Source organism: Ranitomeya imitator, chromosome 10 (genome assembly GCF_032444005.1).
Source record: "Ranitomeya imitator isolate aRanImi1 chromosome 10, aRanImi1.pri, whole genome shotgun sequence".
Taxonomy (NCBI): Eukaryota; Metazoa; Chordata; class Amphibia; order Anura; family Dendrobatidae; genus Ranitomeya; species Ranitomeya imitator.
The window spans coordinates 123,512,274-123,628,924 of NC_091291.1; the positions used below are offsets into that span (position 1 = coordinate 123,512,274).

General features: G+C 44.5%; 1 protein-coding gene across 1 annotated transcript; it reads right to left on the minus strand.

Annotated features, from left to right (window-relative positions):
• Window positions 1–25,370: 25,370 nt before the first annotated feature.
• On the minus strand, window positions 25,371–93,157 carry ANKK1 (ankyrin repeat and kinase domain containing 1). Its single transcript, XM_069742605.1, has 8 exons — window positions 92,910–93,157; window positions 61,301–61,595; window positions 50,251–50,402; window positions 37,224–37,273; window positions 33,869–34,024; window positions 32,861–32,994; window positions 31,901–31,940; window positions 25,371–28,620 (listed from the first exon to the last, which is right to left on the minus strand). The coding sequence occupies exons 1-8, from the start codon at window positions 93,095–93,097 to the stop codon at window positions 27,335–27,337; spliced, it is 2,301 nt and encodes a 766-aa protein (XP_069598706.1). The 5' UTR covers window positions 93,098–93,157; the 3' UTR covers window positions 25,371–27,334.
• Window positions 93,158–116,651: the final 23,494 nt, after the last annotated feature.

The following is a 116,651-nucleotide window of genomic DNA, read 5'->3' on the forward strand; positions in this document are numbered from 1 at the left end:
AATACAGGACTTTAAGGTGAATGTATTCAGTGACAATAAAGGGGTTCTCCACTCATTTTTACATTTTTAAAAGCAGCTGAGCATGGCATAAAATAACAAAATATTAAGCACACTCATGCAACAGTTAATCCTCAATTCTCCGAACAGTCTCCTTTCTTCCCGTTATGATCATATAGACATAGGACTGCAACAACCAATTACTGGTCTCAATGGTGATGCGTTGGTCAGTACTTAGCTGTAGTAGAATGATGCCTATCCCTGCCTAAACAGAAATAGCAGCCTCACAGTGGTATGCCTTGTAGATGAGGGTCAGAAAGGGCATGTACTCAAGTGGATGCAGCGATGCCCCAAATTTTTTTCAGTTGGATATGGGGCCGGACAAAGTAGTGTCCAAGCAGAATCCAGACCCTCGTCACCGGACGTTAACCCCCGGAGATGGAGGTGATCCTGATGAGACTCTGATACCCGAGGAGCACGTGGACTGTACTGTGCTGTCAGGGCAGGAAAAGGAAGAGGGTGACTCTCAGAGTGAGGAGTGGGAGAACAGAGATGTTGATAATGATGTTGTAGATTCCACTTGGTGTGAACCCAGAGTCTCACAGCTGAGTAGCTCAGCAAAGGAGATGGAAGAGGAGGAAGATGAAGAGATTGTGTTGCTGCTTCCCACCCAGACACTAAGTGATGCAACCACAACAGGCACTGCATACTCAACCACAACTCTGGCTGTGGCCAGCAGCGGTCTCAGACCTGCAGTTTGCAGGGGCGGCAAGGGTTGCCTAACCTGGGTCTTTTTTGAGACCACAAAAGATTTCCTAACTCTTGCTATATGCCAACTTTACAAAAAACTACTCAGTAGAGGCATAAATTCTAATAATTTGAATACTACATGCATGAAACCGACACATGGTCGATCAAAATGCATTAGTCTGGGAATCTAACTGCACTAAAATGCTGACTAGCGGATCGCCTCAACCACCGGCCATCCCATCAACTGCATCTGCTGCTTCTACATCCACTGTCTCCATGCCAAGTGTTCTCAAACAAGTCTCTGGCTGCAGAACCTCCACTTGTTTTCCCCCTACAGTTGGGGTGAGTGAGAGCCAGTCAGCTGTAACAGAAGTGTAGATGCCATTGTTTTTTTTTGTTTGTTTGTTTTGTTTTTTTAAATTTTTTATTTTCAACTTTTCAAAATACATGAACAATACAGTAGGACACATAAATCTGACACATATTGTTACAACTGCTGAAAGGGAAGAATTGCACCATAAAGATGTATCAAACTGAGCATGTTGTTCTCCGGAGATGTCCATAGCTTAGGCAATTGCAAAAAATTCCGACGGGAAATTTAGATCACAAAGTCCGAGTCATGCAACCCAAGATCACAAAAAAGAGAAAATAAACAAAGAACATATCATAAAACAAGAGAACAACAAAAACCATTAAAGAGGGAGGGGGGGGGAATGGGGTGTACCGGAGGGGATGGATCGGTCAAGTAGAACTTCCTGAGTCGCAAATCACTCGTCTGAGGAAGACGGGTATAAAAAGATTATAAACCAGCAAGAAATATTCAGGTAGTTTCAACTAACTGGGAAGGAGTGCTAGAGAGAAAATTTAGTAATACCAATACAACCAGGTGGGTGAGCAGTGCTCGGGTCCGCCACAGTGCAATGTTAATAAACATGGGGAAAATTGCGGGGGAACAAACTAGTATAGCTAAGAAGAATGGCTAGTGGAAGGCAATGAAGTAGAGTTAGATGATATTTGCCATGGCAACCATGTCCGAAAGAATTTGTCATGTGAATGAGAGTCCCAGCTGGACAACTCTTCCATCCTACAGATGTCTTGGACTTTTTTGGTCCATTCATCAATGTGAGGGGGGTCATTTGTCTCCAGTGTAAGGAGATCAAGTGTTTGGCTGCGGCTATTAGAAGAGGGATAAGGTCATGTTTTTTCGGCTTGTATGATTTCGTGGGAAGCGACAGTAGTACTTCTTGGGGTGTTAGGTTCTGTGTTATTAATCCAATTTGGCGGAGTCGGTCAAAGACATTTTTTTCAGAATTTAGTTATTATTGGGCATGACCAGAATATGTGAGATAACGAGCCCTTTGACCTCAGCCATCATCTGCAGGGAAAGATGCGGACTCAGCTTGCGAGCCTGCATTAGATTCAGAGACATGACATATGACATAACTGCTTGACAAAAAGGTTAATATTCACCCGCTATACCCCACCCAACAAGGCTCCCCGAGAGCAATGGACTGGTCACCAATTTCTGGTGCACTGTTCTGCTAAAAAATAGTTAAGTGCCAAACAATGAGTTACTTACTAGTAAGTTTTCTAACTTGAAACAGAGTTTTATGCTGGGGATAGAGTTAGTTAAAAGAGTAGTATATTTGTCCTTTGTTATTCATCTATCCAGCATGGCAAAATACCCAAAAGTAATGACATTTTGAAGTCAGCCAATTGATCAATACATAAAATATAGTCTAGCCATTATAACATGGAAGATTATATTTTCTTGCTTTTTTCTTGAGATGAAAATCTGAAAATAAATCTTCCGAAAGCCTTACAGAAAATCTATGGAGTATTGGTTGCTAAGCAAAACATTTTGCGAGGCATGGTATATTGTACAGACCTTATTATCCCCTCTCTAATAAATAAGAGTAGTGCACTTACACTTTCTGTATTCCTGTGGCAGTAAAAATTGATAGAATGAAGGCATCGATCAACATAACTTGTTACTTCCACTTCTCACCTGGGACGTCTTACACATAAGCCAGTGAGTCACTTACTGACCTTGATATTAGGAAACCATTTTTTCTATATATCTTTTTATTCTCTACAATCACACCATTATACACAATGCATTATGCTCTACTATTCTCATAAGTAAATGTTATTTAAAGGGTTTGTTCACCTACTCAGTGTGATGACTCTTACTGATCGCAAGGATCTTCAGCGTGACAGCTAAAAATGCAGTGCTTGTGCATGGGCACCACCTATCCATTCATTCTCTATGGGACTGATAGATGTAGTCTGGTTCAGAACTTGGCTTGTCCTATGCTCCATTCAGTCTTGACTCTGCAAAGCACCATTGTACGTTTAGATTGGGGTTGGAGCCTATAGGATTGGGGAGCAGAGTAGAAAGACGGCTGGGAGGTCACAGGAATCGGAAGCAGGTACAGATACTGAGATTTTAAAAGGATTGTTGCTGTACTCCTCGTCCTTTGGTTGTCCTCATCCACGCTTCAATCAGCAGACACGCGCAAAAATTAGATAATATAATATGAATATTTACTAACCAGTTTATAAAACAAAGGAAAGAATGGTATTTAAACAGTGTATAAGTAACAAATACAATGACGGCAGGGTTATGCAATTAACCCTTTTCATGCATAAATCAATAAAATGACAGTATTGTGCCAGTACTTTCTTAATCGCCTACATGGAGCAGTTTTCAAAGTGTCTTTTACAGAAGAGGCCTTTTCTCCTAACTAACTGGACCTCTAAAAGGTTATTTATATATGCTAATATGTATTCACATGTAAGATGGTTCCGGTATGCCCTGAAAAAGAAGTAGAAGGATCTTTGCTGGGTTGAGTCCCGAATAATCAGAAATGCAATCTTCAAGCTCTTGGGGAATGCCTATCTCTCCAACGCAGGGCTTCCTTAAGTCCTTAGTGATAGAAATGGTATCTTAAAGCTCTTAAGGTACCGTCACACTTAGCGACGCTGCAGCGATACCGACAACGATTCAGATCACTGCAGCGTCGCTGTTTGGTCGCTGGAGAGCTGTCACGCAGACAGCTCTCCAGCGACCAACGATGCCGGTAACCAGGGTAAACATCGGGTTACTAAGCACAGGGCTGCGCTTAGTAACCCGATGTTTACCCTGGTTACCATCGTTAAAGTAAAAAAAAACAACCACTACATACTTACCTACTGCTGTCTGTCCCCGGCGCTCTGCTTCTCTGTACTGGCTGTGAGCACAGCGGCCGGAAAGCAGAGCGGTGACGTCACCGCTGTGCTTTCCGGATGCCCGGGCTGAGGAGTTTAAAATTACATCTCTGAAAGCTGCCTTTCTATCAAACTTCATGACAAACAAGGATATGGAGTATTCCTTTGGGTAAGTGCATATTAAAGGGCTTGTCTGATGTCTGTTCTTCAGGAGCACAATGCTCCCCTGCCTCCTAGCTTCCTGCTTTCTGAGGGATAGTGCGCTCCTGAAGATTGACATTTCAGATCGGTGACATGGCTGAGTCCTCCTATGCTATTAGCAGACACCGCTTTGCTTCTGAAGCATTGGAGAAGTGCAGGGGCTCGGAAGTTGGCTGGATAAAAGAACAAGCTGTACAGCAAATAGCTTGAATGCACGTCCTCCTTGCCTAAGGAAACCAGACACTCCTATTTAATTCATGAGAATTTTTGTCCCTTTCCTGTAAATGTAATTTTTACATGCATGGATTAGTTTACATGCATGTGATCGTGGGTTGCAAAAACTCCTCTTATTTCCCACAGATTCTGAAAGCACAAGAATTATCCCTGCTGAATCAGGCTAAAGCTAGGGTCAAAGAAAACAAACCAATACACAGGCAAAGGTGCTTACCTGTCACGGCCTCTGACCAATTGCACTATCAAGGTGCAACGGACCCAAGTTAAGATGGCAACTGCACAGGTTGATATTTTGGCCAAAATACTTAAGCTGGCAACTAGACTAACATTAGCGACGCATTGCCACACGTCGCAACCGTCATGCGACGGTTGAGTCGTGTTGTGGCGGACCGTCGGAACAAAAAAACATGTAACTTTTTTTGTGCGTCGTGTCCGCCATTTCCGACCGCGCATGCGCGGCCGGAACTCCGCTCCTCCCCGCAATTCACAATGGAGCAGCGGATGCGTTGTAATAATGCATCCGCTGCCCCCGTTGTGCTGCGTTGTCACAGGACGCACTGCGACGGGCCGACGCTAGTGTGAAAGTAGCCTAACACATCCACCGAAGAAATCCTTCGATTTCAGCCACAAATTTCTGCCACCAAAATTGGAGTTTATTCTGAGATGCAAACATACAAACTTTTCAGAAAAATGTGGCTGAAATTTAGCACAAACCTTTCCAGGTTCCTTTCTATGTAATACTGACTTTTTCCTTTATGCCATCATCATTTACTCTATGAGGCATCATATGTCTCATTTTTATGAAATAGTGTAAGCCTTGTAGCACATATTATTACCCTATAGCAGTATCGTAGAAAATATGGGATCTCCTCTCCCATTAGAAAGAGCTATTGCTCCATGCACATACTTTTTCTTTATAAAAAGCTACATTTAGGAAGTTCTTGTCCCTGAAAAATGAGTCCTTGAAGAAAGACTTACATATTACAGCTGCCAGTCACTAGTAAGTTTAAGTAGGAACAGCATAATGCAGAGCTCCCGTGAAACTCCCCGGCGGGCCAGCGTTGCTATTTCATTTGATTTAAGACCTATTCGGACAGGAGATGCCTATAGTGTTTATAGAGATGAGTTTTTAGCGTCGGGCACGGCGTGCGATGGATCACGTGGGAACCTGCACCGACGAGCTAGAAATACAGCACAGACTCATTCTCAGCCATTGATTCTGCAGAAAATGATAATGACACCAGTCACTTTACAGTCATTTCGTGAAACAAAAGAATCTCTGTAATTGCAAGACAATGATGTGTTTTTTTTTTTCGCAGAACCCATGACAGTTTTCACTAAGAGGAAAGAAAGTAGAGATCAGTCATCACAATGTTTTGATTTCTTTGAAATTGCAACACTCTTAAAACTGCCGGGTGACATTAATACTGAGATTTTGTATTCATTTTTTTTTTCTCTCTAGACACAACATCAGGAATGAAATGTATGGAGTAATGCTGGAGCTATACATTCTTAGAATTTAACTTCTGAAAAAAATTAAGTTTTTACAATTTTTTAAATTGTAATAGTTCAAGTATAAATTACTCCAATGATGTCATAATATCTGTTTGTTTCACTCGACTCAGTTTACAGGATACCGCCTGAGTATTCAGGTAGACGGCATTCTTGTCACTACTTTGTTCCTCTAGAACAATTTTGCTTTTCCAGCTCTGCTACATCTGGTCTCCACTAAAACAACTCCACTGTTCTAACTCTGCTGAATCTTGTCTCCATTAATCCAACTCAATGTTCCAGCTCTGTTACATCTGGTCTCCACTGCAACAACTCCATTTTTGCAGGTCTACTAAATCTGGTCTCTATTAGGGTAGAGCGACTTTTCCTTTTTTGAGGTCGAGTCGGGTTTCGCACAACCCGACTTTCTCAAAAGTCGAGTCGAGTGAAATCGGCCAATTATCTTGAAAAGTCAGGGTCGGGGGATCGGCCGAAACACGAAACCCAATGCAAGTCAATGGGAAATCTCCATATATTTATATTTACTTCAGCGCGATATAGCAGAAAAGACGGTAGATCCATTGCCGGCTTTTCATTTCTCCTTCCTAAACCCGACATGATATGAGACATGGTTTACATACAGTAAACCATGTCATTTCCCCATTTTTTTTCGCATATTCCACACTACTAATGTTAGTAGTGTGTATGTTCAAAATTTGGGCACTGTAGCTATTAAATTTAAGGGTTAAATCGTGGAAAAAATTGGCGTGGGCTCCCGCGCAATTTTCTCCGCCAGAGTGGTAAAGCCAGTGACTGAGGGCAGATATTAATAGCCTGGAGAGGGTCCACGGTTATTGCCCCCCCTGGCTAAAAACATCTGCCCCCAGCCACCCCAGAAAAGGCACATCTGGAAGATGTGCCTATTCTGGCACTTGGCCACTCTCTTCCACTCCGGTGTAGCAGCGGTGGGATATGGGGTAATGAAGGGTTAATGTCACCTTGCTATTGTAAGGTGACATTAAGAAAGATTAATAATGGAGAGGCGTCAATTATGACACCTATCCATTATTAATCCAATTGTGTGTGTGTGTTTTTTAACCATTTCATACATTATTACAAAGTCTTTTAATGAAATAAAGACACAGGTTGTTGTAATATTTTATTAGACTCTTAATCCACCTGAAGACCCTCGCTCTGTACCAAAGGAAAAATAAAAAAACAACAATATCCCATACCTTCCGATGATCTGTCACGTCCCACGCTGTAAATCCACCTGAAGGGGTTAAATAATTTTACACCCAGGACCTCTGCTAATGCAGCTGTGCTCGTGGTTGTAAAACTCTGGGGAATGAATCGAAAGTAGGTCAATGACCTGTAGTTACCTTCATTCGCGGTGATGCGCCCTCTGCTGGATGTCCTCATATGACCTCGAGCGTGGGAAAATATTCAGAAGAGTTCCCAGGCTCAAGTTCATATGAGGACATCCAGCAGAGGGCGCATCACCGCCAATGAAGGTAACTACAGGTCATTGACCTACATTCCATTCATTCGCTGGGTTTTACAGGCACGAGCACAGCTGCATTATAGCAGAGCTCCTGCCTGTAAAATAATTTAACCCCTTCAGATGGATTTACATCGTGGGACATATCGACGGAAGGTATGAGATATTGTTGGTTTATTATTTTTAATTTGTTACAGGTCGAGGGTCTTCAGGTGGATTGAGAGAGCAATAAAATATTAACAACAACCTCTGTTTTTATTTCATTAAAATACTTTGCAATATTGTGTGTTTTTTTTTTTTAACCATTTCATGCTATTGGATTAATAATGGATAGGTGTCATAATTGATGCCTCTCCATTATTAACCTGGCTTAATGTCACCTTACAAAAGCAAGGTGACATTAACCCTTCATTACCCCATATACCACCGCTACACGGGAGTGGGAAGAGAGTGGCCAAGTGCCAGAATAGGCGCATCTTCCAGATGTGCCTTTTCTGGGGTGGCTGGGGGCAGATGTTTTTAGCCAGGGGGGGCCAATAACTGTGGACCCTCTCTAGGCTATTAATATCTGCCCTCAGTCACTGGCTTTACCACTCTGGCGGAGAAAATTGTGCGGGAGCCCACGCCAATTTTTTCCGCGATTTAACCCTTAAATTTTATAGCTACAGCGCCCAAATTTTGCACATACACACTACTAACATTAGTAGTGTGGAATATGCAAAAAATGGTGATATGACATGGTTTACTGTACGTAAACCATGTCTCATATCATGTCGGGTTTAGGAAGGAGAAATGATCGGGTCGGATTTTACGAAACTCGACTTTGCCAAAAGTCAGCGACTTTTGAAATTGTCCGATCCGTTTTGCTCAATCCTAGTCTCTATTACAACAAACTCTGCTGTTCCAGCTCTTCTATGTCTGGTGTCCACTAAAACAAACTCCATTGTTCCAGAACTGCTACATTTGACCTTCACTGCAAAAACTCTTCTGTTCCAGCTCTCCTACATCTAGTCTCCACTACAAAAAATGTGAACATAGCCTTAGAGTCATTAGATAAGGTGGATCCTCCAAGCCCGAAGTGAAGGTGGGCACACGAGCCATGAGCGTTGATGCAACAAGCAGATGAGGCATGTAGGAAACACTGAGCACAGATCCTGGAGACCTCAGACAGGTATCAGAGGTCCTGAAGACAGCAGACAAGTAGTAGAAGTCCTGAAAGCACCATATAAGTAGCAAAGGTCCTGGAGGCTGCAGACGGGTAGCAGAAGTCCTGTTGGCTGAAAGCAGAAGGGATAAGTCCTCGAAGTCTTAGTTGAACATGTAGCAGAGGTCTTGAAAGAGTGGGAATAGGTAGTAGAAGTTCCAGAAGGCTGGTAACAGATAGTAGAGGTACTGGAAGCCACAGGCGGACATAAGATGTCCTGGAAGCTGTAGGTGGACATGTAGCAGAGGTCTCAGAAGACGGGGAATAGGTAGAAAATGTATTGGAAGCTACAGGCGGACAGAAGATATCCTGAAAACCATAGACGGATACATAGCAGAGGTCCTAGAGACGCAGTGGGGCAGCAGACATCCTGGAAGCAATGATTGGGCACGTAGCAGATGTCATGGATGATGAGGAACAGATAAGAGACAGAAATCCAGAGTAACTATAAAGTCTGAATACGAAGAACCAGGTGTGTGTGTAGGCATTATGTAGTCCCAGGCATATGATCACAAGAGATCATGCCGAGCCATCTGCAAAGCCTGACATGGATTACAACAGAGTTCAGTAAACTGGGTTAGAGGAGCAAACTCTGGTTCCGAGACAGGAAGAGAACACTCATCACTGTGGGATACCTGACCCTCCATGACAAAACAACTATGGTGGTGGCATGTCCCGAGACAGTCATAATGTTCAATCAGTGCTCAAAATATCAGACTGTGTAGAGACACACCTCTTTGCCTAGTGGATTGGTAACACCCAGTTGTCAATTTATTAATACAAAGATATAAGAAAATAGGCCTACAGGATTGCGTTGTATTGGGGAATAAAACCATTTAATAAAGCACACAAGACAGGTGACAGCTCCTTTGCAACCTTTAGTTTGCATTTCTAACATGGTCCACATGATCTTTTTCTGCAATATTTTTAGGTATAAGACATTTTGCTTTACAAGTAAGTTGTTTCCATTTTATACCTTTTTTTGTACCTCTACGATGCTTATTTTCCCTTCTGCTTTACTTACCGTGCTCACAAAGATCTTTTATATTTGATCAGGAAATTTTGGGATTTCTCATTTATTTGACAAGCGGGCACATTATGTTGCCATAGCAATGATTACATGTAGAATAAAAGACAAATGAATGCATCTGTTAGAATCTCAATAATAGCAGAAAGTATCACAGGTTTCTAATAAAAAAAAAGTTATTATACATTAATTTTCTGTACAGAATGTGTGAACTCATTGTTCAGGACGTAGCCGAGACTCCGAAATCAGTTTCTGCATCATGGCCATAGTTTTCAAAACAACCTTTCCAATATTTTATTTTTCATGTTTTATTTCTATCCTCTGTTATTATTTTGATAGGACAATCCATTTCTTTCTTTATATCTAGGCTCAGCACGGTCTAAATATTGAAAAAATAAATATTTCTTTACTAACCAATCGCCAAGCAATCCTCCATATTGTTGCCACGATCCCAATATGGTCTTCTGACTTCCTCTTCGGGATTGGATGGTGCGTAACCACTGCAGACAATCACCAGCGGGGTAGATGTGCTCAGGAATTAGAACGGGTAAGCTTGGGAATGGTGATGTGAAGGTTAGTAGCATTTACTTTATGTTTATTTAACCAGTTAACTATCCTGAGTCTTTATTTTTATATATTTTTTTATACACTGCAAAACTTCCGACAGTAGAAACTTTGAGTATTTTTTGTTGCGTGAATCATCTTGCTTGTTCACATTTTTGCAATGGGATATGCTGACTAATTAAAAAATTATTTGTATTTTACTTGTTTTTGTTGCCCTATATGAATATACAGTGCTCACATAAATGAGTACACCCCGACAGATTTGTCAGAAAACCTGTAGTTTCCTTTTATAATCCAGTTTCTTTTTTTTTGTGGGATAACATACTACAACGCTAGATATTTCATCGATATGGCTTCCCATGGGTAGGCGTCTCAACTGTCGGGCATGGGTCCTGTTCCGCCCTTATCTACATTGATGTCAGCTGACACGAGGTGAGTCTCTAATAGTTTAAATACGACCATCCCGATTGGGTACACCTTGTCAAAGTTAGATGACTTCTACACTTTCTTTTAATCAAAATAGTGTTAACTAAGTACCTTATGCTATTTGCATGTACTAGTACTATATGCTTATTTACTTACTACATGGCATATGCTTATTTTATTTTTTGTTTTTCTTGGGTTTTGTCTGTGAAATGGCTACAACGTGAACAGGCTCCTATACATTGCACGTATACCAACTTATGCTCCGGCTCATTTTTTTTGGTTAACGTTATAGTTTAGACTATAAAACTCTAGCAAGAATTGAACTATAGAGAAGTGTAAATATTCATTACACCGGTGTCCAGCAGACAGTTTACTATAAAAGGGCGTTACCAGGGCCGTATTTGCCACTAGGCACTTGAGGGCACGTGCCTAGGGCGGCGGGATGCGGGGGGGCGCCCTTGAGCTAGGTTTTTTCTTATTATTTTTTTTTTTTTTTTATAAAACTCCGGGGTCAAGTTTCCGCCCCCCCTCCCTCCCTCCCTCCATCCCTCCCTCCTTCCCGCCCCCCTCCCTCCCTCCTTCCCGCCCCCCCTCCCTCCCTCCCTCCCTGAAGACGTAATACTCACCTTCCTCCAGCGGTGGCTGCAACTGCGTCTCAGCGCCGTCCTGTCTTCAGCGGTCACATGGTACCGATCATTAAGGGTGATGAATATGTACATATTCATCTCACCTTAATTAGCGCTACCATGTGACCGCTGAAGACAGGAAGGAAGACGCTGCAGAGATGCCAGGAAGTTCTGTGCTGCGCGGTGAGAGGTAAGTATGACAGGGAAAAAAGGTGGGGTGCCATGCACACAGGGGAGAAGGATGGGGAGCCATGCACACAAGGGAGAAGGATGGGGAGCCATGCACACAAGGGAGAAGGATGGGGGAGCCATGAACGCAGGGGAGAAGGATGGGGGAGCCATGAACGCAGGGGAGAAGGATGGGGGAGCCATGAACGCAGGGGAGAAGGATGGGGGAGCCATGAACGCAGGGGAGAAGGATGGGGGAGCCATGAACGCAGGGGAGAAGGATGGGGGAGCCATAAACGCAGGGGAGAAGGATGGGGGAGCCATGAACGCAGGGGAGAAGGATGGGGGAGCCATGAACGCAGGGTGGGAGGATGGGGGAGCCATGCACGCAGGGGAGAAGGATGGGGGAGCCATGAACGCAGGGGAGAAGGATGGGGGAGCCATGAACGCAGAGTGGGAGGATGGGGGAGCCATGCACGCAGGGGAGAAGGATGGGGGAGCCATGAACACAGGGTGGGAGGATGGGGGAGGCATGAACGCAGTGTGGGAGGATGGAGTATAAATATGGAGTATAATACTGGGCCCTATAAGGGGGACACAGTGTGAGAGGACAGTGTGAAGAGGGGACCGGTATAGAAAGGAGAGGTCAGTGTGAAGAGTATGTACCATAAGAGGGACAGTGTGGGGGTCATATTTTGTGCAGACAATATAGTGAGGGGCAACTTTTTATTCAGGAGCATTATAATGACACTTGTATCTTTAAGGGCGTCATGTGGAGACTTTCTGCAAAAGAGCGGCGAAGATGGAAGTCTGCAGAGACGGCTGTGGATAAGAAAAAACTCATCATGGGATCTGGACAAAAGGAGAACGGCTCCAGAGGCGACGTCATCTATCAGGTACCTGGATGTAAATGTTATTTGTGATGCTAACTCTCATGTTTTTATATATGTTAGGAGATTTAAAGGGACACTGTCACCTGAATTTGGAGGGAACAATTTTCAGCCATGGAGGCGGGGTTTTTGGGTGTTTGATTCACCCTTTCCTTACCCGCTGGCTGCAATATTGGATTGAAGCTCATTCTCTGTCCTCCGTAGTACATACCTGCACAAGGCAATCTTGCCTTGCGCAGGCGTGTACTATGGAGGACAGAGAATGAGCTTCAATCCAATATTGCAGCCAGCATGCAGCCAGCGGGTAAGGAAAGGGTGAATCAAACACCCGAAAACCCCGCCCCTATGGCTGAAAATTGTTCCCTCCAAATTCAGGTGACAGAGTCCCTTTAAAGGGGATGTCCAGGCTTGTGATGAGTCTGCAGTCATTCTTTGTGACTGCAGACTTCTGAATTCTCACAGTGCACACTGCACGCTGTCAGGATTCTCTCAGGCGACTTTCACATCAGCGATTTTTGCCAAAGTCACTGCCGATAGTGTCATACTCACCAAAGGGGGAGGCAGCACTAAAAGTGCCTAGGGCAGCAGAAACTCTAAATACGGCCCTGGGCGTTACATAAGAAAGAACACCACTTCTCGTTTCAGGTTGTCAGCAATGGCACCACATGGAAGAGAAATGTCTCTGCTTAGGGAGCAGACTACTAGTGACAGATTCCTTGTAAATAAAAAATTATCAAGTCAAGTTTACCCCAAAATACTTGTGAAAAATAGAGCTTGTCCCACAAAAGTCCTCACTCAATTTTGTCTATGGGATTATAAAAACTTTACTTTTTTTTACCAACAGTAAACATAAAAACATATGTACATTTGTTATTCTCATTATCTTATAGACCTGCAAAAAGTGTAGCATGTAAATTATACTAAGTGGTCATTTGTGCTAAAAAAAAAAAAATCCAGAATCACTGCTTTTTTGTTTTTTCACCTCCCAAAAAGTGTAATAAAAAGTTATCAAACATACATTTGTACTCCAGTATAACACAAAAAAATCCATACTATAGGTGAGAATGTGGGAGCAGCAAGTGGAAGCAGATGGACCACCGCTATGAACACCAGCTGACAGTACTACTACGAAACACAGACCACAAGTGGAGGAAGTGGAGTGCATTATGGAATATATGTGACATAATTTGTATCAATCACTGCAAGATGATGTTAACTCTGACAGCGACACCATCAGTTTTAGGGTTTGCTCACACTGGCATATAAATCAGACAAGTGCAATATGATAAGAAATTGGATTACAACTAACCAATGTTATTCAATGAGGCAGTGCAGATCTGCATACATTTTCTCAGTTACATCTGGCATGAGAAAAAAATCACAGCGTACTCCAAAATTAGCACTGTGCAAGAAAATAAAACTGCATGCCATATGGACCAATCAGCATGGCATCTAAATTTTACGGATACATTACAATTTTGTAGCATAGGAAACTGTAAATGGTCCCATAAAATATTAATAGCTGCTGAGTAAAAAAAAAAGCAGATTGCATACGGACATCACACGGATAACAAGTGAGAAAAAATTGTCCCACTATCCTGGATAAGAATGGGACCTTTTTTTATATACGTCAGTGTGAGCGAATCCTAAGTCAGTGTTCTGCAAAGAATAGCTTGCCTGATCACAAATGGATAAGAGGGATAATTTTTAGACCATTTTGTTTCATTTTGAAAAACATGGAAATTCTGTCAGCACGTTGTGTTATGGTGAGTTGGTTGTTACTGTTGGGTTACCATCTATCTATAGGGCGAGGTCACTTGGTTGTGTTTGTAATGAAAAGTTTGAAAAAAAAAAATTGGATACAGTTCTATGAGACCCCAGAGTCTAACACACATCTTTTCAGGGCACTACGGCTCAATTTTTTGTTTAGATTATCAAACCTGGTGAAATAAAATTTTAAGAGATTTGATCATATCTGATTGTAGACTGTGTTAGGCGATATAATAGATTACTTCATTTCTATGAGCCTCTCGGTGCTTTGCTATAACATTTTGTTTCTTCTGGTTATTCCCTCCATTACTGGACAACCTGCCGTGAATAATTACTGCCAGTATATTAGAGGATTCCATTATTCACCTGGGTTACAAGTGAATAATGGCAACTTGCTTTGTAGCCCACTGCAAAATGTTTGATTTAATAATGACCTAATGAGCCACATAATGTACTAGTTCTGCTCAACCAGTGCAATTGGAGAAGTTTTAGAGATTTCGTGAAGCAATTTACAAGTTTTCTAGTGTGGAAAAATTGGATAGATATCTCCGGCTAAGTCACATTTACTATGTTGTAACTGAATGTATGCTTATCCATTGCTTAACGCATGAAATACCAAATGTGTAACGTTCTGTCATATGTCCCATCATGTAGACCAGTGGTGTCAAACTGCGTCCCTCAAGGGCCGCAAACAGGTCATGTTTTCAGGATTTCCTTAGGATTGCACAAGGTGCTGTAATCATTATGTGTCTAGGTGATTAAATTATCACATGTACAGTACAAGGAAATCCTGAAAACATGACCTGTTTGCGGCCCTTGAGGAACGCAGTTTGACACCTCTGATGTAGACCTTCTATTTAACTATTTTAGGCTCATTGCTGCTATACTATCACTACCTTTCACATAAAACCTGTAGAAAGAATTATCTCATTAATCATGGAAAATCAAAGCCCCCTTCACACGCGCGCATAAAAACACGTCCATGTGGGAGGATACATTTTGACCATCCATGTGTTTGTTTTTTTTACTAGCATCCCTGTGTGTTTTCTCAATCCACGTGTCATCTGTGTGGCATCCGTGTTCCGTGTGTGTAACATGTGCCGCAATGTAATGAATTCAAGAAATTACTGATTTTTAAGTGTTAAAGATGTGAAAAGATAGATACTAGATAGATGATAGATAATGGATAGATAGTCAGAAAGGTTGTAGAGCTTTCTATTAAGCCAAATAAATAACTAAATGTAAAAAAATAACTTGGGGTTCCCCATATTTTTTATCTGAACCAGCAAAGGCAAAGCAGAAAGCTGTGAGCTTTTCTTACCAGGCTGTGAAGGTCAATGGTTTCTGGGCCCTTCGTAGCCTAAAAATGCCATGTCGCAGCCACCCCAGAAATGATGCACTTACTGATTACCCTGGTGCTTTGGCAATCAGGGTAATGGTTTCTGTCAGCTGTGTAGTGTCCTAAAACACCGCTCACATCAATCCCTGTTGGTAATGGAAAGGTGTCTATAAGTGCTGGAATTTTTTTCTGCCCTGCATGCACTGCTCCAATGCTTTGCCTGGACTGAACCGATAGACCCCTTCTCTAGTATGACTGTACATTGTTTGACAAACAGGGGGGCATTCTCAGGAGGGAGAAATTTGCTGAGGTGCTTAAATTTCCCCAAAATGTTGGAACTTGTGCTATGAATAAGGCTAGGTTCACATTGCATTACTGTAGTTCGTTCAATGCATACGTTAAACGGACTGCGCTAACGCAAGTGCCGACTTTGGCACAGCGCTAGCGCAGATGGAGCATCTGCTAGCTCCATCTGTGCTAGCAGTGACGGACCCGGAAACGCTGCAGCCCGCGTCTCGGGTCCGTTACTCAATGACGGCACATCGCTAGCGCACACCCATTGTGGACGTGCACTAGCGATGCATCCGACATTGCATTCAATGGTGGCGTTAACGGACTACGTTACACCGCGTTATGCCGCGGTGTAACATAGTCCATTTAACGGAGACACTGAACGCACTGTGAACCTAGCCTAAAGGACTTTTTTAAAGGTTGTGTATTAGGGCCCAGGAGATTGAATTTATTCCTAGGAAGTACCATAACTGTCTTGAGTATCTTTTCGCTTTTTAAGATTATTTCGCTAGAGCAAGCGATGAAACATAGGCATTTATCAAATATATGGCAAAATAAATTCCAAACTTACACCGTTTACATATTTGACTAATGTTTTCTAATTTGTAGTTTTTGCGTCTATGAACAAAACATTAAGTTTTTAGTGCCCCTCTTCTTTTCTCTCTCACTCTAAATACAAAGCTCAGGCAAGCAGAAGTCTTACAGTGTGAATGTGAGATGACAGTCTGTCACCTTCCCCACACAGGACCACACCGCAGGAGGTGTCAGCCATGTCATGCAACTTTCGTACTTGCGATGAGTTTTAAGAAGGCCGACAAAGCAGAAGTGTCAAGTTTTAAAACTTCCATAAACTAATGATAGAAGGGATTAAAGGAGATTTCCATCTTCAAATTTATATTCACCCAATCGGCTTGGCTTATGTAAAAACAATAGTATCAGCTGTACTTGGCTTCCCCTTCTCTCCATCGCTGCTCTCAGCGATTGATTACTGACTGCAGCGGTAATTTCATGAATACAGCGCTTAGTGCAGACAACTGGCTTGACCAAGCCACTATCCTCAATTGTCAATCTTCAGATAGGCACCACTCCCGAGAAAGCAGAAAACTGAGGGCCAAGGGTGGTGCGTTCCTGAAGAAAGAACTTGAGACAAACTCTACAGGGAAGCAGTTAATCAAAGCAGAAAAGTAAAAGTGGTGTTCTAAGGCTAGAAGGTGTAAACGGGGGGGGGGGGGGGACTAATGTTTATTCATCTAGAATCTAATTAGTAGGAAGCAAATAGTGATATATTCAAAAGTTTTGCTTCTAAAGAAACACTTTAAGCAAAACTTCAAGAGACATGTTCACCCTCTCCTTTCTGCAAATTTGTTTCTGGACTCTAGGCTTTCAAAAGACAAATTTAATATATTATAACGAGATTAGGAATGTGTGAAATAACTTCATGCAAATTAAATTCATGGTGAATATATTTTTTAGGAATTTGCTAAACCCAGCAAAGTTGAAACAATTTGCAATTTGTTTTGTGCAAATCACTTAAACTAACTGCCGCCATTTTACCCATTGCAGTAGATTGCATGTGCCAGAGAAGGTCCACATAACATCAGGTGTGGCAAAGTAGACTTCTTAATAATGCCTTGCAGCTATTATATCACAAGTATAGCACAGCCAATCAGGTCAGACTGTCATAGCCTGTATAAAAGCAGATGCAGGGAATTCAGCAGCCATTTTATGGTGAGGCTGGATACATCATGGCCATTAAGATTTAAAAGTAGGTAATATCACGTCGCTCAGCTCCTCTTCACTTGTGTTATGACAATATTCAAAATACAGTACAGCTAAGGTAATTCCGTGCCTCAGACCTTCCCCAGGCATTATGCCTCAGTTTAGTCTGAGGTTCTTTAATGATCATAACTAATGTACATTGATTTTAGAGATTTGTTTTTACTTTGGCATTGAAAAATCCTTATCCATTGGTCAATTTATAGGCTACCCACTGCAATCCCATATAATGTATTAGACAAAGAAACGATGGTGCAAATATTTTTATACAACATACAGATATATATTTATCGGTGTAAAACTGTGTTTTAGACCTGTGAACTTATCCAGCCAAGGAAATGAGGCATTTTGAAGCTGACATGGTGATGTACTGCAGTAAATTGGAAACACCTAGATTCCACGTCATCTGGAAATGTCGGAGAGAATTCAGCCGCTCCATGAGATTTTACAGCTGAAGAATCTCTTTTATGACGGGAAAACTGTTCTTTCTCTCTACAGACCACTGTGATTCCTAATATTTAAAGGGTCGAACCCAGTCCTTAATTAAATAATTTAGTAAATTCCAAAGGGTTTACCTCTTGCAACCTTGTGATGATTAAAGAAAAAAAATCAAAGAGGGAGATCTCTGTGTGTGCCATGCAATATGAAATTTGCAATTTGGGGCCAGCTGTCTACTTGTGTTACAATTATGTGGGCAGGTGTCACCACCTGTGATTGGTGACTGGTGCGCCTGTATTTTTTTTGACACTCGAAAGACTTTGAACCCTTTGATTTATGTAATGTTGTAAAGGCATTTTGCACCCCTTTTTTCATTATAGGTATCAAAATACTAAAAAGCGACTACGCACCTGTTCATCCCCCCGCTGCTACTTTATCTCACTAGCCAGGTCTCATCTCCTTCTTTTCTGGTTGGACCAACAGAATTGTGTAATGCCAGTGGCCTCACAATTGTATAATCAAGCTACCCAGTGTACCAGGAAAACATAACCCTAATGTCGACTGTGACACATGTGCCAAAGGTTGCAACCCCTGATCATGACTGAAGGGATTATATAGAGCCGCTCACTTCCACATTGGTAGATGCATGCACAATCATAAAATATCGTGCACACATCCTGCTCATTAGAATGGGAGATATGCTCTATACCTGCTTATTGTGCGCAGGTCTCAGCAGGTGTGTGAGGTTGTAACATCATTGGCATCACTTATGATGCAGAAGTAGATGACATCGTTTAACCCCTTTAAAGAGGTTGTCCACTACTTCATCACTTAAGTTATGACCTATCCTTAGAATAGGTCATCAATGTCTGATCGGTCAGGATCTGACACCTAGCCCCCCTGCCGATCATCTGGCGTCGGCAGCGGCTACCGGCCGGAAATGCTCAATTGCGGAGTTGCTCCATCTTCTGATAGTGGCCACGGCTGGGTACTACACGTCTGCCTCCTATTCAACTCAATAGGAGACGGATGTGCAGTACCTGGCCACGGCCACTAACAGAAGACGGAGCAGCTCCGTAATTTAACATTTCTGGCCGGTAGCTGCTGCTGACACCACTGATCAACTACTCTCTGTGACGGTGGCTACCAGCTGGACATTCTCAATTGTAGAGCTGCTCTGTCTCCTGATAGTGGTCGTGGCTAGGTACTGCAAATTCATCTCCTATTGTAAGAGAAATTGTAAGAACTGCAGTGAACTGACGCCTACACCATTAGACTTTTTTTCACTGTGCAAGCGGTGATCTCATCGGAGGTCACCGCAGTTCATTGGCCCAGCTGGGGACTCAGCCTCAGTGACCGGCGGTGATCTCGATGATGTCACCGCTAGTGTCTGATGCTGTGCTCGCGGCAGTTCATTCTCCCAGTGGTTCCCCACCTGGACGGTCACATCTTCGCACAGTTCAGATTTAAAACTGTTCATCCCCAGACATGGATTCCAGCGTGGGAAGAAGTTATTATATATCTGTTAAGGCTACTAAGGCATGTTATTATATATCTATTAGATGGGTGTAAAGGAAATAAAGGAATAGAATATGAACTGCACAAGCAAAGTTATTGTACAACTTCAGTTGTATTATGTTATATGTCATGATCCCAATGGCAGGGGATAACAAAAGGACAAGCACAAAAACCAAACAAGCTCTAGGGTGATGGAACCTGAGCTGACCGCGATCCTGAACCTAAACACACAACTAGCAGTAGCCGGGGAACGTGCCTACGATGATTCCTAGACGTCTCGCGCCAGCCGAAGGATTAACTTCCCCTATTAGAAGAAACACAGACCTCACTTGCCTCCAGAGAAACACCCCACAGAAATAGCAGCCCCCCACATGTAATAACGGTGAAATGAGAGGAAAGCACATACGTAGTTATGAAAATAGAATCAGCAAAAATGAGGCCCGCTAAAGCTAGATAGCAGAGGATACAAAAGTGAACTGCACGGTCAGCGAAAAACACTTCAAAAAACCATCCTGAAATTACTTGAACTCATGTGCCAACTCATGGAACATGAGGAGTAATTTCAGCCCACTAGAGCAACCAGCAGCAAGGAAACACATATCTGCAAGCTGGACTAAGACAAAAATAAAGCAAAACGTGGAACAGGAAAATCAAAACTTAGCTTGTCCTGAAGATAACAGACGCAGGGAGCAGAGGTAAAAAGACACGCTGATTACATTGATAGCCGGCGAGGAAATGACAAAAAAGCCAGGTTAAATAGGAAACTCCCATAACCTGATGGAACAGGTGGACACCAGAGACCGCAGAGAACACAAGTCACCCAGTACCATCTGTAACCACCAGAGGGAGCCCAAAAACAGAACTCACAACAGTACCCCCCCTTGAGGAGGGGTCACCGAACCCTCACGAGAACCACCAGGGCGACCAGGATGAGCCCTATGAAAAGCACGGACCAAATCGGCAGCATGAACATCAGAGGAAATCACCCAAGAATTATCCTCCTGACCATAACCCTTCCACTTGACCAAATACTGGAGTTTCCGTCTGGAAACACGAGAATCCAAGATCTTCTCCACAACATACTCCAATTCACCCTCCACCAGCACCGGAGCAGGAGGCTCAAGCGAAGGAACAACAGGTACCTCATACTTCCGCAACAACGACCGATGGAACACATTATGAATAGCAAACGATGCGGGGAGATCCAAACGAAACGACACAGGGTTAAGAATTTCCAAAATCCTATAGGGACCGATGAACCGAGGCTTGAACTTAGGAGAAGAGACCTTCATAGGAACAAAACGAGAAGACAACCACACCAAGTCCCCAACAAGAAGTCGAGGACCCACGCGGCGACGGCGATTAGCAAACTGCTGAGCCCTCTCCTGGGACAACTTCAAATTGTCCACCACATGACTCCAAATCTGATGCAACCTATCCACCACCATGTCCACTCCAGGACAATCAGAAGGCTCCACCTGACCAGAGGAAAAACGAGGATGAAACCCCGAATTACAAAAGAAAGGAGAAACCAAGGTAGCAGAACTAGCCCGATTATTAAGGGCAAACTCGGCAAGCGGCAAAAAGGAAACCCAGTCATCTTGATCAGCAGAAACAAAACACCTTAAATAAGTTTCTAAAGTCTGATTAGTTCGTTCCGTCTGGCCATTCGTCTGAGGATGGAATGCAGACGAAAAGGACAAATCAATGCCCATCTTAGCACAGAACGTCCGCCAAAATCTAGACACAAACTGGGAACCCCTGTCAGAAACGATGTTCTCCGGAATGCCATGCAAAGGGACCACGTTTTGAAAAAACAGAGGGACCAACTCAGAGGAGGAAGGTAACTTAGGCAAGGGTACCAGATGAACCATCTTAGAAAAGCGGTCACACACAACCCATATGACGGACATTTTTTGAGAGACAGGGAGATCTGAAATAAAGTCCATGGAAATGTGCGTCCAAGGCCTCTTCGGGATAGGCAAAGGTGACAACAATCCACTGGCCCGAGAACAGCAAGGCTTAGCCCGAGCACAAACTTCACAAGACTGCACGAAAGAACGCACATCCCTCGACAAGGAAGGCCACCAAAAAGACCTGGCCACCAAGTCTCTAGTACCAAATATTCCAGGATGACCTGCCAACACAGAAGAATGGACCTCGGAGATGACTCTACTGGTCCAATTATCCGGAACAAACAGTCTTTCCGGCGGACAACGATCAGGTTTATCCGCCTGAAACTCCTGCAAAGCACGTCGCAAGTCTGGGGAGACAGCTGACAAAATCACCCCATCCCTAAGGATACCAGTGGGCTCAGAATTTCCAGGGGAGTCAGGCACAAAACTCCTAGAAAGAGCATCCGCCTTTACATTCTTTGAACCTGGCAGGTATGAAACCACAAAATTGAAACGGGAGAAAAACAGTGACCAACGAGCCCGTCTAGGATTCAGACGCTTGGCAGACTCGAGGTACATCAGATTTTTGTGATCAGTCAAGACCACCACACGATGTCTAGCGCCCTCAAGCCAATGACACCACTCCTCAAATGCCCACTTCATGGCCAAAAGCTCCCGATTACCAACATCATAATTCCGTTCAGCGGGCGAAAATTTTCTAGAAAAGAACGCACATGGCTTCATCACTGAGCCATCAGAGCTTCTCTGTGACAAAACCGCCCCCGCTCCGATCTCGGAAGCATCAATCTCAACCTGAAAAGGAAGCGACGTATCTGGCTGACGCAACACAGGAGCAGAAGAAAACCGGCGCTTAAGTTCCTGAAAGGCCTCCACAGCCGCAGGAGACCAATCAGTAACATCAGCAGTCAGCACCCTTCTTAGTCAAATCCGTCAAAGGCTTAACAACACTAGAAAAATTAGTTATGAAGCGACGATAAAAATTAGCAAAGCCCAAGAACTTCTGTAGACTCTTAAGAGATGTAGGCTGCGTCCAGTCACAAATAGCCTGAACCTTGACGGGATCCATCTCAATAGTAGAAGGGGAAAAAATATACCCCAAAAAAGAAATCTTCTGGACTCCAAAGAGACATTTAGAACCCTTTACAAACAAAGAATTGGCCCGCAGGACCTGAAACACCTTCCTGACCTGCTGAACATGAGACTCCCAGTCATCAGAAAAAACCAAAACATCATCCAAATACACGATAATAAATTTATCCAGATATTCACGGAAAATATCGTGCATAAAAGACTGGAAGACAGAAGGAGCATTAGAAAGTCCAAAAGGCATCACCAAATACTCGAAATGGCCCTCAGGCGTATTAAATGCGGTTTTCCACTCATCACCCTGCCTTATCCGCACAAGATTATACGCACCCCGAAGATAAATCTTAGTGAACCATTTAGCCCCCTTAATGCGAGCGAACAAATCAGTCAACAATGGCAAAGGATACTGATATTTGACTGTAATCTTATGCAAAAGACGATAATCGATGCAAGGCCTCAAGGAACCATCTTTTTTGGCCACGAAAAAAAAACCTGCTCCCAAAGGGGACGAAGATGGACGGATATGTCCCTTTTCAGAGGACTCCTTAACATAATTCCGCATAGCAGTATGCTCTGGCACTGACAGATTGAACAAACGACCTTTAGGGAATTTACTGCCAGGAATCAAATCTATAGCACAATCGCAATCCCTGTGAGGAGGAAGCGAACTGAGCTTAGGCTCCTCAAAAACCTCCCGATAATCAGACAAAAATACTGGAACCTCAGAAGGAGTAGATGAAGCGATAGAAATCGAAGATGCATCATCATGAACCCCCTGACATCCCCAGCTTAACACAGACATTGTTTTCCAGTCCAGGACTGGGTTATGAGTTTGTAACCATGGCAGACCAAGCACTAAGACATCATGTAAATTATACAGTACCAGGAAGCGAATCACCTCCTGATGAACGGGAGTCATACGCATGGTCACTTGTGTCCAGTACTGAGGTTTATTCATAGCCAAAGGTGTAGAGTCAATTCCTTTCAAAGGAATAGGAACTTCCAGAGGTTCCAGACTAAACCCACAGCGATTGGCAAATGACCAATCCATAAGACTCAGGGCAGCGCCTGAATCCACATAGGCATCGACGGAAATGGATGATAATGAACAAATCAGAGTCACAGACAGAATGAACTTAGACTGTAAAGTACCAATGGCAACAGACTTATCAAGCTTTTTTGTGCGTTTAGAGCATGCTGATATAACATGAGCTGAATCACTACAATAAAAACACAATCCATTTTTCCGCCTATAATTTTGCCGTTCACTTCTGGACTGAATTCTATCACATTGCATTATCTCAGGTGCCTGTTCAGAAGACACCGCCAAATGGTGCACAGGTTTGCGCTCCCGTAAACGCCGATCAATCTGAATAGCCATAGTCATGGACTCATTCAGACCTGTAGGCGCCTGGAACCCCACTATAACATCTTTAATGGCCTCAGAAAGGCCATCTCTGAATTTTGCAGCCAGAGCGCACTCATTCCACTGAGTAAGCACCGACCATTTCCGAAATTTCTGACAATATATTTCTGCTTCATCTTGCCCCTGAGAGAGAGCCAATAAAGCTTTTTCAGCCTGAATCTCTAGGTTAGGTTCCTCATAGAGCAAACCCAATGCCAGAAAAAACGCATCCACATTGAGCAACGCAGGATCCCCTGGTGCCAATGCAAATGCCCAATTCTGAGGGTCACCCCGCAGGAAAGATATAACAATCTTGACCTGCTGAGCAGGGTCTCCAGAGGAGCGAGATTTCAAGGAAAGAAACAACTTACAATTGTTCCTAAAATTCAGAAAACTAGATCTATCTCCAGAAAAAAACTCTGGGATAGGAATTCTAGGTTCAGACCTAGGCGTATGTACAACAAAATCTTGTATATTTTGAACCTTAGCAGCAAGATTATTCAGGCTGGAAGCCAAACTCTGGACGTCCATGATAAACAGCTGAGGTCAGAGCCATTCAAGGATTAAGAGGAGGAAAGAAGCAGCCAAGCTGCAATTAAGGCTAGGCAGCAAACACTGAGGAGGGGAGAAAAAAAAAAAAAAAAAAACTTCCTCAGACTACTTTTCCTCCTACTTCAGCCAAAACGATGACCAATTTTTTCGGGCCGGCTATACTGTCATGATCCCAATGGCAGGGGATAACAAAAGGACAAGCACAAAAACCAAACAAGCTCTAGGGTGATGGAACCTGAGCTGACCGCGATCCTGAACCTAAACACACAACTAGTAGCCGGGGAACGTGCCTACGATGATTCCTAGACGTCTCGCGCCAGCCGAAGGATTAACTTCCCCTATTAGAAGAAACACAGACCTCACTTGCCTCCAGAGAAACACCCCACAGAAATAGCAGCCCCCCACATGTAATAACGGTGAAATGAGAGGAAAGCACATACGTAGTTATGAAAATAGAATCAGCAAAAATGAGGCCCGCTAAAGCTAGATAGCAGAGGATACAAAAGTGAACTGCGCGGTCAGCGAAAAACCCTTCAAAAAACCATCCTGAAATTACTTGAACTCATGTGCCAACTCATGGAACATGAGGAGTAATTTCAGCCCACTAGAGCAACCAGCAGCAAGGAAACACATATCTGCAAGCTGGACTAAGACAAAAATAAAGCAAAACGTGGAACAGGAAAATCAAAACTTAGCTTGTCCTGAAGATAACAGACGCAGGGAGCAGAGGTAAAAAGACACGCTGATTACATTGATAGCCGGCGAGGAAATGACAAAAAAGCCAGGTTAAATAGGAAACTCCCATAACCTGATGGAACAGGTGGACACCAGAGACCGCAGAGAACACAAGTCACCCAGTACCATCTGTAACCACCAGAGGGAGCCCAAAAACAGAACTCACAACAGTTATACACTATGTGGGAAAAATTATTAAGACGCGAGACATTACGCCAATAACTAGACCCAAAAAAAAGTGCTGCAAAAATGTCTCCAAATCAAAATCTTTATTAGTATGTAAAACACACACACACAAAAAAGGGCTGAAGAAATACTAAAGAGGGCTAAAGAGCATATTATATTATAAGGACAGAAAAGTAAAAAAGTATAAATATTTTAAGGTGCATTTTTGAAGAACAACGTATAGAGGCCTGCAAAAAAAAAAAAACAAGGAACAAGAGCCTTATGACAAACGTACGAGCAATACCCTGGCAGGGCTTGAAACTCACACTATGTATGTTCATCATAAGTTTCTTGTTCATTGCTTTTTAAGCAACCACGAATCCACAAAAAAATGGGAATCGGTCTAGATTCAGATAGAACCCTTGACAGCGCCATTGAGTATGATGACACAAATGGAGTTTGAATGGATTCCATTCGCATTTTTGTCAGACGAATAAATAAAAATAATCTACTACTTTATTATATCTATCGGAAAAGATGGGCACCGCTGAGGAAAAAAAAGCATGAATAGTCCAGCTCACCAGTAATCTCTGATTCCAGTCCTGTCCTGAGCACAAAAATCAACTGGTGTCAAAACACTAAAAAACAAAAGCAAGGAGAAAAGATCCAGTTCGACGGACATAAAAAATCTTGTTAAAAATTCCAAATAGCACCCACATAGGCTTAGAACAATAAAACATGCTGAAGGGTTTTGGGTGCGTCAAGCATCTTTAGTCAAGGTAATGATTTGGTCACCACTAAGAGTGCTCGATGCAGCAGAAACGCCTCAAGCTTCCATTGTGATTTTTATGTCCGTGGAACTGGAAAATAAATCATAATGTCCATTTGAACTCCAATAGTCATCGTACTCCATCGAACCCTGTTAAGGACTCTATCTAAATCCCATTTTTAGGGGAATCAAGGAGAACACCTGAAATTAGGGTCCAAATGCAATTGTAATGGCCCCTTATGTTGATCAGTATTTATCCCAAGACATGGAAAGTTGTTGTCATACATTACATATATCCACTATAGATAAATAATTGCTTATAAGTCAACTGGTCGAAATTTAAGTAATGCTTCTGATCTGTCTGACTCCTCAAAAAATAATGTACCGTATGTTGCCTCCATATGGCACATTGTAATTGAGGTATTCTACCTAGAAGCAATAGTTGTAGAAGAGAGTATTTTTTTTTACTATATCAACCAATGGACCATGCCATCAGGATTAACCAGAAAAAAATGTCTGTATGCCATCAGTCTATAGGTACCATTATTTGAACTTGTGTTTTAACTTTTATAGAACTTTATTAGATTTCATTTTCATACATTGCTATTAGTAATTAATATAAATATTTTGCATTCTAGAACACCCTCTATATTACAAAAAAACGAATATTTTACAATCACATACATTTTTAGCATTATTTAACCCTCATAGTCTGTGGTTCCTAATTTTCTTCATTTTATTTGAATTTATTTTTCATAGTTTAATACTGTATCAGTTATTGATTCATTTCCTAGTGATTTATTTGTTGTAAAGACTTGGTTATTCCCTCATGTTCCAGCTAGATCTGTGCCTCCAGAGAGTCTCTCAAAAGAGAAAATCGGATCACAAAAAAACTGACTCAGCTCAAACTCTGATCAGAGTTTGAGCCAAGTGTCATTACCATAATCGATCCAATTCTCTTGAATGAGTGAATCATCATTTGAGTGAGAAAGAAACACAGGGGCAGTGGCACAATCGTGCCTGTAGTCTGATCTGACCTGTCAATAAGTAGGACACCTCCACCCTGGAAACAGGAAGCCAGTTTGCAGAGATGCGGTGCACTACTTAAGATCTAGATGAGACCACCCCTTTAAAATTGATTTTTGGAGGTCCTAGAGATTGGAGACCGTATATGAAAATGCTAGGCATATTCTAGTAATATGCAATAACATTTTCATATGGAAAAACCTCTTTAAGACCTCCTGATTTCGAAATCCTTTACACCATATTGTTTCCAGGTTTCATATTATGACTGGAAATTAAGGTAAGGGCCTAAATCCTCTTCGGTTGAGCTGTTGGAGGACGTGTCTGGTCCTCCTTCTAGTAAAGAAATAATGCTGTGTTTTTGATTCCTTATGGCCAATTGTAATGGGGTACAACCACTGGTGTCCTCTATATTCTTCTTGGCGTTAGCCCGCAGTAAAGTCTTCACAATAGCGGCATTAGCATTTAGGACAGCCACGTGTAATGATGTCCAGCCAAACTTGTTTTGAGCATCTACATCAGCTTTGTTCTCAATCAGCTTAATGACGCTGCAAAAAGACCCTCTCTGAACTGCAAAATGAAGGGGTGTCCAACCAGACATTTCAGCAACATTTGGGTCAGCTCCCATATCTAGTAGGAGGGAAACAACCGAGTCATCGCCATAACGAACAGCCAAATGGAGTGGAGTCCATACCATATCTCCAGCGGCATCTACTTTGGCATCATTGTCCTTAAGCAAATGTACTATTTCGGCGTGTCCTTTGAATATTGCAAGGTGTAAAGGTGTCCATCCCTGCTTCGTCTTCAGGTTAACTTGGGCACCGTGCTTTATGAGATGTTTGCATATCAAGCTCTTGCCTTTCACAACCGCCATGTGTAAAGGTGTATAGTGACTCTCATCAACAGAGTTCAGATCGGCTCCTTTCTGTATCAAGTGTTGAACCACTCGAAAGTAACCTCGATCAGCGGAAATGTGGAGAGGAGTTCTTTGATTTTTTTGCTTGCTGTCTGGATCAGCTCCTTGGCCAATTAGAAGCTTGACAATATTATAGTGACCATAGCAAGAAGCTACATGGAGAGGAGTTTTTCCATCTATTTCTTGACTGTTTGGGTTGGATTGACGTGTAAAAAGAACACGGGCAACATTTTCAAAACCATTTTGAGAAGCCAAATGCAGTGGTGTCCAATTGTCCCGTTCCAATGCATCAACGCCTGCTCCGTGGTCTAAGAGTAACCGAGCTATACGATCATCTCCTCCTTGGGCTGCAAAATGCAAAGGTGACCACCTGTCTTCATCAGTAATGTTGACATCGGCTCCATTCTCTATTAGGCAAGAACATATGTCTGGTAGCTTTCTCTGTACTGCCAATATCAGAGGCGTAGATCCACTCACCGTGTGGCTATTAACGTTCGCGTTCAAGCTGAGAAAATGGTTCACCCTCTCATAGTTTCCTTCAGCCACCGCAAAGTGAAGCAAAGTGAAATTATTTTCATCTGACCAAGAAATATCGCTGCTTTCTAAGATTTTCATAATGAAACTGTCTGTAACTGAAATGAAAACCAATGGTTAATTCATTGAGGTATTGCTTTCAATTGGCATATATAGATCCCTCATGTTCTAATATTGTTTGCATCATTGAGCAGAAAACCATTAGGGCAGGTTTCTGAAAGGGAACCTTATAGCAAATTAATGCTGCCCGAATCTGACACAATGAATCATTTATTGGCTATATATTCAAGATGTGTATGCTTCAGGACTCATCCAGATGTCCATAGTTATCGGCCCGATCACGGGCCACAATACACATATTAATCGCAAGTCTCCAAACTTGGAGCATGACAGCTAAATATATTTCTAAGGTTTTCCCCATATAAACTATGGCCACTAGAATTAAGACCTCCTTTACAGGATACTTGAAAGCTGTAAAAAAGTCTTCAATCCCCTCTGCAGATCTAAAAAAACTTTCATTATGCTCACAGACGGTGCAATGAGGTCCAATGGGCGTCTGTGGTCTCGATCCGGGGCCTCCTCTCTTCCTTTACTTGCCGTCTTCCTGCTTAATTTGTGTGGATGACGCATTCTATGTCATCCACATAGTGTCCTCCAGGCTGAGAGCCGAGCAAAGTACTGTGTTGGAAATATGCCGGTTTTACTTCTGGGACATCAGCTCTCTTTGCGGATGACGCATTCTATGTCATCCACATAGTGTCCTCCAGGCTGGAAGCCGAGCAAAGTACTGTGTTGGAAATATGCCGGTTTTACTTCTGGGACATCAGCTCTCTTTGCGGATGACGCATTCTATTTCATCCACATAGTGTCCTCCAGGCTGAGAGCCGAGCAAAGTACTGTGTTGGAAATATGCCGGTTTTACTTCTGGGACATCAGCTCTCTTTGCGGATGACGCATTCTATGTCATCCACATAGTGTCCTCCAGGCTGGAAGCCGAGCAAAGTACTGTGTTGGAAATATGCCGGTTTTACTTCTGGGACATCAGCTCTCTTTGCGGATGACGCATTCTATTTCATCCACATAGTGTCCTCCAGGCTGAGAGCCGAGCAAAGTACTGTGTTGGAAATATGCCGGTTTTACTTCTGGGACATCAGCTCTCTTTGCGGATGACGCATTCTATTTCATCCACATAGTGTCCTCCAGGCTGAGGGCAGAGCAAAGTACTGTGTTGGAAATATGCCGGTTTTACTTCTGGGACATCAGCTCTCTTTGCGGATGACGCATTCTATGTCATCCACATAGTGTCCTCCAGGCTGGAAGCCGAGCAAAGTACTGTGTTGGAAATATGCCGGTTTTACTTCTGGGACATCAGCTCTCTTTGCGGATGACGCATTCTATTTCATCCACATAGTGTCCTCCAGGCTGAGAGCCGAGCAAAGTACTGTGTTGGAAATATGCCGGTTTTACTTCTGGGACATCAGCTCTCTTTGCGGATGACGCATTCTATTTCATCCACATAGTGTCCTCCAGGCTGAGGGCAGAGCAAAGTACTGTGTTGGAAATATGCCGGTTTTACTTCTGGGTCATCGGCTCTCTTTGGCCTTTCCCGGCTTATGTGCCTTACATTACTGGGCTCTGCCCTCAGCAGGGCAAATTGCACCCACACCAGAGCGCCACTGGGGGAAACTGTGTGGATGACGTAGAATGTATAATCCACACGAAGCAGAAAAGGAGGACGGCGATCGTAAGAAGAGATGAGGCGCCGGATTAAGACCAGAGATTCCCATCAGATCGGACTGCACAGTTTGTGAGTATAATAGCAGGTCTTTTGGGGGCTTTGCAGAGGGGATTGGGGACTTTTTTTACTGCATTCGAGAATGCTGTAAAAGAGGTTTTAGTTAAATAAATAGGGCAGCACACTGCGGCGCCAAAACATGCAAACTTGAAAAAAACGAAATTTGAACTGCATTACTGCACTAGAAATATGAAAAATGAGAGCTTTTAGCGCACAAAAATGGCCAATTTTATGTGTACCTCGTAGCCACGTTAAGGCATCTCTCTTATACGAGGTCCTACGCTTGACCTACCTCACTGAGAATAAACGTCTCCATCTGAATGGGTACATGTAGAAACCTCTTCTTGGACTCAAATTCTCTCTCTATGTGGAGGGGTATTGGACCTACTATAATTAAAACACCTGAAGCTAGGAGGCGGGGAGTGCACGATCAGAAGGCTAGAGAATACATTTCAAAAACCTGACCTGCACATCCAAACATAGACTGAGTGTGAACAGGTGCTGAACCCAGAGTCGCCAACTCGTATATAGTTAAATAAATAGGGCAGCACACTGCGGCGCCAAAACATGCAAACTTGAAAAAAACGAAATTTGAACTGCATTACTGCACTAGAAATATGAAAAATGAGAGCTTTTAGCGCACAAAAATGGCCAATTTTATGTGTACCTCGTAGCCACGTTAAGGCATCTCTCTTATACGAGGTCCTACGCTTGACCTACCTCACTGAGAATAAACGTCTCCATCTGAATGGGTACATGTAGAAATCTCTTCTTGGACTCAAATTCTCTCTCTATGTGGAGGGGTATTGGACCTACTATAATTAAAACACCTGAAGCTAGGAGGCGGGGAGTTGGCGACTCTGGGTTCAGCACCTGTTCACACTCAGTCTATGTTTGGATGTGCAGGTCAGGTTTTTGAAATGTTTTTGAAATGTAAAAGAGGTTTTAATCATGGTAGCCGTGCTATATATGAGAAAAACATAGTGACCGCTTCCCTTTAAGAGGAGCATGCCTCTAAATAGATTTTGTGCATCTTACTTCAGAGCAGTCTACATCAAGACTACATCAAGACGCCCCTGGAAGAAGCTGGTTGCGAAACGCGCGTTGGGGTGAGGTGGGACCATGTGCTGCAGGTAGATATGATTCTTATCTGTTGGTTTTACATACATCTGTAATATATGCATGCGATAGCAGCTAGGGATGTACCGGACAGGTATAAGGGGTATATATTAACTACTCTGCATTATGGACTACTGAATGTGATATATACGATTATATACTATTATACTATAAATTGGGGCAGTTGGGTAATTGTACTGCTTCTGACCCCTTCAGAGTAAATAAAAATACCAATGGTTGAACCCTCATATAATTCTTATTTTATGTAGAGTAAATACCATCACTATTTGCAAAGGTGTAACTATACGAGGCTCAGAGGATTCATGGCCCTTTTACCCAAGAGACACAAATGGAATGAAGTCCTCATGGCATCTGGACACCTCCAGATATGAACCATAAATGCACTCATTTCAACGAACCCTTACACTTCTCAATTATGCTATACAAATTGCAAAGAATCTTACCGCTGTATGAAGAGCTTGGAAATGATGCTTGCTGGCTGTCCTGTGATAATGAGACACATAATTAGTAAGTTATTCTTCTTCATCATAATTAATTGTCATAATGTCTATATCATAATGGTAATGAACCTGATGCAAGGAATATCCTTCCTGCCAGTAATGGGGCACATATTGACAAACTAGTCAGTGCTTGGATATGAGCATAATGCTATTGCTATGATTTCGACCAGAAGATATGAGATATTACTGCCTTGGTTTAGGTTATCACCTCTCTCTTTAACGGGGGCCTGACAAGAGATTACTTCTAGCCAAACTACGGCAGCTTGAATCAGATATTGGATGCACCGTTACAGCCATAGGTGTTGTACTCGTAAACACTACAACATTTCAGAGAAGGCATAGTTTGAAAAGCTGACCGGTAAATATTCAACTTAGACGATTAGTTCAAGGCAGATTCCTGGTGGCTTCACCCTACCTCGCTCCCATAGACTGGCTGGTCTCTCCTTAGGCACTCTCTCTATACATACCTAATACCTGAAGAAGAGGTGGGTTCAACTCAGAAATGCATCTCAATTACAACAATAATTGCAGCTTTATACAACAGTACTGAGCAGTGTAGCTGTGATTCCAGTTACGCATAACCTAAAACCCATAACAGAAAAAGCAGCCCCCTCTGTGTGTATGTCTCATTGCCCCTTTCAGAGACTCTGTTCCCCTTTATCTCAATAGATGTAAATGTGCAGCTGTATTCTGATCCCTTCGTTTAGCTGTTTTCCAGGTGGCGGAGAGGGGAAAGGGATGGAGAAGTGGTTAACAGGTTGGGAAAGAAGCATATATTTTTGATAAGATTAATATGCGTTTCTATTTTTTTTTTTTTTTGCTGTTACTATTGATTGGAGTCAAAGTATCTTGGAAAAGATTAACCTCAATAGACATTCATTGGGGCCTAACGACTTTACTTACATCACTGTATCCATTATGTAATACTGCAGCTGAAGACTTCAGAGGAACTTGTTCAGCTTTGGGTACAGATGCTTCATGTTCTGGCAGAGGACTTTGCACTAAGCAGAGTAACATGTGGGATTCAACCATGATATCTAAATAGAGAAAAAGAAGCAATGAGTTCTCAAATTTGTAACTGGGGCCATGTCAAACTCTGTTCCCAAAAAGTGGTCCAGACTACACAGCTAGACTCCTCTTAAAGCACGACTCCAGCATTTTTTTGTTTTAATTTTACCACTGGAGTGGTGCTTCTAATCTAAGGTCCTTGACCCTACTCTTATAGTCCCCTGCCACCTTCTTGCCCTTCTATCGTCGCTGCTCCCGTCACTGTCCAATAGTTTGTGACCTGCTGGATCTTTCCAGTGTTTTGTAGAGCAAGTCAGAGGTTACAACTCAATAGAAGTCTCCGAGAGCAATATTTTGTCTCTCAAAGATTTGCATTGGGCAGCTTGTGATGTAACTTCTGACTTCTGGCCAGTCAGAAGTTACGGTCACAAGATGGCACTATAGAACCGGAGTGGAGCGGAAAAAAGGTAAAGATGCCGAAGGGTGAGTATAAGACTGGGGGCAGGGACCTTCGATTAGAAGCACCACTCAAGCGCTGAAAAAAACTTTTGTTGTGGTGCTTTAAAGGGGGCACTTTAGACAACACAACCAGACTATTACAGCGGATACTAAAGACAACATTGATCAATAAAGCACCAAACAATTCTATCTACTATCTACCATCATGGAAAGAAATTATGTTGTAATATTTTACAGGGAAATGTGTCTGCATGTGGTCAATCAATCATTAGGATGTTAGGATAAGCCATAAAATTTGATTGGTGAGAAATTGAAACCCTAGCAAAATTTGCAGATAGTTTGGTCACGTGTATTATCAGTAGGGATATCCATGTAAATTTATGGCTAGCCACATATATACATGGATACGGTGCTCCACCAGCCATAAAATAAGGGAATACAAACCAGAAAAACTTGGTCGTTTATTGGCATCCTGGTTCCAGCATCTCTTCATTAAGTCAATCATCTGCTGACATTCCACAGGCGCATCTTCAGAAATGTCCTCCACAGGAGGCCGCTGCCCCGCTGCCACCTTTACTATCACAATCATCATGCTCTGACCTCAAAACAGAGAGATCGGTACATCAAGTTAGAAAATTACGTTCTAGATTTTGATGTTCTCAATAATTATAGGTCAAACAAACCAAAGTAGTCTCCAACAGCTGCAATTATTTTAGTAAAATATTAAACTATTCTTAAGTCATTGATGGCATCTATATATATAATTGCCTAAGGGTTTTTCCGTATGTCTGTCTGTCTGTCTGTCTGTCTGTCCTGGAAATCCCTGCTCTCTGATTGGTCGAGGCCGCCAGGCCTCGACCAATCAGAGACCGGCACAGCATCGACGTAGAAATCCCGCATCTCTGATTGGTCGAGGCCAACAGGCCTCGACCAATCAGCAACGGGCACAGCGACGATGATGTCATAAAGGACGTAGAAATCCCGCGTCTGATTGGTCGAGGCCGCCAGGCCTCGACCAATCAGCAATGGGCACAGCGACGATGATGTCATAATGGTTGCCATGGCGACAATGATGTCATAAAGGTTGCCTCAACCAATCAGCGACGGGCACAGTCTGCCGCAAATTCTGGAATCATCATTGTCCATATATTACGGGGACATGCATATTCTAGAATACCCGATGCGTTAGAATCGGCCACCAGGCCTCGACCAATCAGCGACGGGCACAGTATCGACGTAGAAATCCCGCATCTCTGATTGGTCGAGGCCGCCAGGCCTCGACTAATCAGCGATGGGCACAGCGACGATGATGTCATAAAGGACGTAGACAACCCGCGTCTCTGATTGGTCGAGGCCGCCAGGCCTCGACCAATCGGCAACGGGCACACCGACGATGATGTCATAAAGGACGTAGAAATACCACGTTTCCGATTCAGCGACGGGCACAGTATCGACGTAGATGTCATAATGGTTGCCATGGCGATGATGATGTCATAAAGGTTGCCTCGACCAATCAGCGACGGGCACAGTCTGCCGCGAATTCTGGAATCATCATTGTCCATATACTACTGGGATATGCATATTCTAGAATACCCGATGCGTTAGAATCGGGCCACAATCTATATATATAATTGTCTAAGGGTTTTTCTGTCTGTCTGTCTTGGAAATCCCGCGTCTCTGGTCGAGGCCTGCCGGCCTCGACCAATCAGCGACGGGCACAGCATGGCGACGATGATGTCATAATGGTTGCCTCGACCAATCAGCGACGGGCACAGTGTGCCGCGAATTCTGGAATCATCATTGTCCATATACTACGGGGACATGCATATTCTAGAACAGAGGTCCCCAACTCCAGTCCTCAAGGCCCACCAACAGGTCATGTTTTCAGGATTTCCTTTGCATTGCACAGGTGATGCAATTATTACCTGGGCAAGACTAAGCAAATCCTGAAAACATGACATGTTGGTGGGCCTTGAGGACTGGAGTTGGGGACCTCTGTTCTAGAATACCCAATGCGTTAGAATCGGGCCACAATCTAGTATAGAATAAGTGTGCTGAAAGGGAACCTGTCATCAGATTCATGCTGCCTGAATGACTTGGTTCCATGCCTCGTGATTGCAGCCAAGAATGTTTTAGTCTGGAATGGAAAGTTGAGTTGTTTCAGAGTAAACAGACTTTCGAAATCCACCCAGGAACTAATCCGCCCCATTACAGTTGATTGATGGGTTTTTCCTCTACATTTTTTTTACATAGGGAGATACCTGTCGGTCAAACAGATCAGGGCAAGGAGAAAAAAAAATCTTATACTCCCCTCTCCATATATCTCGCGCTTTCACTGCTCCTATGTGTACTTCTGCCTCCTATTTTCTCCTCTCTCCGGGACTCCGCCACTTCACTAGACTCTACACCATCTACAGTGAAGTAATGACATGTGTCACACTTCATGCAGTCATGTGCTCTGGAAGCATGTCATGAACATTAATTAGGTGCATCACACCCCACATAACAGCTGTGGGGTCTAGTGAAGGACAGCAGTGCCAGAGGACAGGAAAGAGAAGAAAATAGTAGCTAGAAGGCAGAAGAAAGACAGCAGAAGAGCTGATTAGAGGACCGGTTGCAGAGGGAAGGGCCACAAAGTGGTGAGCTTAAGGGGTGTTCCTTTTTTTTAATCCCTTCATATCTGGATTGAATTTTGGCGTAGAAATTTTAATTTCAGCAAATTTGCTCATCTCTAACTGTCTAGGGGCATTTTTTGATCTCATGGTCACTGTATTGCTGTATTATTTTGAGCACAACGGTGGAGACTTATCAATCTTTCTACATCAGTTTTCTGGTATCAAAGCAAAATACAAAATGTACTACTAGGGGGTATTTCGACACAATTTTTTTACACTTTTTGCCTCAACTCTGTCATCTTTCGAAAATGTTGGGTGGGTTTTTTTTTAAGTGACAAGGTCAATCATGATGGATTAAATATTGGGTGACATTCACCAAAAACTGGTGTAAAGTGTAGCAGAAATCTGTGACATCTCTACTTAGGCAGGCTCACACCTCTCATACCTTTTGTGCATCATTTTGTATGTTATTGGAGTCATACAGTAAAGGTACCTTCACACATAACGATTTTGTTAACGATATCATTGCAACGTCACGCTTTTTGTGACGTAGCAATGATCCCGCTAACGATCTCGTTATGTGTGACAGCGACCAACGATCAGGCCCCTGCTGGGAGATCGTTGGTCGCTGGGGAATGATCAGGACCTTTTTTTGGTCGCAGATCACCCGCTGTCATCGTTGGATCGGCGTGTGTGACGCCGATCCAGCGATGTGTTCACTTGTAACCAGGGTAAATATCGGGTTACTAAGCGCAGGGCGGCGCTTAGTAACCCGATATTTACCCTGGTTACCATTGTAAAAGTTAAAAAAAAAAAAAAAAACACTACATACTCACATTCCGATGTCTGTCACGTCCCCCGCCGTCAGCTTCCCTGCACTGACTGTCAGCGCTGGCCGTAAAGCAGAGCACAGCGGTGACGTCACAGAGCCTCCAGAAAGGCTTAAATAAAATCAATACTCCAAACAATAAATGCTGAATTTTTGTCAACCCTGTTCCCTAAACACCGTACCTTCCAATCCTAAAATAATTACACAGCTTTGATTTTGTTTTTTCTTTGTGCCCCTTCCAAATATTTCATTTTGTGCATTCATTGTATATTTACACGCAATCCAATTTCCATTTAGGCAAACACATTTTCAGAAATTTAAATTTTGACATAAAAGGCTTAAAAAAGAGATTTACCTATGAAAGGCTTTTTCTGAGTCAGAAGCTCCCACATAACAATTGAATAGCTGAAAAGAAAGCAAATACACACAATAAAGAATATGTTTGACAGAAACAAGATTCTTCTGCTTTGTGCCCGATTTACGCTTTTCAGAATAGTTAAGATATTCCAAGTGTTTCCAGCAGAGACACAAAATACAAAATAGTGATTCATCGATGAAGACATCAGATTTAGGGGGAAATCATCTGTAAGGTGTGATCAAAGGAGGCTATCGGATAAAGGAAGGCAAGGCAATTTTCAGGAAGCGTGGAACCATTCGAGAAAAAAAAATCAGTAAATTATGGAAATATAAGGTAATAGAGTTCTGTATGGCAAAAAAAAAAACATTTCAACGTGTTCTAAATCTATGATTTATAAGAAATTACTGTCCATAAATTCTGCTCAAGTCCTCAACTGCCAGGACTCTTTAGGTTCCTTTTGTGCCATAATGACGTCGTAAGACTACAATGACCAGTCACTGTGAGTCATTGAGACATTTTGCTGAATTTAAAGATAATTGTATTGTAAAATGTATTTTTTCCAAAGTGGGAGAACTTTGGGAGATTTCTTGCTAATGAAAACCTTTTAATGCTAGCCTACTAGTGTTTAACATCTTAAATCATTGACGTTGGTTTTGCGAAAGAAGTTGTTCTACAACATCAAAAATTCTCGAGCGGTTCGAAATCTAAGTTATGCGAAATTACTAATATTTCATTTTCTGAATTTCCCTGAAAAACTGACTTCAGACGATGGAATCTGATCTCTCCGGCTTTTCAAAATGTCTTTGTGTCTGCCAAGACAGAAAAGAGGACTATCTTGGCTAATAACTTTAGCCTATCATCCAATCCCTTCATTATATCGCAGACAAGCTTGGAAAATCTAAGCATTGTGGCAAGTTTATTATGCAGCTCTGGCAAAAATTAAGAGACCACTGCAAAATTTTCAGTTTGTTTGATTTTTCTCTTTATAGGTATAATTTTGAGTAAAATGTAAATTGTTCTTTTATTCTATAAACTACTGACAGTCTCCGAATTTCCAAGCACTAAATTTTGTATTAATTTTCAGAAAATGAGAACTGGTCAAAATAACAAAAAAATGCATTGCTAGCAGACCTAAAATAATGCTGAGAAAACAAATTCATAATCATATAGAAAGAACAATACTAATATTTTAACTCCGGCAGAGTTAAAAAATCAATATTTTGTGGAATAACCATTTTTTTTATTTTAATGACAGATTTCATGCATCTTGGCATGCTTTCCACCAGTCTTTGACACTGCTTTTCGGTGACCTTATGCCACTCCTGGAACAAAAATTTAAGCATTCCTTTGTTTGATGGTTTATGACTATCCGTCTTCCTCTTGATTACATTCCTGAGATTTTCAATGGGGTTCAGGTCTGGAAATTGGGCTGGCCATGACAGGTATTTGATGTGGTGGTCCGTCATCTATGCATTGATTGACCTAGCTGTGTGGTATGGCACATTGTCCTGCTGGAAAAAACAGTCCTCAGAGTTGGGGAACATTGCCTGAGCAGAAGGAATCAACTGTTTTTCCAGGATAACCTTGTGTGCTGTTTGATTCATACGTCCTTCACAAATACTAACCTGCCCAATTCCAGCCTTGCTGAATCATCCCCAGATCATCATGGATCCTCCACCAAATTTCACAGTGGGTGCAAGGCACTGTGCCTTGAATGCCTCTCCAGGTCTCCGTCTTGGCTCTCCTTTGCTTCTCATTGATGAAAGGCTTTTATGTAAGTCTACATGACTTGAGTCCTGCCTTTAGGAGCCTGTTACAAACTGTTCTTGTCATGCACTTCACCCCAGCTGCCATTTGCCACTCCTTTTGTAGGTCACTTGATGTCATCCTGCGGTTGCTGAGTGGTATTTGAATAAGATGACTGTCATCCTGGTCAGTGGAGAGTCGTTTTCACCCTCAACTGGTCTGTAGCTTTGTTGTCCCTAATGTCTGCTACTTGACCTCGTTGTAATTGACTGCCGTCTTAGAAATTTTAAGGATGTAGGCAACATGACGCTCAAAGTATCCTGCTGCTTGTAAAGCCAGAATTAGGCCCTTCTTCTCTATATTAAAGACTTTTATTTTCAACTTCTTTGGCATGGTTAAAAGTTATTTTTTCATTCCTATTACTTTTGGGATATTACTAGCACTTGTTTTGCCATCCAGCTTGTTCTATTGCAAGAGAATTGTGAACACCATACCTGGGTTTTTTTTATACTTTCCTTCGTTAACGAAGATTTGGTTCAGGTGATCACCTAATTAGAATGAGGTGTACTCTGGTTTGAATTCAATGGACACTGGAATGGAATGGCTGTCAGATATGTGGAGAAGCTGATTTTTATAAAACTGTGCAGTGGTTTCTTAATTTTTGCCAGAGCTGTATATTTGTAAACCATGTAATTTTATGTCACTGGACAACACCTTTGAATGTTCACCCATGAACACTAATGAGCATAGACATGGAGCTAAATGATAAAATTTCTTGTCCTGTTTTTTTGTCAGGAGGAGCGGGTTTCTGAGAGTGCTGAAAATTGTGCACAACATCGGGCAGTAAAGCTCAGCTCCTGCATGAGCGCACATACTGTGCATCCGGAGCTGAGCTCTTCTGTCTGCTGATCTGATCATTTTTGCACTCTTTCATCTTTTGAGCAATCAGTGGGCATTTCAAAACATAGACCACTACCGATAACCAAAGAGTTAAAGGGGCAACAAAATGTTTAAAAAAACTTTTTTATAACTTTAAGGTAAAAAAACACCATTGTTTTAAGTTTTTTTTTCTTTCTAACAGCTGCCAGTCCTTTATCAGAGCCGACATCTGAAACTTACAGGATATTTATAACTAATAACGGAGTTCTTTAGTAAACTGGCAATCCTTAAGGGAATGTGCACCAATAATGGATCAATGGAAGTCCACAGGCAGTAAATAAATGGGGCAATTACATGGGCAATAATGCCTTAATGAGTATGCAGCGCCCCAGGGTCCTGGTTGTTGCAGTAATATCATTTTCCTCTAGGGGGGAGTGATGTTATGTTTGGAGGCAATGAAGGAGATCTCTTTACCAGGTATCACAATCATCCAACACATTTCATACTCCAGTCCACCAGGGGGAGCTATGCTCCTATTTATTAGGGCACTCTTCACACTTTGGTAAAACTGGTGGCCTGGAGAGGAAGTTAGGCAGTTGCTGGCTGAGCTTTGCTCAGGTAGTTGGTTCCTGACAGGGGTGGGAGCCTGTCAGAGGCCCAGACAGAAGGTCACGGAGCTGCGCCTGCCCTAAGTGCGGCAGTTCCTAAGAAAAGACACGAAAAGAGAACTGTATTGTACAGAGGGTAAAGAAATCATAGCAAAGGAGTGGATACCAGAAGGAGTTCTGCCCTACACAGGCTGCCCACTTCTGAGGCGCAGGATCCCAGTAGCCGGAACACCGAGGGAGCAACAGTCCTTTATGCCTTGCTCCAGAGACTGGCAGGACAGCTAATTGCAAGTTACTGATCCGCCCTACACCCAGGAGGCACCCGCGAGAGGCTGGGGCATGATAGAGTCCCTGTAAAAAGCCTCAAGCCACCGGTCATACGGGTTTGTCCTATCCATCTGGGGGACAGAGAGAGAGACATAACATCTACAACATCTGTGAGGACTTTATGAGACGCTTAGCAGTAAGGCATTACAACACCAAGGCGCTAGAGGAAGGCTACTGATTTCTACTTGGATAAGGGGACTCTGGATTTGCCTCCGAACTGGCCAGACTCTGCCTGCCCTGTGATCTGGTGCTCTGGACTGTGGATGCTGAAGCCTTCAGTAAAAGGTAAAGAGACTGCAACCTTGTGTCCTCGTTCTTCACTGCACCTCACACCATCCACCATCTACGCACTGGGAAGCCCTGGGGATATCCTTCACCTGTGGGAAGGTATACCATCTAGCTGCCATAACATCACCCCAGCGGACCCCTTAAAGCAGCATCGGTCACCCTGACCGAATACCACAGGTGGCGTCATGGACATTCACTTTAAAGACCTTTCCCTTTTATCAACAGACGTCCCAAGGGCCACAGACCGGGTCAGACACCGTGACATCCCCTGAGAACCGAAGGACCCGGTACCATGTACCCCACTGCCCATGGGGGCGCTCCAAGTATGTCCCACCTAGTGCCTTCAGGAGCACACTGCTCCCATGCATCCCGATTTTTGAGGACCGTGCGCTCTTGATGACTGACAGTTCAGACCAGTGACATGGTTGAACCACTGACTCCAACTGTGCATTCTACTAGAAATGACACATACTAATTGGGAGTCTCTGTTGCTAATTTTGTTTTGGTAATAGCAGCAAGGATGGATATTATTAGAATAAAACGTAACTTTTAAAATGTATCATGTAAAAGAGGAGAAATGCAACACTAACTACAGGTGCTAAACAGAGAAAATGCAAAAAAGTGCTCAATAAAACCAGAGCACATTTTGATGAGCCATCCAATGTCCAAAGAACAGCATGGATGGAGTGGGGGGGTTATTTTGCTCATATACTACCCTGTCATGCCCCATGCAAGTCTCATGTCCTGACAAGGTCAGCACCCAGGTGTGGTCCTGCCCTCACTAGTGTCTCTTAGTTCCCTCCCAACGCATTTTGCCAACCAGTTTAAGTAGACTCATCAGGGGAGCATTAGTAATTCTTGGTAGTGAATGTATGGTTCCAGAATATAGAGCCCAAAAAGCAGAGTTACAGGACTCGAGGTGCTGAGGAGTAACCCGGGTTAAGAGATATCTTCCTCTGTCGGCAGAATGCTGCCTGCTTAACAGAGTAAATGTTGAGGCGCTAGCCCTATACCATGTGGATCTAAATACCCTGTGGACCACACTTGAGAAGTCCCAGTGGCGTCTGACATCACTCCTCCCTCATGCTCACCAGTGATTGCTAACGTCTCACAGCAGTCCCATCATATTTGGCCATCGTATCCCATTTCATTAGCATTGTGCTAGCCTCTCTGATGCATATGTGTTCTCCTATCCTGATCTCTACGAATAAACGCCTTCACCTGCAGCATAGCACTGCTATATTGCGGAGTCCTTGACTAAATTCACAGAGTCCAAACCTGGCTCAGTGAGGCCTATAACTAATGAAGCCAAATACCAGGCAGTGATAACATTGTCAGCGAGATCACTGATGTGCGTGTTGTTCGGAGAGGGAGTCCACTCAACGCTGATTGCCGAAAACATGATTAGTCTTTATGTTCTGAGGAGCAACCGAAAACTTCCTGTAGTGTCTACCTTTTGATAGACCAGTGAGAACATTGTTTTGAATGTCTAACAATAAGAATCCATTGGAAAGAGCCAGTAAGTCCTTGGCATAGTGGGCGGAGGTTGGCATCAGTAGGATGTGTAATCTATGACATCTACGGGCTCAACAAGGATTCCCCGCACACCTGCCTGTGGGCAATGGTCACCACATCAGTAGGAGGTGTAATCAATGATGTGTGTTTCTAATAATATCCATCCTTGCTGCTATTACTATTGACTGATAGGGTTCCATATCTCGCTGAGGATCTGTTTATACCAAGGAAGGTGACGGGCACAAGGGGGCATTCTTTGCGTCTGGAGGAGAGAAGGTTTTTCCACCAACATAGAAGAGGATTCTTTACTGTTAGGGCAGTGAGAATCTGGAATTGCTTGCCTGAGGAGGTGGTGATGGCGAACTCAGTCGAGGGGTTCAAGAGAGGCCTGGATGTCTTCCTGGAGCAGAACAATATTGTATCATACAATTATTAGGTTCTGTAGAAGGACGTAGATCTGGGGATTTATTATGATGGAATATAGGCTGAACTGGATGGACAAATGTCTTTTTTCGGCCTTACTAACTATGTTACTATGTTACTATGTTACATTTGCTGTTTAATTTTGTTTTGGGCCTTATTTTGCTTTAGGGAGAAAGCAGCTAAAGGTTTTGTACATTTTTCTTTACTCTGTGTGAGATTATGGGATTGGTGCCATGACAGTATGTTTTTGAAGTGTGAGAAGAAACCGGAGAACCCAAGGGAAACCCACGCAAACACGGGGAGAACATACAAATTCCTTGCCGATGTTTTCCTTGGTGAGATTAGAACTCAAGACTGCAGCACTGCAGTGCAACAGTGCTAACCACTGAGCCACCGTGTTGCAGCCACCGTGCATCCCTATTTGTGTTATCCATCACCTTTGCATTTTCTTACATCAATGTCATATAACATTGAGTTACTATTAGAGGAAAATGCAATATTCGTACAGAATGGCAATTCCATTCTCACGACCTTATTCATTCTGCCTCATTATTCTGAAAAGAATTGTCACAAATGTCCCTGAAGTTTACTCAGCAATAAAAATCCACCCACGCTTTCCAGCAGTTCTTTTTCTCCTATCAAAATAGTAGACATCCAAAAAAAGCAGCACTGTGGTCAGAGGAAATTGGCTGAACTTTAGGGTAAGACCAGATTAGCCCAGATTCTGAAAAGTCTAAAATGTTTTTGTTCAAAACATACATTATTATGCCCAAGGTGAGATTGTGTCAGGTGTCGGGCCAGGTCTGTATTTTCTTTCCTGAAATCCTACACTGAAAATATTATTGTCAAAATTTCTTGCTTAAGCAGAACTGTTATGGCTGGCAATCAGGCAACACAGCGTGCAGTAATCAGCGCACATACAGAGATCTGGCAATAACCAAAAACAATAGGACGAGCTCTGAGATGTGGAATCTCTGTAGACTGCAGTACCTGATCTATCCTCACACAACTATAAGCAGCAGTGGATTGCGCCTAACACTACCTATGCAACTCGACACTGCCTGAGGAGCTGACTAGCCTGAAGATAGAAATACAAGCCTGACTTACCTCAGAGAAATACCCCAAAGGAATAGGCAGCCCCCCACATATAATGACTGTTAGCAAGATGAAAAGACAAACGTAGGAATGAAATAGATTCAGCAAAGTGAGGCCCGATATTCTAGACAGAGCGAGGATAGCAAAGAGAACTATGCAGTCTACAAAAAACCCTAAAACGAAAACCACGCAAAGGGGCAAAAAGACCCACCGTGCCGAACTAACAGCACGGCGGTGCACCCCTTTGCTTCTCAGAGCTTCCAGCAAAAGATAATAGCAAGCTGGACAGAAAAAACAGAAAACAAACTAGAAGCACTTATCTAGCAGAGCAGCAGGCCCAAGGAAAGATGCAGTAGCTCAGATCCAACACTGGAACATTGACAAGGAGCAAGGAAGACAGACTCAGGTGGAGCTAAATAGCAAGGCAGCCAACGAGCTCACCAAAACACCTGAGGGAGGAAGCCCAGAGACTGCAATACCACTTGTGACCACAGAAGTGAACTCAGCCACAGAATTCACAACAGTACCCCCCCCTTGAGGAGGGGTCACCGAACCCTCACCAGAACCCCCAGGCCGACCAGGATGAGCCACATGAAAGGCACGAACAAGATCTGGGGCATGGACATCAGAGGCAAAAACCCAGGAATTATCTTCCTGAGCATAACCCTTCCATTTGACCAGATACTGGAGTTTCCGTCTAGAGACACGAGAATCCAAAATCTTCTCCACAATATACTCCAATTCCCCCTCCACCAAAACAGGGGCAGGAGGCTCCACAGATGGAACCATAGGTGCCACGTATCTCCTCAACAACGACCTATGGAATACATTATGTATGGAAAAGGAGTCTGGGAGGGTCAGACGAAAAGACACCGGATTGAGAATCTCAGAAATCCTATACGGACCAATAAAACGAGGTTTAAATTTAGGAGAGGAAACCTTCATAGGAATATGACGAGAAGATAACCAAACCAAATCCCCAACACGAAGTCGGGGTCCCACACGGCGTCTGCGATTAGCGAAAAGCTGAGCCTTCTCCTGGGACAAGGTCAAATTGTCCACTACCTGAGTCCAGATCTGCTGCAACCTGTCCACCACAGAATCCACACCAGGACAGTCCGAAGACTCAACCTGTCCTGAAGAGAAACGAGGATGGAACCCAGAATTGCAGAAAAATGGAGAGACCAAGGTAGCCGAGCTGGCCCGATTATTAAGGGCGAACTCAGCCAACGGCAAAAATGACACCCAATCATCCTGGTCAGCGGAAACAAAACATCTCAGATATGTTTCCAAGGTCTGATTGGTTCGTTCGGTCTGGCCATTAGTCTGAGGATGGAAGGCCGAGGAGAAAGATAGGTCAATGCCCATCCTACCACAAAAGGCTCGCCAGAACCTCGAGACAAACTGGGAACCTCTGTCAGAAACAATATTCTCAGGAATGCCATGTAAACGAACCACATGCTGGAAGAACAAAGGCACCAAATCAGAGGAGGAAGGCAATTTAACCAAGGGCACCAGATGGACCATTTTAGAAAAGCGATCACAGACCACCCAAATGACCGACATTTTTTGAGAAACGGGAAGGTCAGAAATGAAATCCATCGAAATATGTGTCCAAGGCCTCTTCGGGACCGGCAAGGGCAAAAGCAACCCACTGGCACGTGAACAGCAGGGCTTAGCCCTAGCACAAATTCCACAGGACTGCACAAAAGCACGCACATCCCGTGACAGAGATGGCCACCAGAAGGATCTAGCAACCAACTCCCTGGTACCAAAGATTCCTGGATGACCGGCCAGCACCGAACAATGAAGTTCAGAGATAACTTTACTAGTCCACCTATCAGGGACGAACAGTTTCTCGGCCGGACAACGATCAGGTTTATTAGCCTGAAATTTCTGCAACACTCTCCGCAAATCAGGGGAGATGGCAGACACAATGACTCCTTCCTTGAGGATACTCGCCGGCTCAGATAACCCCGGAGAGTCGGGCACAAAACTCCTAGACAGAGCATCCGCCTTCACATTTTTAGAGCCCGGAAGGTATGAAATCACAAAATCAAAACGAGCAAAAAATAACGACCAACGGGCCTGTCTAGGATTCAAGCGCTTGGCAGACTCAAGATAAGTAAGGTTCTTATGATCAGTCAAAACCACCACGCGATGCTTAGCACCCTCAAGCCAATGACGCCACTCCTCGAATGCCCACTTCATGGCCAGCAACTCTCGGTTGCCCACATCATAATTACGCTCAGCAGCAGAAAATTTCCTGGAAAAGAAAGCACATGGTTTGAACACTGAGCAACCAGAACCTCTCTGTGACAAAACCGCCCCTGCACCAATCTCAGAAGCATCAACCTCGACCTGGAACGGAAGAGAAACATCAGGTTGACACAACACAGGGGCACAGCAAAAACGACGCTTCAACTCCTGAAAAGCTTCCACGGCAGCAGAAGACCAATTAACCAAATCAGCACCCTTCTTGGTCAAATCGGTCAATGGTCTGGCAATGCTAGAAAAATTACAGATGAAGCGACGATAAAAATTAGCACGCAGTACCTGGAAAACCATTCTGACTTGCTTCACATGAGACTCCCAATCATCTGAGAAGATCAAAATGTCATCCAAGTAAACAATCAAGAATTTATCCAGATACTCACGGAAAATGTCATGCATAAAAGACTGAAAAACAGATGGAGCATTGGCAAGTCCGAACGGCATCACCAGATACTCAAAATGACCCTCGGGCGTATTAAATGCCGTTTTCCATTCATCTCCCTGCCTGATTCTCACCAGATTATACGCACCACGAAGATCAATCTTAGTAAACCAACTAGCCCCCTTAATCCGAGCAAACAAGTCAGAAATCAATGGCAAGGGATACTGAAACTTAACAGTGATCTTATTAAGAAGGCGGTAATCAATACACGGTCTTAGCGAACCATCCTTCTTGGCTACAAAAAAGAACCCTGCTCCCAATGGTGACGACGATGGGCGAATATGTCCCTTCTCCAGGGACTCCTTCACATAACTGCGCATAGCGGTGTGTTCAGGTACGGACAAATTAAATAAACGACCCTTAGGGAATTTACTACCAGGAATCAAATCGATAGCACAATCACAATTCCTATGCGGAGGTAGGGCATCAGACTTGGACTCTTCAAATACATCCTGAAAGTCCGACAAGAACTCTGGGATGTCAGAAGGAATGGATGACGAAATTGACAAAAATGGAACATCACCATGTACTCCCTGACAACCCCAGCTGGTTACCGACATAGAGTTCCAATCCAATACTGGATTATGGGTTTGTAGCCATGGCAACCCCAACACGACCACATCATGCAAATTATGCAGTACCAGAAAGCGAATAACTTCCTGATGTGCAGGAGCCATGCACATGGTCAGCTGGGCCCAGTACTGAGGCTTATTCTTGGCCAAAGGTGTAGCATCAATTCCTCTCAACGGAATAGGACACCGCAAAGGCTCCAAGAAAAATCCACAACGTTTAGCATAATCCAAATCCATCAGATTCAGGGCAGCGCCTGAATCCACAAACGCCATGACAGAATACGATGACAAAGAGCACATTAAAGTAATGGACAAAAGGAATTTGGACTGTACAGTACCAATAACGGCAGAGCTATCGAACCGCCTAGTGCGTTTAGGACAATTAGAAATAGCATGAGTAGAATCACCACAATAGAAACACAGTCTGTTCAGACGTCTGTGTTCTTGCCGTTCTACTTTAGTCATAGTCCTGTCGCACTGCATAGGCTCAGATTTACTCTCAGACAATACCGCCAGATGGTGCACAGATTTACGCTCGCGCAAGCGACGACCGATCTGAATGGCCAAGGACATAGACTCATTCAAACCAGCAGGCATAGGAAATCCCACCATTACATCCTTAAGAGCTTCAGAGAGACCCTTTCTGAACAAGGCCGCTAGTGCAGATTCATTCCACAGAGTGAGTACTGACCACCTCCTAAATTTCTGACAATATACTTCTACATCATCCTGACCCTGGCATAAAGCCAGCAGATTTTTTTCAGCCTGATCCACTGAATTAGGCTCATCGTAAAGCAATCCCAGCGCCTGGAAAAATGCATCAACATTACTCAATGCAGAATCTCCTGGTGCAAGAGAAAACGCCCAGTCCTGTGGGTCGCCGCGCAAAAAAGAAATAATAATCAAAACCTGTTGAATAGGATTACCAGAAGAATGAGGTTTCAAGGCCAAAAATAGCTTACAATTATTTCTGAAGCTCAGGAACTTAGTTCTGTCACCAAAAAACAAATCAGGAATCGGAATTCTTGGTTCTAGCATCGATTTCTGATCAATAGTATCTTGAATCTTTTGTACATTTACAACGAGATTATCCATTGAGGAGCACAGAGCCTGAATATCCATGTCCACAGCTGTGTCCTGAAGCACTCTAATGTCTAGGGGAAAAAAAAGACTGAAGACAGAGCTAAGAAAAAAAAATGATGTCAGGATTTCTTTTTTCCCTCTATTGGGAATCATTGGTGTGGCTCCTTGTACTGTTATGGCTGGCAATCAGGCAACACAGCGTGCAGTAATCAGCGCACATACAGAGATCTGGCAATAACCAAAAACAATAGGACGAGCTCTGAGACGTGGAATCTCTGTAGACTGCAGTACCTGATCTATCCTCACACAACTATAAGCAGCAGTGGATTGCGCCTATCACTACCTATGCAACTCGGCACTGCCTGAGGAGCTGACTAGCCTGAAGATAGAAATACAAGCCTGACTTACCTCAGAGAAATACCCCAAAGGAATAGGCAGCCCCCCACATATAATGACTGTTAGCAAGATGAAAAGACAAACGTAGGAATGAAATAGATTCAGCAAAGTGAGGCCCGATATTCTAGACAGAGCGAGGATAGCAAAGAGAACTATGCAGTCTACAAAAAACCCTAAAACGAAAACCACGCAAAGGGGCAAAAAGACCCACCGTGCCGAACTAACAGCACGGCGGTGCACCCCTTTGCTTCTCAGAGCTTCCAGCAAAAGATAATAGCAAGCTGGACAGAAAAAACAGAAAACAAACTAGAAGCACTTATCTAGCAGAGCAGCAGGCCCAAGGAAAGATGCAGTAGCTCAGATCCAACACTGGAACATTGACAAGGAGCAAGGAAGACAGACTCAGGTGGAGCTAAATAGCAAGGCAGCCAACGAGCTCACCAAAACACCTGAGGGAGGAAGCCCAGAGACTGCAATACCACTTGTGACCACAGAAGTGAACTCAGCCACAGAATTCACAACACAGAATATACCGGTAGAGCCTGAGCACAACAATCAGATTCTGGATTCCAGTGATATCATTTCTGAAATACCATTTTTATCTCCAGTTCTGGGATTACAATTGGAATCTGTTCATCCTAACATGCAACATAGTAGAAGATCTTGATTATTTTAATCTTAGTCTCAAAATTGTCCTTTAGGTACTCTAACGAGGTTTTCCCATTTATCACTTTTATAAAGGATACATGATAAATGATCACTGGGGGGTCCCAGTGCTGAAACCCCCACAGATCCTGAGAGCAGGAGGCCCAAAGTCTTCTGTGTGAGTGGAGCATTAGTGAGCATGTGCGACCACCACTCCTGTAGACCGTTAATAGAGTAGTGGTCGCACATGCTCACTATCACTCTTCACGGAGGGAACTTTAGGACCCCTATTTTCACAGTTAGAGGAAATCCCAGTAATAAGTCCCCCAATAACCATTAGTAAGTGATATATGTTGATTATGGGACAACAAAGACTTCTTCAAACCCCCAAAGTAGGAGTTTTTTTTGTACTGGTCCCTTCATGATAACGTGCAGACCAATAATGGCTTCAACAGTTTTGTGCCGTACATACAGACATAACACAATGGCCAATGATCGCCAACATCTGTGACAGGTCATCATTGGACTGAAGTAAGGATAAACTGGTGTGGACCACCGGAGACCTAGACTGAAGCCATTAGGGTTTTAAAAACAGTGAGTGTTGAGCGTTTTTCAACCTTATCAACTTTTCTGTACTCGGGAAAACTTTTTTTTAAACTTTTCAGGCAACGTCTTAAATAAATATGTAGCTTTTATTTTCAGGAGTTTAGCTTTTACTCTTGGCATCATACCTGTACACATCATATTTAGTTCCTGGCACCCTACTACTCTCCAGGAACACTTCTGGAGGGATGTAGCTTAGGGTTCCTTTGATCGCTGATCTTTCTATATATTCCTTCCGAGTTGAATTTTCTTTCCATTTAGAGAGGCCAAAATCAGAAATCTGGAAGAGAGAAAAATCCTCAATATAGTTACACCCAAACCATAAAACAGTCACTTAACATACTTGGATAGAATAATAAATCTGAAATTAGAGCGATAAGTATTTTCAGGAATCACGAGGAATTGCACAATACCAAAAAAAGGAATGTAAGTGGTGGAAAGTTATGGGAAAACAGAATTATTATAGATGTAGACACATTTGTACACTACAAATAACCTATTCATTAATTTCTTCACAAATGTCTTATTTGGAAATCGGAAGGCTGTTTAATTGTTGATTGTGGATCTTTATGATTAGGGTTCTGTTAGTTGGAACTATTTTTTCAATGTTTCACCTTGAAAGCATCTAAAATACAAAAAATGAAGCAGCTTCTGAGATAATATTATTTAAAAATTTCCTGCCATTTTGTTTCTTCAGCTCCTCCCTATTTGTGTCCATGGTAAAAGACAAAAAACACTGTAACGCGATCCTACAGTCATGAAGTACGGAACATTTGTCTGTATAGGAGTCGATTGTCTGTATAGACATTTGTCTGTATAGGAGTCGATAAGAAATGTTTAATTAAAATTATTTTCAAAGTTGCCCAATTTTATATTTTTAAGATGCTTTGAAACAATTTAAATGGTTGTGAAGGAGTTCCTTCTCCTTAATGTAATATATTTTATAATATTGGTGATATTTCAGGTTCATGTCCAGTGCTGTGTGTATGAAGGTACTGTACATCATGTCTCTAGATCTTATATACTGTAGCACCGCTGCTGTGACCTAAATACCGTAGATATTATACAGTGGGGAAAATAAGTATTTGATCCCTTACTGATTTTGTAAGTTTGCCCACTGACAAAGACCTGAACAGTCTATAATTTTAAGGGTAGGTTAATTTTAACATTGAGAGATAGAATATCAAAAATAAAATCCAGAAAATCACATTGTACAAATTATAAAAATTTATTAGCATTTTGCAGTTAGAAATAAGTATTTGATCCCCTACCAACCATTAAGAGTTCTGTCTCCTACAGACCAGGTAGACCCTCCCATTCAACTTGTTACCTGTCTTAAAGACATCTGTCTTACATAGTCACCATTCTAAAAAAACTCCTGTCCACAGACTCAATTAATCAGTCAGACTCTAACCTCTACAACATGGGAGACCAGAAGCTACCAAAACCCGATTGGCTCTGCTACATACAGGTGATGATCAGATCGCCTGTATGTAGCAGAATTGCTGACTTGCTATGAGTGCTGACCACCGGACGGTGCTCATAGCAGTCTGGCAGTGACAACCATAGAGGTCTGCTGGAGTCCACTGGTTGTCATGCCAACCAATCGGTGACTCGCGATCACTTGAAGGGGTCACCGATGGGTGGGATTTCTGATTCACTTGCTGGGAGCGCGCTTTAAATGCCGCTGTCAGAGTTTGACAGCGGCATTTAACTAGTTAACAACCGCATTTAACTAGTTAACAACACAAGTGATTGCAATTCCACCCACAGCTGTTAAAGGCTGACATGTGCCAGGAAAGATGTGGGTTCTCCTTAACCCCTTTCCAACATTGGGCGTACATTTACACCGGCCACCTAATCTTTTCCAGGACATGTCAGCTGTTTTGAACAGCTGACATGTGCCTGCAATAGCCACGGGTGGAATTGCAATCCACCCGCGGCTATTAACCAGTTAAATGCCACGGTCAAGCACTGGAGGTGGCATTTAACAAGTGCTTCCAGCCAGAAACACGCCCACTGGTGACCCTCGTCACGTGATCGTGGGTCACCGGTGTGTTGGCATGACAACCGCAGGTCTCCTGAAGACCTCTATGGCTGTCGGATTGCTGTGAGCGCCACCCAGTGGTCGACTCTCATAGCAAGTGAGCAATTCTGCTATATAGAGGCGATTTGATCATCGCCTCTCTGTAGCAGATCCGATCGGGTTATGGCAGATTCTAGTCTCCCATAGAGACTATTGATGAAGCATGCCAAAAGTAAAAAAAAAGTTTTTAAAAATATAAAAAATATAAATGTTCAAATCACCCACCTTTCGCCCCATTCAAAATAAAACAATAAAAAAATCAAACATACAAATATTTGTCATCTCTGAGTTCAGAATCGCCCGATCTATCAATAAAAAAATTAATCTGATCGCTAAACGGCGTAGCGAGAAAAAAGTCAAAAAGTCCGGAATTGCGTTGTTTAGGTTGCCGCAACATTGCATTAAAATGCAATAACTGGTGATCAAAAGAAAGTATCTGCACCAAAATGGTATCATTGAAAACATCAGCTCTGCATGCAAAAAATAAGTCTTCACCCAACCCGAGATCGCGAAAAATGGAGACGCTACTGGTATTGGAAAATGTTGCAATTTTTTTATTTTTTATTTTAACAAAGTTTGGAATTTTTTTTCACCACTTAGTTAAAAAACAACCTAGACATGTTTGGTATCTATGAACTCGTAATGATGATGGAGAATCATAATGGCGGGTCATATTTAGCATTTAGTGAACCTAGCAAAATAGCCAAACAAAAGACAAGTGTGGGATTGTACTTTTTTTGCAATTTCACTGCATTTGGAATTTTTTCCTGTTTTCTAGTACACGACATGGTAAAACCAATGTGTCTTTCAAAAGTACAACTCGTCCCTCAAAAAGCAAGCCCTCACGTGGCCGTATTGACAGAAAAATAAAAAAGTTATGGCTCTGAGAAGGGGGGCGAAAAATGAAAATGCAAAACTGTTAAAGGGTTAATAACCACACTCACTTGAATAGCAAGGCTAGATTTATATGAGTGTAGTTACCTATTGGAGTAACATTATTAAGGGCTCTCCCATAATAATAACCACAAAACCTACGCCAGCACAGGCGTATTAGTCAAGCATAAAAGGACAAATCTTAATTTAAAGGGAACCTGTCACCCCCCTCAGGCGTTTGTAACTAAAAGAGCCCCCTTGTGCAGCACTAATGCTGCATTCTGACAAGGTGGCTTTTAGTTATGCTCCCTGCACACATTGAAATAAACACTAATAAAATGTGCCCCCTGATTCTGTGAAATCGTCCCAGGGGCGGGACTTTCCTCCCTAATCATATGCCTCCCAGCCGTCACTCCGGGCCTGTGCGCACCAGGCACCGCCTCCTCTTGCTTCATTAGCGTCCCTGGCACCTGCGCTGTAAGTTCGAAGGGCAGTGCAACTGCGCATTCCCGAAAAAAAAAATACTTACAGCGCAGGCGCCGGGGACGCTAATGAAGCAAGAGGAGGCGGCGCCCAGAGTGACGGCTGTGCTGCGCCTGATTAGGGGTGAAGACCCGCCCCGGGACGATTTTACGGTATGAAGGGGCACATTTTATAAGCATTTATTTCAGCGTGTGCAGGGAGCATAACTAAAAGAGCAACCTTGTCAGAATGCAGCATTAGTGCTGCACAAGGTGGCTCTTTTAGTTACAAACGCCTGAGGGGGGGGGGTGACAGGTTCCCTTTAACAAAATTTCTAGACCTGCTAAAAAATAAATCTAAAAGGAGAGTGTCAGACATAGACTAACTACACATGAAGAATCCTGATACAGCCAATAAATAGTCCGTAATAATAATAAATACATTCACGCCAAAAATGTCATATACAAAATAACACCAAAACGCAGCAATCAATAATCAATCTACAGAGGTATTCATCGGAATAAATCAAGTATGAAGTGGAATAAAATCCTACAGAAAGATTAAACAGATGCAAAAAAAAACCTCATTTGGAGTATAGAAAAATAATTCGCTGAAAAAATTTGATGTATCAACAAGTTGAGTATTTGATGATAGAATAGGTGTTTATTGGCCACAGGAGTGCGGTCACTGGTACAAAGACAATGCATAAATTAGATAATGCTATATCCTAATTATAAATTCCAGGAAGAATGATAAATAGAAACCAGGATATAGTATAATGAACACAACCCTTTGCTATACCAGATAAGAGCTGGAAGGAAGAGACCAAACTAACATTGGTATAGTGAAAGGAGGTAGAAAAACCTGCGTGGCAGCCAAAGAAGCGCCCCGACGCGCGTTTCGCATACTGCATCCTCCGAAGGGTCTCTTCTTTCCTGTTCCTCTCTGTTCCTGAGATATGGCCTCCTCTTCCCTGTAGATAAATCTAGTCTTGGTAGCCAAGTGGGAAGGGTTGTCAACTCTCCTTAAGAACCACACCCATTTGGTAATAAGACTAGATTTATATGAGTGGTAGAGGGGTCCATATATCAGGAATGGAGCGGAGCAGGAGCAAGAGAAAAACCTCAGCGGATTCAGGAGAACGGCAGATCTTATATCAAGTAAAAATAATACATATTTATGGCAAATGAAATGTTCTTTGCTTTAATTAAGCCTTAAAACAAGCAAATGCATTAGCCGTAATATTGTTAGCCAAATATAGAGAGTTAAGCAGCATTGCTTCTAAGGTAAATTATCGTCACAGAGCACTTATATTAGGAACCTCATTGGCCACCATACCGGCTCCATGACCTGCCTAAATGGGCTATTCCAGTGGTGTCAAACTGCATTCCTTGAGGGCTGCAAAGAGGTCATGTTTCCAGGATTTCCTTGTACTACACAGGTGATAATTTAATCACCTACACAAATAATGAGTTGGTGATTAAATTATCACCTGTGCAGTACAAGGAAATCCTGAAAACATGACCTGTTTGCAGCCCTCGAGGAATGCAGTTTGACACCCCTGGGCTATTCAATATATATAAATTTATTTTTCTTTTGTTTTTGCTTATAAAAAGCAGTAAACCATGACTACAATAAAATTGTATGAATTCATACATTTTATATTTTTATTATTGGTTCTTTCTTTACATTTTCCAATTACTCAAGCCCGCCCAGCCATTTAATTAGACGGGTGTTTAGACTGTAAAGTAAGAGTGTGGATTTTTCTTGCCGCTGCAAGTTAAATAACTTAATTAATCAATATCAATCTCATTTATCAATACTCCCCGCACTGGGATGTAATAAACAACCGAACGAAAGTGGATGCGTGTGGCTCCCCCACCAGCGGGCGTAATGTAGCAACTAGTCGGATGAAATTAAAATCAGCAAAACCGGAACATTTTATTTAGCTTGTGACAAAACTGATAAATGACCGATACCTACGGTGCATACGCCCCATTGTAGTTTCCTTTCCTTGTTCATGAAACATTTTAGATCATTTACTTATTAACTGGATATCCTGAATTAGATTAAAGAAAGGCCTGTTATTTAATTTCCAGAAACAGAGCCACCCTTGGGCAAAGGCTGTGGCTGGTATTGCAGCTCATTCCTTCCGCACTCTAAAGGCATACTGAAAGGGAATGTAGATTGTGAGCCCGGTGGGAGGGTGATGATGGATGATGTCTAAAGTTACGTGGAAATTAAGGTCACTCCATAGGCGAGTAAAATAAATAAATTAAATTTTAGATTTTATAAAAGATGACAGAATTTATGCCAAATCTTTTGCAGACTCAATCCAACTGCTCCACTTCTTATTTACCAAATGACGCGCCCTAAGGATCAATTTGACGCAACGTCGTAGTAAACTTATCAATGTCACATAAAAGCCTCCGACTCAAAAGTCTCAAGCGAATGCCAAACTTTTTCTTGCAAATTGCGACTGTTTTAAAGCAGGTCAATTAGTATACTTTCCAATGTTAGAAAAAAGAGCAGGAGATTAATGTGTTAAATGTTGCGCATTCATGTTGAATTTTGCACAAATCGCGACTTTAGATTGAAATGTGTTTGTAGTTTTTCAGATCGTCCGTTACGACCAGTCTCAAATATGTGACTTTTATACGGAAATGCATTTATGAATATGTCATCACTTCACGCTAAAAGGATAAACTGGTCGGTTTTTCATGTAATTTCTAGGTTTTATGGTGGTCGTAATAAATGGTGGAGTAAAACATTGATAAATTTGTCATACGTTTACATTAATGGAAAGTCCCAATTTGCAAAAATTGGTGAAAATGCCATGATTAATGTCTCCCAGTGTCTATGAAGGACAAGTAGATGCCTTATCTCATCCTCATCCAATTAATTTGTCATTTTGTCTTCCTTCTCCTCCCATGTCCATCGGTCTGTCCGGCTTGGTCTGCAGCCTGGAGCCTTCTGTACTCCTGTTCAACCTTAGGTGTTGCAGTATCTTTTTGCAGTTTATCTCCATACACCTCAGGTCATCTTTGTGGTGTCAGGTGAGAAGCCTCCCATCTCCACATATAAGGCCTCCACACTGTAGCGCTCCTCGACTTATAATGAATGCATCCTCGGCCAGCTGTAATTCACCATTAAGATATCTCCAATGGCAACAAGGGGACATCTAATTGCTTATTTCATTGACAGTTTCTTCTTTATCAGCCCCTCAGGGATCAAAGGCTGGTGTTTCCTTCACTTCCTGCAGCAGCCGCTACATCAGGCCTTTCCATTTTTGCACCTTTTACAACCGCAAGTAGTTAACCTTTCACTCCCACCTGAGAGGTTGGAGGGACTCCTACAAATGCAACTGTGTCCAGTTTTGGTCACCGGTGCTCAGGAAGGATATAATGGAACCAGAGTGAGTACAAAGGAGGGCAGCAAAATTAATAAAGGGGATGGGAGAACTACAATACCCAGAGGGATTAGCAAAATTAGGATTATTTAGTCTAGAAAAAAAACGACTAAGGGGCGATCTAATAACCATGTATAAGTATGTAAGGGGACAATACAAATATCTCGCTGAGGATCTGTTTATACCAAGGAAGGTGACGGGCACAAGGGGGCATTCTTTGCGTCTGGAGGAGAGAAGGTTTTTCCACCAACATAGAAGAGGATTCTTTACTGTTAGGGCAGTGAGAATCTGGAATTGCTTGCCTGAGGAGGTGGTGATGGCGAACTCAGTCGAGGGGTTCAAGAGAGGCCTGGATGTCTTCCTGGATGGAGCGTAACGATATTGTATCTTACAGTTATTATGTTCTTTAGAAGGATGTAGATCTGGGGATTTATTCTGACAGAATATAGGCTGAACTGGATGGGAAAATGTCTTTTTTCGGCCTTGCTAACTATGTTACTATGTTACATGCAGAAGACTGCAGAATCACCCAGGATGGGGATGTGTATACCCCACAATGACATCGATATGACTGAACTGCTCAAGACATTGGTATCTGGTTGTTAAATAGTGCCCCTCGTCATGCATTAGGAGGGTCTTTCACACAACTAGTGGTGTGCTCCTCCAAGCAATAGTCAAGGGCTATGCGCAGTTGGGGGGCTCTCAGCGCCTCACAATTCCATTGAGAATCATGCCCAAGACTGCAACATACATTTCAATGAAGCCAAACTAAAGTAGTGCTAATGAGTCCTCAGATATTTTCATGAGGACTTGAACCAAAACAGTTAATTACTTGTCCTAAAGATGAGCGATTTGGTTCAAGGATTGGTAAATTCATCTTGAAATTTACAAACAAATTCACAATCTTTTGGCCACAGTAAATGACAGTTCTGACATTCATTCTAGGACAGGGGTGTTCTGAGCTGTCAGGATGGTGATGGACAGCTCAGCTGTCCAATCAGATGTTGGGGTATGTTCAGCTTTCAGTGTGTTGAGTGACCGTGTCGCCATCCAATCAGGGCCAGGAAGTGTCCATGTGTCTCTTGTTTGGAATAATTACCTGGCTATGTAGCTGGCTGTCTGTCTTATATTGCTGTCAATTGTAGCATTACTTAAAAGGTATATGTGTTCTCTGTGCTCCTAGTCTTGCATTCTGATCTTTATTGCTCAACCTTGGATTTGCCTTTGAACTTGTGTTTGCCTAGCCCTTTTGTCATTATCCATTAGCTTCCTGGAATTCTGACTCTGGACTGTGACCTGACTACGCCTTTGTCTCTCCTCTCGGCCTATGACGTACGCCCCTGGCTTTTATCCTCGGACCTCTTGACTACCCAGCCTTGCAGTTTATTTGGGAGTAGCGACTAGTGTCACAGCAATCTGACATCTTATATATAACGGTGGATGTGTCCTTCTGTCTGAAGCACTGTGGCGCCAAAGTCAGTGAATACGCCTACCCCACTAACGGTGCCATTTTATTGAAAACACTGTGAATTTGCAGACGCAGTATCTTCAACAAAATATCACAGGATAATGCGCATGCCTTGAATCCAGGGCTATTTTCTTAAAGAATTGTACTACAACGTCAACATAGCAGTTCGTACACGCCTTCTGTTGCCATTATCCCTATGGCTGGCACATGCGCACTGCTATGTTGATGCTGTTGTATATTATTTTGGTTCCATTTTATTGAAGACATAGTATATGCAAATTTGCAGACACAATGCCTTCACAAAAATGGCGCAGAATAGCGCGGTACAAGCACATGCTGACTCCAGCGCCAATTTATTGAATAATTCGACTACAACGTCTACATAGCAGTGAAAACACGTCGGCCATCACCACTATGCCTATGACGTTGCAGTACATTATTTCAATAAAATGGCATCAGAGATCTCCGTACGACAAGCATTTATATTGCATTGTGTGACTCTGTAGTTTGTAGGTCACCACATTCCCGGGTATAGTGAACAATACTTACTTCTACCTGGAATTTCAAGAATGAGCATATTTAAAATTCAGTGTCATTGCCATAGCCTGAAGAACTAGCATGTACATTAAAGCAGTAAAAATGCATAAAATATCATCCGTCAGTGGTATAAACTCCAATGTCACCCATCAGTAAAAGTAAAACATATTTAGAATATCACTACAAAGGCGACGGCTGCTCCGTGGGGACGATTCCATGACACAGACATCCGCACATGTAGATTAGATACAAGGATGACGAGAAAATAATAAATCTGGGAACAGTATGAAAACTTAGGTACTTTTCATACTGCACTTATGGGAATATAACTGTCATACACATCTGAAGAAACTGGTATTTAGAGATATAATGCAAAGACGAGAAACAGCAGGTCCGGAGTAGAGATGAAAGTGAAATATTCCGAAAGCACCAATGCAACCAAACAGGAATAGAAAATGTATTTTTTTCTACTTTTCAGTGCCGTCATTTCTCTTTTAAGTGGATTTTTAGATTGTTCAAAGTCCTTATCGCATATACTCAATACTGTAGCCTTAAAAAGGTAATCCTGCATTGGGAATGGAGATGGGCAAGAGATGTCATGTCTTCTGATGCTCCGTCAGTCAGTCCAGCGCCTAGCACATTGCAATTAAGTTCGCTTTTCTACAGCGTTGTCTTCATCTCTATTTTGTCTGCCTGGATCATATTCGCAATCTTTGTCTGATGAAGGTCCATATTTTGGGACTGAAACGTTACAACTAAGTTTTATTTTTTTTTCTTCATGTTAGAGTGCCAAGTGTCTCTATATTTTTGGTCTTACGGAGTGAAACCCTTCATGAGCACCCGATCCTTTCTACAATAGTGCCATTATCCCATTATTATACGTGTCTTCAGATACCTATCTGCTCTCTTGAGTGTGAAGCAAGTATCGTCCATGTGTCCTGTTCATTGGCAAACGGTATAGCGCATCTAGTCATTAAACTAGGCCAGGTGTGGAGGGTTAGTGGCAGGTACCGCACACGCCATACTCTTTAGACTAGGATAGGTGTGGCTGGTTAACGGTATCATGCACCTATCCTACTCATTATAATAGGACCGGTGCATGATACCCACAACTAGTGAAAAAGTCAGGTGAGTGATTCATTAGAACAAGACAAGTGCACAATTTATTATAATAGGACAGGTGCACGATAACTGCCGTTTTGGCATGTGATCCATCAGAAATCAGTAGGCGTAACGTCACCGGTCCAGCTCACCACCCAACATGGGAAGTTGATATGAAGAAAGGTAAGGTGCTTACTCTGTATTTTTTCTTTTTAATATCCACTCCTGGCCTTGACTAAATGATGGCCCCTCTAAAAACTTTTCAGCATAATTGATTAATAACTGTATGCCTGAAAAATGGCGTGAAAAAGTTTATGGTGCATGCCACATTTGCCTAATAATTTGTAACTTTTTGCTACTTTACACTCCTCTTGCCAACTATTTGGAAAGTGGAGGGGAGACGATGCACCTAGAGCTATAATATTTAATTTATGCCTGTAATTGTTGTAAATTAGGTCATAGATTTTACTTTGGATGTTAAGGGAACAAAAGTCCAATTTGATTGGTGCTCTGGTCGGCCATATGCACTGCTGCTTTATTCAAAGTCTCTAAAACTGAGCACTGTATTCTGTTCCTCTATCTTAGCCCAATAGACTTTGCATGGAGTAGGAGAGCATGCTGATTCATTTACACAGTTCCTCCATTCTAGTGATCCATAAAGACCCAGCGGTGGGGCTGACATCCACCAAACCACCATGTCAACTGGCCGACCATCTGATGTGTATGCGGGTCTCACCACTTCTCCTTCGACATATGATATCAGGGGAAATAAGTATTGGCCAGTTGAGTTCAAATTTCATTTTTAGATGAGTTAGGTCACTAAGCATGGTGTCAGGCAGTGGCTTTCTTCACTATGTATATAATAACCTTCATAGATTCTTCTATGTTCTATTCGCACTTTTGATACAAAACTCATTTGAAGCAGAATTGATTTAGCACATTGTATCTTCCTAAAGTCAATGTCGCTCTGTTTTTTTCACTTGAGTATACTGTATTAAAAAAATTGCTTTTCTATTTTATCTACTTGTAACCAACAACCTCAAACATTGCCTAGTCTGATCCCACAGTCAAGCTACTTTATATCTATTTCCTACTTCGGATACATGTTCCTAACAGATGTAATGTATTATGATTGTAGGATCAGACTACTCAGGGTTCAATTGTAGTCTGTTGCCATGGAGACACATAATGGTAAGGTATTTTTACAGTTGTTTTTTTACTGAGTTTTAATTGACAGCTTACCTTCACATGCAAATGCTCATCCAGAAGAATGTTCCCAGGTTTTAAGTCCAAGTGGAGAAGAGGAGGACTCATAATATGGAGAAAGTTCATTCCCAGAGCTATCTCATGAATGAAACGGAACTTTAGCTGCCAGCTGAGGGTGTGTGTGGGAAGAAGTTTCTCAAGGGATCCATTCTCCATGTACTCCATCACAATTCCCAAAGGATTTGTACAAAGTCCATAAATTTGTACAATGTATCTGAACTTTATCTTCTCCATCTTGGATGCTTCTTCCATCAAGTTGTTATAGGTTGTGCTGCGTGAAAGAGGAAGCAAAACTGAATGAGAATTTTGCTTCACATAACTATACCTTAATTATAACCCTTGATGTATTACATCAGAATTAATCAAAGCTATTGAGCTGCCATATTGTAAAGACCGTAATTATTACCATAGTAGTAGGTCAAGGTAGAATGAGTTTTCTCCATCAATATGTGCAACTGCAAGAACTATTGGGACATATGGCCCCATATGCATTAAGTAAGTCAACCGAACCCATCGATATCGGTGGGATCAACCAACCTTATGTGTATTGGGACCTCTCAAACTCTCTACCAATAGATAATGTTGGGGTGAGAATATTCGGGCATTTTGAATATAATGACCCAACCCTTATGGTTCTCCTAGAGAAAGCCCCCCACATGAGCTATCAGCCAGCATTTTTTTTCCACCCGCCCCATTGAAATCACATAAATATTTGGCTCAAAAGTTGGCTGAACCAGCAGATATCACATACGTGTGGCCAGATATAGTCAAGTATTTATAATCCCTTTGATTCTGTATAAATAATTTTCTAGATAAATATATTAAGACAAGACATCGAAGTGATTGACACATTAGGCGCAGGCACAACAATAGGTCAAAAAATCTTTGACATATAGGACATGTTACCATTTTTAAAAATGTTTTATGACTCCAGACAGCCCCACCGATCTCCTGATTAAAGCGAATATGGCTCCATATGTTTTGTAGTGGCTGTGAGTAGAAGTATTCCAACTTATTCTTAAATATTTTAATGGAACTGGGCAGAAATAAGAGGTCATACTAGGTATATTCACTACAAAACGTAAGAGGTTGTGCCTGGTAAGCAAGGAAGGTGGTGGGGCACTCGTTGGATTGTTAGCGCCATTTTAACCAGCTGACTGGTGAAGGTGAAGGAAGTCAGACCTCCACCGATCTTACATTGATTGCCAATTCGAAAGCTACATTATCTATAGCCATAAATCCCTTTTAAGACTATGTACCCTGTTTCCATGGAAAATAAATCTGCTATTAATGATTTTGGAAAAGTGAGTCCCGCAGAACATTGAATAGGCTCTAGGGCTAGACTTGTAGCACTGGGGCATGTTGGTCGAATCATACCAAGAGTTAAATGACAGATTACATGGAGTTATTGGTGCCCTATGATATTCATTCTACTGTAATAAGAAAATTAGATTGTCAACCTCATTAGGGACTGGGGTTTGTGACTTTGTGGATCACTGTGTGATTGCACCAGAGACGCAAAAGTAAACCTTAAACCAAATACATGATAAAATTCCCTACTTTAACCAACAAAATAAAGAAGAAATTTCCCACCATGCTTCTCTTCCCTTGTAGAATATTCAGGGCTGCAATGGACTGAACCATAAAGTAAGATTATTTTTTCCACTATTTGGTGAGTGCCACAGTTATTTCTTCTTCATTGTCAGAGAATGCCGAGCACCACAGACACTGGTCATGCTCCTATTAGCCCCAGTAGCCCCGTCAACAATACAATTGAAGAGCAGTGCCATAAATGTGTCTTTAGTCTGAGAATTGTTTTCAATTTCTGGTGCTATAAATCCTAACTTTACCAAGAAAATATTTTCAAAAGCTTATACCAGATATTACTATTATAATAATTATTATTGTTGTTATTAATAATGTAATAATAACATAATAATACAAATTTATTAATGTTGCTATTATTGTTATTACATTATTAATAACGGCAATAATAATACACAATTAATAATGTTGTATAATTATAATTATTACTAGATTGTGGCCCGATTCTAACGCATCGGGTATTCTAGAATATGCATGTCCCCATAGTATATGGACAATGATGATTCCAGAATTCACGGCAGACTGTACCCGTCACTGATTGGTCGAGGCATCCTTTATGACATCATCGTCGCCATGGCAACCATTATGACATCTACGTCGATACTGTGCCCGTCGCTGATTGGTCGAGGCGAATTTGCGGCAGACTGTGCCCGTCGCTGATTGGTGGAGGCAACCTTTATGACATCATCGTCGCCATGCTGTGCCCGTCGCTGATTGGTCGAGGCCTGGCAACCTCGACCAATCAGAGATGCGGGATTTCCAGGACAGACAGACGGAAAAACCCTTAGACAATTATATATATATAGATTATTGTTATTGATAACGTAATAACATAATTGTGACACCCCAGGAATCCGGCTGTCACAGTGGTATTGCCTTCCTCATGGAGAGGGTGATGCCATGCCTGGAAGCGAGAAGGATCCACTTACCAGGTGACACTAGCATGCAACAATTTTCTGACTCCAGGCCAGAAGGGGGAGCTCTAGACCCAGTTTCAGGGTAGCTTCCCTATAATTTCTGGCTTGGAAGAGGAGTTAGGGAGATTGTAGGAGAGAGTGAAGGGAGAGGAAGTTTGTGAGGAGAGAGAAACTGGAGTGGAGCTGTGAGAGAGCTCCCTCTAGGTTTAAGTGCAAGAAACCGGACGCTGGGAGTCCAAGGTTGTGGGGGAACTGTATGCCCCACAACAGAAACCGGTGAACAGGAGATTTCAAGTCTCCTGGCCACAATTACACCCGAAGGCACGGCAGCAGATAGACCCGGAGTCACCACAAGAAGGGACACCTGTAAAAAGGCTCGAGTTGCCTGCCATGCAAACCTAAAAGGACAGATTGAGAGAGGACCTTGTGTGAAGCCTCAGTCAGCAAGGGACTGAGAATGCAGCACAGAAAGGAAGGCTTCCAACTCCACCTGGCTAGTGGGATTCTGAATCGCTTCTAGGCTGCCCGGATTCCAAAGACCACCTGTAACCAGTACCTGAACTTCACTAGTAAAAGGTAAAGAGACAGCAACCCTGTGTCCTCCAATTCTTTCCTGCATCTCCACATCTACTATCCCTTACCAACTACAGCGGGAGCCCTGGGGACCAAGCTCTACATGTTGGGAGCTGTTACCAACTCTGCTGCAATACCATCAGCCCCAGTGGACCACTTTAAGCACTGTCGGCCACCCCTGGCGAAGTGCCACAGGTGGCGTCACGAACGTGAGACTCTATTTCCCCCTTTAATTGGGCGCCCAGGGCCACAGACCGGGTCACTGCTGCCGTGACCACCACTTTAAGTATTGCTGGACACGGTACCGAGTACCCCATGGTCCTAGCAGGCGCTCCAAACTTATAATGCAAAATTTAGTATGATTATTATTAATATATTATTAATAACAATAAAAATAATACAAAATTATTAGTAGTATTATTAATATTAATATTATATATTAGTTTTTTTTTATTTTTTATAACCTGGTGCATTCTTTTGGTAATATTGGTAATTCCCTATTGCAAAATAGGGTATTTTAGCACCAGAAATAAATAACAGTTTTTTAGGGAAAACACATATTTTGGCAAATTATAGAATAATTTATTATTATTATTTTGTATTAAAATAAATTAAATAGTAATAATTATCATATGTAATCTAATAATCAGTTTTCATATTATATATATATAAATCATTATTTAAAGATTATATTGTATTAAAAATAAATATCTATAATATAATACTAATAATAATAGAGTCTAATAGTAATCATTTTGTAAAAATATAATATAATTTTATATACAGATATATAATATTGTTATATTCTATTTTTTTTTCTAATTCCAGATCACATTGTGTTACAAGTGCGTCATACCATCTCCTTTTCAAGCACTCTGGGTTACATGATGTATTAAAAATGTATTCATATCACCACCAACCATATCCAATCCCAATTTAATTAGGTACTTAAAAAGTAATCCTACCGTCCTCTAGAACAACAGGAGAGCGAGATTTATTGTATTTTAGATTAGGTCAGATTTTAAAGAAATGCTAGTATTCTCTAATGTATACGGAGAGCGAAAGGAATATTATTCAGCATATTGTTAGCAATTAAAATAGATGTATTGTATTTATTATATTTCAGTTTGCATTTATTTTTTCAATTTACTTATTTCTTAACGTTTATTTCAAGCTTAATATTTGTTTGCTTGTTTTGCTATTAAAGAGGAGATTGACTGAGTGCGGTTTGGAGAAGAGGCAATAAAATTGCTAAAGTGAATCCTAAGGGGAAAAAAAACAATGATTCATTGGAGTTTTATAATTCGTTGTTTAAATGGGCTCGGTTATGGAGCATGTGTAGAGCTCTAAATCACTATAATGAATCCATAAACTCAATGCAAGCTTCACAGCCAGACATGGCGCAGATCATTCTGGACTTTGCTGCAAATACTTCATGTTTTTTTTTTACTAGAAAAGTCGGTGGCTGGTGGAGCGAGTTGGCCTGGGAGTTTTAATCAATCGAACAATGGACCAGGACAGAATTAAAACCCAAATGCAAAACCAGGAGTCATTGGGGCAGTACCCATCAGAGGCATACAGGCAAACTAGGCATTGAACATTCGGAGGTCAAACAAAAATTGGCATCAATGGGTTGATCCCCAAAAATTGTCAAAGAACAACTGAGTCAGAAGACTAGCAAAAAGTCCAATAAACCACACCAGGTAGTAGATGGAGAATACGACTGGCACTGGTACAGAACTGGCATTGGGCACACAAAATTCGTTCTTCGATCTGCCATGACAGCTTACAGCCACCTAGCATCATTTTTGCCATGAACGGTTCATCGGTGGCTGAAAGAGATGAGAGATACTGGATGTAAAAACTTAATCCTTCATATTTAATTTTCCTTTACATGGTCACCTTGTCTTTTTTCCCCTCTAGCGTGGCAATGAATTGTTGAAGGGAAACTCATGGTAGAACTGAGTGCATGGGCATAGATTTCTACAAGATCACTTTGTGATTCGGTGCGCCAGATTGGTCCAAGATCCGGATCAAAAACTGTTGCAGGCTGCAAACTAGAGCACAAAGTGCACAACTTTTCTGGCTCAGGCAGAAAATAACTGGCCAGAGACGGCCTTAATTTTAGAATGGAACATAACATAGAAACCTAGTCGGTGAAACTTGGAGATTAGGCTGAAAAATTGCTACCAAGTTTTATATTGAAGCCAAGTCAAATTGTTTCAAATTGGAAGTGCTCAAATCCCTGGAGCAGAAATAGTCCAATACAGGGAGAAAGGGAGAGATAGTACTCACCGGTAAAACAAAAACATTAATGCACTAACCGACTGGGAGGTGCAGGAAGCACAAAGACTAAAGCCGTTTCACTATAGTCTGCGCTTCTTCTGGCCAAATCCAGATCAACGTGGTCACTAGACCAAAGTCTTTTGAAATTTTTTTGATCGACTTTATTAGCCAGTGATATAATTGAGGGGGTGACTTCCGCATTATTATCGTGAAGGTAAGTTACATTAGTTTGACTTTGGCTTCACTCCTCAGGACGATCTTAGTATGAAAACATAAAATGACTCTCGAATATTAGTGCTTAATCCCCGCCGGTGACAAGACGACTCTTATGACGTTCATTTCGTATGGTTTAAGCCTCCCCGAGTCTCCGGGGAAGTTGAGACATAATTAAAAACATGAACGTTTTAAACTAATCAGGTGATTTAATCTCCCACTCATCAACATAATCTATTCTCAACGTGTTCAAGAGATTTTTATGCAAATTAGATTCTTCTAACACAATAACAACGTAATCCGTCCATAGGGACTTTAACATAAGTTGTTCTTTTGAAGAAAAGCATCTTTGTGCTATCATGGAAATATCTTGTATGTTTGAAAACTTTCTAGATGAGAGGACGTGATCTCATGCCTGACATGTCTTTATTAAGAAATATTTGCATTCCGCAGAAAAGATCGATTTTTGAGAAAGTTTTCTTAAATCTCGAAAATTGTGTTGTGCCTCTCTTATTTCTCCTGAATAAATTGACATATGGTTATTAAATAGTTGGATGGGGTGTCGCTACAAAATCTGAAAATGTCCAATCAGTGCTGTGGGTGTGATTCAGCTGCGCTATATCAGCGGAGCAGCTCTTCTTCTTCCTTTTTCGGGCTGCTCCGTTGATGGGGTGTGACTGCTGATGTCATACTGATTGTCAGCCGATATCTTGCAGTTAGGCAGCAGGGAGACCAATCAGAATGATGTCAGCAGTCACTCCTCGTCAACAACGCAGAGTGGATGAAAAGCCGCCGCTCTGTGTGCGTGACGCTAGTGGAAGCCTCTGCAACCACTGTTTTGGCAGAAGTCTGCACCAGGCACAATCGGCACTTCTCAGACCTGGGCAACCCTTTTAATGTAGGGACTAACTTTTGCTAAACTGAGTAAAGTACAGATAAGCCATGGATGTCCTGATCACAAATAAACATGCAGGACTAACTGCAACTAAATTCCACTTGTTTTTGAAAAACTTGGCAGAGCTGGCCAAGACTGGAGTAAAGATGTCCACATTTTTTAGCATTTTTGGACAACCACGAGTTGTGCACAAATTTTGCAATTTTTCAAACTGTTTTACTCTAGAATTCTGGCAAAAACTGATGAATCGGAGCCTATTTATTCCTAAAACAAAACTGGCAAATAGACACGTGACTAGAGACTAAGTTAAAAGGCAAAAAGGCCACGACCAGATAATGCAAAGTTATGTATTTTGCATACGTGGACTAGAAATGTAATGTTATTCCAAGTTAGAAGTTTACTTTAGAAAAGAAATCCAATTTTATGTATCAAAGTCTCTTTTAAAACAACTAAGTTAAACTATGGGGCTCCATGATTTCTGTGTCCCAATATGTAGCGAACTAGCACTAAAAAGCTGCCTATAGGGGGAATGTCCAAATATCCTAATTCAATAAAAGTATCTATACACAAAATCCATAGGATAGGGAAACTAGCTCGCCATGAGTAGATATTAGAGAGAATCAAATATAGTATATTCAACTGGAATTGAATTAAACCCAGTATTGCAAAAATCTAAATTGGCCAAAATATGGATTTTTTATGCAATTTGCCTCTGCAAGGATTTAGCAAAATGTAGGCCTCAAGGACCATCAAAATGTAAATATACATACATACATATTATATATATATATATATATATATATATATATATATATATATATATATATATATATATATATACAGTATCTATCTATCTATATACATTCTTATACTCCTCTCACTGCTCACCCCTCCAGACCTCCACTCCTCACCATCACCTTTTGTATATTTTTATTGCTCTGAATTCCTGTGCCCCTTTCATGCTAAACAGGGACTTCTGGCTCTGAAGAGGCCCAGGTTGGTTCTACACATGCGCATGAGGTCACAGTGCACAGAATGTCAAGAAGCCATAGACTTACAGAGCCATTATTTAGCATCAGCACTATTGAAACTTGGACAGTTGGGCGTAGGCATGTACAAGTTCATGTCGTCATGACGTGCATAGTGACCTCGCGCATGCATGGGCAGAACTGTCCAAAACCACTTTATAGCCAGAAGGCCTGTCTCATAAAGGGCTGGGGATTCAGTTAGAGCGGTAGCGATAAGAAGACCGGACAAGTGACAGGGAGTAGCAAGGGGGTCGGGGAGATGAGCATTGAGGGGAGTTTAAGGATCTATTCATGTTTTACATCTTACAGTTATTATGCTGTAGGGTCTGTAGAGACCCCAGAGTGTAATAAGGGACATTCAATTGTCAGAGAAGAATTTATTTCCCTGGGAAAATCTGCACTAACAGGCGAATTTGAACTTTGCCTGATATGCCGGTTATGGACTACCCTCCCGTGTAGATTTCCAGAAGGAGCATCATAAGCAACTCAGAGCCAGAAGTAATAGAGCTATAAAATCTTACTTTATTTTTTCAACACCCATAAAAAGAATCTATGTTGGAACTTTATAGCTGTTTACCAAATAAAAGTGGTTTATATTGCTTTAACCCTTCTGACGGTACGTGAAGAAGAGTAAAAAAAAATACATTGTGCTCCCTTTCGAACCTTTCCATGCCCTTCTGGTGACACAAGACCTCTGCAGCCTCTGATTGGCTGGGAACACCGCTACCAACATGGGAAGAGATGTAAAAGAGACGAAAGAGGCAGAAGCGATGAGCATCAAGAGTTTTATTTAAATATTTACTCAATGGGGTTTTTTCGCAGGCCCCAACAAATTTCGGCAACAAACTTGCAATAGATGCAGCAGAAAATTTATTTTTCTAGAATAAAAAAAGCTTTGTCATGAGACATGTCTTCAACATGGAGGTGAGATTTCCAAATTCTCATCCATGACTGTAAAATGGTGTAGATTTTCCGCTCTAAAACACTGTTGAAAAATTTCCCAAGAGTTCAGTTTTCCGTTACCGACTGTTTACAAACAACGAGGTCGGGGATTACATTTGTTGTGTTTTCAGTATATGTAAGAAAGGAATGTAAGTACAGTGAGGTAAGGGTTGTCAAGTGCTCTGCTCCTCTGTAAATTCCTCTCATCAGGCTTGAATCAGAAATGTTAGCTGTTTAGACTTTCCCTTTGTCATGCTGAAGATCAGCTATTTTACAAAACAGCAGCGTTAAAGTGACTATTCACCAATGTCATATAACCGGTTCATCCAGCCGCCGAGCCAGCTTTCTTAGGCAAGTGTCATCTTTTTAATTCCATTTTAAGAAGCATTTCAGGTATGAGGGAAGAACAAAAACAAAGTAGTGAAGGATAGAGAAGAGTCATGAGTGTCTCATATAAATACATGAGCGTGACTGAGCGCTATCCTCTCATTACCAAGAATTTCTGGCAAGGAAATCTAGATCTTGCTTTTAGTCTGCACCATTTCACAGTTTATATAAAATATTAATTTACTGTAAATGATGGGTAGCTTTGCTAATACTTCTCATTAAATATCTTGTACCAGAACTGTTGTATTAGTCAGTATTATTCTCCAGAGCTGCATTCACAATTGTGCCGATTTCAGAACTTAATTGCATATTGATGGTTCAGTATCTGCTGAGACTGCAAAATAATTGTTCAGCTCAGAGATTTTCTTATCTCATAAAATCATGTGGATATGCCATCGGTTTATGATTGCTGGGGGCCTAGCCGATTAAACAGTCATCAGCTCAGAAAAAGAAGGGGCCACATGTAGTTCTGAATACCCTTCACACTTCTTGCGCAGCAAAGCCCGGCCAAACACCACGGCACTGTGCAGGGAAAAACTGTGCAGGGCAAAATTCACAAAGCTCCCCCTTCTGGCCTGGAGTCAGAAAATTGTTGTATGTTAGTGCTACCTGTTAAGGGGATCCTTCTCTCTTCCAGGCATTGCATCCCCCTCCCCATGAGGAAGGCAACGCCATTGTGGCATTCAGACTCCTGGGGTGCCACATTCCCCCCCCCCCATTAAATCCAGTACTCCCGGACTGGGAAAATACAAACAATAAACAGGTTAAGACATACAAAATGTTTGAAACATAGTCCAATTGTAACAGTTAAAGAGGTAATATGAACTTTTCATCCCTTTATGGGAGGTTCCTTTGCTTTAATGTTACAAATAACAAAAGTGCAAATATATTCTTAACCAGGTAACAAACTGTTAACTTGCAGTTATTCTCTTATTCATGTATTTATCTATTGCCTTTTCAGGGGCAGATCCTCAGGTCTGCAACCTCCTGGTTGGGAACAGCTTTCTGCAGATCTCACAACAGGTGACTCAAATGGTTTTAGTCCAGTATCTGGGTCTTGGCTTTGGCCTGCATATTACGCTGTTCCATGGCCTCCCACTGAGCTCTGCACGCTTTTCTGCCTCCAGTTTTTATATCTGCTGCCGGCAAAAATCTTCCTTGCTAACGATCTCCACATCATTAGTACCTGCTTGTGCCTCCTCTAGGAACCCCATTAGGTTAGTGCAGTGGTCCCCAACTCCAGGCCTCGAGGGCTGCCAACAGTGCAGGTTTTCAGGATTTCCTTAGTATTGCACAGGGGTTGGAATCCAACCACTGTGCAATACTAAGGAAATCCTGAAAACCTGCACTGTTGGCGTCCCTCGAGGCCTGGAGTTGGGGACCACTGGGTTAGTCTCTGGGTGCCTCCAGTGAATTGCCTCCCCTTTTCTACATACCAACAGGGACAAGTGTTCGAGTACCATTGGTTCTTTCAGGGCACCCCCCAGGTCTGCCATCCAGTCCCAGGCTACATCTTTCACTACCTGGCTGGGCACTAGGGAAGGTGGGGGTTTCAAAGATCTAACCAGGGTCTCTTCCACTACCGGGGCAGTGTGCATACCTGTTTTCCCAGTGCCGGTCTCCTCCTCCGGCTCCACTGGGGTTGAGGGCGCTGGCTCCAGGTCTTTCATAGGTGCCTCCATATTCTTCAGCAACACCTCCTTCTACGCGGTCATTGCTGCCAGCTGCTACCGCAGGAGTTGTTGTCAGCTCCTCCAGGTCCGCGCCGAGGAGCTCCAGATTCATCGCTGTCATCTGGTTCAGGCTTTCATCTCGCTGACCAGGGAAGCCCGCTTCTCTTTCGGTGTGCACCATCGCATGCACCAGGTAGCATTCAGCCATGCTTGCTGCATGCTTTCTTGCTCATTTCTCTTCCTCTTTCTTTCCTGGGCGGTCCCTTCTTCACTTTCCCACCAGCCATCTCAGGGGGTGGATCCGTCCTCCTGACGGACAAGTTCCTTTTTCATTTAAGTCCTCACAGTGGGCAGGTCCAGTTTTTGCACCATTTCTTAGGCCCTGCCCACGACAGCACATGGCGTGGCAATCAAACAATTTAAAATAGTCTGTGGCACACAGGACCCAATTTTTCTGGTTGGTCCATCCTGTTTGTGATGCCAAAATGGAGCGCAAGCTAGGACCCTGGGATACTCTGTACCGGGTCGGTTCTTAAATGATGTAGCAAAGGCAGTGACTTAGTCCGTGGCTCTGGGCATCCAATAAAAGGGCAAAAAGTGTAGTGGGAAATAAAGTCTAAAGAGTAATGTTCGTGATGCCATCTGTGGTTCTCGGCCAGGGGTGGCCGACGCTGCTTAACGGGGTCCACTGGGGCCGATGGTATTGCAGCAGAGTTGGTATAGCTCCCAACAGGTAGCTTGGTCAACAGGGCTCCCGGTGCAATTGGTAAGGCATGGAAGATGTTGAGATGCAGGAAAGACTTGGAGGACACTCAGTTGCAGTGTCTTTGCCTTTTACTGGTGAAGTTCAGGTACACAGATTGCAGGTGGTCTTCGGAATCCGGGCAGCCTGGAAGCAATTCGGAATCCCCCTAGCCAGGTGGTGTTGGAAGCCTTCCTTTCTGCCCTCTATTCTCTGTCCCTTGCTGCCTGAGGCTTCACACAAGGTCCCCTCTCTCAATCTGTCCTTTTGGGTGGACACTACCCGCATGGCAGGCAGCTCAAGCCTTTTTACAGGAGTCCATTCTCTCGTGGTGACTCCGGGCTCTAATCTGCTGCTGTGCATCCGGGTGTCAATTGTGGCCAGCAGACCTGCAATCTCCTGCCCTCTGGTTTCTGCTGTGGGGAATACAGTTCCCACACAACCTTAGACTCCGGTGTCCGCTTTCTGCTCTCAAACCTGGAGTGAGCCAAATCACAGCTCCACTCCAGTTTCTCTCTCCTCCTGTGCTTTCTCTCCCTTCACTGTCTCATACAGACTGAAAACCAACTCCTCCTCCAGACCAGAACTTACAGGTACCCTGAAACTGGGTCTTGAGCTCCCCCTTCTGGCCTGGAGTCAGAAAAGTGTTGTATGTTAGTGCTACCTGTTAATGGGACTCTGTGGGACAATCTTGCCTTGCGCAGGCGTGTACTATGGAGGACAGAGAATGAACTTCAATCCAATATTGCAGCCAGCGGGTAAGGAAAGGGTGAATCAAAAACCCCAAAACCCCGCCTCTATGGCTGAAGATTGTTCCCTCCAAATTCAGGTGACAGAGTCCCTTTAAAGGGATCCTTTTCGCTTCCAGGCATAGCATCACCCTCTCCGTGAGGAACGCAACACCATTGTAGCATCCCGACTCCTGGGGTACCACAAATGCTCTCACATTATAACATCCAGCTCTATTGCCGCCAGATTAGAACATCTGGTCCCATTGTGCCCAGTGTAAAACATACAGCCCCTCGCCCCACTAGCGTATAATATCTGGCCCCTTGCACCCCAGCTTATAACATCTTGCCCTTTGTCTCAGGTGTATAACATCCAGCCCCTTGACCCCACGTGTATAACAACTGGTCTCTCGCTACCCCACGTATAGCATCTAGTTCCTCACCCATCCAGTGCATAACATCCAGCCCCTCGCCCCCAGTGCATAACTTCCCGCCCCTCGCCTCCTGGTGCATAATATCGGACCCCTCACACCTTGGTGCATAATATCCATCCCCTCGCCCCCAGTGTATAACATTTGGTCCCTCAATCCCCCAGTGTATAACCTTCGCCCCCCCCCCCCCACGTGCCATTTGCCTTTACTACCATGTGACAGACCGGCCGGTAATGGAGAGCTCACTGATACCAGGGCGGTCCTGAAGTAAACGCCACAAGGATAACAAGTCCGTTCATGACATTTCTTCCTCCTAAATATTCCTCCATCACCCGTGAGTGATATTGTTGAGAAGCAAACTGCAGCAACTCAGTCACAAAGTGGAGACTCCATAATGTTACAGAGTGGGATCACCATGTGCTGAGGAGCAGAGGGCAGAAAATTCACCACTGCTCTGCTGACCCCATAACTGGAGAGTCCAGACCCCCTCTGATATTAACATCAGCACAAACACTGTGCCTCCTCCGGGAGCTTCATGGCCGAGCACCTGCATGCAGTCATACATCACTAATCACAATGCCAATCGTCAGATGTAGTGGTGTAACGTCACCACCACTGGACTCTGGAGGAGATGTGTTCTGTGCAGTGATGGATCACACTTCTCTATCTATTAAAGAAAACTAAACACACTCCATAGTGCTGAAACGTGTATGATACATAGAAGCACAAACCACGCCCTAGAGGTGGTATGATCAAATATAAGATGTGTTTCGATTAGGCACAACTCTGTTTTAATGTCTTGGAATATGGAGGTATCAGCTGGAAGATGGTATCAGCATTTTCCAGCTGCCATTAATTATTAAAAGTGAATAAGAAAGGAAGAACAGCAGTTCTGTTGAAGAATATGAAGAACTAGGTGGTATCCTTTCAAAACATTTATTGGTACATGGAGAGAAAACATGGCTATGTGTTTCAGCACTGAGAAAGTCACTGGTACATTGTCTAATGCAAAGCTCTGCGGGGGACGGACTAGTCTAGTCTCCACCTATGGTCCTTGTCCGAAACTGCTAACTATATTTTCTCTGAAATATTGGAGCATTTCAGAGAAAAAATATATCTGACTCCACCTCCAATCTTGCAGCCCGGCTCTTATTCATACTGTCCATGGTTTGGGCAGCATGAATCGCTCCTTTTAAGAGGAATGGCTACTCTTCCGAGTTGCGGTATTTCCTCCCGCACTTGGCCACACCAATCTATAAGACTGTGCAGAATTCTTCTTCATGGATCACCGCCGACTATTGAAGAGAGAACAAATTAAACTTAAACCAGTCATTTGAAATTTAACATAATTGATATTTTTCAGCTCGATTACCAACATTGCCTCAGCTCTGATGATTTATCTTCTGGACCTAAAATGAGTCGTTACGTAACATAGGTCTGAAAATACAAAAAAATGTGCCCATTACCGAAGACTTAATAATAAGATCTAATGTCACACAAGTCTAATGGTGACAAGCAGAACACCGTGACCGGATTTTGCATACAGATTATATTCCTAATAAAGTCAACGGCAAAAAAAAAGTAATTTTCTCAAAGGAAAGACATACAGTTGATATGAGGAATAACAAGTCCGGAAAATTAACTAGTTGCTGTATATTCGCAGCCATTAACCTCTGTGCCCTCTGTCAGGTTCAGATCATATTTGGAATCTGCTAATGGCAAATTACTTGAAGCAAAAATTATAAGCGGAGATAAAAAAAAAAGAGAAAGTGATAAATTATACATGCACAGCTAAAACATCAGCAGGTTTGGAGTTTTTATGTAAAAATGTTCTTGAGGCCTCATTCAGAAGTCCATTTTTTGGCGTACGAGTGCTGTCGCTGGTTTTCACATAGATGTCTCATACCAGTGATAGTCTACGGGGCCATTCACATGTCCCTGAATTTCCGCTGACAAAACTGTCCGTGGAAAATTGTGGAGACGGGTCCGATTTTGATCCACGGGTCCAATCAAAATAGTTTATGATCTGTGAAGAAAGGTTGTCACACAGGAAAAAGTGGAGAAACTTTTTCACTTTTTCTTCTCCACGTATGAGGAAAAACTTGGACCACACTCTGACAAAAGTCTCATCACCATAATCATTTTGGTTTTCTTGTACACAGACGTCTGAGACCTAAATAGTATATAGTACAGACCAAAAGTTTGGACACACCTTCTCATTTAGAGATTTTTCTGTATTTTCATGACCATGAAAATTGTACATTCACAATGAAGGCATCAAAACTAGGAATTAACACATGTGGAATGTTCTGCTTAACAGAAAAATGTGAAACAACTGAAATTATGTCTTATATTCTAGGTTCTTCAAAGTAGCCACACTTTGCTTTAATAATAATAATAATAATAATGCTTTGATGACTGCTTTGAACACTCTTGGCATTCTCTTGATGAGCTTCAAGAGGTAGTCACCGGAAATGTTTTTCACTTCACAGGTGTGCCCTGTCAGGTTTAATAAGTGGGATTTATTACCTTATAAATGGGATTGGGACCATCAGTTGTGTTGAGCATAAGTCTGGTGGCTACATAGCTGATAGTCCTACTGAATAGACTGTTAGCTGCTTTTTTCTTGCCATAAAACAAATTCTAAGTAAAGAAAAACGAGAGGCCATCATTACTTTAAGAAATGAAGGTAAGTCAGTCCAAAAATTGGGAAAACTTTGAAAGTGTCCCCAAGTGCAGTGGCAAAAACCATCAAGCACTACAAGGAAACTGTCTCACATGAGGACCGCCATAGGAAAGGAAGACCAAGAATCACCTCTGCTTCTGAGGATAAGTTTAACCGAGTCACCAGCCTCAGAAATCGCAGGTTAACAGCAGCTCAGATTAGAGACCAGGTCAATGCCACACAGAGTTCTAGCAGCAGACACATCTCTACAACAGCTGTTAAGAGGAGACCTTGTGCAGCAGGCCTTCATGGTAAAATAGCTGCTAGGAAACCTCTGCTAAGGACAGGCAACAAGCAGAAGAGACTTGTTTGGGCTAAAGAACACAAGGAATGGACATTAGACCAGTGGAAATCTGTGCTTTGGTCTGATGAGTCCAAATTTGAGATCTTTGGTTCCATCCACCGTGTCTTTGTGCGACGCAGAAAAGGTGAACGGATGGACTCTACATGCCTGGTTCCCACAGTGAAGCATGGAGGAGGAGGTGTGATGGTGTGGGGGTGCTTTGCTGGTGAGACTGTTGGGGATTTATTCAAAATTGAAGGCATACTGGACCAGCATGGCTACCACAGCATCTTGCAGCGGCATGCTATTCCTTCCGGTTTGTGTTTCATTGGACCATCATTTATTTTTCAACAGGACAATGACCCCAAACACACCTCCAGGCTGTGTAAGGGTTATTTGACCAAGAAGGAGAGTGATGGAGGCTACACCAGATGACCTGGCCTCTACAGTCACCAGACCTGAACCCAATCGAGATGGTTTAGGGTGAGCTGGACCGCAGAGTGAAGGCAAAAGGGCCAACAAGTGCTAAGCATCTCTGGGAACTCCTTCAAGATTGTTGGAAGACCATTCCCAGTGACTACATCTTGAAGCTCATCAAGAGAATGCCAAGAGTGTGCAAAGCAGTCATCAAAGCAAAAGGTGGCTACTTTAGGAATTATCTATCCCAGAGGAAGAAAGAAACAGCCCACTCAGATGACAGAGAGAAAATATTAATTTACAGAAGCCAGAAGAAAGAGACAATACCCTAAATGTGATCCCTGACTTATGGCTGATTTATCTTTTTTTTTTTTAGACTTAAAGGTTATTCCCAACTTAGCAAACTTCGGTAATGCGTGCACAATCTTATGTTTAAGTAATACATTCCTGACATTTTCTGGTATTTTTATTTTCTTTATTGACCTTCTATAAAAACAAACATACTAAAAAACAGAGGTCACAGCCATCTCCTGATACACTGTAGCTTTTTTCATTTTTTACTGCTTCTTCGGAACCCCCTCTACCCATTATAGCAATGTCAGTGACCCATAAACATATCACGAGTGTGCTCATAAATTAAAAATGCTCCCATAAAGAGTAATCTGAAGAAACTCTCACACTCCTGAAGAGTCGAGATGATAATGTGAAGATAGTCAAAATACAAAAAAGGTTTTAAGGGGTTTTTGCTTAATATACATAATGAAAATAGAAATTTTTCAGAAAGTGTCTGAAAATTCAATAATTATGTGAGAGGTTTCAAAACACGGAAATCTATACTAAGTGGTATGTGGTATGTTTAGGGAAAAACAGTTCCTTATTGATAACATCTGATGTGTTTTCTGCCGGATTTCACCTGTTCCCCCTTTCTGCTGCATTTTTTAATACAGAAACGAAAAACAATACAGCTTTCTAAGGAAAGAAAAATTTGCTTACAGCATATACCGTATATGAGATTTATCATTTGGACACTTCTGACCTCAACGACCTCATTTTTGCTTTATTCCCTGGAAATACACAAGTAAAGGCTTTTTTCTTGTCTCTTTGAATTGATAAGGAAAGCAATTTTTTATGTTCCATAAATTACCATTGAGTTTAGAAAAAAAAATAATTGTATTATAGTATGCTGTAAAAAAATATGTTAAGTACCTTGAAAAAGAATTCACACTCGTGAACTTTTCTACATTGTTTTCCTCAAAATTAAATGTATTTTATTGGGATTTTATGTGGAATACCAACAGAAAGTAGCAAGTATTTGTGAACTGTAAAGGATAAATTTTAGGCTCATTAGGTGAGATGGATGCTTGAAACCCAAGATCCAGGTGGGCACACAGGCCAAAAGAGCAGCAGGCAAGGAGAAGGACGCAGGTGAATGGTAGCAAAGTTATTGGAAGCCGCATGTAGACAGAAGATGTTCTGGAGACTGCAGACAGGCAGTAGAGGTACTGGATACTACAAACCAGTAGCAGAGGCACTGGAACCCACCAGCAAACCACAACACTTAGCAGAGGTCCCGTGAGACCGGGAACAGGTCGCGTTGGTACTGGAAGCCGCAGGCAGACCGGAGACATCTGGGATAATGCAGACAGGTAGCAGAGGAACTGGAAGCAGCAGGCAAACAGGAGATGTCCTGGAGAATGAAGACAGTTAGGAGTGGTACAAAAAGCCGCAGACAGGTAACTGAGGGATAGAAACTGAGGGATACAAATGAACAAGAGATGTCCTGGAGACCGCAGACTGGTTGCTGTGCACAAACTAAAAGTCTTAATCCCAAGATACAAGTGTGTGTTTTGGTAGGCCTTATATAAACCTAGCTAGATTATAACATGGGAGCACACTGGATTACTTGCAAAGCCTGACTTGGAGAATAAGAACATTTAGCAGACCGGGGGGAAAGGGAGCAAAGCCAGGATCTGGGACAGGTATGTAACAAAATGATACATGGTTTTTAAAATATTTTAAAGCACAAAATCTGAAAATTGTGATGTGCTTGTGATTTCCGCCTCCCCGAGTCGATACTGCAGTTGTGCCATACTCCTTCCACTTTTGGATGATGGATTGAGCAGTCCTCCATGAGATGTTCAGAGCTTGAGGCTATTTTTTTTTTAGAACCTTACTCCACTTTACTCTTCACCATAACTTTATCCCTGACCTGTCTCATGTGTTCCTTGGTTTTCATGAAAGAATTTGATCCATAATGTTCTGATACAAACATCCGAGGCCTTCACAGAATAGCTGTAGTTATAATAAGACTAAATTACACATAGATAGACTCAGTTTATTAATTTTATGACTTCTGGAGGCATTTTGTCACCCATTATTTTATTTAGGGGCATGAGACTACAGGTGGTTGAATACAAATGCACATCACAATTTTCAGATTTTTTAAATTTTTAGAAAACCATGTATAATTTCCTTTACACTTCACAAATACTTGTTACTTTGTGTTGGTATATCACAGAGTCCCTAAAAAATACTTTTAAGTTTGTTTGTAATGTGAAAAAATGAGGAAAAGTTCATGAGGTACGAATACTTTTTCAAAGTACTGTATTCTGCAACTTTATTTACCAACCGATTCCAAAAAGACAATAGTTCCCCAAAGGTGAGCAACCCCTTTAAGCTACATTTTTATACAATGGTTTTCAGATGGTTATGTAGAAAGGTTGAAAGACAAAAGACAAAAATTTGGCAGTGAGCCTACAGTTGGAATCTGAATGCAGATTTCGCCTACTCGAGTATAAGGAAATGCGTGCCATTATTTACAGGGAAGGAATCCTGCAGTCCTTTCTATAGCAAAACTACAAGTCACAGAAACTAGTATATGCAAAGATCAATCAACTTTGCAAAGTTCATTGTAAACTGAGTATGGACCAACTACTGTGCATCTACAATGCTATACACAAAGCTGAGACAACTAACAATTGCTAAGGTAAATGATAAACAAAAAAAAACTCTAAGAAAACATATAGCAAAATAGTTATGGTATTTAATGGTGCTAAAGCCTGCACAATTGCCCTGAAAACATGTGTGCAACACTCTCAGGTCCAGTAGGATTGCACCCAACCCCGTCCAAGCTCTATAATGAAAACCCAGCCTCAGTAATATCAAAGTAACCTCAACATATATGGTGATGGGAAAGTGGATATTGGCTGTTCTGAGCTGTCACATACTATCTGCACGGTGTATTTAGTGTTTTATGGTTTTCTCTCACTATCTCTATTGCTAAGCTACGAGCGGCGATAACTTTTCACCATCCAGATGCACATCAAAATGGTCACTGCAATTCCTGCTTCTGCTTTTATACAGGCAATGAAAGTCCTTCGTGATTGGTTATGTGTGCCATGTGATGTGAGTTGCGAGGCATTATGGGCAAACCCGTCCTGTTGTGGATTCTGTTTTTGGGCTCCCTCTGGTGGTTACAGATGGTACTGGGTGACTTGTGTTTTCTGCGGTCTCTGGTGTCCACCTGTTCTATCAGGATATGGGAGTTTCCTATTTAACCTGGCTTTCTTGTCATTTCCTCGCCGGCTATCAATGTAATCAGTGTGTCTTGTTACCTCTGCTTCCCGCTTCTGTAACCTTCAGGACAAGCTAAGTTTTTGATTTTCCTGTTCCACGTTTTGCTTAATTTTTGTCTTAGTCCAGCTTGCAGATATGTGATTCCTTTTTGCTGGTTGCTCTAGTGGGCTGATATTACTCCTCATGTTCCATGAGTTGGCACATGAGTTCAAGTAATTTCAGGATGGTTTTTTGTAGGGTTTTTCGCTGACCACGCAGTTCACTTTTGTATCCTCTGCTATCTAGCTTTAGCGGGCCTCATTTTGCTGAATCTGTTTTCATAACTACGTATGTGCTTTCCTCTCATTTCACCGTCATTACATGTGGGGGGCTGCTATTTCTGTGGGGTGTTTCTCTGGAGGCAAGAGAGGTCTGTGTTTCTTCTAATAGGGGAAGTTAGTCCTTCGGCTGGCGCGAGACGTCTAGGAATCATCATAGGCACGTTCCCCGGCTACAGCTAGTTGTGTGTTAGGTTCAGGATCGCGGTCAGCTCAGTTTCCATCACCCTAGAGCTTGTTTTGTTTTTTGTGCTTGTCCTTTTGTGATCCCCTGCCATTGGGATCATGACAGTATAGCCGGCCGAAAAGTGGTAATCGTATTGGCTGAAGTAGGAGGAATAGTAGTCTGAGGAAGTTTTTTTTTTTTTTTTCCCTCAGAGTTTGCTGCCTAGCCTTAATTGCAGCCTTGCTGCGTCTTACCTACTCTTAATCCCTGAATGGCTCTGACCTCAGCTGCTTATCATGGACGTCCAGAGTTTGGCTTCCAGCCTGAATAATCTTGCTGCTAAGGTTCAAAATATACAAGATTTTGTTGTACATGCTCCTATGTCTGAACCTAGAATTCCTATCCCAGAGTTTTTTTCTGGAGATAGATCTAGTTTTCTGAATTTTAGGAACAATTGCAAGTTGTTTCTTTCTTTAAAATCTCGCTCCTCTGGAGACCCTGCTCAGCAAGTCAAAATTGTTATATCTTTCCTGCGGGGTGACCCTCAGAGTTGGGCATTTGCATTGGCACCAGGGGATCCTGCGTTGCTCAATGTGGATGCGTTTTTTCTGGCATTGGGTTTGCTCTATGAGGAACCTAACCTAGAGATTCAGGCTGAAAAAGCTTTATTGGCTCTCTCTCAGGGGCAAGATGAAGCAGAAATATATTGTCAGAAATTTCGGAAATGGTCGGTGCTTACTCAGTGGAATGAGTGCGCCCTGGCTGCAAGATTCAGAGATGGCCTTTCTGAGGCCATTAAAGATGTTATGGTGGGGTTCCCTGCGCCTACTGGTCTGAATGAGTCTGACTATGGCTATTCAGATTGATCGGCGTTTACGGGAGCGCAAACCTGTGCACCATTTGGCGGTGTCTTCTGAACAGGCACCTGAGACAATGCAATGTGATAGAATTCAGTCCAGAAGTGAACGGCAAAACTATAGGCGGAAAAGTGGGTTGTGTTTTTATTGTGGTGATTCAGCTCATGTTATATCAGCATGCTCTAAACGCACAAAAAAGGTTGATAAGTCTGTTGCCATTAGTACTTTACAGTCTAAGTTCATTCTGTCTGTGACTCTGATTTGTTCATTATCAGCCATTTCCGTCGATGCCTATGTGGATTCAGGCGCTGCCCTGAGTCTTATGGATTGGTCATTTGCCAACCGCTGTGGGTTTAGTCTGGAGCCTCTGGAAGTCCCTATTCCTTTGAAAGGAATTGACTCTACACCTTTGGCTTTGAACAAACCTCAGTACTGGACACAAGTGACCATGCGTATGACTCCCGTTCATCAGGAGGTGATTCGCTTCCTGGTACTGTATAATTTACATGATGTCTTAGTGCTTGGTCTGCCATGGTTACAAACTCATAACCCAGTCTTGGACTGGAAAACGATGTCTGTGTTAAGCTGGGGATGTCAGGGGGTTCATGATGACGCACCTCCGATTTCTATCGCTTCATCTACTCCTTCTGAGGTTCCTGTATTTTTGTCTGATTATCGGGATGTTTTTGAGGAGCCTAAGCTCAATTCGCTTCCTCCTCACAGGGATTGCGATTGTGCTATAGATTTGATTCCTGGCAGTAAATTTCCTAAAGGACGTTTGTTCAATCTGTCAGTGCCAGAGCATACTGCTATGCGGGATTATGTTAAGGAGTCCTTGGAAAAGGGACATATCCGTCCATCTTCGTCCCCTTTGGGAGCAGGTTTTTTTTTCGTGGCCAAAAAAGATGGTTCCTTGAGGCCTTGTATAGATTACCGTCTTTTGAATAAGATTACAGTCAAATATCAGTATCCTTTGCCATTGTTGACTGATTTGTTCGCTCTCATTAAGGGGGCTAAATGGTTCACTAAGATTGATCTTCGGGGTGCGTATAATCTTGTGCGGATAAAGCAGGGTGATGAGTGGAAAACCGCATTTAATACGCCTGAGGGCCATTTTGAGTATTTGGTGATGCCTTTTGGACTTTCTAATGCTCCTTCTGTCTTCCAGTCCTTTATGCACGATATTTTCCGTGAATATCTGGATAAATTTATGATTATGTATTTGGATGATGTTTTGGTTTTTTCTGATGACTGGGAGTCCCATGTTCGGCAGGTCAGGAAGGTGTTTCAGGTCCTGCGAGCCAATTCCTTGTTTGTAAAAGGTTCAAAGTGTCTCTTTGGAGTCCAGAAGATTTCTTTTTTGGGGTATATTTTTTCCCCTTCTACTATTGAGATAGATCCCGTCAAGGTTCAGGCTATTTGTGACTGGACGCAACCTACATCTCTTAAGAGTCTACAGAAGTTCTTGGGCTTTGCTAATTTTTATCGTCGTTTCATAACTAATTTTTCTAGTGTTGTTAAGCCTTTGACGGATTTGACTAAGAAGGGTGCTGATGTTGCTGATTGGTCTCCTGCGGCTGTGGAGGCCTTTCAGGAACTTAAGCGCCGGTTTTCTTCTGCTCCTGTGTTGCGTCAGCCAGATGTTTCGCTTCCTTTTCAGGTTGAGGTTGATGCTTCCGAGATTGGAGCGGGGGCGGTTTTGTCGCAGAGAAGCTCCGATTGCTCAGTGATGAAGCCATGTGCGTTCTTTTCTAGAAAGTTTTCGCCCACTGAGCGGAGTTATGATGTTGGTAATCGGGAGCTTTTGGCCATGAAGTGGGCATTTGAGGAGTGGCGTCATTGGCTTGAGGGTGCTAGATATCGTATGGTGGTCTTGACTGATCACAAAAATCTGATTTACCTTGAGTCTGCCAAGCGTCTGAATCCTAGACAGGCTCGTTGGTCACTGTTTTTCTCCCGTTTCGATTTTGTGGTTTCATACCTGCCAGGTTCAAAGAATGTGAAGGCGGATGCTCTTTCTAGGAGTTTTGTGCCTGACTCCCCTGGAAATTCTGAGCCCACTGGTATCCTTAGGGATGGGGTGATTTTGTCGGCTGTCTCACCAGACTTGCGACGTGCTTTGCAGGAGTTTCAGGCGGATAAACCTGATCGTTGTCCGCCTGAAAGACTGTTTGTTCCGGATAATTGGACCAGTAGAGTCATCTCCGAGGTCCATTCTTCTGTGTTGGCAGGTCATCCTGGAATATTTGGAACTAGAGACTTGGTGGCCAGGTCTTTTTGGTGGCCTTCCTTGTCGAGGGATGTGCGTTCTTTTGTGCAGTCTTGTGAAGTTTGCGCTCGGGCTAAGCCTTGCTGTTCTCGGGCCAGTGGATTGTTGTCACCTTTGCCTATCCCGAAGAGGCCTTGGACGCACATTTCCATGGACTTTATTTCGGATCTCCCTGTCTCTCAAAAAATGTCTGTCATCTGGGTTGTGTGTGACCGCTTTTCTAAGATGGTTCATCTGGTACCCTTGCCTAAGTTACCTTCCTCCTCTGAGTTGGTCCCTCTGTTTTTTCAGAACGTGGTTCGTTTGCATGGGATACCGGAGAACATAGTTTCTGACAGGGGATCCCAGTTTGTGTCTAGATTTTGGCGGACGTTCTGTGCTAAGATGGGCATTGATTTGTCCTTTTCGTCTGCATTCCATCCTCAGATGAATGGCCAGACAGAACGAACTAATCAGACCTTGGAAACTTATTTAAGGTGTTTTGTTTCTGCTGATCAAGATGACTGGGTTACCTTTTTGCCGCTTGCCGAATTTGCCCTTAATAATCGGGCTAGTTCTGCTACCTTGGTTTTTCCTTTCTTTTGTAATTCGGGGTTTCATCCTCGTTTTTCCTCTGGTCAGGTGGAGCCTTCTGATTGTCCTGGAGTGGACATGGTGGTGGATAGATTGCATCAGATTTGGAGTCATGTGGTGGACAATTTGAAGTTGTCCCAGGAGAGGGCTCAGCAGTTTGCTAATCGCCGTCGCCGCGTGGGTCCTCGACTTCATGTTGGGGACTTGGTGTGGTTGTCTTCTCGTTTTGTTCCTATGAAGGTCTCTTCTCCTAAGTTCAAGCCTCGGTTCATCGGTCCCTATAGGATCTTGGAAATTCTTAACCCTGTGTCGTTTCGTTTGGATCTCCCGGCATCGTTTGCTATTCATAATGTGTTCCATCGGTCGTTGTTGCGGAGGTATGAGGTACCTGTTGTTCCTTCGCTTGAACCTCCTGCTCCGGTGCTGGTAGAGGGAGAGTTGGAGTATGTTGTGGAGAAGATCTTGGATTCTCGTGTTTCCAGACGGAAACTCCAATATTTGGTCAAGTGGAAGGGTTATGGTCAGGAGGATAATTCTTGGGTGGTTGCCTCTGATGTTCATGCTGCTGATTTGGTCCATGCATTTCATAGGGCTCATCCTGGTCGCCCTGGTGGTTCTCGTGAGGGTTCGGTGACCCCTCCTCAAGGGGGGGGGTACTGTTGTGGATTCTGTTTTTGGGCTCCCTCTGGTGGTTACAGATGGTACTGGGTGACTTGTGTTTTCTGCGGTCTCTGGTGTCCACCTGTTCTATCAGGATATGGGAGTTTCCTATTTAACCTGGCTTTCTTGTCATTTCCTCGCCGGCTATCAATGTAATCAGTGTGTCTTGTTACCTCTGCTTCCCGCTTCTGTAATCTTCAGGACAAGCTAAGTTTTTTATTTTCCTGTTCCACGTTTTGCTTAATTTTTGTCTTAGTCCAGCTTGCAGATATGTGATTCCTTTTTGCTGGTTGCTCTAGTGGGCTGATATTACTCCTCATGTTCCATGAGTTGGCACATGAGTTCAAGTAATTTCAGGATGGTTTTTTGTAGGGTTTTTCGCTGACCGCGCAGTTCACTTTTGTATCCTCTGCTATCTAGCTTTAGCGGGCCTCATTTTGCTGAATCTGTTTTCATAACTACATATGTGCTTTCCTCTCATTTCACCGTCATTACATGTGGGGGGCTGCTATTTCTGTGGGGTGTTTCTCTGGAGGCAAGAGAGGTCTGTGTTTCTTCTAATAGGGGAAGTTAGTCCTTCGGCTGGCACGAGAGGTCTAGGAATCATCGTAGGCACGTTCCCCGGCTACAGCTAGTTGTGTGTTAGGTTCAGGATCGCGGTCAGCTCAGTTTCCATCACCCTAGAGCTTGTTTTGTTTTTTGTGCTTGTCCTTTTGTGATCCCCTGCCATTGGGATCATGACACCGTCCATCCTTGATCAAGATCACGTGCTTCTCCTTTAATTGATGAAATCTTTTGCTGTCAGTAAAATTATTTTTTTGAATTTGTAGGGTTCAAAATTAATTCACTACAAATTGTTTTGCTCATCTCTATATATTTGCTATGTGCCTAATCTTCAATGCATTTTTATAGGATGTCAACAGCCTTACATTGCTGCGTGTTGACAGGAAGAAATTTTTTACCAGCAGGAGTCAGTGGACATAGGCTGGAGTTGGATCACATAGATGCCTGAGCTGTATACATCAAATGGCAAACATTGAGAATCTACAGTAGAGATCACATAGAATACACTAAGACTTATATGTCATACGTGATGTATACAGTAAACTGTGAAAGTGAGGCTAGTAGGCAACAGTTCTATATTACATTGCTACTGGCAATCCTTTTTTCAATGCAATCACCACCTGCAGCTATATTTAGTGGTGCTTCACAATAGAAATCACATAAGCTCCTGTAAAAATAGTCCTTTACTCCAACTCCTGATATGGACCCGTAGAAGTGAGATTTGTACAGTTTTCCACACTCCCGACCACCTTCTGCCTACCGCCTCTTTTGATGTGTTTGTTGGAATAAAGGGCTATTTTTATCGGAGCTTATGGTGAATGCCACCTTTCTTTTCTCTCATCACATACGATAAACTGAGGCTCTGTGTATATATCACGTAGGATACACTGAAGCTCTGCAGTATAGATCACATAGGATACACGGAGACTCTGTTGTATTCAATCCATTGGATACATTGAGACTCTGCTGTATACATCACACAGGATACACTGAGACTGCTGTATACTTCACACAGGGTACACTGAGACTCTGCTGTATACATCACACAGGGTACACTGAGACTCTGCTATATACATCACACAGGATACAGTGACACTGCTGTATACATCACATAGAATATACACTGAAACTCTACTGTACACGTCACATAGGACAGACTGATCTTAAACTGTATACATCATATGGAAAACATTGAAAATCTGCTGTATACATCATATAGGATACACTGAGTCTCCACTGTATACATCACATTGAAAACATTAAGAATCTGTTGGATATAGGACATAGGATACACTGAAACTGTGCTGTACACTTCACACATTGAAAATCTACTGTGTGCATCACATAGGATACACTGAGACTCTGCTGTATACATCACATAGGATACACTGAGACTCTGCTGTATACATCACATAGGATACACTGAGACTCTGCTGTATACATCACATAGGATACACTGAGACTCTGCTAAATACATCACATAGGATACACTGAGACTCTGCTGTATACATCGCATAGGATACACTGAGACTCTGCTGTATACATCACATAGGATACACTGAGACTCTGCTGTATACATCACATAGGATACACTGAGACTGCTAAATACATCACATAGGATACACTGAGACTCTGCTCTATACATCGCATAGGATACACTGAGACTCTGCTGTATACATCACATAGGATACACTGAGACTCTGCTGTATACATCACATAGGATACACTGAGACTCTGCTGTATACATCACATAGGATACACTGAGACTGCTAAATACATCACATAGGATACACTGAGACTCTGCTCTATACATCGCATAGGATACACTGAGACTCTGCTGTATACATCACATAGGATACACTGAGACTCTGCTGTATACATCACATAGGATACACTGAGACTCTGCTGTATACATCACATAGGATACACTGAGACTGCTAAATACATCACATAGGATACACTGAGACTCTGCTCTATACATCGCATAGGATACACTGAGACTCTGCTGTATACATCACATAGGATACACTGAGACTCTGCTGTATGCATCACATAGGATACACTGAGACTCTGCTGTATACATCGCATAGGATACACTAAGACTCTGCTGTATACATCACATAGGATACACTGAGACTCTGCTGTATACATCACATAGGATACACTGAGACTCTGCTGTATGCATCGCATAGGATACACTGAGACTCTGCTGTATACATCTCATAGGATACACTGAGACTCTGCTGTATACATCACATAGGATACACTGAGACTCTGCTGTATACATCACATAGGATACACTGAGACTCTGCTGTATACATCACATAGGATACACTGAGACTCTGCTGTATACGTCAGGAGATAAGTGATCTATGTCTCTGATCTATCACTGGTGCCACTAGGATAAGATCAAGTGCAATATGATGAGACTTCATCGTCTCCATAAGGCCAGATGCATTATGATGTGTTCAGAATTACAGTACAAAGACCATTTCAGAGAAGAATAAAGAATCAACTTTGAAATCGCACATCAGTTAGGAGTGGACAGGTGTACACCATTCACACAAAAACCTCTATGCCTGATGAAGAGACCTGAGTAGTCTGGAAAGCTCGCAATTTGTTACCATCTTTTCAGTTCAACATTAAATGCTATCAACCACTGAGGACTCTCAATTCTAAATATTTTTCACACAAAAACCTCTGCATTATTCTTTAAACATCATGCAGCACTATATGGACAAAAAATACAGATGAAGTGCTCTTTATCCCCTTCATGACCTTGGGATTTTCCGTTTTTCCATGTTCGTTTTTCGCTCCCCTCCTTCCCAGAGCCATAACTTTTTTGATTTTCCGTCAATATGGCCGTTTGAGGGCTTATTTTTTGCGGGACGAGTTGTACTTTTGAACGACATCATTGGTTTTAGCATGTCGTGTACTAGAAAACGGGAAAAAAATTCCAAGTGTGGTGAAATTGCAAAAAAAGTGCAATCCCACACTTGTTTTTTGCTTGGCTTTTTTGCTAGGTTCACTAAATGCTAAAACTGACCTGATACGAGTTCATAGGCACATAACATGTCTAGGTTATTTTTTATCTAAGTGGTGAAAAAAAATTCCAAACTTTGCTAAAAAAAATAAATTGTGCCATATTCCGATACCCGTAGCGTCTCCATTTTTCATGATCTGGGGTCAGTTGAGGGCTTATTTTTTGCTTGCTGAGCTGGCGGTTTCAATTATACCATTTCTGTGCAGATACATTCTTTTGATCGCCCATTATTGCATTTTAATGCAATGTCGCGGCGACCAAAAAAACGTAATTCTGGCGTTTTGATTTTTTTTCTCGGTACGCTGTTTAGCGATCAGGTTAATGCTTTTTTTTATTGATAGATTGGGCGATTCTGAACGTGGCGATACCAAATATGTGTAGGTTTGATTTTTTTTTTTTATTATTTTGATTGGGGCGAAAGGGGGGTGATTTAAACTTTTATATTTTTTTTTTAATTTTTTTCACTTTTTTTTTACTTTTTTTTTTTTTACTTTTGCCATGCTTCAATAGCCTCCATAGGAGGCTAGAAGCTGGCACAACTCGATCGCCTCTGCTACATAGCAGTGATCATCAGATCGCTGCTATGCAGCAGAAATGCAGGTGTGCTATGATCTCCGACCACAGGGTGGTGCTCACAGCTAACTGGGATCAGTAACCATAGAGGTCTCAAGGACCTCTATGGTTAGTATGCAGAAGCATCGCTGACCCCCGATCATGTGACGGGGGTCAGGGATGCTCTCATTTCCGGCCACGCGGCTGGAAGCGCCGGTTAAATGCCACTGTCAGCGCTTGACAGCGGCATTTAACTAGTTAATAGCTGCGGGTGAATCGCGATTTCACCCACCGCTATTGCTGGCACATGTCAGCTGTTCAAAACAGCGGACATGTCCCGGCTTTGATGCGGGCTCAGCGCTGGAGCCCTACATCAAAGCGGGGGATCTGACCTCGGACGTACTATCCCGTCCCAGGTCAGAAAGGGGTTAAAATATGTTTGATGAAAAGCTCTATGCTAATACAAAATATATGAAGGAGTTAGTCTATTTGTGCTGGAGTGGAGCTGGTGTGGATAATACCCGGTGTGTGGGCTCCACCAAACCAATACTTGGCTATGGCATTTAGCTACACACGATTAGGGAACAAAACTAATTTCTTGCCCAGGAAGAAAGACGTCCTATCTACAATTCTAATATCAGAGAACCAGCTGTGATCTATTTATTCATCCACAATGTGTACCCAATTTAAATACATACATACATATATAGTTTTGTTATCAAAATTAACTATTCATTATTCATTGTTGAGCAATTACCAGATTATTGAAGACTATGAATACTTGGTTTAATTAATGTAAAATTGCTTCTTAATAACGCTTACTCATTAAAGAAGCACTCCCAGCAAACGTTCCTCTTAGTATATTGCAGTCTTCATATTATACAGCATTGTGTACTTACAATTGCTCATTTTACCTTTCTACCCAGATAATGCTTCTCTTTTCTCTGTTCTATGTAGAAACAGGAAGTTTCTTTTCCATGCAAAAGTCATTTCCCTCTTCAACTCCTGACCCAGCTGCTCCCTCCTCCCTCTGCCAGAGACCTTTCCAGTGACTCATGAGTCATAAAGGAAAAAATGACCTCTTGTTTCTACATAGAGCTTAGAAGGATTCTGCTAATCGGTGTTTAATCATGTGATGCCACAGACCTAAAGGAAAAGAGAAGAATTAGCTGGGTAGAAGGGCAAAATGAGCAATTGTAAGTACACAGAGCTATATAATATGACTGCAATATATTAAGAGGATAAAAACTTTGATGGGAGGAGGACGTTTGTAAGGAGGTGCTACCTTTAAAAAATGTTTTATGTATTGCTAGTAACACAATATGCATGAGCGTGTACGAACCCATAAACCGGTGAGTCTATACACCGATCTGTGCACGTTCCGGTAAAGCAGTGTTCCCCAACTCCGGCCCTCAAGAGCCACTAACAGGTCATGTTTTGAGGATTTCCTTAGTATTACACAGGTCAGTGAATGCTTGCCTGTGCAGGTGATGCAATTATCACCTGTATTATACTAAGGAAATCCTCAAAACATGACCTGTTGGTGGCTCTTGAGGACCGGACTTGGGGAACACTGCGGTAAAGGCTAATAACGTCAGGCTACAACATATCCAATATAAGTTTTATTTACTTTTCAGCACTTTTCTGATACTTTGTCTTTCTCTGTCCACACTTCATTCCACCAGGTCTCTGCTTTGATGACTTGAGTGATTTTGTCCTCTACTCTGTCCTCCCAAAAGATTATAAAGATGTAGCAAAGCTCAAAATGATGACAATCCATTTCTGTAGCAGCCACGTGATGTAGACATCGCTGCGCAATATTTATACAGAGGAGCGCTGGTTAACCGTAAAAACAGAAAAATGTGTTCTTCACAAATAATATATGCGTTATGCACACAATGAAGCTGCGAGAAACATTTGTACTTGACGGATAATAAAAGAATGTGTAAAAAGTTGCGTGTTCAACTGCTCTATACACTTCTAATTGTATCAATCGTTCCCTGGATACTCTGACGCAAAGCAGACAAAGGTCCAGTTATGCGATAAACAAGACAAGGACATGTAAATAATATTTACCTTAGTGCCTGTATATGACGGAGGTAGAATAATCACGGCACATCCTGATACAATAGCAGACACAAGGCGTAGAAAACACAAATAACAGTGCGCTATTCATCAAACTGAGATCTGCTACATCTCAAGACCAGAGGCTGCACCTTGTTTGCATAGATTGAAAAAAGACCTTGGTCCATCAACTTCAACTTTTCTCCACTAAATGTATATTTTTGCCCCTAAATTATCGATAACCCACAATGTTCTGTGTACTGAGGAACTCATCCGGCCCTTGTATAAAAGCTGTCGGCCATTACTACCTCCTGTGGTCGGCATTCCACAGTCTGACTGTTCTAACTGTAAAGAATCCTTTACTAAATAGCTGCCGGAATCGCCTTTCTTCCACCTGGAATGAGTGCCCCCTGATCCTTTAGTATGATCTTTGGAAGGAATAAGTCATGTGCCATCCTTTGAATTGACAACACATATATTTATACATGTAAATGAGATCTCCTCTGAGGCGCCTTTTTTTCTAAGCTAAACAAGCCCAACTTTTCCAACCTCTACCGGTAACCTTTTCACTGTCCTAGACCACCAGGGATGTTACCAGTAACCTCTTCTCTGCTTTTGATCACCAAGAATGTTTTCAGTAAACTCCTTCACTGTCCTAGACCACCAGGGTTGTAACCAGAACCTTTTCCCTGCCTTAGATCTTCAGGGTTGGCACTAATAACCTCTACTCTGCCTTAGACAACCTTGGATGTAGACAATTGGGTTGATCGAATAGCTTCGGATAACTGCTTATCCGAATAGCTATAGCGCTTTGATCAAACCTAGTAAACAACTGTCTTAGATCAGTAGGGATATTACAACTAACCTCTTTAAAAATTTTCTTTTATAGCCCCGTGTCTCTCCTTCGTTTGTAACGCTTTTGGTCTGGAGAGACATCAGAGAATAAGAACATCTTTTCACCGAAAACAGGGCACTTTGGAATTGGACAAAATTTAATTCGGGCTGAATCGAATCTGCCTAAAATAAAGTTCAGGACACTCGCTCCTCTCTAGCTATGAGATATATATTGGGAAACATAGTAGGAGTTGTAATAAAATACCTTTCAAGTTCAGGATCTCCGTAGAATGCGGTTGAACATTTCACAGCATAGACCGACCACCACTTCTTGTGCCTCACTTTGTACACTTTCCCAAATCCGCCCAGAGCTATAGGAATCCACTCATTCTCAAAGTCCTCCTTCTTAAACTGAGTCAGGTTGCTAGTTCTCTCTTCCCCGTCCACAGCCATGCTACTGAGGTGTCCTCCTGGCACATTTGTTAGGACTCGTATGTTAGACTGCAACTTCAGATTTTTTTAAGAGTTCCTCTTCCTGGATTTGAGAATGACGGTGTTACACAGAGAGGGCGGGAACGGGTAATGTGTAATGCAGGTGGAATTCCGTCCTATAGTGTCTTATATATACCAGTTTCACAACTTCAGGTATGTTATGTCAGGACAGAATGAATCACTTAAAACAGCAGTAGTTCTCTAATCCCTACATGGGGAAACCTTTGAAGTACAGTAAAGATGAGTCACGGTTTATTTATCATGCAAAAGGTAGTGTTACTTTCTCTTGTTTTAGAGTTTTACTTTGTTTTTGTTTTCCTAAGTTTATGACAGTTGAGGTTGGCCAACGGGTAGCCAAGGTATGGCTAAAATGCACTCAAAGACCTTGTGGTCAAGCAAGTGTCTACGATTTTCAAATAGATCATGTTAGATTAATTGGTAATTGCTAATAACTACACATTTTAGCATGTTTCACTTTCAGCTTTCTGAGTTCTACTGGCCACCCTATTTGTTTATAGCCCTAACAGGTGCATACCTTTCATATGTTCTCTTCATTTAGATAACAAGTCAAACATATTGGCTTTTACAGATTTAATGAAAAAATCTATCCACAGCTCAGTTCTAATATGCAATATCCAAATCAATGACAGAAGTGGTGCCCCTGAAGAAACTGGCAAGAGCGAAACTCAGTGTCAGACTTTGCGTTCAGGCTACGCTAGAGATGAGATAACCCAAGAGTACCTGAGAGAGAGAACCAAAGTTTGGGTCCCCATTGACTTCTATGGGGTTCAGGTTCAAGTTCAGGTATAGTTATGGTACGCAAATAAAGTTATTATTATTTATTATAGCGCCATTTATTCCATGGCGCTTTACATGTGAGGAGGGGTATACATAATAAAAACAGGTACAATAATCTTGAACAATACAAGTCACAACTAGGGTTGAGCGACCTTTACTTTTATAGGATAGGGTCGGGTTTCACGAAACCCGACTTTTTCAAAAGTCGGGTCGAGTGAAATCGGCCGATCCTATAAAAAAGTCGGGGTCGGCCGAAACCCAATGCATTGCAATGGGTTACTATGGTTCCCAGGGTCTAAAGGAGAGGAAACTCTCCTTCAGGCCCTGGGATCCATATTTAAGTGTAAAAGAAAGAATTAAAATAAAAAATATTGCTATACTTACCCTCTGACGCGCCCTGGTACTAACCGGCAGTCTTCCTTCCTTAGAATCAGCGCTTGAAAGACCTTCGGTGACGTCGCGGCTTGTGATTGGTCGCGCGACGGCCCATGTGACCGCTCACGCGACCAATCACAAGCCGCGACGTCACCGAAGGTCATTCAAGCGCTGATTCTTAGGAAGGAAGGCTGCCGGAAAGAAGCAGGGCGCGTCCGAGGGTGAGTATAGACCAAGTAAGAATATACTCACCCTCGGACGCGCCCCCATTTTTCCGATATTGCAAACATATCGGGAATCGGTATCGAAATTCCGATACCAGATTCAGAAGATCGCTGACCTCGTGGCCGACCCCACACAGGGGTCAGGTCGGGTTTCATGAAACCCGACCTTGCCAAAAGTCGGCGACTTCTGAAAATGGCCGACCCGTTTCGCTCAACCCTAGTCACAACTGGTAAAGGAGGAGAGAGGACCCTGCCCGCGAGGGCTCACAATCTACAAGGGATGGGTGAGGATGCAGTAGGTGAGGGCAGAGCTGGTTGAGCAGCGGTTTGGTCGATCGGTGGTTACTGCAGGTTGTAGGCTTGTCAGAAGAGGTGGGTCTTCAGGTTCTTTTTGAAAGTTTCGATGGTAGACGAGAGTCTGATATGTTGTGGTAGAAAGTTCCAGAGTAGGGGTGATGCGCAAGAGAAATCTTGTATACAATTGTGGTAAGAGGAGATAAGAGGGGAGTAGAGAAGGAGATCTTGTAAGGATCGGAGGTTGCGTGTAGGTAAGTACCGGGAGACGAGGAGACAGGTTGTGGATGGCTTTGTATGTCATGGTTAGGGTTTTGTACTGGAGTCTTTGGGTAATGGGGAGCCAGAGAAGGGATTGACAGAGGGGAGAAGCCAGGGAATAGTGGGGGGGGACAGGTGGATTAGTCGGGCAGCAGAGTTTAGAATAGATTGGAGGGGTGCGAGAGTGTTAGAGGGGAGGCCACAGAGCAGGAGGTTACAGTAGTCGAGGCGGGAGATGATGAGGGCATGGACTAGGGTTTTTGCAGATAGTTAATTCAAAACCCAAACATACACGGGTCCGCTTATCCCTAGTGTATGCCAATGAATTTTTATGTTGAAGGCACTTTTTTAATGATGGCTTTTTTACATTTTTGTAATTAAAGGCTTTTTATTTCACATTACTGAATAGTCTTCTACAATGCACTCAAAGACTGTTGTCAAGCAAGCCTATACAATTTTCAAATAGTTTAGTAAAGATTAATTGGTAGTTGCAAACCTAACAGGTCATCTATATGGAGAGAGCATACGAGCAGTATGCACAAGACTAGGATATTGGCTATTACAGACTGAATTAATAATGAAATGTTCTTCCAGCTCCTTTCTGACATGGAAGATCCACAAGAATGAAGGAAACTGTGCCCCTGAAGAAGCAAGAGACAGCAAAACTCTGGGCAGGGTTTTGCGATCAGTGTTTGCTACTGAATTTCTATGTTGAAGGCCCTTTTTTTCGGGATGGCTTTTTAAGTTATTGTATTTAAAGGTTTTTTTTATTTCACATTACTGGATATACTTCTACAGTACAATGCACTCAAATATTTTCTTGCCTACTAAGGCTTCATGCTTTCAAATCACTAAAGATTGATTGGTAATTGATTGCTTATAATAGCCCTAATGGAGAGAACATATAAACTGTATGCACAAGATCAGGATATTGACTATTACAGACGGAATTACAATAGTATCCAAAGCCCCTTTCTAATATGGAATGTCCAGGAGCAAAAAGTAAACAAAGCTCCTGAAGAAGCTGGTGACAGCGAAACCTAGTGTTGAGCTTTGTGATCAGTGTGTGCCACTTAATTTTTATGCTGAAGTCACTATTTATTTTAAATGCATTTGTATGTATTTGGAATTTAAGGCTATTTCGTGCACATTACTGGATGGACTACTTTCTACTTTTTTTGCATGGGATAAGTGTAGCACTGTTTCATGTATGGAGTTTTGGTGCTGCTGGTGAGAAATGGATTCCAAAGGAATAAAACCTATAAAAATAACTTCTATTTCTCCTTCCTTATGGATCTGCTTTCGGTTTTGGGTCAGGCTGAGGAAAATCTCGCCATGTGGTGTAATTACTGCACATTCTTCGCTATGTCTGCTTATAGTACTCATAGGTTGCAACAGAGACAAGCATGGTTATAATTATAGTCTCTGCAACCCCTATTACTACATCCCAGCGCTAAGCATTCAGGAATACGGAGGTGTAAAAGGATAATCTCGCATTTTCTGTACATGACTCAGACACATACCAGTAATACCTGGCAATTATAAGGCTGTTATAAAAGAGCAAAACAATATCCTCATTTATTTTATGGTAAATATTTACCAATGTTTCTAATACTTCAGCTGAAACGTTTTTACCTAAATCTCAAGATTTAAACTCTAAACCTGTAATATTGAAAATCCGCTCTCCAAAAACTAAACACATTAAATGTAAGATGTCGGAAGTTTGATTTATGACCAAAAGGACGTTAATAAATAAATGTATCTGCAGTGTCTGGAGAGCAATATAAAATTATAGCTTTCAGTGCAACCATAACCTATCATTTTGCTACAGTATAACATCTACTATATAATTGTCACTTCCGTCTGTCTGTCCTTCTGTCTGTCTGTCACGGATATTCATTGGTCGCGGCCTTTGTCTGTCAAGGAAATCCAAGTCGCTGATTGGTCACGGCTAGTGTTGAGCGATACCTTCCGATATCGGAAAGTATCGGTATCGGTTTGGATCGGCCGATATTCAAAAAATATCGGATATCGCCGATACCGATACCCGATCCCAATGCAAGTCAATGGGACCAAAATATCGGAATTAAAATAAACCCTTTCTTTCCTTGTAGGTTCATTCTACCTGAAGGAAAACAACTAAGAATAATGTAGGATGTATGGGGGAGGTGGCGGAGACATTAAAGGCAATGAGGATTAGTCCAATCAAATAGAATAGCATGTTTTTTTTTTTTTTTTTAAAGAAGTTCGGATTGAAAAAGATATTGAGTATGTAAATTTTTTTTATTTTGTCAGATATTGATGTTTCACTATTCCACGCCCTTCCCCTTCTTTTTTTTCTTTTTTTTTTTTTTCTTTTCCCACACTTTCATCTTCATCATCATCAGCATCCTTGACATCAACTTCTTCACCTTATTCATCTTCTTCTTCATCTTCTACCTATTTTTTTTTTTATTACATTCTTCATATTCATTTTCTTCAACTATTATTATTCTTCCTATTCTACATATTCTTTTTATTCCACTGTTATTATTCTTCCTATTCTACTTCTTCATCATATTCTCATTTGTGACAGGCATTCCCGTAGTTGTTATCTATAAAAGTTGGAAGATTACACCTTCCGTTCTGCCAGTCACAAAAGTTACATTTGTCCGCGTTCAGTTTGGCCTGCAGCATCAGGCTTTATCCAGGGGCACCACGAGGAGGAACGGACTCACCCCCATACACTGCTTAGTCTTCTTCTGCATATAATTTAGATAATATCTTTTGCTCTGATATTAAGTCTTATGCTTAATGTTCTTCTGCTCTTTGTTCTGCAGCCTCTTGTTCTTCTGCTTCTCGGTCTTCCATGTTGTCGTCTCCAGGGTCTTCGTCTCCAGTGTCGTCATCTCCGCCGTCGTCGTCTCAGCCGTCGTCGTCTCCGCCGTCGTCGTTGTCGTCGTCGTCATCGGGGTGGTCTTCCGGGTCGTCGTCATCGGGGTGGTCTTCCGGATTGTCGACGTTAGGGTCTTCAACTTGGAAATGTAGCAGAAGGTACAAGAAGGCTGAGAAAATGCCAAGAACCAGCTGATGGAACTGGAACTCGGATGGCTACCCGAAGGTTCAAGAGCCTATGGAACTACCGAGGACCAGCTGACGTTACTGGAACCCGGTTACTAAGCAGGAGGTACCCGTGCTAAAAAGCACTACCAAGGACCGCCTGACGTTGGCGGAACTCGGATACCCAGAAGGAGGCACCTAAGCCAAAGGCTCTGCCCGGAACCAGATGACGTTACTGGAACCAGGATGGGGAGCAGAAGGTACAAGAGCAAAAGACACTGCCGAGAACCAGCTGACGGTACTGGAACCCGGATGGGTAGCCGAATGTCCAAGAGCCAATGGAACTACCAAGGACCAGCTGACGTTACTGGAACCCGGTTACTAAGCAGGAGGTACCCGTGCCTGAAAGCACTACCAAGGACCACCTGACATTGGTGGAACTTGGATACCCAGAAGGAGGCACCTAAGCCAAAGGCTCTGCCCGGAACCAGCTGACGGTACTGGAACCAGGATGGGGAGCAGAAGGTACAAGAGCAAAAGACACTGCCGAGAACCAGCTGACGGTGCTGGAACCAGGTGGTGGACCCGAAGGCCCACAGGAGAGGAGAGAACAGCTAGGCCGCGAGGCAGCCGCAGTTACCGAACCCCAACAGTCCTACAGGGGGAGCTGGGCCTACTGGCACTACAGAACCAGCCTTGACTACCAGTTCACGCAGCCCACATAGGAAGCTCCTAAACTGGAGGCACCCTGGAGTTGGCTAACTCGACCGCCCCACGACGGGGCAAGCATAGGCGTCTCAGTGAAGTTGACACAACCCGGAAACAGCTGACGGTGCTGAAACCAGGCTTGGCACGAGGGAGTACCTGTGACAAGAACACTGCCGAGAACCAGCTGGCGGTGCTGGAACCCGGATGCGTTGCCCCAGTGTGCAAGAGCCAATGGCACGACCGAGGACCAGCTGACGGTGCTGGAACCCGGTTACTAAGCTGTAGGTGCCCGCGCTTAAAAGCACTACCAAGGACCGCCTGGCGTTGGCGGAACTCGGATACCCAGGAGGAGGCACCTAAGCCAAAGGCTCGGCCCGGAACCAGCTGACGGTGCTGGAACCAGGTGGTGGACCCGAAGGCCCACAGGAGAGGAGAGAACAGCTAGGCCGCGAGGCAGCCGCAGTTACCGAACCCCAACAGTCCTACAGGGGGAGCTGGGCCTACTGGCACTACAGAACCAGCCTTGACTACCAGTTCACGCAGCCCACATAGGAAGCTCCTAAACTGGAGGCACCCTGGAGTTGGCTAACTCGACCGCCCCACGACGGGGCAAGCATAGGCGTCTCAGTGAAGTTGACACAACCCGGAAACAGCTGACGGTGCTGAAACCAGGCTTGGCACGAGGGAGTACCTGTGACAAGAACACTGCCGAGAACCAGCTGGCGGTGCTGGAACCCGGATGCGTTGCCCCAGTGTGCAAGAGCCAATGGCACGACCGAGGACCAGCTGACGGTGCTGGAACCCGGTTACTAAGCTGTAGGTGCCCGCGCTTAAAAGCACTACCAAGGACCGCCTGGCGTTGGCGGAACTCGGATACCCAGGAGGAGGCACCTAAGCCAAAGGCTCGGCCCGGAACCAGCTGACGGTGCTGGAACCAGGTGGTGGACCCGAAGGCCCACAGGAGAGGAGAGAACAGCTAGGCCGCGAGGCAGCCGCAGTTACCGAACCCCAACAGTCCTACAGGGGGAGCTGGGCCTACTGGCACTACAGAACCAGCCTTGACTACCAGTTCACGCAGCCCACATAGGAAGCTCCTAAACTGGAGGCACCCTGGAGTTGGCTAACTCGACCGCCCCACGACGGGGCAAGCATAGGCGTCTCAGTGAAGTTGACACAACCCGGAAACAGCTGACGGTGCTGAAACCAGGCTTGGCACGAGGGAGTACCTGTGACAAGAACACTGCCGAGAACCAGCTGGCGGTGCTGGAACCCGGATGCGTTGCCCCAGTGTGCAAGAGCCAATGGCACGACCGAGGACCAGCTGACGGTGCTGGAACCCGGTTACTAAGCTGTAGGTGCCCGCGCTTAAAAGCACTACCAAGGACCGCCTGGCGTTGGCGGAACTCGGATACCCAGGAGGAGGCACCTAAGCCAAAGGCTCGGCCCGGAACCAGCTGACGGTGCTGGAACCAGGTGGTGGACCCGAAGGCCCACAGGAGAGGAGAGAACAGCTAGGCCGCGAGGCAGCCGCAGTTACCGAACCCCAACAGTCCTACAGGGGGAGCTGGGCCTACTGGCACTACAGAACCAGCCTTGACTACCAGTTCACGCAGCCCACATAGGAAGCTCCTAAACTGGAGGCACCCTGGAGTTGGCTAACTCGACCGCCCCACGACGGGGCAAGCATAGGCGTCTCAGTGAAGTTGACACAACCCGGAAACAGCTGACGGTGCTGAAACCAGGCTTGGCACGAGGGAGTACCTGTGACAAGAACACTGCCGAGAACCAGCTGGCGGTGCTGGAACCCGGATGCGTTGCCCCAGTGTGCAAGAGCCAATGGCACGACCGAGGACCAGCTGACGGTGCTGGAACCCGGTTACTAAGCTGTAGGTGCCCGCGCTTAAAAGCACTACCAAGGACCGCCTGGCGTTGGCGGAACTCGGATACCCAGGAGGAGGCACCTAAGCCAAAGGCTCGGCCCGGAACCAGCTGACGGTGCTGGAACCAGGTGGTGGACCCGAAGGCCCACAGGAGAGGAGAGAACAGCTAGGCCGCGAGGCAGCCGCAGTTACCGAACCCCAACAGTCCTACAGGGGGAGCTGGGCCTACTGGCACTACAGAACCAGCCTTGACTACCAGTTCACGCAGCCCACATAGGAAGCTCCTAAACTGGAGGCACCCTGGAGTTGGCTAACTCGACCGCACCACGACGGGGCAAGCATAGGCGTCTCAGTGAAGTTGACACAACCCGGAAACAGCTGACGGTGCTGAAACCAGGCTTGGCACGAGGGAGTACCTGTGACAAGAACACTGCCGAGAACCAGCTGGCGGTGCTGGAACCCGGATGCGTTGCCCCAGTGTGCAAGAGCCAATGGCACGACCGAGGACCAGCTGACGGTGCTGGAACCCGGTTACTAAGCTGTAGGTGCCCGCGCTTAAAAGCACTACCAAGGACCGCCTGGCGTTGGCGGAACTCGGATACCCAGGAGGAGGCACCTAAGCCAAAGGCTCGGCCCGGAACCAGCTGACGGTGCTGGAACCAGGTGGTGGACCCGAAGGCCCACAGGAGAGGAGAGAACAGCTAGGCCGCGAGGCAGCCGCAGTTACCGAACCCCAACAGTCCTACAGGGGGAGCTGGGCCTACTGGCACTACAGAACCAGCCTTGACTACCAGTTCACGCAGCCCACATAGGAAGCTCCTAAACTGGAGGCACCCTGGAGTTGGCTAACTCGACCGCCCCACGACGGGGCAAGCATAGGCGTCTCAGTGAAGTTGACACAACCCGGAAACAGCTGACGGTGCTGAAACCAGGCTTGGCACGAGGGAGTACCTGTGACAAGAACACTGCCGAGAACCAGCTGGCGGTGCTGGAACCCGGATGCGTTGCCCCAGTGTGCAAGAGCCAATGGCACGACCGAGGACCAGCTGACGGTGCTGGAACCCGGTTACTAAGCTGTAGGTGCCCGCGCTTAAAAGCACTACCAAGGACCGCCTGGCGTTGGCGGAACTCGGATACCCAGGAGGAGGCACCTAAGCCAAAGGCTCGGCCCGGAACCAGCTGACGGTGCTGGAACCAGGTGGTGGACCCGAAGGCCCACAGGAGAGGAGAGAACAGCTAGGCCGCGAGGCAGCCGCAGTTACCGAACCCCAACAGTCCTACAGGGGGAGCTGGGCCTACTGGCACTACAGAACCAGCCTTGACTACCAGTTCACGCAGCCCACATAGGAAGCTCCTAAACTGGAGGCACCCTGGAGTTGGCTAACTCGACCGCCCCACGACGGGGCAAGCATAGGCGTCTCAGTGAAGTTGACACAACCCGGAAACAGCTGACGGTGCTGAAACCAGGCTTGGCACGAGGGAGTACCTGTGACAAGAACACTGCCGAGAACCAGCTGGCGGTGCTGGAACCCGGATGCGTTGCCCCAGTGTGCAAGAGCCAATGGCACGACCGAGGACCAGCTGACGGTGCTGGAACCCGGTTACTAAGCTGTAGGTGCCCGCGCTTAAAAGCACTACCAAGGACCGCCTGGCGTTGGCGGAACTCGGATACCCAGGAGGAGGCACCTAAGCCAAAGGCTCGGCCCGGAACCAGCTGACGGTGCTGGAACCAGGTGGTGGACCCGAAGGCCCACAGGAGAGGAGAGAACAGCTAGGCCGCGAGGCAGCCGCAGTTACCGAACCCCAACAGTCCTACAGGGGGAGCTGGGCCTACTGGCACTACAGAACCAGCCTTGACTACCAGTTCACGCAGCCCACATAGGAAGCTCCTAAACTGGAGGCACCCTGGAGTTGGCTAACTCGACCGCCCCACGACGGGGCAAGCATAGGCGTCTCAGTGAAGTTGACACAACCCGGAAACAGCTGACGGTGCTGAAACCAGGCTTGGCACGAGGGAGTACCTGTGACAAGAACACTGCCGAGAACCAGCTGGCGGTGCTGGAACCCGGATGCGTTGCCCCAGTGTGCAAGAGCCAATGGCACGACCGAGGACCAGCTGACGGTGCTGGAACCCGGTTACTAAGCTGTAGGTGCCCGCGCTTAAAAGCACTACCAAGGACCGCCTGGCGTTGGCGGAACTCGGATACCCAGGAGGAGGCACCTAAGCCAAAGGCTCGGCCCGGAACCAGCTGACGGTGCTGGAACCAGGTGGTGGACCCGAAGGCCCACAGGAGAGGAGAGAACAGCTAGGCCGTGAGGCAGCCGCAGTTACCGAACCCCAACAGTCCTACAGGGGGAGCTGGGCCTACTGGCACTACAGAACCAGCCTTGACTACCAGTTCACGCAGCCCACATAGGAAGCTCCTAAACTGGAGGCACCCTGGAGTTGGCTAACTCGACCGCACCACGACGGGGCAAGCATAGGCGTCTCAGTGAAGTTGACACAACCCGGAAACAGCTGACGGTGCTGAAACCAGGCTTGGCACGAGGGAGTACCTGTGACAAGAACACTGCCGAGAACCAGCTGGCGGTGCTGGAACCCGGATGCATTGCCCCAGTGTGCAAGAGCCAATGGCACGACCGAGGACCAGCTGACGGTGCTGGAACCCGGTTACTAAGCTGTAGGTGCCCGCGCTTAAAAGCACTACCAAGGACCGCCTGGCGTTGGCGGAACTCGGATACCCAGGAGGAGGCACCTAAGCCAAAGGCTCGGCCCGGAACCAGCTGACGGTGCTGGAACCAGGTGGTGGACCCGAAGGCCCACAGGAGAGGAGAGAACAGCTAGGCCGCGAGGCAGCCGCAGTTACCGAACCCCAACAGTCCTACAGGGGGAGCTGGGCCTACTGGCACTACAGAACCAGCCTTGACTACCAGTTCACGCAGCCCACATAGGAAGCTCCTAAACTGGAGGCACCCTGGAGTTGGCTAACTCGACCGCCCCACGACGGGGCAAGCATAGGCGTCTCAGTGAAGTTGACACAACCCGGAAACAGCTGACGGTGCTGAAACCAGGCTTGGCACGAGGGAGTACCTGTGACAAGAACACTGCCGAGAACCAGCTGGCGGTGCTGGAACCCGGATGCGTTGCCTTGCCTATTAAAGATTGTCTTCCTAGAGCCCCAACTAGCGGTGTTGGAGCAAAGGGTAAGCAGGGGGAGATGAGTGTAGGCCGAAGCCTGCACTGGAGGCAGCTTTGTGTCTGCGTTGCGTTTGCAGGACACTTTGCCGGCTACACACTGGGGGAACAGCTGGCGTTGCTGAACCCCACTAACACAATGGCGTGTGTTTTTATCTGTGCAGCTAGCACTTGCGGGCAAAAACTTGCGATGTTAGAGCCCGTGTTGAAGCAGGAGGAGGAGGAGAGGAGCAGAGTGTAGGCCGAAGCCTAGTTGAACCAATTTCAAAGGAAACCTTTAACCCCCCCCTCAGGTGTTACAAAGTACAAGAGACACACCTTGTGCAGTATTAATGCTGCACAAGTGAAAGGTTGCTCTATTAATTTGTCTACTTGCACACGCTGAATGAAAGACATACACAATTTACCCCATTCTACAGTAAAACTGTAGTGGATGCGTGACTTGGTTTTTTGATGAGACGCAGCACAGGTGTCCAAAATAACGCCTTGGTGCTTGGCGCAGCTTCCTGAGCGTTGTTATTTGCTGTACAGGAGTCTGCGCTCTTGTGTTATCCCTTGGCAATGCCCTGTTAGCGCTGCCCATCTTATGACCTCATTTCATGTTGGCCGTTGCGGTTAACGATGGCCATAAATCCCAGACCCACAGTGGCTTTTCCTAAAGTCACACTGCGGTGCTGGGATTCGTGGCCTTGAGCAGTAAATATTTTGGCCGCTCACACACGTCCTTACACCTGCTTCAGACTGGGCGGCCTCTGCTGATCCCTTCTCGCATGCCGCGGCCATGAGGCTGCACAGTCTGAAGAAGGCGGAAGGAGATGAGTTAAGACAGGCGAAGATATGCACTGCTCGTGCCCATCAATCACACCCTCGCAGTCAAAATAATTAAGACAACGAGGAGCATTTTATTCAGGCAGGGCGGACGAACAGGCGCAAGTAGCCAACCAATGATGTCAGAAGACGGGAAGCGCTACCAAGGGGGGTGCTGCGTATCATTAGAAAGGAAAGTCACACCTCAGGGACAGTGGAATGGTCTCAAAGAGACACATTTTGTACGTGTTGAGTTCCACGTGGGCAAGGAGAAAACGTCAGCCACCTTGTACAAATGCAGCAGTACTGCTGTACAAGGTGGCTGTTATACATAGAAACACCTGGGGGGGTGGGGGGCAGGCTCCCTTCAATTTCAGTTCATGTGCCTGCGTGGCGTTTGCAGGTCACGTTGCAAGCTACACAGCAGGGGAACAGCTGGCGTTGCTGAACCCCACTGACACATTGACTGGTGTTTTTCTCTGTGCAGATTGCATGTCCGGGCAAAAACTAGCGGTGTTAGAGCCCAGGGTCAGCAGGAGGAGGAGGAGAGGAGCAAAGTGTAGGCCGAAGCCTGCACTGGTGGCAGCTTTTGGTCGGTTGTGCCAGCGTGGCTTGTGCTGGACACGATGCCGGCTACACAGCGGGGGAACAGCTGGCGGTGCTGAACCACACTAACACATTGGCTGGTGTTTTTCTCTGTGCAGCTAGCATGTCCGGGCAGAAACTGGCGTTGTTTGAGCCCAGGGTCAGCAGGAGGAGGAGAGGAGCAAAGTGTAGGCCGAAGCCTGCACTGGTGGCAGCTTTTGTTCTGTTGTGCCAGCGTGGCTTGTGCTGGACACGTTGCCGACTACACAGCAGGGGAACAGCTGGCGGTGCTGAACCCCACTAACACATTGGCTGGTGTTTTTCTCTGTGCAGCTAGCATTTCCGGGCAAAAACTAGCGGTGTTTGAGCCCAGGGTCAGCAGGAGGAGTAGAGGAGCAGAGTGTAGGCCGAAGCCTAGTTGAACCAATTTCAAAGGTTACCTTTAACCCCCCCCTCAGGTGTTGCAAGGTACAAGAGCCACACCTTGAACAGCATTAATGATGCACAAGTCAAAGGTTGCTCTATTTAATTTTGCTCCTTGCACACGCTGAATTAAACACGTACACTATTTAGCCCATTATACTGTCAAACAGTTGTGGAGGCGTGACTTGTCTTTTTAACGAGACGCAGCACAGGTGTCAAAATTTGCACCTAGGTACTGGGCGCAGATTCCTGAGCGTTGTTATTTGCTGTACAGGAGTCTGCGCTCTTGTGTTATCCCTTGGCAATACCCTGTTAGTGCAGGCCGTCTCATGACCTCATTTCATGTTGGCCGGTGCGGTTAACGATGGCCATAAATCCCAGACCCACAGTGGCTTTTCCTAAAGTCACACTGCGGTGCTGGGATTCGTGGCCTTGTGCAGTAAATATGTTCGCCGCTCACACATGTCCTTACACCTGCTTCAGACTGGGCGGCCTCAGCTGATCCCTTATCGCATGCCGCGGCCATGAGGCCGCACAGTCAGAAGAAGGCGGAAGGAGGGGAGTGAAAACAGGGGAACATATGCACTGCTCGTGCCCATCAATCACACCCTCGCAGTCAAAATATATGAGACAACGGGGGGCGTTGTGTCGGGCAGGGGGGACGCACAGGCACAGCCAGCCAACCAATGATGTCAGGAGACGGGCAGCGCTAACAATGGGGGTGCTGCGTGTCATTACAAAGGAAAGTCACACCTCAGGGACATTGTAATGGTCTCTAATGAGACACATTTTTTACGTGTTGAGTTCCACGTGGGCAAGGAGAAAAAGTCAGCCACCTCGTACAAATGCAGCAGTACTGCTGTACAAGGTGGCTGATATACATAGAAACACCTGTGGGTGGGGGGCAGGCTCCCTTCAATTTCAGTTCATGTGCCTGCGTGGCGTTTGCAGGTCACGTTGCAAGCTGCACAGCAGGGGAACAGCTGGCGGTGCTGAACCCCACTAACACATTGGCTGGTGTTTTTCTCTGTGCAGCTAGCATGTCCGGGCAGAAACTGGCGTTGTTTGAGCCCAGGGTCAGCAGGAGGAGGAGAGGAGCAAAGTGTAGGCCGAAGCCTGCACTGGTGGCAGCTTTTGTTCTGTTGTGCCAGCGTGGCTTGTGCTGGACACGTTGCCGACTACACAGCAGGGGAACAGCTGGCGGTGCTGAACCCCACTAACACATTGGCTGGTGTTTTTCTCTGTGCAGCTAGCATTTCCGGGCAAAAACTAGCGGTGTTTGAGCCCAGGGTCAGCAGGAGGAGTAGAGGAGCAGAGTGTAGGCCGAAGCCTAGTTGAACCAATTTCAAAGGTTACCTTTAACCCCCCCCTCAGGTGTTGCAAGGTACAAGAGCCACACCTTGAACAGCATTAATGATGCACAAGTCAAAGGTTGCTCTATTTAATTTTGCTCCTTGCACACGCTGAATTAAACACGTACACTATTTAGCCCATTATACTGTCAAACAGTTGTGGAGGCGTGACTTGTCTTTTTAACGAGACGCAGCACAGGTGTCAAAATTTGCACCTAGGTACTGGGCGCAGATTCCTGAGCGTTGTTATTTGCTGTACAGGAGTCTGCGCTCTTGTGTTATCCCTTGGCAATACCCTGTTAGTGCAGGCCGTCTCATGACCTCATTTCATGTTGGCCGGTGCGGTTAACGATGGCCATAAATCCCAGACCCACAGTGGCTTTTCCTAAAGTCACACTGCGGTGCTGGGATTCGTGGCCTTGAGCAGTAAATATTTTGGCCGCTCACACACGTCCTTACACCTGCTTCAGACTGGGCGGCCTCTGCTGATCCCTTCTCGCATGCCGCGGCCATGAGGCTGCACAGTCTGAAGAAGGCGGAAGGAGATGAGTTAAGACAGGCGAAGATATGCACTGCTCGTGCCCATCAATCACACCCTCGCAGTCAAAATAATTAAGACAACGAGGAGCATTTTATTCAGGCAGGGCGGACGAACAGGCGCAAGTAGCCAACCAATGATGTCAGAAGACGGGAAGCGCTACCAAGGGGGGTGCTGCGTATCATTAGAAAGGAAAGTCACACCTCAGGGACAGTGGAATGGTCTCAAAGAGACACATTTTGTACGTGTTGAGTTCCACGTGGGCAAGGAGAAAACGTCAGCCACCTTGTACAAATGCAGCAGTACTGCTGTACAAGGTGGCTGTTATACATAGAAACACCTGGGGGGGTGGGGGGCAGGCTCCCTTCAATTTCAGTTCATGTGCCTGCGTGGCGTTTGCAGGTCACGTTGCAAGCTACACAGCAGGGGAACAGCTGGCGTTGCTGAACCCCACTGACACATTGACTGGTGTTTTTCTCTGTGCAGATTGCATGTCCGGGCAAAAACTAGCGGTGTTAGAGCCCAGGGTCAGCAGGAGGAGGAGGAGAGGAGCAAAGTGTAGGCCGAAGCCTGCACTGGTGGCAGCTTTTGGTCGGTTGTGCCAGCGTGGCTTGTGCTGGACACGATGCCGGCTACACAGCGGGGGAACAGCTGGCGGTGCTGAACCACACTAACACATTGGCTGGTGTTTTTCTCTGTGCAGCTAGCATGTCCGGGCAGAAACTGGCGTTGTTTGAGCCCAGGGTCAGCAGGAGGAGGAGAGGAGCAAAGTGTAGGCCGAAGCCTGCACTGGTGGCAGCTTTTGTTCTGTTGTGCCAGCGTGGCTTGTGCTGGACACGTTGCCGACTACACAGCAGGGGAACAGCTGGCGGTGCTGAACCCCACTAACACATTGGCTGGTGTTTTTCTCTGTGCAGCTAGCATTTCCGGGCAAAAACTAGCGGTGTTTGAGCCCAGGGTCAGCAGGAGGAGTAGAGGAGCAGAGTGTAGGCCGAAGCCTAGTTGAACCAATTTCAAAGGTTACCTTTAACCCCCCCCTCAGGTGTTGCAAGGTACAAGAGCCACACCTTGAACAGCATTAATGATGCACAAGTCAAAGGTTGCTCTATTTAATTTTGCTCCTTGCACACGCTGAATTAAACACGTACACTATTTAGCCCATTATACTGTCAAACAGTTGTGGAGGCGTGACTTGTCTTTTTAACGAGACGCAGCACAGGTGTCAAAATTTGCACCTAGGTACTGGGCGCAGATTCCTGAGCGTTGTTATTTGCTGTACAGGAGTCTGCGCTCTTGTGTTATCCCTTGGCAATACCCTGTTAGTGCAGGCCGTCTCATGACCTCATTTCATGTTGGCCGGTGCGGTTAACGATGGCCATAAATCCCAGACCCACAGTGGCTTTTCCTAAAGTCACACTGCGGTGCTGGGATTCGTGGCCTTGTGCAGTAAATATGTTCGCCGCTCACACATGTCCTTACACCTGCTTCAGACTGGGCGGCCTCAGCTGATCCCTTATCGCATGCCGCGGCCATGAGGCCGCACAGTCAGAAGAAGGCGGAAGGAGGGGAGTGAAAACAGGGGAACATATGCACTGCTCGTGCCCATCAATCACACCCTCGCAGTCAAAATATATGAGACAACGGGGGGCGTTGTGTCGGGCAGGGGGGACGCACAGGCACAGCCAGCCAACCAATGATGTCAGGAGACGGGCAGCGCTAACAATGGGGGTGCTGCGTGTCATTACAAAGGAAAGTCACACCTCAGGGACATTGTAATGGTCTCTAATGAGACACATTTTGTACGTGTTGAGTTCCACGTGGGCAAGGAGAAAAAGTCAGCCACCTCGTACAAATGCAGCAGTACTGCTGTACAAGGTGGCTGATATACATAGAAACACCTGTGGGTGGGGGGCAGGCTCCCTTCAATTTCAGTTCATGTGCCTGCGTGGCGTTTGCAGGTCACGTTGCAAGCTGCACAGCAGGGGAACAGCTGGCGGTGCTGAACCCCACTAACACATTGGCTGGTGTTTTTCTCTGTGCAGCTAGCATGTCCGGGCAGAAACTGGCGTTGTTTGAGCCCAGGGTCAGCAGGAGGAGGAGAGGAGCAAAGTGTAGGCCGAAGCCTGCACTGGTGGCAGCTTTTGTTCTGTTGTGCCAGCGTGGCTTGTGCTGGACACGTTGCCGACTACACAGCAGGGGAACAGCTGGCGGTGCTGAACCCCACTAACACATTGGCTGGTGTTTTTCTCTGTGCAGCTAGCATTTCCGGGCAAAAAACTAGCGGTGTTTGAGCCCAGGGTCAGCAGGAGGAGTAGAGGAGCAGAGTGTAGGCCGAAGCCTAGTTGAACCAATTTCAAAGGTTACCTTTAACCCCCCCCTCAGGTGTTGCAAGGTACAAGAGCCACACCTTGAACAGCATTAATGATGCACAAGTCAAAGGTTGCTCTATTTAATTTTGCTCCTTGCACACGCTGAATTAAACACGTACACTATTTAGCCCATTATACTGTCAAACAGTAGTGGAGGCGTGACTTGTCTTTTTAACGAGACGCAGCACAGGTGTCAAAATTTGCACCTAGGTACTGGGCGCAGATTCCTGAGCGTTGTTATTTGCTGTACAGGAGTCTGCGCTATTGTGATCCCTTGGCCATGCGCTGTGAGCGCTTCCTGTCTTCTGACCTCATTTCATGTCGGCCGTTGCGGTTAGCGATGGACATGAATCCCAGACCCACAGTGTGTTTTTAAAAAATCACACTGCGGTGCTGGGATTCGTGCCCTGGTGCACTAAATATGTTTGCCGCTCACACATGTCCTTACACCTGCTTCAGACTGGGCGGCCTCATCTGATCCCTTATCGCCTGCCGCGGCCATGAGGACACCCAGTCTGAAGAAGGCGGAAGGAGATGAGTGAACACAGGCAAACATATGCACTGCACATGCCCATCAATCACACCCTCGCTGTCCAAAAAAATAAGACACCGAGGGCCGTTGTTTCGAGCAGGGGAGATGCACAGGCGCAGCCAGCTAACCAATGATGTCAAAAGACGGGCAGCGCTAACAAGGGTGGTGCTGCGTGTCATTACAAAGGAAAGTCACACCTCAGGGACATTGTAATGGTCTCTAATGAGACACATTTTGTACGTGTTGAGTTCCACGTGGGCAAGGAGAAAAAGTCAGCCACCTCGTACAAATGCAGCAGTACTGCTGTACAAGGTGGCTGATATACATAGAAACACCTGTGGGTGGGGGGCAGGCTCCCTTCAATTTCAGTTCATGTGCCTGCGTGGCGTTTGCAGGTCACGTTGCAAGCTACACAGCAGGGGAACAGCTGGCGTTGCTGAACCCCACTGACACATTGACTGGTGTTTTTCTCTGTGCAGATTGCATGTCCGGGCAAAAACTAGCGGTGTTAGAGCCCAGGGTCAGCAGGAGGAGGAGGAGAGGAGCAAAGTGTAGGCCGAAGCCTGCACTGGTGGCAGCTTTTGGTCGGTTGTGCCAGCGTGGCTTGTGCTGGACACGATGCCGGCTACACAGCGGGGGAACAGCAGGCGGTGCTGAACCCCACTAACACATTGGCTGGTGTTTTTCTCTGTGCAGCTAGCATGTCCGGGCAGAAACTGGCGTTGTTTGAGCCCAGGGTCAGCAGGAGGAGGAGAGGAGCAAAGTGTAGGCCGAAGCCTGCACTGGTGGCAGCTTTTGGTCGGTTGTGCCAGCGTGGCTTGTGCTGGACACGTTGCCGACTACACAGCAGGGGAACAGCTGGCGGTGCTGAACCCCACTAACACATTGGCTGGTGTTTTTCTCTGTGCAGCTAGCATTTCCGGGCAAAAACTAGCGGTGTTTGAGCCCAGGGTCAGCAGGAGGAGGAGAGGAGCAGAGTGTAGGCCGAAGCCTAGTTGAACCAATTTCAAAGGTTACCTTTAACCCCCCCCTCAGGTGTTGCAAGGTACAAGAGCCACACCTTGTGCAGCATTAATGCTGCACAAGTAAAAGGTTGCTCTATTTGTTTTGCTCCTTGCACACGCTGACTAAAACACGTACACTATTTAGCCCATTATACTGTCAAACAGTTGTGGAGGCGTGACTTGTCTTTTTAACGAGACGCAGCACAGGTGTCAAAATTTGCACCTAGGTACTGGGCGCAGATTCCTGAGCGTTGTTATTTGCTGTACAGGAGTCTGCGCTATTGTGATCCCTTGGCCATGCGCTGTGAGCGCTTCCTGTCTTCTGACCTCATTTCATGTCGGCCGTTGCGGTTAGCGATGGACATGAATCCCAGACCCACAGTGTGTTTTCAAAAAATCACACTGCGTGGCTGGGATTCGTGGCCTTGTGCAGTAAATAGGTTTGCCGCTTACACATGTCCTTACACCTGCTCCAGACTGGGCGGCCTCAGCTGATCCCTTATCGCCTACCACGGCCAGGAGGCCGCACAGTCTGAAGAAGGCGGAAGGAGATGAGTTAAGACAGGCGAACATATGCACTGCTCGTGCCCATAAACCACACCCTCGCTGACAAAATAAATATGACAACGAGGGGCGTTGTTTCTAGCAGGGCGGATGCACAGGCGCAGCCAGCTAACCATGATGACAAAAGACGGGAAACGCTACCAAGGGGGGTGCTGCGTATCATTACAAAGGAAAGTCACACCTCAGGGACAGTGGAATGGTCTCAATGAGACACATTTTGTACGTGTTGAGTTCCACGTGGGCAAGGAGAAAAAGTCAGCCACCTTGTACAAATGCAGCAGTACTGCTGTACTAGGTGGCTGTTATACATAGAAACACCTGGGGGGGTGGGGCCAGGTTCCCTTTTAATTTCAGTTCCTGTGCCTGCATGGCGTTTGCAGGTCACGTTGCCGGCTACACAGCAGGGGAACAGCTGGCGTTGCTGAACCCCACTAACACATTGGCTGGTGTTTTTCTCTGTGCAGCTAGCACTTCCGGGCAAAAACTAGCGGTGTTTGAGCCCAGGGTCAGCAGGAGGAGGAGAGGAGCAGAGTGTAGGCCGAAGCCTGCACTGGTGGCAGCTTTTGTTCTGTTGTGCCAGCGTGGCTTGTGCTGGACACGTTGCCGACTACACAGCAGGGGAACAGCTGGCGGTGCTGAACCCCACTGACACATCACCTAGTGTTTTTTTCTGTGTAGACAACACTTCCAGGTGGCAACTGACAGTGTTGAAACCCAGGGAATCAAAGAGGAGCAGAGTGTAGGCCGAAGCCTGCAGTGGAGCAAGTTGAAAGGGAACCTTTAACCCCCCCCCCCAGGCATTTGTTGCTGAAAGAGCCATCTTGTACAGCAGTAATACTGCACATGGAAAATGGTGGCTCCGAAAATTATGCTCCTTGCAAACGCTGAAGTACACACTCATATAATGTGTCCCCTCACACCGTCAAACCATCCCGGAAGTGGGACTTTCCTTTGTAATGTGACACAGCACAGCCGTCATTCCAACCCCCTTGGTGCCGGGCACCACCTCCTCAACGTTGTTTGGTTCTGTCACGGAGCCCGCACTGTAATGTTATCCCTTGGCCATGCACAGTTAGCGGTGCCCGTCTTCTGACATCATGTAGGTGTCAGGCTGGCAGTGCCTGTGCGTCCAAGCTGCCCGAGATCCAACCTTGCAGTGTCATCTAATGTAGTCCCACTGCGGGCCAGGGATCCATGGGCATGCGCAGTGCATATCATCGCCTCTCACTCACCTCCTTCCTGCTTCTTCAGACTGTGCGGCGTCACGGCCGTGGCATGCTATTAGGGATCAGCTGACGCCGCCTAGTCTGAAGAAGCGTGAAGAAGGGGAGTGAGAGGCTAGTATATGCACTGCGCATGGCCATGGATACCAGGCCCACTGTGGGATCACATTAGACGACACTGCGAGGTGTGATTTCGGGCAGCGTGGACGCACAGGCGCAGCCAGGACGACAACAAATGATGTCAGAGGACGGGCAGCGCAAACTGTGCATGGCCAAGGGATAACATAACAGCGCAGGGTCCATGACGGAATCAAACAACGCTAAGGAGGCAGCGCACGGTGCCAAGGGGGGTAGCAATGACGGCTGTGCTGCGTCACATTACAAAGGAAAGTCCCACCTCCAGGACGGTTGGACGGTGTGAGGGGACACATTACATGAGTGTGTAGTTCAGCGTTTGCAAGGAGCATAATTTCAAGAGCGACCTTTCCCTTGTGCAGTATTAGTGCTGCACATGGTGGCTCTTTCAGTAACAAACGCCTAGGGGGGGGGGGGGGGGACAGGTCCCCTTACATTTTAGTTGTGCCAGCGTGGCGGTCGCATGACACGTTGCCGGATACACAGCTGGGGATCAGCTGACGTTACTGAACCCCAATAACAGAGGAGCGACTGTTGACTGTGCACACAGCACTTCCAGGCACCAACTGGCGGTGTTAGAGCCCAGGGACAGCAGGAGGAGCAGATTGGAGGTATTGCCGCACACACAGCTGGGGATCAGCTGACGTTACTGAACCCCAATAACAGAGGAGCGACTGTTGACTGTGCACACAGCACTTCCAGGCACCAACTGGCGGTGTTAGAGCCCAGGGACAGCAGGAGGAGCAGATTGGAGGTATTGCCGCACACACAGCTGGGGATCAGCTGACGTTACTGAACCCCAATAACAGAGGAGCGACTGTTGACTGTGCACACAGCACTTCCAGGCACCAACTGGCGGTGTTAGAGCCCAGGGACAGCAGGAGGAGCAGAGGAACAGAGTGTAGGCCGAAGCCTGATTGGAGCAAGTTGAAAGGAAACCTTTAACCCCCCCCCCCAAGACGTTTGTAGCTGAAAGAGCCATGTTGTGCAGCACTAAGGATGCAAAAGGAAAAGGTTGCTCTTTTAATTATGCTCCTTGCAAACACCGAAGTAAACACTAAAAATGTGTCCCTTTATACCGTTAAACCGTTCCGGAGGTGCGAATTTCCTTCGTAATGGGACACAGCACAGCTGTCATTCCTATCCCCTTGATGCCGTGCGCTGCCTCCTCAGCGTTGTTTTAAGCTGCCACGGAGCCTGCGCTGTTCTGTTAGCCCTTGGCCATGCCCAATTAGCGCTGCCTGTCTTCTGACATAATTTGGTGTCAGGCTGTCAGTGCCTGTGCGTCCACGCTGCTCCAGATCCCACCTCGCAGTCTCATCTAACGTAATCCCACTGCGGGCCTTGGAACCATGGGCATGCACAGTGCATAACCTCGACTCTCACTCCCCTCCTTCCCTCTTCTTCAGACTGTGCGGTGTCACGGCCGTGGCATGCTAGGGATCAGCTGACGGCGCACAGTCTAAAGAAGGCGGAGGGAAATGAGCGAGAGCCCGAGGGGAAGATATGCACTGCGCATGCCCATGGATCCCAGGCCCGCAGTGTGACTCAATCAGAAGACACTGCGAGGCGGGATCTCGGGCACCGCGGCCGCACAGGCGCAGCCAGCCTGACACCAAATTATGTCAGAAGACAGGCAGCGCAAATAGGGCATGCCCAAGGGATAACAGAACAGCGCAGGCTCCGTGACAGCTTAAAACAACGCTGAGGAGGCAGCGCATGGCACCAAGGGGGTAGGAATGACGGCTGTGCTGCGTCACATTACGAAGGAAAGTCCCAGCTCCGGGACGGTATAACGGTATCAGTGAACACATTTTATAAGTGTTAAGTTCTGCGTGTGCAAAGAGCTAAAAAAAAAGAGCTACCTTTTCCTTGTGCAGCATTACTGCTGCACAAGATGGCTCTTTCAGTAACAAACGACGGGGGGGGTGGGGGGACAGGTTCCCTTACATTTAGGTTGTTGTGCCAGCGTGGCGGTCGCAGGACACATTGCCGGCTACACAGCTGGGGATCAGCTGACGTTACTGAAACCCAATAACACTGGGTCGTATGTTTTTACTGTGCAGCCTGCACTTCTGAGCCGCAACTGGCGGTGTTGGAGCCCAGGAATAGCAGTTCAGGTGGTAGAAAGATGAACACAGCAGGAGACCTGGATGACACCCAATTACTTAATCAGGCAGAGGAGTGGCAAATTCCTGCGAGATCCAGGCCTGGTTCATTTTCAGGAAAGTAAGCCGGTCAACGTTATCGGAGGATAGTCGCATGCGACGGTCTGTTAGTACACCACCTGCGGCACTAAAGACACGTTCCGATAAGACACTAGCCGCAGGGCAAGCCAGCACCTCCAATGCATACTGGCTTAGCTCTGGCCATGTATCCAGCTTAGAGACCCAAAACTTGAACGGGGAAGAGCCGTCTGGGAGTACAGTAAGAGGGCAAGCCATGTAGTCTGTCACCATCTGACGGAACCGTTGCCTCCTGCTGACTGGAGCCGCCGGTGATGGTGTAGACATTTGGGGCGGGCACACAAAAGTGTGCCAGAGTTGTGCCATACTGGGCTTGCCTTGGGCAGAGGCACTGCTTCTGCTCCCTCTTTGGGCAGAGCCTCCCCCACTGCCTCGACGCACTGAGCTGCTTTGTAAAGCACTAGCAGCACTCCTCTCAGTTGGACAGGAGAAGATGATGGAATTCACCAGTGTGTCGTGGTACTCCCGCAATTTACGCTCCCGGGTCAACGCAGGGATGAGGTTTTGGACGTTGTCCCGGTAGCGAGGATCGAGGAGGGGTGAACACCCAATAATCAGGCATGTTGAGAATGTGGTCGATGCGGCGGTCGTTTCTCAGGCACTGCAGCATGAAATCCACCATGTGCTGCAGAGTGCCAACCGGCCCAGAAACGCTGTCCCCTGCTTGAGACATGATCTCTGCCCGCTCGTCATCACCCCACCCTCGCTGTACACACTGACCACTGGACAATTGTGTCGCTCCCTCCTCTGGACGGAGCTCTTCCTCCTCCATTGACTCCTCCTCATCCTCCTCACAAATTGGCCCCTGCGTACCCCTTTGTGAGGAACCACGTGGCGCTGACTCTCCAGAAGCTGATGGAAAAGGTGACTCCTCATCCTCCACCTCTTCCACCACATCATCCCTTAACCCTTGCAAAGTTTGCTGAAGCAGGCAGATAAGGGGGACAGTCATGCTGACTAGT

Excerpts from the sequence above, each read along its gene's own strand:
- ANKK1 (XM_069742605.1), bottom strand. The coding sequence starts at position 93,097 with ATGGCTGTGGACGGGGAAGAGAGAACTAGCAACCTGACTCAGTTTAAG. Across the intron at positions 31,941-32,860 it reads TACATAATGGATACAGTGAT|GACAGCCAGCAAGCATCATT; the intron begins GTAAGTAAAGTC and ends TCATTATCACAG. Across the intron at positions 28,621-31,900 it reads TCCAAGCTCTTCATACAGCG|TTACAGACAGTTTCATTATG; the intron begins GTAAGATTCTTT and ends TTTTCATTTCAG.